The 144,179-nt window shown below is 40.0% G+C and overlaps 2 protein-coding genes across 2 annotated transcripts in view; both read right to left on the reverse strand.

Moving 5' to 3' along the window:
• The window catches only part of LOC134199905 (nematocyst expressed protein 3-like), a 15,253-nt gene extending 1,143 nt beyond the window's left edge, over positions 1–14,110 (reverse strand). The window contains exon 1 of the mRNA XM_062671610.1: positions 12,664–14,110. Within this exon, the coding sequence (XP_062527594.1) occupies positions 12,664–14,110 (1,447 nt within the window). The remainder of the gene's footprint in view (positions 1–12,663) is intronic.
• A 15,020-nt stretch (positions 14,111–29,130) lies between these two features.
• Positions 29,131–100,185, reverse strand: LOC101740448 (uncharacterized). The gene is made up of 2 exons (XM_004924656.5): positions 100,006–100,185; positions 29,131–36,683 (listed from the first exon to the last, which is right to left on the reverse strand). The coding sequence occupies exon 2, from the start codon at positions 36,639–36,641 to the stop codon at positions 34,323–34,325; it is 2,319 nt and encodes a 772-aa protein (XP_004924713.2). The 5' UTR covers positions 36,642–36,683; positions 100,006–100,185; the 3' UTR covers positions 29,131–34,322.
• Between the last annotated feature and the right edge of the window lie 43,994 nt (positions 100,186–144,179).

Consider the following 144,179-nt stretch of genomic DNA (forward strand, 5'->3'; position numbering starts at 1 on the left):
CGGCTGTAGCGTGAAATTAAAATGAACTTTAGCTCTTGATATTCAAAACATTTTTTTTTATTCTCCCCTGAAGAAGTTAGATGGGTGGATGAGCACACGCCCCACCCGGTGTTAAGTGGTTACCGGAGCCCATAGACATCTACAACGTAAATACTGCCTCTTACCTTGAGATAATAGTTGTAAGGTTTCAGTTTTTACAGTACAACGGCTGCCCCGCCCTTCCAACCGAAATGCATTATTGCTTCTCGGCAGAAATAGGAGGGTTGTGGTACTTACCTGTGCGGATTCATAAGGCGTCCTACCACTAGTAAAAATAACTGTTGTTTATTTCATTTTATTTAATTAATTTACTAATTTAATAAAATTTAATTTATTTAATTAACTTAGTTATTGTTTGTAATTTGATTGAAGGATTACTGGTGGCCCGGAGGCCATTCCAGTTTCACCAGGACAGGTGGGCGAGCAAAGGCTTAGCCAGAAGGGGTGGGATTTGCTAACAGCTACTCGAGTGCCTCCGAAGAAGACCTAACAACTTAATTGCAGCTGCTTCGCGAATGAATCTGCTACCGGATCGGAATCGCGACCCGCTGAGAAGATCCGGCGAGAAACTCAGCGAACTGATGCATGGGTTAGGTTGCGCGTCGACCTCTTTGTCGAGTTCGACGAGTACAGTTACCGGGGCCCTAAGCCTGCTCCTAGTGTTAGAGCTTAAGGCGTCTAATGTAAAGGTTATTGGATCTGATGAATCCGTAAGGACGTGCCTAGGGCGTCGACGGTGACTGACTCCTGCGTGATCAGGATAAATAAGCATTGTCTAAAGCAGTCTTTTCCAAAGTGGGCGATAACGCCCCCTCGTGGGCGCTGCAGGCCTAAAGGGGGGCGGTAAGAGACCCAAAAAAATGGTGGCGTTGTGTAGAGACTTGGGAAGCGATTTGTAACTTCATCTAAGAGGACTCTTAGACACCGACTGGGCTCTCTGGAAAAAATGGAGGCGCCAAAAAATAATTTATTCCCAAAGTGGGCAGTAGACAAAATAAGTTTGAGAGCCCCTGGTCTAAAGGATGACGTGTTCTTGTATCGAGCGTATGTGACTAGGAGTATTCGAATCCAAGAGTCAGGTACCAATTCGCCAAATGAAATACGTATTTAATACATACACACGAATCACTTCCACGATTAAGTAATAACATCGTGTAATAAACATCAAATTAGCATAAATTATAATTAGCGTAATTACTGATGGTAAGTCGCCTTGTGAGCGCGTACGGGTAAATGCCCCCACACTGCTTATTTCTGCGACGAAGCAGTGATGCGTTCAGACTGAAGATTTGAACAATATAATTATGACTTAGATCGTATATCTCAAGGTGCGTGGCGGCATTTATTTAGTGACTAGCTAGCGGCCCGCTCCGGCTCCGCTCGGGTCTTTAACAAAAATTTCAACAATATTTGACGTTGTTTTATTTTTTTCAATAAAAGAACACTTATTGTGGCATAGCTATAATAGTTTTACATATACTGTCGCGACACTTTTTGTCAATAATAATGTGTTCTGCAAAGTCGCAGTACATTATTTTATTCTATCATCAATAGTTTTCGCAGGGCACGCGATGTAAAGAATATTTTAGATATTTTGTTTACACCTTGGGTCACATTATTGGAGCATTAGTAAGGCTCCCTAATTTATTTCAAAAAAGATTATTGCCCATGTCACTCGGGAATAGTGTAGCTTCCAAACAGTGAAATAATTTTTCAAATCGGTTCAGTAGTTTTGGAGCCTATTCATTACAAACAAACAAACAAATCTTTCCTATTTGTAATATTAGTATAGATGTCAATGGACTACGGTAACCACGCCATATGGATAGTGAGTTGTCAATAGCAAGAAGTAAAATTTTTGTATCTTTCTATCTGATATAGTGCTGTTTGTTTGCATCATTATCATTTATCATTTCCATACAGTTGATTTATTATGTGTATGTAAGTATATTGGTATGTATTGTATGTAAGTAAGTATGTATATTGGTATACAAATCAGCTAGTTATATATTTCATATTATTATATATATCTTTATTCTATGTATATATTTTCTGTAACAATGTATTGTCTATAGTACACCGCAACATACCTGCTATATTTTTATAGTTTCCAGAATTTCTGTAAATTAAGCGGTTGTCTGGAAGAAATCGCCTATTGTACAAATGTAACTGCTTTTTGACTGTTTTTTGAATGTAAATTGTGTCTTTGTGTGCAATAAAGTGTATTCTCTGTATTTTCTTTGCCATACCAATGAAATATTCACTTCGATAAGATTAAAAAATAATCGTTTCACGAAGAATATTCAACGTGAAAACGTGTTGCAATAAAAATAACAATAAACAAGTTGAACGTAGAGCATTATGCGCACTTACAGTCAGCGCCAGACCGCACTGCGAGTGAGCACTCCACTTTTATTACAATTTATTGTTCGAATACATTATATTCTCGCTTAAAGGTTATAACACTTCAAATTTATGATTCGAGATGATTGACTCTGAGATATTTACATAGTAATCGTGGTTTTTTTCGCACGTTTTTCGTTTTTGGAACTCCATCCCGCTCTCTCTTTGGTATGAGTGGTGAGCAAAGATGTAAACTCAGATGTATAAAATTGTCAGACTCCGCTTAGTACTCTCCACAAGCCTCGTTTGAAGAAGGACATGTCATAGCGCTCGGGAAACACCGGGGAGGGGAGCTCATTCCATAGCCGGATGGTACGTGGCAAAAAATACCTCTGGAAATGCTCTGTGGATGACCGCAGCGGCTCCAGGTAGTATGGATGAACTCTACTCCGGTGGCGGGCGGTGCGATGGTAAAATCAAGATAACGGTATCATCTCAAACAATTCCTCAGAGCACTCCCCATGGAACATACAGAGGGAACCGACGTCCCTCCGCAGACCCAGAGGTTCCAAACGATCCGTGAGAATGGGATTATCGACAATACGAACGTATAGGTATAAAATTTCCTGAAAATCCTGAAGTAATCGTATCAACTCTTATCGAATCACCAATTTTTCAAAATATATGTTCAGAATTACTTTCAATCCACATTAATAATATGATGTAAAAAATTACCCAAAAACTTTATGAGGTTTCGTAGTGATTGATAGGAAGGCGTACAATAAGCTGCGGTATGAGGCAAATTCAAATCACGACGTGGCTCTGAGTGATGATTATGTGACAATCCTCACAGTAAGCTAAAGTATAATTTGAAAAAAAAATTCTGATATTAAAACTATTTCTTGATAAATACCTTCAACTTCGCTTAAGCCGATAAACATTGCGAATCAAAAAGAAAAACATCTCTCTTTTAGATAAACACAGTATTATTAAATAACAAAAATTTCGACTTTTTGAAATTTCTATAATAAACTTTATTCGTAATTTATTCTACTGTCGTACGAAGTATACGAAGTTATACGAAGTGTTTTATGACGTCATGTTTCGGGTAAAGACAATTGTGAAATAGGCTCTTAGTTCAATAAATAAATATTCAGGAAGATTCCACCTTTACCAAAGGGTTCGGTAGGACTCTTTTTTCAATCCGCGAGGGTTAAATAGGTTCACGCGTCTCAGCCTGACGTTGGGCGTGTATCCAAACAAACCTTTTATAAGAGCCTTTTCCATTGAGTTTTTATATGTCCGGACGTCGCGTCAGTCGGTGTGAAGAGACCTAAACAGATATGTGTTTTCGTGTGACACACGGATCTATATTGTGTTTTACATCGCGCAATTATTACATATATAAAACTACAAACGCTTTTTAGCCGATAACGACAGACTAACTAGTACATTCATTCATACAATTAGATGCAAAAAATAATAATTGCATTTTCATTCAATACTTTAAATTTTGTAATTAAATCTACTCTGAAATATCTAATTAATTTAAAAGGCTTATTCGTATTACCTACAACAGCTTTTCATGTCTACTAATAAATTATGCATAGGCTTGAATTGATTGAAATAAAATACTAACTTTGTCCTTTTAACAAAGTGGCACAAAATATTGAACATGTCAGGCACAATGTTAAATGTACTACATCGATTCCATAGATTTTCCGTAACAACATAAAAATATATATTCAAAACTAGCTGACCCGGCAGACTTCGTAGTGCCTCAATCGATAAATACACTACAAACAAAAGGAATCCGTCCGACGGGGGACACATCAAAGCGAAAACAAAATTGCTATTTTTATTTAATTCCGAACATTTTCATATTTTTATTTACCTTTTAAACCTTCTCTGGACTTCCACAAATAATTCAAGGCCAAAATTAGCCAAATCGGTTCAGCCGTTCTCGAGTTTTAGCGAGACTAACGAACAGACAGCAATTCATTTTTATATATATACCTACAGATATCTCAAAATTTAAAATACACAGAAGAAAAAATACACAAAAGTGAATCCTTTTTAAAATACATAGGAGAATCCAAGTGAATTATTTTAAAACATTGTCTGCAAGAATGGAATCCAAATGAAATAGTTTACGTCGAGTATGAATACAATGAGAGAATACACACGAAAGCCAATGAGCAATAAGCGTTAATAATTTAGGGTCGCTTTATCGCGAAATTTATAAAATATTTATTTATTTATTTATTTATTACACTTCATGTAAAATTTACATTGACGGACTTAATGCCTAAGACATTCTCTACCAGTCAACCAAAGGTAGTGCAGAGTGAATAGTATTAGGTGCAATGAAATTTATATTAATTATATACCTAGTCAGGTCATAAATTCTGTCACATGTTTAATGTAAAATAATTGAAACAAGTTTATTCATTATGTAACCATTCATATACCAAAATGAACTTAACAAAACATAGATTCTTATGACACTAAAGTTTATTCAAAATGACCTCCGTGATTTTGAATACAGGCCTTCAATCTGCGCGGCCAGTCGTCTATCGCAGCACGAACGAGGTCCATGTCAATATCGGCGGCTGCCTTAATCAAGGATGTCTTGAGTGACTCCAAATTGGGATGAGGCTTTGAGCACGCCTTTTCCTCCAAGTGTTGCCATATCTTGTAATCTAACGGATTCAAATCTGGACTGGAGGAGGGCCAGTCTTCGTGCCGGATGAAGTCGATTTCACGCGCCGCAAGCCAGTCTTGTGTGCTCTCGCTCTATGAGCTGGCGCCGAATCTTGTTGGAATACCCAGTGCCTGTTATTGAACATGGTATGAGAAACAGGTTCCACAAGGTTCGTCAGGACTGTATTTTGATACACAACTGCATTCGTTTTTACACCTTTCTCACAAAAATGTACCTCTGTTAAGCCCCAATAAGAAACTCCCAACCATACCATGAGCGAGGATGGAAAATGACCTCGTTGGACACGCGGAATACGGTTGCTCGCTTCTGCACTACTGTGTGCGTACACCTTATCATTTTGTTTGTTGTAGCTCTCTTCTACGGTAAACATTTTTTCATCCGAAAAAAGAATTTCCCGATATTTTTTTCCCGCGTACTGCTTCAACAAAGCGCGGCATCTCTTCAGTCTCAGATCCATTAGACGAGCATTCAAACGATGTCCTGTTTTTCTCCGATATGCCCGAAGCCCTAAGTCTTCATTTAACACCCTTTTCACCGTGGTTCTGCTTAACCCCATCTGAAGGGCCAACAGTTTCTGCTTACGTTTGGGATTTCTTTGAATTCACAGCTTTTATCACTGCTGGAGTCCTAACAGACGGAGGGCGACCACTTCTTGACCTGTCATCTACACTAGAGTCTTCATTGTATCGTTTGATGGTACGATAAACGAATCTTTTGGTTATATTCAAAGTTTTCAGTATGTTAAAAATTTGAATTGGCGCGTAACCGCAACGATGCAACGCAATAACTGCAACACGGTCTTCTTTAAGCGTCCACTCCATATTTAAAAATGAGTAAAATTCTAAAAGTATACATTTTTATTTTCATGAACAATTCGAAATTCGAATTCAATAAACTTTTTTGTGGCCAGCATTCTAAAAGAAAAGTTTTTACTGTGTGACAATACTTATGACCTGACTAGGTAAATATATTCTAGAACTAGCTTAAAACTAGACATAAGCGTTTTTTCATGCAAAATCCCATACCGTGTGTCCCGAAATATGCGACGAGTGAAAAACACAGTGATTTATATGGTCAGCCGTGGCTGTCTACAAATGAATTACCCCGCAACGCAGATGCACTCATTTGTTATGAGAAATGTACGCATATTCCTAGTAACACACCGCACATTTACAAAGCGTATGTTTAAATATTTATTAAAATATATTAAATTTCAACACACAAATCGGTAAATCAAAGAACTATGAGAACAGAATAGCGGGTATTCAAGGTTTTCGAAATAGGAGGAAGGGGGGAGAACGACTAATTCAGTACGAGATTGTATCCAAACAGGAAGAGACTGGATGACCACTGCTAAAGATAAGGAAAACGGAATTCTTTGGAGGAGGCTTTTACCCTTAGGGGGTCCACATTAGAAGGAGATTAAATTGCATGAGTAGTAGATTTATTATTGTTACTCAGTAATATAATTATTAAGCACTAAATTAACCAAGCTCTATCTAATTATTGTGGAATCAAATAAAGCTATTTTATTATTATTTTTATAAATTCGACTTTTATGCTTCGTATTACTTTTCAGAAGTCTTGTTACTTCAAGTTATCGATGTATACTTTACACGTGCAACTTTGGTTTTAACTTGAGAATAATTTTGTAACTTATACATTATGCTTTAAGTTTCCATTAAGTTTTAATGTTGGGTTGGTAATACTATTTTGTTTTTCATTTATCATTTAAGTACAAACTCGATAAAGCATTTTTAATTATCATAAAATTCTTGTTGGAATTTTCAAGAAGAGTTCCATTCATCGATACAAGCAATGCCAGGGGTATAAATAGTGAAAGCGCTCACAATTCTCCTCAAACCTCTGACGTTTCAAGATGGACATGGCGCTCTGTAAGCTGTCAGAAAAGTTTATCGCAAAGCCGGACGGTGACAAATAGACCTCTCTGACTCGCACTTACGTATGATCATATGTAAAGTAATTTAACCAGTCCTTGGTTATCAAATTAATTTTTATTGCTTTTGTAGGCAGACGAGCATACGGCCCACGTGATGGTGAGTGGTTACCGTCGCCCATGGATTTCAGCAATGCCAGGGGCAGAGCCAAGCCGCTCCCTGCTGTTTTATCGAAATAGATACCATAAACGTAGGATGGGGAAACTAGACCAGATACACTACACAACTGATACTGACTAACTCAGAGGTACTGTAGTTAGCGCCTTTGACTATTAGGTCGTGGTTTCTATTCCCACATCGGGCAAACAATGTGTGATGAATAGGTTTGTTTGCTCTTTGTCTGTGTGTTTATAATGTACATAATATGTAAATACTTAAACATATATAAGTATATTTATTAGTCTCTGGTAGTCATAACACAGGGAATCCTAAACTGAATGACCGTGCATGATTTATTTATTATTGTTATTATGAACTTGAAAAAATATAAATGCCTAATTATTGATAGTGTTTAATCCCATTCATTAATATACCACAGAATCTCTAATAATTTCTTAAAGTGCTACCGTCATCCGACGTGTTATTTCACCTGGTGGTATCAAAATTTTAATAATATAAACTCGTAAGTTTTTAATGAAACGAAACTCCAAATTAATTATCGCACCTCAAGCCAATACCTCCACCAAACAACAAGGTAAATCTCATTAAATAGCCTTTAGAACTTAAACCAAGAAATTCGTTTATCAATTCGTGCACCTGGCTTCCGTTAATAAATAATTAAGGTGACACTGATAAAGAATTTAATAACAAAACCTGAATATCTAAATAAAAATTTTCTAATTCTTTCGGATTTGGAATATCAGAACATAGTCCTGCATGTCACGACCAGTAGATACAGTATTATCAAGACACATTAAACCTAATAATCTATGACTAGTAAATCTACTATATTTCATGAATTGGAATTATCAAATGTATAAATACTTAGGAAGGACTTTACGTTTTTTTTTTTTTTTTTTTTTTTGGTCAGGAGGAAATCGCCGGACTTCCGCCCTCCACTGGGGATAGAGGGCGGAGCATGTCAGAGTCGAACTGACTAAAACCTCCTGTCGCTCAACAACCAACGTCCAAACCTCGCATGAGACAGAACTCATGAAGAGGCAAAGGGGGGAAAGTGAAGCGTTTAGTGCGGAGCACATCTCTCCCATCACCCTCCCCCTCGGGACGCCGAACTGGCGGTCGTCGGCGCCACGACCACCAGCCCTCTCGGTCGGCAGGCTATCCGAAGCCCGCCTAGATGGCGCCGGTTAGAGTGAGCTATCCTACGGAATACCCCGCTGGACCAGAACCAGCGTGGGTCGAGGATAGCCGGCCTTCCATCCCCCGGATGCTCTTGCGTAAAACGCGTGCAGAGCAGCTTGCACGTCGTCTTCTTAGGCCCCCCTCGCCGGTCCCCAGACCGACATGTGAGGGGGGACCCGAAACACTTAGAGGGCCAGGGCTTGGGCGAGATCCGCCTCCCTGGCCCCCGCTCGACGGCGGCGGGATTGTGCGTCTCTCACGCGCCCCGCCGCCTCCTTCTGCGAGATGGTGCACTCGCAGAAGTCGAGCATCGCCTTCCACGACTCGTCGTCGCCGAGCATCGATGCCACAACACTCGGCAACGACAAGTCGTTTCCTACTTTTGCGACGAGGACACGGCGCCACCCCTCCCATGCGGGGCAGGCGACGAGCGTATGCTCTGCCGTGTCCAAGTCGCAATCACAATGGTGGCACTCTGCCGTCGGCTCGGCTCTGATCCGGTGCAGGAACTCACCGAAGCAACCATGCCCAGTGAGCACCTGCGTGAGCCGGAAAGTGAGGCGTCCTCTGTCACGATTCACCCAATCCACAAGGACCGGGCGAATCGCCTCGACGGTCCTACGACCGGCCGAAGGATCAGCCAGCCGCCTGGACCATGACTCCAGCACGGACCGCCGAGATTGGGCCCTCCGCGCTCTGACCACACTGTGGCTGGGACGCGCCACGCCCCGGGCGCGAAGGTCAGCCCGCCACTGATAGTCAGCAGCGAGCGCCTCCGCTTCCAGAGCCCAAGGCGGCGTCCCAGCCAGTACACACGCCGCCTCAAAGGAGATGGTGCGATAACCACGGATGACCCTGACCGCGATGGTGCGTTGCGGCCGTTGCAGCAGCTTCGCCACCCCCGCGGCCAGGGACTGGCCCCACACAGGCGCCCCGTATAGGGCCATTGATCGCACCACCCCCGTATAGAGACGGCGCGTCACCTGGTCAGGCCCCCCGACGTTGGGCAGAAGCCGGCTTAACGCGCCGGCCACCCCCAACAAACGAGGGACCAGGTGCTGAAAATGAGCACGGAAGGTCCAACGACTGTCCAGAATGAGGCCGAGGTACTTCAACTGCACCCCGACCCCAATCCGGACGCCTCCAACCACGATATGGGCATCGACAGGTGGCACTCTCCGGGGCCTGTGGAACCACATGGCCTCGGATTTACTGAGTGCCACGTCGAGGCCCAATCTCCTGATTTTGCCGACGACATGCGCCACCCCAGCGGTAGCAAGACGGGCAGACTCAGCAAAACTCCCCCCCCGGGCCACGACCAACGTGTCGTCTGCGTAACAGATTACGCTTAGGCCCGGGAGGAGGGCACCCCTCAGTACCCAGTCATACCCGATATTCCACAAAAGGGGGCCGAGCACCGACCCCTGTGGAACACCGCGCACGACCGGGAACCGGTGCACGATCCCACCGTGTCCGGTACACGTGACCGATCTGTCCTCCAAGTAGGAACCCACCAGCCGGCGAAGGTAGGGGGGCACTCCGTGCCGTTCCAGCGCCCCCCCTATCACGGACCAGGGCAGGGTGTTAAACGCATTGGCGATGTCGAGAGACACCGCCAAAGCCACCCCACCCCTGGAGACGGCCTCCTCCGAGAGGGCCCGCACGCGAAGGATCGCGTCTACCGTTGAGCGGCCCTCTCGGAAGCCATACTGCTCCGCCGACAGATCGGGTCCCACCCTGACCAGATGCTGGATGATGCGGGCTGCCAGAATGCGTTCCAGCAGCTTGCCCACCTCATCCAGCAACACGATGGGACGGTACCCGGCGGCAGTATCCGCCGGGCGCCCCTCCTTTCTCAACAGCACGAGTCTGCCCGTCCTCCACGATGAAGGAAACCGTCCCGACTCGAGGCAGGAGTTGTAAAGCCTCAAGAGTCGGTCCCCTAGGGCACCAAGAGCCAAGGCCCAAACCCGGCCATGCACGCCGTCCGGGCCGGGTGCAGTGTCTTTCGCGCACATTTTGCGCACGGCCACACGGAGCTCCGCCCCCGTTATGCGGGGCACCTCAGCAGGGACTTCGCCGTCGTATTCCGGCGGCGCGTCCATAGCGGGAGCGGAAAATCCCTCCCGCTCCTGCGGGAACAGCGCCGAGACGATGTCCCGCAGCTGCTGAGGCTGGAGACGCTCCGTGATCGGGGGGGCCCATGGGCGCATTTTATTGCGCACCATATGATAGGGCCGCCCCCACGGATCCTCATCCAGCGTCTCCAAGAGACCCTCCATGTGTTGGTTCTTGGCTCTTCTGATGGCCAGCTGCAATGCCCTCTGCGCGACGCGAAATGCGCCGTGCAGCCGGGCCTCTGCCGCCGCGAACGCAACCGGATCGTTGCGCCGCGGCAGGCGGCGGCGGCGATGCCTGGCGCACTCGCGCCTCGCCCGAACGCACTCCACGCGGAGTTGCGCAATTTCGGGCGACCACCAGTACGCCTGGCGATTAGGGAGTCTAGGGCCGATCCGGGGCATCGACGCATCACAGATGCGACGCATCGTGTCCCGGAACCACCCCGCCTCTCCCTCGACCTCGACTGGGTGTGGACGCATGGGCGCCCACGCCGCCACCGTAGAGGCTTCCATCAGGAGCGCCTTATTCAGGCGCTTCAGTGCCCACTTGGGGAATGACCGGGATGCACCACGGGGGTGGTCCCCGTGGACGTCCGCGACTGCGGAGCGGGCGGAGAGATCAAACCGAATATATCGGTGATCTGACAGCGTCTCCGCCCCCTCCAAAACTCTCCAGTCGCGGATACGGCGTGCGATGGCCGGGCTTGCGAACGTAACGTCCACAATAGACTCGCCCTGCCACCGCACGCACGTCGCAACCGAACCTCTATTCAACAAACAGAGGCCGGCCGCGTGCGCCCACCTCTCCAGTAGCCTACCACGAGCGTCCGAGCGGGGGGAGCCCCATGCAACAGACTTCGCATTGAGGTCCCCCGCGAGAATCACTGGACGAGGAGCGAGGCGGCGAGCAATCGCCCCGATCCCGCCCAGGAAATGCCCGAACTCGACGGTAGGCCTATTCGGAGAGAAGTACGCCCCGATCACGACGGTCCCTTCCAGCTGCACCGCGACGAACCCTTGACCCCTGGTCACCATCGCCAGGGGGGGGATCGCCGCGTCTCTTCTTATGACTATGGCCGCCAGGCCGCCGTCGTCCCCAAACCAGCAATCATTTGCTGGGGGAACGAAGTACGGCTCGGCGACCACAGCCATATCTATGGACCACTCCGCCATGCTCTGAGACAGCATGTCCTGAGCTCTGGCGGAGTGGTTTAGATTTCCTTGGAGGAAGCGATAGGTGCGGTCCATTACTGTTGGACCACATCCATCGCCCCCTCCCCTTCACCGCTGCCCCCGCCCTCCGGCACCGGCGCCGCATCGGGGATTACAGCGTTGGCCAGTGCTCCTCTGGCCAACCTTCTCTTTTGTCGGCGCTTTGATTTTCGGCGCCGGTTGCGTTCGGTATTATCACCGGACGGGAAGCACGCCTTGCCTCCCGCCCGGTGGTTTGCCCTGCGCCCGGCCGCAGCGCACAGAGCGCAGTGCGGGGCGGCTGTGCAGGACGCCGCTTTATGGCCCGGCTGGCCGCAGCGGAAACACAGACCGCTGCGGTCAACCGAGCTAGTGCACCTAGCGAGGCCGTGCCCGGTGCTAAAACATCGGAGACATCGCCAGGCACGTGGTTCTTGGAGACGCACGTGGGCCGCTATCCAGCCCACGCGCAGTCTCCCCGGGTCCCCCGTCGATCTTCCCGGCGGAGGAGTGGCCAAGGAAGTGGCTGCCTCCACAGGGCAGCGCGCCCACACCGACCTGGCTCCAGAGTACCCTGAGCGAAGTTCGCCCACGGTCACGCTCTCCAGGGCACATCCACCTTGGGCGGCTATCGCGGCTGCCACCTCCTCCTTGGTAGCACAGTCGTCCAGGCCGGTGATTCTAATCTCGGCCATCCTCACCGGCCTGTGCACGCGCACCTCATCCTCCGGCAGTGCCACGCGGAGCGTCGCCACTAGTTTGTCCGCGATGCCAGAACTATCGGCACCGGGACACTCCAGCAGCTTCGCTCCATTGGCTGTGTGCCGGAAGCGGAGGCCCTCCTCTGCCCCGATTTCATCCAAACTTACGGCCGCGCGCGCCCGGGCCATCACCTCATTATAGGTGAGGCCCTTTTCGGCAGCGGCCGGCAGCAACGTCACTACGACGGCAGCCGACCGCGCTGCGCGCGGCCTCTTCTTTTTACCATTCTTCTTCCTGGCTGCCAGTGCTCGATTCTCACGAGGAGCAGCTACGGCCGCCAGCTCTGTGCTTCGTGCTGCAGCGGTCGGCGCTCGACCCCCTCTGGGAGCTGCCAGAGCCGCTGTCTGCTGCCTTGCTTTCTTGCCCCGCTTCACCACTTCCGTCCAGCCCTCGTCCATGCTTGACGGGGGAGCAGGAAGGGGACGGGGTTGGGATTTTGGGGCAGGATTCTGGGCACCCGTACCCTTGTTGTTTTGGTCCCGGCCTCTACGCCGTGCCAACCTCGCGGATGGAGTGGGGATAGAGGTCGGCCGGGCGGCCTGGCTCCGCGGGGTGGCTGCAGCTGTTGGCGCCGGGATGCAGTCTCCGGAACCAATCGAGGAACGGAGCATCTCCTCGAGGCCGGCAAAGTGTTTGCCGACCTCAACCGCCACCGCCCGCGAGATACAGGCCACCATTTCCTCTCTGCTTGGGAGGGAGTCCACCTCTACCATCCCAGCAGCCGTGTTGTGTGGCCCGCGAGCCTGCAACCCCGCAGCACGCGAGGGCGAAAGAGGCGGCGGTAGCGCCGGCCACTCATCCACCATCCTCGCCAGTGGCGAACGGATGTCTTCAGCCCGCGCTGGCGCAGGGCTTAGCCTTCCTCTCCGTGTAGACGCAGGGGCGGCCGATATCCGCGGAGGCGGCGCAGGCCTTAACTCGACCCTACGTGGAGGGCGAGAGAGCGCGGGGCTATGCGCTAGCGGGACAGGGGCCACACGATTGGGCTCTGGCATTTGCGCCGTCACACTCACAGCGGACCGCAAGTGCACGTCAATATCCATCGCCCCCGCGGGGGGGCCAGAGCGAGCCAGCGGCGGCCTCGGCAACAGGGGAGTCCCTCCCCGCAAGGCCGGGGTATCTCCCGAGATGCGACTCTCTCTGGAGTCACAATGAGCGACAAGATCTTTGCTCTCCACCTCTCGGCTCTCTACCAAGTCATAAAGCTTGGACATGGTGGGGATCAGCCTTGTTCTCACCATAGCGGCTGCCTCCCGGAGCCGTTTCCGGTAGCTGCTGCCTGGCTCGGCGCCCTTGGCAGCCACAGTCGACAGCAGCTTGCCCAAATTGACCAGTGCAAGGTCGAGGTCCCGGAACGTCTCGTCCCCGCTAGCCAGGGACGCGGCCGACGTCGACATCGACTCCACGGACGTCGCTGGTGACACAGCGCCCCTCCTCCTCACTGGTACCCACTGGGGAGCGGGCATCGCGTCTTCCGACGTAGCAGGCCCCGGAACCACCGGAGTCACCTCCTCGATGGCCATCGTCTTTTCCGGCACCTCAGTGCCGGAGGATGACGCGCAGCTGTCATCGGAAATTGGTAATGCCGTCTTTCTTCTCCCCCTCTTTTTCCCCGCCGATGGTTTGGTGGGACTGATTATACCCGAGTCGCTGGCGAGCGCAGAGCGCATCGAGCCGGCGATCGGGGAACACCTCGTTTCGACGGGAATTCCGCTGCCCGTCGCACAGCCCCCTTCATCCTGACAATTGTTGCCCCCCCCAGAGTACGTGGGGCAGCGTGCTTCCACTGAGGTGGAAGCACGGAGGGATTCTCCGCCCGACTCGCGGGCGGTACCCTCCTGGGGTACAAACTTTTTACAATGTGCCATCATATATTGCCTTTTTATTAACCAGGGGTTTGGTCCCCTGGGATCTATGACACCCTCGGGACTGGAAACCCTCCAGCCATACATCCCATCGCCGGGTGTCGAGCTTGGGATTAGGGCATTTTTGAAGAGGTTTGCATCCTCGCGGCTTCGACCAGTAAAGGCAGAAGCCCCCGTTCCCCATGACTGGGGTTTACGGTTTGGCCGACGGTGGCCGAAGCCTGTCCATCGCCCACAACGCGGTGCGGAGCCACGCCGGCGAACCGGTACCTCCCATATCTGGAAGGCCTTCCCCTGTAGCCGAAGCCGGGGACATGGCAACCCGCAGCCGGAAGACACCAAAGTGCCGCTGGCTCACCAGGCTCCCGAGAACCAACCCCTCATCCCCAGAATGGAACTCTTTGTCAGTGCAAAGGGCGTGGGGAGAAGGTCCCTCGCTCCCTCTCAAGGCATCCCCCGCAGAATGCGAAGGCGGCCGAGGAGAGCTGGGCGCAGTTCTCTTAGTCGCGGCGTCCCACACAGATTCCTCTGCACGCGATTTTAGGGACGCACGCTTAAGCCCCACCGCCACGACAAGGCGGAACTACATTCGGTGGGGAGGACTTTACGTTAGGAAAACTTTTGGTAATTTCAAACAAGAGATCTTCAATAATGATACATCTCTTTTAAATAAGGCGAAATTGATTTCATACTTTAACCCGCCACTTCATGATACCGGAATAGCTGACTTCCAATGGTTAAACCATAAGGCGGAGTCGCTTCTCGCCTTATAAAGATGATTTTAAACATAATCCACTTCATAATTCACAATAATTAATAAAAATCATTCAGTATTTTTTTCAGTTATAACCTATCCATTTTTTATTGTTTAGATGGGTGGACGAGCTCACGGCCCACCTGGTGTTAAGTGGCTACTGGAGCCCATAGACATCGACAACGTAAATGCCGCCACCCATCTTGAGACATGAGTTCTAAGGTCTGAGATTTTACAGTACCCATTTTTTTAAATTATTAGAACCATACAGCTATTAAATTAAGTCGGCTATCCATTTTTTTTAATTTAAATATCTGTTTAGGCAGAGTAGAGGTAATATGACGAGCCAGCTCAGCATACGCACAAGCATATAAAGTGAAAATAAAGCTTTGGCTTAAATATTGGTCTTATCATATTAGCTTTAATATACCTCACTAATACCCAATTTTCTGATTTCATCAACCCATCCCGGGATTATAATAGGACACCATACAAATCAAAAGTCTTTGAAGTACGAGCTTTAATTAAATTAAACTTTGACAAAGTGACCGTGGATCTTGCGTTGACATGAAAAGGGGCCCGTCGGGATTCTTAGCTTTACCGTGTTTCAGAATGTTTAAAAGTTTAATCTTGAAGTTTTTGACAAGTAAATAAATATTATTTGAGAGTCCGGAAGCTTTTAATGTGTTTCACTGTGGGAGCTTAGTTTGATAGCTTTAGCTTTGATTGTTTGTTTGTTTATGGAATTTTAATACTTTTGTTCTTATCTTTTGATACTGATTACTTGATTTGATTACTGGTGGTAGGACCTCTTGTGAAACCGCACGGGTAGGTACCACCGCCCCGCCTATTTCTGCCGTGAAGCAGTAATGCGTTTCGGTTTGAAGGGTGGGGCAGCCGTTGTAACTATACTTGAGACCTTAGAACTTATACCTAGTCAGGTCATAAATTCTGTCACATGTTTAATGTAAAACAATTGAAACAAGCTTATTCATTATGTAATCATTCATATACCAAAATAAACTTAACAAAACATAGATTCTTATGACACTAAAGATTATTCAAAATGACCTCCATGATTTTGAATACAGGCCTTCAATCTGCGCGGCCAGTCGTCTATCGCAGCACGAACGAGGTCCATGTCAATATCGGCGGCTGCCTTAATCAAGGATGTCTTGAGTGACTCCAAATTGGGATGAGGCTTTGAGCACGCCTTTTCCTCCAAGTGTTGCCATATCTTGTAATCTAACGGATTCAAATCTGGACTGGAGGAGGGCCAGTCTTCGTGCCGGATGAAGTCGATTTCACGCGCCGCCAGCCAGTCTTGTGTGCTCTTCGCTCTATGAGCTGGCGCCGAATCTTGTTGGAATACCCAGTGCCTGTTATTGAACATTAAAAGCAAAATTATCGCATTTGGGGCTCGGAAAACTCATGAATTGTTGTTGAACAGTTTCTTCGGCGTATTAGAGCTTAGTATTATTTTTAATCTGGCGGAAATTCCACGAAAATAATATAATCCTGCAAGCGTAGCCGTGGCAACAATTTGAAATTATTTTCTATTACGAGTATTTGTTATAATGTTTTTCTCATTTTCGCTGGAAGTTGAGAAACAGGTTCCACAAGGTTCGTCAGGACTGTATTTTGATACACAACTGCATTCGTTTTTACACCTTTCTCACAAAAATGTACCTCTGTTAAGCCCCAATAAGAAACTCCCAACCATACCATGAGCGAGGATGGAAAATGACCTCGTTGGACACGCGGAATACGGTTGCTCGCTTCTTCACTACTGTGTGCGTACACCTTATCATTTTGTTTGTTGTAGCTCTCTTCTACAGTAAAAAATTTTTCATCCGAAAAAAGAATATCCCGATATTTTTTTCCCGCGTACCGCTTCAACAAAGCGCGGCATCTCTTCAGTCTCAGGTCCATTAGACGAGCATTCAAACGATGTCCTGTTTTTCTTCGATATGCCCGAAGCCCTAAGTCTTCATTTAATACCCTTTTCACCGTGGTTCTGCTTAATCCCATCTGAAGGGCTAACAGTTTCTGCTTACGTTTGGGATTTCTTTGAATTCGCGCCTTCACAGCTTTTATCACTGCTGGAGTCCTAACAGACCGAGGGCAACCACTTCTTGACCTGTCATCTACACTAGAGTCTTCATTGTATCGTTTGATGGTACGATAAACGAATCTTTTGGTTATATTCAAATTTTTCAGTATGTTAAAAATTTGAATTGGCGCGTAACCGCAACGATGCAACGCAATAACTGCAACACGGTCATCTTTAAGCGTCCACTCCATATTTAAAAATGAGTAAAATTCTAAAAGTATACATTTTTATTTTCATGAACAATTCGAAATTCGAATTCAATAAACATTTTGTGGCCAGCATTCTAAAAGAAAAGTTTTTACTGTGTGACAATACTTATGACCTGACTAGGTATCTCAAGGTGTGTGGCGCATTTACGTTGTAGATGTCTATGGGCTCCAGTAACCACTTAACACCAGGTGGGCTCTGAGCTCGTCCAACAATCTACCAATAAAAAAAAAAAACTTGGTCAAATGAATGATCAAAGCTGCTAAGGATTATATCACTATTTAACTCGCTTTTATGAGGTTAACCTCCAATCTATGTAACGGTATTGATTACAAAACGTTCTATTAAAAAAATTGCAGACGTACCAAGTACCACTGACAATACAATAATTTTATTACTTCGGTTTAGTATCCAAACCATTACGTATAAGATTATAATTAAAATTTTTCTATGACTAGCTACTTTTGCCGCGTTTTTAATATTTATTACTTACTACGGTCACCTGTATCCTTTGACTACTAGGCAACCAGACTGACATCATTAGGATCTTCTGATGAAATAAGTCAATATCAATGAAATTTATAAAAATTGTATGTACTTGGTCACTTCAATGGTCTTTTGGGTTAATGACTGACTTCTATACCTATGAATCCGACTTTTATTCCAGGTCGAAGGTGGTATCTTTGGTAAAGATGTTTGATGGTTATATATACGATGGTTTATCGACACAATGGAAGAAAAAATAAATAGTTTTTGAATTTTGCGTTTAGTTTTTTTCTTTTTTTAGTGTCGCATTTTATCGGAGCTGCACAACTGTTTAGACTGTTTTGACTTTGAACACTACAACGTCAAACAAGAGATCCATTCTTTTTGAACCCTGATTTAAATTTTTAATCCAAGATATGACATCTACCATTACTCCTTCTACACCGAAATTTCCAATTGAATAAGAACACGAATAGAGCTCGCTTAATTAAGCTGAAATTAAAATTTAACAATGATGTAATGGAAGATGCTTTTCACATTATGATGCGCGGAACGATGATTTGAGACAACAACTCTATACAGATTTTCGAAAAGTTGGAGATGTAAATTACGTATTAGCCTTTCCGGAATCCGAAATGGCTATGTCACTTTATAAAATAGTTTTGATGGGCCTTCAGAGACGATAACAGTTTCCTTTATTTTTTTATATAATTATTTTGTTGCACAATAAAGTGGCATATTCATTAGGTGAATAATCTCCTTAAACAAAGATAAAAAAACAAAAATTAACAGTCGGTTAAAATTTAACAATCGGTTATTTAAGGCCATCTGCTACAGAATTTCGCGAGCGTCGGAACCCTGACAATCTCATATTTAATTTACACCATCCACGTAATAAGAGACCGGCAGAGCCTGCCAATTAAAACACAAAAAGCGAGCTTATAAATAAATATTATACGCTATTGATCGTAGCTATTTTCGGAAGTGAATTGTGTAATATGTTTATTTTGAAATCTAGTACCGAGTGAACCCCGTCGAATGCGTAGGTAGGTCAATATCAATCAATAACTAAATACTACAGGAGAGATGCCAATATATTGGTATATTTTTTACTTTTGAATAATTTAGCTATAAATAAAAAATAAGATGTTTGTCGTAGAAAAAGACAGTAAGATAAGCTTTACATTTTAATTTGATAGTGTTAGTCATAAAGTATCCCATTAGCTTCAAATTCGAGTAGTTTCCAAGCCATTTTTCTTTTATTTTGAAGGCAAACCGTTTCAATTTGACTTTTTACACCTCCCGGGATGATTCTCAAAACATATTGCCTGTGCCGTTGGATATCTGAGAATGCCTAAATTGAACAATATTGGACATTTAATAAAAATGGTGTCGCCGTTGAGGAGAGGTTACACTGTGGATACGTTATGTTATTTTTATGTTTAATACTTTGTTCGAATTGAATGTGTAATATGTCATTGTTATTTAATTTTTTGAAACTTCATGTTGGTATGTAGGAAGATGTGCTATATGTCAATATGAGTTAATCAACAAACGTGGAATGAGATATGCAGCAATGTTTGTAATTGACTGTAACTAGATTGACATTAAATTTATTTGCTTTCATAGGAAAATTACTTGCAATTCTAATGGGGCTGGGGCTACGGGCTTAGATGTATATAAATTAAGGTTAAAAGTATTTTTTTCTTTATAGTTGTTAGTGTTGGCGGCCTTGTTTACATATATTTTGATTGTGGAAACATATTTGGTTATTGTATTAGCTATATTTTTCAAAATACTATATTTTTGTTATTGTACTCTTTGTTTCCCAAATAAATAAATAAATACTTTTTTATTCACAGAAGATTGGATTTTGTGATGTGATTTCGACTATAACTTCTTTGCCCGTAGACTTTAGATGGAAGCGCATAAGACCTAATGGTCTACTGATATTGCGAGTTATGATTATGCCGGCTGAAGACTTGTAACATCAATTTTACATTTTAACAATTACTTCCAACGTGTTACAGTTATTGGTCGTAGGGTATATTGAGAGCGCGCAGATGTTCATGGTGAATCATTTTCCGGGGTCATGGTGAATCATTTTCCGGGGTTTATAATACCATGAGTATGCTACTTCTCACTCTACAGCAGATCCAGGTGAAAAAAAAAACATAAAAAAACATTGCGTCATATTTATGTATTGCTACGTGCCTTCACGTAATCACAATATACTCCTTTCATGGAAACGGATATTATTTCCCGTGTTCTGTGTAGAGAACGATTGACATTTTTATATTTAAAGCACAATAAATTTCTATGAAACTCTACTTATATTACCTTTCAGTTTAATAGGCGGAATTGAAAATGTTAAGAACGAAAAAATAGTCAATATTCTGAAGTGAATTATTTCCGAGATCTTCTCTCAGACCACAGAACGAAGCAAGAAGTTTACCATGTGCGTGCTAATATTGAATTCCACAAAATCTCACGTCCATATTGTTTTTTTTATGATTGATGGTTTACTTGTGGCCTAGAGGCCTTTTCAGTTTCACAAGGACAGGTTGGCGAGCAAGGGCTCAGCCAGAAGGGGCGAGGTTTGCTAACAGCTACCTGAGCGCCACCAAGGGAGACCTAAGAACTCAAGAGTAGCTGCTTCGCGAATGAATCTACTACCGGATAGGAATGGCGACCCGCTGAGAAGATCCGGCGAGAAACTCAGTGGGCTGATGCATGGCTTAGGTTGTACGTCGACCTCTTAATCGAGTTCGACGAGTACGGTTACCGGGGTCTCTACTCCTGCTGTTAGAGCGGAAGGCGTCTAATGCAAGGGTTATTGGATCTGATGGATCCGTATGGACGTGTCTAGGGCGACGATGGTGACTAGCTCCTGCGGGATCAGGATTCGGGGAGTAGTTAGCTGCGGCAATTATAAGGCGATTATCATGACACATTGACGTCCATATATTTTTTTAATTTTTATTGCTTAGGTGGGTGGACGATCTCACAGCCCACCTGGCGTTAAGTGGTTAATGGGGCCCATAGACATCTACAACGTAAATGCGCCACCTTGAGATATAAGTTCTAAGATCTCAGTATAGGCTCTAGTCAGTATATCTCAGTCTTCAAAACACACACTTCAAGGAATCAGATTTTTATTAGCAGTGTGTCGTGATATTCAGTTAAATTGAAATAGCGCATGTTTGTTATATTTTGATATTGTAAGTATTTAATTACGGTATACGATACGTTCTATCACTAATTGGTACTACGTCAGGTTAGTCGAAATATAACATGTAACATTTAATGACTAGAGGCAAGTCGATTAGTGGCAGAGCATGGTGCGGATTACAATTTCGACAGCTGCTACACAATCTAATAACTTCATTTTAAGGAGTATTTGAACTTGATGGTAACCATGCTATAATTATGGTCAGAGGATTGTGGTGTTCACGGAGAGTTAGTTGATCGTTATATCGTATTTATCGCCTCATTGGCCTAGTGATTAGTGACTCTAACCACTACACTACGTAGTCCAAATTTGATTCCCGGGCTGTACTTGTTTCGGGTGAGTTTTATTTATCTAAAATACATAAGATCAAAGCCTTAATTTTTATATTTTAACCGAGTTCAAAAAAGGAGGAGGTTCTCAGTTCGACTGTATGTTTTTTTTAATGTTTCTTACCTCATAACTTTTGACTGGATTGATCGATTTTGATGATTATTTTTTTATTAGAAAGCTGACGCTTCCCGTCCAGTCCAGTTCTGATAATGGTATCCATGAGAAAACAATATAAGTCTTAATTTGCATTAAGTACGTGCGCGACAAATAGATGAATAACTCAATAACTCAATGTCACGCCAACCGATTTCGATGATTATTGCTTTTAGTGTATATTTATTTGTTTTGGAATATCTTTTTTTTCTATTTGAAGTCTGTTTTTATTAAAGCATGTCTATTTACAATTATTGTTTAGAAACAACAGCTGTGTTGTCTTTCAATATCTCGATCTATGATTCTGGGCAGGATAGCAGGCCAAAAATTAAAATGATTGTATTCCTGTTGGCTCTTGATATGTATGAAGATATATATAGCTAGTGACATGCGGAGATATATTTTAGAAACACGAGTCCATTTTTTTTATTATTCTCCTCGTAGGTTTCCGTCGCCCATGGACTTCAGCAATGCCAGGGGCAAAGTCAAGCCGCTGCCTACCGCTATTTTTTTCCTAACGATGCTTAAAATCAATTCAACATTATTTTCAGTTCAGTTCCGTTGCGCTAACGAATTTTTAAAATAACAACTCATTAACGTAAGAAAAAAGTCGATGAAAACATTCCCCGGAGAAGAAAAACAGATTGATTCTGTACGAGATTAATTTAAGACCAAGGGAATATCTTGGGATTTGTATCTACCAATTAGTTAGAAGTATCAATATTTAAACACAAAATAATTAAGGTATTAATGTAATAATACTTGTAAGCCCGCGCGAATAGGCACCTTCATTTTGCCTATTTTTCCTGCGAAACATATTACTGGTGGTAGGACCTCTTTTGAGTCCGCACGGATAGGTACCACCACCCTGCCTATTTCTGCCGTGAAGCAGGAAGCAGTAATGCGTTTCGATTTGAAGGATGGAACAGCCGTTGTAACTATACTTGAGACCTTAGAACTTATATCTCAAGGTGAGTGGCGCATTTACGTTTTAGATGTCTATGGGCTCCAGTAACCACTTAACACCAGGTGGGCTGTGAACTCGTCCACCCATTTAAGCAATAAAAAAAATATCTTCGTGATTGAAGCGTGTAGTAGTTGTACAGTGGAAACCTAGACCTTATGTCTAAAGTTGAGTCATGACATTCACGTTGCAGTTACATTTGAGAAGCCACTTAATGCTAAATGGGCCGTGATGAGTAATAAAAAAAGCAGCTTGTCTTTATTTTTGTACACCAAAATAATTTCCATCAAACCACTTACATCGCAAACGTATAAAAGCTAAGACCAAACTTTTTATCCAAAGTCTGACCTCGTTTTCCATTAGCTCCAAACTCGAAGCCTCAATATCTTGTTCCTTCCTTAATTTGTCACAAACTTTTCCTCCTAAAGATATAAGTTCAGGTCGTTAAGGACACTTTTGTTTTTCTCATATTTTCATTACAGTCCCCGTTTCCGAGTGAAGTTTCCAGGGCTTGAAGCATCTTAGGACTTGCAAGTCCCTCAAGGTACACATTTATTGTAAGGATGTCGACTTGAATTGTTTTGTAAATAAGCTTGGGAATAAACAGTAAACTCACACTGAAGTAGATTTGCAGGGCTGTGAGATCTTAATTTGATTTCCAGTTCGATCTTATTCGTAGGTATTAGCATATAAATTGTAACCTTAGTTTTTTATTTTTTATTTATTGTTTAGATGTGTGGACGAGCTCACAGCCCACCTGGCATTAAGTGGTTACTGGAGCCCATAGACATCTACAACGTAAGTGCGCCACCCACCTTGAGATATACGTTCTTAGGTCTCAGTATAGTTAGTTACAACGGCTGCCCTTCAAACCGAAACGCATTACTTCTTCACAGCAGAAATAAGCGGGGTGATGGTACCTACCCGTGAGGACTCACAAGAGGTCCTACCACTAGTAAAACCAGTTAGTATCATAGGTAAGCCGTTAAATGTATACCAGCATCAATTATTGGTTGATGTCGTCGAAGTTGGATAAGAGTTGACGGATGGAATGCGATACGATAATACGAGTGAGTACTGGTGTTCATTGATATGCGAGGACTACAACAAGATTGTTGTCTATCGCTAACAATATAAGAACTGAATAGTTTATAGTCACGTGCAGTTAGCAGTCGTCGTGACCTAAAGGATAAAACGTCCAGTGCATTCGTATGTAGCGATGCACCGGTGTTCGAATCCTGCTGGCAGATAGCAATTTTTCAATTGATTTCCATGGTGAAAAATTATCATCGTGTAACAAAAATCAAACCCGCAAAATTATAATTTGTGTTATTACTCATGGTAAGACGTCCTGTGAGTCCGCACGGGTAGATACCATCGCCCTGCCTATTTTTGCCGTGAAGCAGTAACGCGTTTCGGTTAGAAGGATGGGGCAGTGCGTTGTAGATGTTTATGGGCTCCGGTAACCACTTAAGATCAGGGGGGCCCTAAGCTCGTCCAACCAACTAAGCAATAAAAAAAAATGCTTGAATTGTCACTGGAGCTGATGGAATGGATACAGTGAAACCACTATCTAGCACTAAACTTTTACAAGAAACTCTAGTATTTTTATTATTTTGACAACCCTGCATCCCGAAAACACAGTTCTAAGAATTGTTGACTTCCACGTACTTTTAAGTCTGAGAGTTCATGCGGGCTATTAGTTTTTTCCAAGGATTTTCTTCGTATTCTACAATGAAAAGCTGTTTTACTTTTTAAAAGCCAAGGTCATGACAATTGCGTTGAGCATTCGTAGATATTTAGTCGGTATCTACAGATACTTATCGATCTTAATATACTTTAGAGGTCATATTAAGGACATATTATGTTAGTCCCCATTTCTGTGTAATGGTCCGGGAATGTATCAATAATTACTTTTCCCAGCAAAAACAACAAAATGTGAATCCGCGAGTGCATATTTTTTAAATGATAGGTTGACTGTACCTGTCTTTTTCAAATATTAGTCATTGGAAAGGTAATTTAATGCAATACCCCCGTAGGCGCCCCCTAGGTGCGGGGACCTCGTTGGAGGTCCTAAAAAAAATCCTTGCGTTCTTTAACTGACACATAAATGAAAGGATTTTTAACCACATTGTCACTTGCGATCAGAAATTGATTATTTTTAAAAATCATGAGTGCCTATCATGTTGATTAGACCCTGGTTCAGCACCAAAACAATACGTCAAATGATGACTTATACCTAAAAAAATCATGGTTGCTGTTTAGTATCCTAGTGTGAGTGTAATTAATTACAATTATTACCAAATGGCACCAGTATTATTACAGATGTGTACTATTAGGAACTTGACACTATGGTGAAGAAACTTGCGAATCTCCGGACAGGCTTGGTTGGTAAAATATTAAACGACAATTTCGTAGGTAAAGACGTAATACTATGCTGAGCTTGTATTGGCTGCACACTCAACATTCTAATAAATTAAAGATTTTTTGTTAATCTACTGTAATTAACATGTTTTTTTTTTTTACTTCCCTACTTTTTTTTTACTTCCCTGTATTTTTTTTTACTTCACTTTTTAATTCCCTTACAGTCGATACGTCAATATTATATTTTGAGATTAACGTTTTAATGGTCACAGTACACAGTCTGAATAATAGTTGAGTTACACTTCTCTCATAATAGGTCAAGACAAACAGTTTTTTTTATTATCTTTATTAACAGATTACTTTTCATAAAACAATTTTCCCGTATGACCCCATTTCACCGACACCATTTTGAGTATAATTTAGTGTTATTTGGTACCGAAAGTGGAAACGTGGCTCTATTCTCTTCATTACTTTGTTTTTATTATCTCAACTACACTATCGGGTCCTTGGTCTATTCCGATCGCTATCTCATAATAGGATAGGCTTTTCTAGAGATAAAAGCCGTATTGTGAAGTCACATTTTTATTTTTCTTCGGCTGATTCTTATTTGTCTACCTTACTAAAAATGCTACTTTAAGCATTGGCAGGCCAGAGCATGTTCGTACTAGTGATATTTTTATCCTATTTGTTTCGAAGATAAGGAATTATTCGAGATGATCCATTCATCTCCTTTTTATCACCACACCTCCCGCTATCGGAGCAGAGTTCATCCATATTATCTGGAACCACTGCGTTCATCGACAGTGCATATCTAAAGATCTTTTTTAGCACGTACCATCTGGCTTTAGAATGAACTCTCCTCCCCTATGTTTCCCAAGCGCTATGACATGTCCTTCTTCAAACGAGGCTTGTGGAGAGTATTAAGCGGAGCCTGACAATTTTATACATCTGAGTTTACATCTTTGCTCACCACCCATACTAAAGAGAGAGCTGGATGGAGTTCCAAAAACGAAACACGTGCAAAAAAAAAAACGCGATTACTATGTAAATATCTTAGAATGCCAACGCCCAAAAATATGCGCATACCTCTTGGAATAGCAGTGCAATGAAAAACGACTCGATAAAAATGCAAACCTGTGCTTTCACTGGGTTCAACTGAATCGCATTCAATTCAATCCATCCAGGGATGCGCCCAAAGAGTTCGCCTGCTCAGACACAATTTCGAATAGGTTTCAAGTTTCAATCGCTTTCCCTGAATTACCGTATGAGCTCAATTGAACTTGTGTTCTCTCGATTGAGAGGCACCCTTACTATTGGGACACAAGTGGAACTATTTTAAGTGTATAAAATATAATGTTTTTCTTTTGAAGTTATACTTCTTTAGGCGCGTTATGAAAAATTGATGAGAGTGAAATTTTACGATGCGCGCGCACCGTGACACAAAATTAACAGAAATAAAGTTTCCCAGTAAATCGCTCATTCAGTTGAGGAAAAAAAAATGCTATCAACAAAACAGAAATGGAACCTCTGTTAGTGGAGCATGTTGGCATGCACGTCGCCTCTGTTCACTGTGTATTTATATTTATAATATTTATCCACATGCTCTGAGTTTCTACATTTAAAACACGTGTTTTTATTTTGTTTTCATTAAACAAGTGCGAATTTTTATATGTGCGTCTGAATCAGAAGTTTCTAATTAATATTAGAAAATATTTGTGCAAAAACTATGCTCATCAACCTTCCTAAGTGCTATAATAAAATTGAGGGTAACTATCCGTATGTATTATTTAGTAATATAAATGACAAAACTATTATTTAATATAATTCATACTAAATATTATTAAATAATTAACGTTAAATATTTATTATTAATTATTTAATATTTAAAAATAAAAAAATGAAATAAATTTAATCAAAATAAAGTATAACTTCTTATGCGCGTACATAAGTACACGCACCCTTTATTGTACCAACCAAATGTAATTTCAAGCACTTTGACGGAAGATTTCAATTTCGACTTGTTAAAGTTTATTGGCTTGTATTATTAGTAGACGTGATCCGCCGTTTCGTTAGCGATACATTTTTTCCGAGACATGTGTAAAGGTCAGCCTTCTATTCATATGCTCTGGCTTTGAAAAAATCATGCATATTCTTTCCTCGGTCGCTCCAAGAATTAAGGATCAAAAATATATTCTATTGGCTTTTTGTATTGCTTAGATGGGTGGACGAGCTCACAGCCCACCTGATGTTAAGTGGTTACTGGGGCCCATAGACATCTACAACGCAAATGCGCCACCCACCTTGAGATATAAGTTCTAAGGTCTCATTATAGTTACAATGGCTACCCCACCCTTCAAACTGAAACGCATTACTGCTTCACGGTACAAAAAGGCGGGGTGGTGGAGACCCACAAGAGGTCCTACCACCAGTACAAAATTGACGTTAATAGACGGACAGATTTCTCCTTTCATACTACATATCATATATCATTTGTAGGCGCCCCCTCTTACACATATCCTCTTTCACGCAATTCATCCATTTCTTCTTAGGTCTACCTCTTCCTCTTCCTGTAGACGGATGTATTAAAAAAAACACTTAATAATACATCAAATTACTTACTATTAAGATATAAAATTGAAATTCCAACACAGTTAAATAGCGGCGTTTCCACCTTATAAACCACAGAAAAAGCTAAGGGTGTGTTTTAGGTCACGCTGGCTTCCGAAGGGCCAGTAATTACGCAACCTTCCAAAATAATCAATGATGACGGACCGTCTTACTATGAATCATAGGATTCTCTCGAAAATCTCATTGGGTTAGAACCAATTCGTGCGTGTGATGAGGTTGGTCCTATTTTGTTTTTTTGCTGTACCAATTCAGCCAGCTTCGACTTTTTTTTATTGTCCCTAGAGGCAGACGAGCATACAGCCCACCTCATTGTGAGTGGTTATCGTCGCCCATGGACATCAGCAATGCCAGGGGCATGGCCACGCCGCTGCCTACCGACTCTCTGAGCTTCCTCATAATTTATCTCTATTAGTGTTATTTAATTTTACCTATTGTCGGTGGGATGTATTCCAAGCCCTACTTATAGATTTGTATTGTCATCTTGTTTTTGCCCCGAATCAGGCAATAACTGTTTCTGGTCTAAATTCGTTATTCTAAGCCCCAAGGCAAGTGTCAATGGTTACAAGATCAAAGAATTTAAGCTGAGATGCTTATAAGTTCAAGACACAGAAAGCTCTTTATTACAATACGACTGTTATCAACACTGTTTTAATTGTTAACAGAATGTTTCACTGTTTGAGCTCTTTAACGTCAAGTCATGTGCTCATAAAGCTTAAAAATTAGTTCGGTACGAGCGTAAAAACATCTAAGCCATTTTATAATTTGGCAAAACTTCGACGAGAGCTTCAGCAATGTTGCGTTGACAAAGTTGCCTCGAAAGCCTATAAATGAAGTTCCAAAATCTTCATTACACAACGGTGGAAGCTAACAAAAAAGCTTTGATAATATTGTTAGGTACCTTCTTCAGTTTTGGCGAGTTGTACACATAATCTAAATTACTTTTACGGGTTATCGCTGCGTTTTCTTTTCTTGTATAGATGGATGAACGTGCTCACGATCCAACTAGTGTTAAGCTGTTGCCAAGGCCCGTTGACATCATTACGTGCTTTCACCATCCACCTCGAGACATGAGTCTACTGGTGGTAGGACCTCTTGTGAGTCCGCGCGGGTGGGTACCACCACCCTGCCTATTTCTGCCGTGAAGCAGTAATGCGTTTCGGTTTGAAGGGTGGGGCAGCCGTTGTAACTATGCTTGAGACCTTAGAACTTATATCTCAAGGTGGGTGGCGCATTTACGTCGTAAATGTCTGTGGGCTCCAGTAACCACTTAACAGCAGGTGGGCTGTGAGCTCGTCCACTCACGTAGCAATAAAAAAAAAACATGAGGTCGAAATCTCAATTGTATTGTATAATGTTTGTCCCACCCATTAAACTGGAATTGAATTACACAAATTCAAAAATATTTCACGTTTGACTTTTCTTACATCAGAAATCTCGAAAGACTTGGGCGAACGCTTACATAAACCATTTCCTCAGAACGCATATTCACATTGCTATTTGCGAATACGATAATCTTATCCCATGCCTTAGACTACGATGACTTCGCTTATCACCACATCGGTTTTTTGGATCCAACGAATAAAACGAGCACATAAAAATACATATTTTATTTCCGATTCCATGCATTTCTACAATACGTTCGTTTCGCTAAAGATTAACGTCGTGATAATTTTGTGCTAATGTTACAAAACAGTCAGTTTGTGAAGATAAAAAATATCTTTATCGATTTATTGACAGTACAGACATAAAGTCCAACCACAGTATACTTCAAACTAAACATTTCCAAATTACCTTAATTATTAAAAAATCAGTAATGTATGTAATGAACCACGTAATCGATCTAAAAATAAGTCCAGTCTCGGTCGAGGCACTAATAAAATACACAAAAATGAGTGTTAGGAATTCGTGCAGAAAGTCGATTTTTATGTTTTGCTTCGAAGGCTAGGTAGGATTAATTCCTCAATTAATATGTGATTGATACATGGAACGCTACGTACTAATTATTTTGTTGGTTTTGCGCTTGGTCTTATTTATAGGACGTCTTATTGAATCCTGGAGTAGATACGATTATTTCTAATTAATTGTTTACTTGTTTTTGTCTAGATCCAATTACAGTGGAATAATAATATGCCGTCAAAACGGCTAATGACCGACTGAAATAGACCATTGCGTGTTGAAGTTACCGGGTTTAATTTTTTGAATATATAGACGTCCTACATTAAATTTGGAGACATTAGTGTTCAAATTATAATAAATACAAGATAAAAAAATCGGTTGTCTGTAAAGTCGGTTTACTGACGACAGGTCAACGTGACAACGTCATAAGAAACTGATGGAATGGTTTCACATTTCAAAAGAAAATTTTAATTTTATTTGTTTGATACATATTTTGTATGAATATAGAGAAGGAGGTAAATGGAAATCCCTATTACATAGTTTTTTTTACAAGTATGAATGTGCTTTGAATTGTATTATTGTATAGCAGCTGTCCACGCGGATGTATCGCTCACTCAAGTAGGAGAGAGACAGATGTCGAACGCTGCCGAACGCGGAGGCCCATCGTGCCTCTTTGTCGCTCGTTGCGCGCTCTCGCTTGCACTTCAAGCCTTAAATGGAACGCCTCAGAGCGAGGTAACGCCGTATGAGTCATATTTTTTCGTGCGTGCAGCCGGCTCCATCGTATTATAATAAGACGTTGTCACGTCAAAAATCTCTTACTAAAAATTAAAATGGTTCCATACAAAATTCGCATTTTATTGTGAAAATTATAGAATGCATTAACCAATTTTAGTTTTGTTTCAAATTAAACAATAATTTATAAAAGACTAAGTGAAGGTTTGTTGGTTACAAAATAAAATAGAAACAATATTACAGTTTGAACCTAGACATTAGTACTGAACCACTTTCACGTGGCGCTTTCAACTAAAATAATTATTGCTATGTTTACTTATGAACTTCCAAAACTGAAAGCTCTTCATACAAAAGATAGTATCTAAAGTGTTACTATTAATAATTAATACATAAGATTTTTCCTATTGGTGTCTTTTTGACGTTTTTTTCTAGACAATTAATAAAAAATAGAAATATGTTATGTAAAATAATATGTTAAGTCTCGTTTCCAATACATTTGAAATTCATTTTAATTTGAATCCAATAAATCTCAATTTCAGAAAGCAATAGAAGCCTTTCAACAAATGTTCCACGTGCTGATAAAAGCTCGAACTTCCAGTGCCTTTGTCCACTTCAAAGGGTTAGTGGACTCCATTGCTCTTTTACAAAAGGATGCCTCAGTCATAGGATTAGCAATCGTCCGTTAAATCTTTTATGCCGCACTTTCTATTAGCATCGGCACTCTCATATTACAATGTCCAGTAAAAGGGAGGGTAACAAAATCAGTCTTGACGTACAAAGCGTCAAAAATGCCAAAGTATCTCTTTTAAGACTGTTTCCAATAAAGTTACAAATGTCATTCTAGTACTGTGAGAAATTTGGTTCATTTAACGGTAGGCAGCGACTTGGCTCTGTCCCTGTCATTGCAGATGTTCATGAACGACGGTGATCACTCACCTTCAAGTGGCCCATATGCTCGTCGGCCTATAAGGACAACAAAAAAGAAAACGAAAAAATTTGAACCGCTACACGGTTAAATATCCCTCAGCTTGGCTAAAAAATAAAGCCGTAATTAGTGAAAACACAGAACTGGTGTTTTTGCGTCTGTAAATATACCTCTATAATAATATTCTCTCTAGCAAAGATTTTTTTGCTAGTGATATTATTTTACTAGCTAAGACCAACTACGCCAATAGCCCAGGATATCTCACAGTTGATCATGGCTCACTCATGGAAACTACAGCATGGAAGTCAATTTAGATATACCATTGAAGTATCAAATGTATTCCTACAGCGACTGTCGACACGAAAATGCTTGATTAGACTGTATGGGATAAGCCGTTAAGAATAATTGTAATTTCATATACATCTTATACCTGTAAACGAGCAATTATTGTATATATATATATATAATCTAAATCTCGGAAAGGGCTCCAACGATTTTCCTAAAATTTAGTAGGGATTTCGGGGGCGATAAATCGATCTAGCTACGACTTATTTTCAGAAAATGTTGTTTTGTTCTCGTGTTTTCAATAATCAACTTTATGACTCTTCCCGACATCTATTGGCGAATAATAATACTATTTTTTTTAAATGAGAGCATTTAACTGCTTTAAAGACACAACAAGATGGCGTTATCAAAAAAAAAGGTCATCGTCTAGTTATTACTAAATTGAAGAACAATAATCAATTAGAAATAAACGTCAAAACGACAATAACACATAGATCAATGATATTGTGTACTTACTTATAACGTTACAAGACTATACTAAAACCAACAATATTCTTATGTACTTATAATTTAATATAAAATGCTAAAAGTAAACGGAAAATCGTAAACAGCTTTGTAAAAGTAACAAAAAAATAAAAACGAATTCTGTGCCCAAACTTTTTATCAAACGGGGACGTCCAAGGCAAGCTTCAATTAAGTGGTATCACGACATCTTATGTGACGCCCACTCTCGCGTCTTCTACCCCGGAAACGACAATATTTTGGATATTATACTTGTTTGATGCATCTAGGAAGATATTTAAAGGTAAGCAGCGGCTTGGCTCTGCCTCTGGTATTGCTGAAGTCCATGGGCGACGGTAACCACTCACCATTTGGTGGGCCGTATGCTCGTATGCCTGAAAGGTATATAAAAAAATTCAACGAAAATCAACTTATTACTGCATGTTTTTTTTTATTGCTTATATGGGTAGACGAGCTCACAGGCTACCTGGTGTTAAGTGGTTACTGGAGCCCATAGACATCTACAACGTAAATCCACCACCCGCCTTGAGATATAAGCTCTAAGTATAGTTACAACGGCTGCCCCACCCTTCAAGCCGAAACGCATTACTGCTTCATGGCAGAAATAGGCAGGGTGGTAGTACCTACCAGCGCGGACTCACAGGAGATCCTACCACCAGTAGAAGTGTCCAACAGGTCCTACCACCAGTGTATATATTTTGTAAATTTTTTGTAACATCAAATAAGTATAATCTCCGATGTTTGGGCACAGAGTAAGAACTCGAATTTTCCATAGTCTTGCACGTAAAAGTACCATAACACATCATCGTTATACAACGGGAGAATTACCCTGATATCGAAGTATTACTTAATGAGACCTACATTACATTTGAAACAAATTCTAATATTTACAAGGTTTATTTACACACAATTTTAAAAAAAATTGTAGGCTATGTAACGTGAATGAGAGCTGTTTCCTCAGAGCGAAAGTCCATTTCAAATTAAAGCTATAATTGCAATGTGTATGACAATATTAAAATGAACTCATTTATAGTTTTCTTAGTGATTGAAAGAAAGCCTTATGCTTTGATCTCATTTTCTTATCTGAAGCTTAGAAAGCCGGCCGATGCTCGGTATTTTAGTTCTGTTTTGTTATGTGTACTAATTTAATGACATTTTATAAATATGATAATTGAAACCGAGCAAGTCTTGATTCTCTTGCAGTGTCTTCTCAATGGTGCAAATGCATTATGAATCGGTGTTAAAGATAACTATTTAAAAAGCGCCTGTAAAGCTCTACCTGAACAAAACAATTAAATTTTCTACTTGAATTAAATAATTCACAAATTTGATTTTTCAATTCACTGGTCACGGAAGACTGTAAATGCAAATATTAGATGTTTTATTTCATTCGTTTTCGTAGTTTTGAATGATTTATTTTTCGTGATAACCGAAAGGTTCAGTAATGTAGAGAAGGAATTATTTTATGTTTATTCAAATTGACTACAGACGATTGTGATCTTCCTCGTGCGGTCGTGCTCATCACGTCTAAGGGTCGTGATCACCTCCATCTATAAGTTTCATCCTGACGACATTGTGCCATCTCGTCTTGTCTTCAGCTAGGCTTCGGCTTTCAGTAGGCAGCGGCTTGGCTTTGCCCCTGGCATTGCTGAAGTCCATGGGCGACGGTAACCACCCACCGTCGGGTTAGCCGTATGCTTGTCTGCCTACAAGGGCAATAAAAAAAAGCTACTCTGAGCGCATCGTATACTGTGGAATCGAGTAGTGTGGACCTGGTCAGATCAACGCAATGGATTGCGCTCCCACGATCTTTTTCCTTCCACTTTGCCACTAATCAGCAGGTTTTCAAAATTGTCTTTGTCTTTTCTGGAAATACGTCCGAAGTACAGTAGGATTGGCTTGAGGCAGATGCTAGAACGATTATGATATTTAAGTAATAAACTATACGCAGTTTAAGTCTTCCTTGACCATGAAAACTGTCAAAAACTTCTAATATATGTTACATAAAACATTATTATACATATTATTATATCGTAATATAGAAATATCTCCAAAAAAATATTATTATATTGGTGCTATAGGCTAAAAACAAAATAAACTATTAATTAAATATCATTCACTTCTTTGTATGTATTTTAGTACACTATGAAAGAAACTATCACATACATTCTATAAAAAACATACATATAAAAATGCAAAACAGAGAGATCCATACATTAAACACGCTTCGTCAAATCGAACAGTACAAAAAACATTTTTCTACGATAAAACGTTCACTGCACTCCCGACTTATCGCCGAGCAACGCGAAATTCGTATATGCGTGATACACCGCCGCCATTATATATACAAAACTATTTTACTCAGTCGCTTTATCATTTTAGGAGCGTCTTAACACCGCCTACGTGTTTTCGTTGCGACGACGTCAGATATCGTTAGCGTCCCCCACGTAGCCCTCGTCAGGGCTCTCCGAACAAATATCCCCGGCACATTTCACATTTGATACCTGCGGTAAAGGTTTGAGGACGCTCTCGATGCCTTCCGCGGGCATGCGAGCGTCCGACGCACTGGTCTGAGTGTCCACGCATCTAGTCTCAACTTGGTAACATCGTCCGGGTCCCTCCGTCACACTCATGGGCACCATGACTGCACAAGTCCCTTTAGGGTTCCACGACGGACAGGGTTCGGTTGCGCAGTACTGCATCGGGTCGGTTTTGTAGCCTTCCGGTGGCGAAGGAACGAATTCGTCATTGTAATACACAGTGCCGTTCCCTACAAAAGCTATTTGCCTGTTTCTCGGAACGGGGTAGCCCTCTAAGGTACGGCGCACGTTCGTCGTCATATTGTACATTTCGAAATTAGGGCACGTCGGCTGTGCCGTATTGAACTCTGTGTCTTTCGCGAATTTGCAAACTAATTTCTGGTTCTTAGGCCTGTTGTGGGGTAAGGTCTGGTAAAACGGGCCAACAACCGAATAATTTGACATAATGGGAGGTCGGCACGGATGCTTTGGTAGACCATAATCGTACGGATAGCCTTCGCTGTCGAGGAAGCAGCCCGGATTGAGGTGCACGTCAGCTGAGTGCTGGTACATATTGTTTAATGTGTTTTGCGGCAAGTTCATGTTGTTTACGGGCTGTTGGTCTTGCCACGTGACCTGCCGCGGCACGGAGGCTGCCGTGAATACGGTCTCCTCTTCAAACCCGTCGCCCCCCACGCTCTGCGCTTTGTACACTGATAACGCTGTGTTCTCGTTTTGCGCATTGTTTGCTACTGTTTCCGCGTCGCTAATTAGGTCGGGATTTCTGTCGACGAAGCCTTTCATGTTATTGCTTTGATACACATCGCTTGGCTCGTAATCACGGTTCGTTTGTACCGTGTAGTGCAGTGCGTGATGAGAGTGCGCGTTCACTATTAAGCTCCCGTTATTTTTAGGTATGTTACCATTGCTGCGACTCGATGGCAGTATCTGATTGCACAAAGCGACGTCCTTGCCGCTTTCCTTTTTCTTACGACTCCTCGTATCGGTTTTGAATTTCAACATGACTACGGCGATTATGGCTATTAGCAACACTATAATTAGGAATACAACGGTCACAATGACTACTAGATGTCTGTGTGGGAAGGTCACAACGATAACGACCGGTTCCTCTTTCACTAGGATCCTGAGCGTGTAATTGGCACGTGCCCGACCGGCGGGGTTCTCAGCGGCACATGTGTACGTACCGTTATCCTCGTTACTTATGCCCATAATGTACAATTCACTCTTTTTGTCGGTGACGCCGTTCTCGACGTAATATATTCGGGGATCCGGCGACATGGTCGAATAATTATGAATGATCTGTCCCTGGTATAACCACGTTATTTTCGCTTCGGGGATTGCTTTCACTAAGCATTCGAGCGTCACATTGTTGCCGGCGTTCGTCTCTACGTACACAGACGTAGGGCTCATTTTCGGTAGGCAGGCCAGCTCGTTCTCCGAAATGCTGGTGATGGTCCGTTTCTTCAAGCGTTCTGGAAGCGAGCAAGCGGGCTCGACGGCGTGCGGCATATTGAAATTCAACAGCCAACTATGCAAATCCCTCAAGTGGCAATCGCAGTTCCAATTATTATTTTGCAGGTTGATCCCCCGCAGCGTATCGGGAAATAAATTTTCTCCCTGAATATTCGATAGTTTATTCCCGCTCAGTCGCAGCCATTCAAGGTGATTCAAACCGGCAAATGCGTCTCTCTCGATCGCTTCTATTTTACAATCGCTCAGCTCCAACGTGTTCAGATAGGAGAGATGTTGGAAACAATGTGTTTTGATACTCGCGATTGGATTGTTATTGATCGACAGTCTCATTAGCGACGGGATAAACACGAAGTTACTCGAGGGTACGAGGTTCAAATAATTGTTGGAAAGGTCCAATTCCACCAAGTTAGCGAGACCTTTGAACGCTTGGCTGTCTATTTTCTGCAGTCGACATCGCTGCAAGTAAATCTTCTGCAGATCGATCAGTTTGAGTTTGTGAAAGGTTTCCTTTTGCAGCACTTGAAGATCGTTGCCGGTGAAGTCTAGGACTTGTGTTTCAGAGTCAAGCGAGTCGGGTATCGCTTTGAGGTCTTTCTCCGAGCACTCTACGTACCGTTTTCCGTTTTTCCATTTGCATATACATTGCGAGGGGCACGCCATCGCTTGGAGCAGCATGCATGTCGTACATAAGGCAATGAGCCTCACGTGCACGCTCCTTTTGACTCTCATGTTGCCTCAAGGCAGGGCCTCTACGTAGAGCGGGTACATTATCTGAAACAAGCGGAAAATGCAAATGAACGAAAATGTCGTTTAAGTTTGTTGTTGTGAAGTGTTTCGGCTTGTTTCCTGCAAGCTTTGTGATGTCGATGGGTCTTGTTTTTTTTTTTATTTCGCATTATATTGGACAAGTTGCGAAGTACAGTGAATCATGATATATTCACAAAAAAGTAAAAAGGACTTTAATTTCTATTACACATGGTTTTAATTGAGATTGATTTCAGAATAACATTACAGTTTCATGTGACAACAAATATGTCATTTTTATCGTCTTTCCTAAACAATATATCGTCGCTGTCAAACCAAAATCTGCTATGTGCAAAAACTATACTTTTGTTACAACGAATAGAAACATTTTCGTATAAAATTTTATATGAAGGTGAATTTTTGAGAACTATATCAAATGAAAGCTATAGATAAGTATTAAAGCTATATATACACATAACACTTTTTATACGGTAGATAGGGCTGTGAACTATACGAAAAGGTCAAAAAGTAAAAATCTCAAAAAGTGCACATAGCAGATTTTTGTTTGACAAAGACGATATGCTCCAATACAAGTATTTCAAGTCTTTTAAAGACTATTACGAGCCCGAAATCGAACAAACGGAAAACAACAAAACGCTTTATATTCACAGATTCAGCGGCAAATAAGGTTAGTATAACGTATAGAAATTTTGGGTCGGACGGTCGGCTCACATAAATAATGTAACAACCGCATACATAATGTAATCGGAAATGAAAAAAGGAATTCGTGTCCAACAAATACGCGAGCTTGTTCGACGAGGTTCGCCGGGAAATTAAAATAAATACGTAGCGTCCACCCTCGTCAGTGTCGATTTAGCGAAGTACTTTTAATTTGGCAGTTCGTTAAACGCGCGACATCCCGGTACTACCAGGGCTTACTGGTCGTAGAACCTCTTGTGAGTCCGCGCGGGTAAGTACCACCGCCCTGCCTATTTCTGACGTGAAGCAGTAATGCGTTTCGATCTGAAGGGTGGGGCAGCCGTTGTAACTATACTGAGATCTTAGAACTTATATCTCAAGGCGGGTGACGCATTTAACGCACTTAACACCAGGTGGGCTGCGAGCTCGTCTACCCATCTAAGCAATAAAAAAAAACTACCAGGATCGACTCCAATGGTCTACGCGTTTTCGGACGACGACCTTCAAGGAAGGTGCCAATGAAAAATACTTAATCTGTTTGTTCTTAAAATAAATTTGGGCCGGAGAATAAATCGAGGAGCTGCGTGGAATGGAATTAGCCGTATTTTCCGGAGATACATATCGGGTTTCTTTCGTTTGATATTTTTTTCTTCTTAAACTTATTCCATGCGGAATCTTGTTAATGCCCGGTCGTGTAATTTAAAAGTTATCTCAAAATTAATTCTTTCGCCGTTTTTATTATTTTATTATTACGCAAATGGGTGAGCGACCTCACAATATACAATTTTAAGTGTGTTCCCGAACCCATAGGCACATGTCTTGAGACATGAGAACGGGATCCTAAGAGTATGACTGCCACACTACCTTCGAATCAGAACGCGTGACTGCTTCATCGCAGAAATACACCCAATGATAAAACCGAAAAAAAACACCTTTCATTAAATTATAAACCTAATTACGCATTTTTACGGATAGTGTTGAATTTCTTTTTTATTACCTCACTAGCTGACCCGGCAGAGTTCGTAGTGCCTCAATCTATAAATAAAAGCTTTTGTATAAAATAAACTTAAAACAAACAAAAGGAATCCATCCGACGGGGGGGACATCAAAGTAAAAAGAAAATTGTTATTTTTATTTCATTCCGAGCATTTTCATATTTATCTACATTTTAAACCTTCTCTGGACTTCCAAAAATAATTCAAGACCAAAATTAGCCAAACCGGGTTCCAGTCGTTCTCGAATATTGGCGAGACTAACGAACAGCAATCCATTTTTATATATAGAGATAGATAGATAGATTTTAATACTCATTGACTGTGGAAGTCATTCGTGAATACATGTCAGGAACGTATTTTCTTATAAAATATACCTAACAGATGTTGGAAAATAAGGGTAATTGACTGCAGGATTTAAACACCAGCATAATTTCATCGCTTGAGACCAGCATAAGCAGCAACAAAACATAAGCAAATAACATAACATAAGCTAAACATAACAGCTGCAGCAACAAACAGCAAACTGTTTTTAGGGCTTTAGGTCGCGATGATATCTTTGACGTCTTCTTGCAGATTTTCATATATCATGATTAGGGTAGTTATTGATTTGTTAGTTGGTTAAATTCGATTCTAAAGCAAATACATACTTCATATAGCAAAAATAACATTCGACTTAAATATAAGCTCACTAAGCAGACACTAGACATGAAATACAGCTACAAAACCCCACTAGTATTTGGCAATATTGAATCTAATCCTCAATAATTCACGGCGTATATTTCAATAGCGCAACGCCCCCTTACTCATTTGTATCGCAATATACGCATTGCCATTTGTCGGATTCAATTGTGAGATATTGGAATAGAAGCCGCCATCGTTAATGTTTCAACTCGGTGGTTTATTAACGGCCTATGTTTGAATTATAAATATATTATTGTTCAAGGAACAATTGGATTTTGCTTGTTTCCGAAACAGTGGATAATCGATATCCGAAGTTGAAAGGTTATGGTGCCCATGCATCCGCCCGCTGAGTTTCTCGCCGGATCTACTCAGCGGGTCGTGATTCCGATCCGGTAGTAGATTCATTCGCGAAGCAATTGCTCTTGAGTTGTTAGGTCTCCTTCGGAGGTACTCGGGCTGTTGTTAGCAAATCCCACTCCTCCTGGCTGAGTCTTTGTTCGCCCACCTGTCCTGATGAAACTAAAAAGGCCTTCGGGCCACTAGTAATCTTTCAATAATAAAAAAAAGAAAAAAAAGGTAATGGTTAGAGGTGGCCAGATTGATTGACTAGGTGGTGCAGTACTAACTACTAACTACTACAGTACCGGAGTGCGGCTCTGACCGTTGCGCTGAGAATCATGGGTTCGATTCTCACAACGAGTAGACATTCGTGTAATGAACAGGTTTGTTTTACTCTTTGTCTGGGTATTTATTATTGTTACGCCGGTAAGAGTAACGCCATCTGTCATCAAATAACAGAAACTCATGTCAAAACGACTCGTCTTATCGGGAATGTTCTCGATTATTGTAGAGATGTCGTGTTGACTATAAAAGCGCTGCTCAGGTGACATGAAGGCGAAGTAATCGGTGATATTCGAAGCGGAAGAAGTGGATTACGAATTTTAATGTGTTCCTTAAGTGTTTTAAGTGTTAAATAGAGTTTTAATTTGTACTTCGGTGAACGTTTTATCTATCCCGAACCCCAGTGCGTATTGTTATCTTTATATGTATATATTTAAACGTATATATGAGTATTTATGTCAGTCTCTGGTACCCTAATAACACAAGGAATCCTAATATGAGACCGGATGACCGTATGTGATTTGTTTGTTTTATTTATTTATTTTTATTGCTTAGATGGTTGGACGAGCTCACAGCCCACCTGGTGTTAAGTGGTTACTGGAGCCCATAGACATCCGCAACGTAAATGCGCCACCCACCTTGAGATATAAATTCTAAGGTCTCAAGTATAGTTACAACGACTGCCCCATCCTTCAAACCGAAACGCATTACTGCTTCACGGCAGAAATAGGCAGGGTGGTGGTACCCACCCGCGCGGACTCGCAAGAGATCATACCACCAGTAAGAAATTGAGAGAGAATCGCAAAGTTTGTTCGCGGTTATTTATTTATTCAGTTATTATTTAGAGCGGCAATTTAGATTGTCATTTTATGTACATTATTGATAGCACTATCTACTGGATCTTTTTAAGTTCGTATTCGAAATCAGTCTCTAGTAAAATTATTCACCATTCGAAGTCTGGATGTATATTCTTGAATGTGTTACATACTTGTATCGCTAATACCCAACAAAAATTTAGCTTGGGCTTAGAATATGTTGTTTATAATTTTCAATCATCTTAAAAAATCTTATCAAAACATCCATTGGTTCTCCTCTAAGCGCATACATCCGTGATGTAATCATTTACCGAGGCTAAATAATAATATTGTGAGCTATATAAACGCTTCGACGCCCCGGCACTGTTAAGGAGAGCTCTTGACGGCGCTTTGTGTAGAGGCAATAGGGATATGGCAAGCCGCCAGTGGACGAACAATCTATAGATAATACGAATATCTAGTTATTGATGGTCTGTGACCTGGATTACGTGGTTTTTGGTGCCTAAAAAGAAATGCTGACGGTTTTTATAGCACGTTGGAGAAAGAAAAACGTGTGCCATCGTGTAATAAAAATCAAAACTCGCAAAATTATAATTTGCGTAATTACTGGTGGTAGGGCATTTTGTGAGTACGCGCGGATAGTTATCACCACCCTGCCTATTTTTGCCGTAAAGCAGTAATGCGTTTCGGTTTGAAGGGTGGGGCAGCCGTTGTAACTATACTTGAGACCTTACAACTTATATCTCAAGGTGGGTGGCGCATTTACATTGTTGATGTCTATGGGCTCCAGTAACCACTTAACACCACGTGGGCTGTGAGCTCGTCCAGCCATCTAAGCAATAAAAAAAAGCTTAGATTTTTTGATTTACTTAAAACTTCCTGCTAGCTAAGTCGGGTACTTGTAGTGGCGACATTGTCGTGTTGACGTCCGGCTTTGGAACCTTGCCGACGTCCACGGTGTTTCCCGAGCGAAGGCTTGTGAAGAGTACTTAACGTTAGGCAGCGGCTTGGCTCCGCCCCTGGCATTGCTGAAGTCTATGGGCGACGGTAACCACTCACCATCAGGTGGGCTCGTCTGCCTACAAAGGCAATAAAAATATATATAAAAATATTAATTTTAAGTTCTATTCGAGGTATAAAGAAAATAAAACTGGAGATTCCGCAACAACCCACGGTCATTCGGTAACGTGCGAACTTATTGTGGTACACTTGATTCACGGTTGTTTGCATAAGAGTTAGTGTATTGCGCAAACGAACGCTCTGAGATCGTGGTCAATGAATAATAAAAAAATATGTTATTTTTATTGTACGTTATTACAAAGTTAAGCCGTACACTGTGTGTATTACTAATTTGTACGTTATTACAAAGCTAAGTCGTACACTGTGTGCATTACTAATAAAAATCTTACGTTACGGACGTTTTTTCCCAGTTAGGGTACCCCTCCGTATCGTCCCATAAGGAACTTCATTCCAAAAAATACCCAATCAATTTTCCTAAATGGTTCGGCGCTCAACCTCATTCACGAACGGTTTTTATCACAAAGAACCAACTGGAAATCACAATCATAGATCGTTTACCGAATTTAATGGTTAAATTTGCAATTTCGCATAATATGTTTCATTAGTGCATCATTAAGTTCGACGTGCAGCTTAAATCGTTTAACTTAGCTTATTCAAGCTAAACTGTAGCTGATGGTTAAACCCGAATAAAAGTCTAAGCTTTTTATTCGTTTGTCCATTTGTATAATTATTGGTGTTCATTTTGTGAGCTTACGGAATAATTGCCATCGTCTTGGCTGTCCCTGCTACGATGTAAATATTTGGGTTAGCCTTCGAACCGGAATGAAGGAATAACAATAAATACAATTGAGTATTTAGTAGGTATATAGCCTGCCAGTCAAAATAGATTAATTATTTGGGAATGAGCTCCCCTCCTAATGTTTCCCGATCGCCATGACTTGTAATTTTTCAAACAAGGCTTTTGGAGTACTTAATAGTAGGCAGCGGCTTGGCTCTGTCCCGGGAATTGCTGAAGTCCATGGGCGATGATAACCACTCACGAACAGGTTTTTTTTTTCGGTGGTAGTGCTCACAGCCCACCTGGTGTTATGTGGTTACTGGAGCCCGTAGACATCTACAACGTAAACGCGCCACCCGCCTTGAGATATAAGTTCTAAGATCTCAGTATAGTTACAACGGCTGCCCTACCCTTCAGACCGAAACGCATTACTGCTTCACGGCAGAAAAAGGTAAGACGGGGCATCTAACCGTGCGGACTCACAAGAGGTCCTAACACCAGTAATATGCTCCGTGAGCCGTATGCTCGTCTGCCTACAAGGGCAATTAAATTTTATTAAAAAGTACAAACACTGATCAGCTTAATGACATCTTAAAAACAGCATAAAATACATAACAATAATAAATGCTCCACACTCCGCAGCCCTGATCCGAGCAAGATTTTCCCTCTGTGTTATCGATTTTGTTAACACATACAAGATAAGAATTACTGGGCACAGAATTGGAACTCTATAGTAAGTACATTAGTCACATTCACTAACCATACGACCGACGAATCGGTCAGAATGCTTCGGTGTCAATTTGAAATCTGAATTTTGAAAGGTTCACTTAACACCGACCTCAAAAAAGAAGGCTATTAATTCGATTGTAGTTTTTTCACTAAGTCACTTTTATGTAAGTGAACCAATTTTGATGATTTTATTTGAAAATATTGCTTTTCAAGATACCATTTAAATTTTATCAAGTTCCAACCATTGGTTTATTTGTTATTTATGTATATTAGTATTAAGGTTTCTTAACCGTCTATTAACATATACCTGTATGTATATTTAAAGACAGACCGCGTGGGCGAGCTGTCCTCAGTTTAAATAGTTAATAGCCCTAAAAGGGGACGTCGCAATCCGGAAACCATTCCGTGACAAGAATATTTTAGATTCAACGCTTCAACTGCGAACAATGGCTCGTTTTTTTTTTTTTTAGAGCGTGCCGTTTTCGGTTTTCAAGTGGAATAAAAGCATTTATCTGAGATAATTTCGATTTATTTTAAATCATTCTAAAATAGTTTTCGATTTTAGCCCCGTGCGAACTTTAGCAATGCAGTAACAGTGGAATGTGGTATAATGAGGGCTTTGTCGAGTTGGTCTAGTTATCTCTTTTTTATCATCGCATCTCCCGCCACTGGGTAGTCCATCCTTACTATCTGGAACTGCTACATTCATCCACAATGCGTTTCCAGATATATCTTCTGCCCCGTACTATCGGGCTCTGGAATGAACGGGGTTTTCGGAGCGCTTTAGCATATCCTTCTTCAAAGGAAGTTTTCGAAGAGTATTCAGTTTTTGACAGCAACTAGGTTGTGCCCTTGGCATAACTGACGTCTGTTAGCGACAATAACCACTAACCGCCAGGCGGTCCATTAGTCTGCTCGTATGCAAGGGCAGTAAATGCTGGTCAAAAGTTTGTATTTATTACAAGGATTAAACACTGTAAAGAAGCCCTAAAGATATTCTGTGACGCAGAAACTTCAAAAGCTTTGAAAACAAGGTTACTGTGAAAGTAAACAAGGACGTCTAGGTCTGCCAACTTTTGGAATATTTTTCTCTTGGTGGGTAGCTGAATTCACGTCCAGTAAGCTCCATTATCCTATTAAAATCACCTGGATCTTGAGTTTATCTCCAAATTCGCATCAACAAAGTCTATGAATTTTAGCTTAATACACACGCACGCTATGTCAGTGAAGTCAGTACAAAAAAACCTACTAAATCCATATAATCAGCGAGTCTTAAGAAAACAAGTATTCAAACACTTTCCGCCTCCGAAATCCTATTACATCAAAGAAAATACGAATGAAAGGACCGTCGTGTATTAAGTCCTTCAGCAAGCCTCGTACTGGGTGAATCCCATTTAAATGTACATAATTCAAGGAACGGAGACACTTCGCATACGAATACCTCTTGGAATAAATTCGGGGATCCTGACTAGTTTCGAAAGGCCTATCATATGAGAGCACGTTGAAAACCTCCTCCGTACCCAAATCGAACCGAGCATTGTTGGTAATGCTCCCTTAATTTGGAAATAATGATTATAAATAATATAAAAATTTGCATTTCATAACCCTCATAAGAATTTCTCCTGCAGAAACATTTCTCCTGCAATATAAGCACCAAAAACTTACGTATATTGCTGTAAAATAATCAATGAAACTTCCTTAGAATGACCTATCGACCTATCGTTTGGGCATTCTTGAAATCGCGTTATCATAGGGCTCCGGAAACACTGGAGCGAAGTCCATTCCGATCCCTCCTCGTGTCCATTTCAGAGCCGGGTGTTGCATTTCAGTAGTGATCTGGCGAAATACACTATGATAGCCGCAGTGGATCCCGGTAATAAAGACGCGAAGTTATTAAAACGATTAATTTATCTCATGGTTGATATGGCCTTTTATAATAATAAAAATAATGTTTCTTAATTATGGGCCTAACGGAATGGCCCTATTAAAAAAAATAATCATGTTCATGTCAAAACTTTACGCCCCGCTGTAATTAATCGTATGATAAACATTATTTTTATTGCCCTTGTAGGCAGACGAGCGCACGACCCACCTGATGGTGAGCGGTTACCGTCGCCCATGGAGTTCAGCAATGCCAGGGGCAGAGCCAAGCCGCTGCCTACCGATATCTTGAATCTGCTCGCGCACCAACATCGTATATTGGTGGTGCGATGATAGAAACCTTCCCTGATATGCTAATAACGACTGTACCAATTTTCACCACATTCAGAAGACAAACAAACAAACATACTACCGAACATTGATTTTAATTTAATATAGACAGATAGATAGAAAATGAGTAACACAACGGCGAAAGACAAAAATTTCTTGTTACTCAATGTTCATACAGCCTACGGAACTCTTTAATGTGTGTGTAGGCTTTACATGTTGAAGGCAAGGGTAGGGTCACAATATAATCCACTCACCTAGTAATAAATTGATACATTTACATTTTGAGTGGATCCAGTTGTTGTTTTGCTCTCCATTGATATACCAAGTTGAGGGTAACTTATATTGTCGTATAATGAATTACGTAAAAGTATATAAGGAGTAATACAAATGTTCGTAACGACGCTTGAAAGGCAAACGTGACTTAGCGACAATGCGTGAACTTTACAGTAGACTAATTTAAAGTTGAAATACCTGAAAACAAAATTTATTTTAACGAATCCAGCTGTAGTAGAATCTAGCTAGTAGCTGTAGGATTGAAGTGATTTTAATAGACCTAGAAAAATATTTTTTTTGCGCATCGAATATGGTTATTGCCTATCATTTATGTACAAAGCAGTTATTGTCGCTTAGTCATGTTTGCCTTTCAAGCGTCGGTATGATGAAAAAGATAAAATCAATAAAAATATTTGACAAAATCCAAATACTAGCGCTAAAGAAAACCAATTAATTCCAATTATGATGAGCGAGGCCACTGAAAAAAAATCCCTGATTTAAATCAAGAAATACCATTGGCACTTCTCCTGCAGTCCTTTTATCGTGAAAATTAAAATCCAGGCCAAACAAACTGCAGAACTCAGGATATTGTTGGCACCGCTGTGCTAGAGCATGTTAACAAACCGCAGACTTGTGTGCTTTATTATTATTGACGTCCACAATGTGGTCTTTAACTCTGACCGATATGTGTCTCTTAGTTGTATGAAATGCCTATGTATGAAATGTACATATGTCAATGTATGAGAGCCCAGACATTGTACAGCTTATTGACACCAGGATCCTGCAGGAGTATGCCACACTTAACAGATCTTAGGTACTGACTTACTTTCTTGTGTGGTCTAAGCTAAATTATTTTGTAGTCACACATCCAAATATGTGATCGGAATGTACGACTTGCAATATGCTTTCCAACGTAAATACGTAAACATGGTTTGATTTTTATTGTACAATCTGATTTCTTCATCATGGAAGTCTGTTGTGCGCTGGGTACTTTTTTTACAAAAACATTTACCTGTCTCCGAAATTTGAATATTGGCACATTCATAGTGGCTGTAAGTCATGGCAACTAAATATCCCTTATAATGTGAAATACGAAGTGATCGTTATTTGGTGATGGTTCGTAATTATCTAAGACCTGGGATTCTCTAATGTTGAAGACGAAACCTCAAGTCAAACAAACAAGCAGACCTCAAGATATTGATTGGTTCAATATATGCGAAATTAAACTTATAGTCAATAAATAATTTAAAAAAAATTCTACACTGTAATTTGCCCGTTATTCAAATCACAACGAATTACACTTTACTCACCCATGAAAAGTATTCGAAAAGTCAAAAATCGTAAAATGAAAGTGTCCAAAGGATTTTAACACCATCGTGCTTATTTCTACGACCTGTCAATCACACGAGCTGAACAATAGCCATGACACAATGCACCTAAAGCTCCGACTTGATGTATCAAGATAGGTGACAGCTTATACGTTGTATGGTCTACGGGACTTTGTTACTACGCTCATACATATGTCCAACCAATGAACCTACTGAGAAAAGAGTATAAAGCTATTTAAAATAAAGCTTCAACATTAAGGCACTATTTCACATGCAGACAACTTAGGACTCAGTAATACACCGAGTCCAACTTCTCGGAATACTTCCAGCGTTTCATCTCGGAGAGCTCTCAACAAAGTTCCTTGGGCATTATCTGTACTGAATGAATAAATGATCTGACGCGTGCTAGTTTTTCTTAAATAGGTCACTGTGATTCGCGTAAGGTAACTAACTGTTTTTTTTTTATTTATTGCTTAGATGGGTGGACGATCTCACAGCCCACCTGGTGTTAAGTGGTTACTGGAGCCCATAGACATCCACAACGTAAATGTGCCACCCACCTTGAGATATAAGTTCTAAGGTCTCAAGTATAGTTACAACGGCTGCCCCACCCTTCAAACCGAAACGCATTACTGCTTCACGGCAGAAATAGGCAGGGTGGTGGTACCCACCCGCGCGGACTCACAAGAGCTGGTCCTACCACCAGTATTTTTTTTTTTTTTTTTTTTATTGCTTAGATGGGTGGACGAGCTCACAGCCCACCTGATGTTAAGTGGTTACTGGAGCCCATAGACATCCACAACGTAAATGCGCCACCCACCTTGAGATACAAATTCTAAGGTCTCAAGTATAGTAACGACGGCTGCCCTACCCTTCAAACCGAAACGCATTACTGCTTCACGGCAGAAATAGGCAGGGTGGTGGTACCCACCCGCGCGGACTCACAAGAGGTCCTACCACCAGTAATTACGCAAATTATAATTTTGCGGGTTTCATTTTTATTACACGATGTTATTCCTTCACCGTGGAAGTCAATCGTGAACATTTGTTGAGTACGTATTTCATTTGAAAAATTGGTACCCGCCTGCGGGATTCGAACACCGGTGCATCGCTCAACACGAATGCACCGGACGTCTTATCCGTTAGGCCACGACGACTTGCCTAAAGTATGTTTGCATTGTCTAGTTTGTTCGAACAGGGGGAAAGTGAAGTTTACGTAGACCAGCATATCTCGCCCCTTATCCTTCAGTGAGTTCAAATTCCTTAGTCATCACCACCTCACAGTTACAAGGGATGTTATTCAAAGTTAATCCGGAAAGAGGAATAGAAAACTTAAACGCTAGATGCTCTAAACTTGGCACTACCGTCCTGCTAAAACTTTTGTAGCCATCACGCGTTTAGAACTAAAAAGCGGGTAGTTGTATAATTAAACTAAGACTTCTACGATTTGATTACCAAGTAGGAGAAGGGTAAGTGAGCCTGTGATCCCATTTATCCTGTTAGGTGGTGGCACTCTACGAGCCCTTATTTATACCATTGGAAAAATCTTAGTTCAATTATGCAGATCTACTTTTCTTTGTAAGCGCACCCTTCTATCCTACCCTCCGGTAGAAGAGGGTACTTTTGTAATTTGCACATAATTCAAATTCTGGTGTTTTCTTACAAAGCGATCCGCTCGACGTAAATTTTCGGCGTCCTTAATTATTAATTCGTACTTTATCTCTCTTTTTTCCTTCTGTTTTAAATAAACGGTTTCTTTAATTACATAGAGATCGAAATTAACTGTCTCAAATGCGTTAGAAATGTTCTAAGGGTATTTTACTTAATGTTCTTTTTATGAATGAATGGATCGCTGACGTTTTAATTCAAACATATCTATCTATATATAAATGAATTGCTGTTCGTTAGTGTCGCTACAACTCGAGAACGGCTGGACCGATTTGGTTAATTTTAGTCTTAAATTATTTGTGGAAGTCCAGAGAAGGTTTAAAAGGTAGATAAATATGAACATTCTAGGAATTAAATAAAAATAACAATTTGGTTTTTTCTTTGATGTCTCCCGTCGGACAGATTGATTAATCATGTTTTATCATTGCATTATAAGTAGTAGATTTTTGAATAAACTCGAGTCCCAATATTTAACATTAAGTTAATTTAAAAGGTCTTTAAGTACTTCATCAAGGAGAAATATGGAAAATAAATTTCTAAGGCAGTAAAAAATATATATATGTAATTAGTATCATAATCTATATCATCATTGCCTCATCACTATAAAGCTATTTAATAAATAACGTTCAAAGTCTACAACTCTAAGCCGCTTTTAAGATTAGTTAAAGCAATTTGTCCGCTATATCTCAGAGGTGAGGTTGATAAATTACACGAGATGTGTACCTGAGAGTTCTTCTATGATTGATTACTTCTTAATTCTGATTAATAGGGTAGACAATGTTAGACGAATAGTCATATACAGGATATAAAATCTGTTACATAATATGGATTTCGTGGTAAATGCCTACTATATGATTTAACCGAGACAAGAAATAGGAATGAACACTATTTTTAATTTTTTTAACTATGCTAATAAAATTTGTCAATGAGAAAAAAAATGAGAAATAACTTCATTAGGAAATATTATAGTTATTGGAAAAATGAAGGGAATTGTTCATCCAAACGTATTATCTTAAGATCATAATCATCATCAGCCTGCGGCAGTCCACTGCTGGACATAGGCCTCCCCCAAAGCTCGCCACTGAACCCGATCTTCGGTTCTACGCATCCAGTTACTGCCAGCTGCCTTGCGCAGGTCGTCGCTCCATCTAGCAGGAGGGCGTCGACACTACGTTTGCCGGTTCGCGGTCTCCACTCCAGAACACGTCTACCCCAACGGTTATCGGTTCTGCGACATATATGACCAGCCCACTGCCATTTCAGCTTACTAACTCTGCGAGCTATGTCGATCACTTTGGTCTTTGCCCGAATGACCTCATTGCGTATTCGGTCTCGCAATGACAAACCAAGCATAGCTCGCTCCATAGCTCGCTGAGTAACTTTTAATTGGTGGACTAGTCGCACAGTCAGTGTCCACGTTTCGGCTCCGTAGGTAAGCACGGGTAGGACGCACAGATTATAGACCTTTGTCTTCAGACATTGTGGTACGGGCGACGAAAAGACATGACGAAGCTTCCCGAACGCTGCCCAGCCCAACTGAATCCTTCTGGTCACTTCCTTCTCAAAGTTGTTTCTACCTAGTTGTAGGGTCTGTCCTAGGTAGACATACTCTTGAACAACTTCGAGAGGTGTGCCATCAACATCGATTGGTCTCGGAATGACGTTTCCGTTAAACATTACCTTGGTTTTATCCAAGTTCATTCCGAGGCCGACCCGTTGGGATGCAGTATTAAGGCTGTGCACCATTTCTTGTAGGTCCTGCAGCGATCCCGCCATGATGACGATATCATCGGCAAAGCGAAGATGTATGATGTACTCGCCGTTTATGTTAATGCCACGTCCGTTCCAGTCCAGAGTCTTGAAGACGTCCTCCAGTGCGTTTGTAAACAATTTCGGGGATATAATATCCCCCTGTCTTACACCTCTGCGCAACTGGATTGGTCTCGTCTGGCCTTTCTGTACTTGGACGGTCATTGTAGCGGCATCGTACAGGCATCTTAGTGCATCGATGTATCGCCAGTCAGCTTGACACCGCTGCAAAGATTCCAGGACAGCCCAGGTTTCGATCGAGTCAAAGGCTTTCTCGTAGTCCACAAACGCCAGACATAGTTGCAGATTATACTCTTCAGTCTTCTGTATAATCTGCCGAACTATATGAATGTGGTCCACGGTACCAAATCCTCTTCGGAATCCTGCCTGCTCCGGAGGCTGGAAGTCGTCAAGTCTCTGAGTAAGACGATTCGTTATGACTCTCGAAAACAATTTGTAGACGTGGCTCAGGAGCGAGATGGGGCGATAAAATATCATAATATAAATTACGTGTCACGTTGTTTGTGCGCGATGGACACCTAAACTACTGAACCGATTTTAACTTTTTTTTTAAATATGTGTTTTGTTTCAACTTAAGCCATTAGGATGATTACTGATGATAACCCATTAGTATTAGGATGGTTTTTATTTCGATTAATGGTTGCAATATTTCTTAATTAACAATTAAATGATTTGTTATGTTGATTAATTATTGTTATTAATTGTAATTTTCGTAGGTTTTACCGACAATTGTAATACTGTCTGACATTAATATCTCATAGATGGCACTGTGTTCAAAATACCAACGTTTCACATAAGCTACAATTTAATAGCATAAACACCACGTGTTGCTGAGGCACGTATACGTGAAATTTATTTCGTAGTAAACGCAATAGAGTGAAATTCAATTGTTCTTACTTTTTTCTTCTTTTTATTTTTGGTATTAGCATAGCCGGCTACCTGTTATTTAGAAACAAAAACCTTAGCCACAGCAACGTGTAGCCTGGTCTGCTAGTAGTAGTAATAAGTTAATGTTAGAGTCATTCCTATAGCATAGTCTTGTACCATGTCTATACTGTCTATCATAAGAGTTAAAATAATTTAAATACATTACTTCATCGAGTTTCGAGATGAACATAAAAATATTAAATTAAATTTTATTCTAAATTGTTTTATAACTTCTATTTTCAAGGACTTACACACCAAAAACCCGTTCAGATATTTAAGGAGGTTGAAAACCTTTAATATATAATCAAACGTTGGATACCCCTTGACGATCCCTTAAAAACTCTCAAGAAGACTTCATGTAACATGTGAATAGCATTTTCAACTATGTAAATCTCTCAGAGAATTGGAGGGATGTGGCCTTTTTTGGATAGAAGATATAAAAGCGATCGCAGGAAGCGATTGGAAAAAGAAAGTCATGGACCAAGTGGTTTGGAAGAAGCTGGAGGAAGCCTTTACCGGAGAAGGGGTTTCAATCAATGGTACAGAAGAAAGTAACGATAGCGAGTAAATGAAAGTGAAAGAAATTCTACCGTAGTATATATTAAATTGCATGTAATAACGATATTATTATGGATTGGAAATAAACGGGCTTTATTATTAATAATATTATTATTATTATTATTAAATCTCTCAGAATGAGGCATGACGGCTCTGGCTAGACTTTAAAAGTTAATTTAAGGTATTCTTTTCATTAGTATTACTTTTTGTTCACGTTAAGGAATTGTAATAAATGCAATGATAAAGTTACAAAAGCTGCAACAATTTCCCTCATACAAATGTTTATCCATATAATGGGGTTAAACTAAGTGATAGCTCTAGGGGAACATTAGACGTGACCCGCCATCTCTTTTTACAGCAACAAAGTTCATTCCCACTGTGTGGGACCCGCACGGTCATCAGAGTATATTTTCAGAGTGTTTTTGCACGTACTATCCCGCTCTGGAAAAACCTCGTTTTCCGTGCTCACGCTTCGTCATGTATTTTTAAAGGCTGCTGTAAAAGTTTTTTGGTGGATATTACAGCAGCCATGATATTGCTAATGTGGATGATAGGCATGTAAAAAAAAAATATATACATATATATTTTAATATAATATCGTTTTCATTAAAGCTTTCGAAGGAAACGTGTGAGCAGAAACAGGAAGCATTTATTGCTGTCAATGGCAATTGGTATAAGAAAATCTATGGTGATCTGTTTGCTGCCACATACCAATAATAGTTTTGAATAATAACACTAATAGTCTACGACTTTTAAAAAAGATATAAAAAAGTATATAAAGAAGAATATAAAAAAGAGTTAACATATTGTTCAGATTCAGAAAAAACTCTACCAGTGTCTCTACGTAAAAAGAACAAAAAAAGCGATTTCGAATTATTCGTTTCCCTGAAGATGTGTGCTCGAATTCCCCAATGTAGAAAATAAACTATTGACTTTACCCAGACGTAGAGTCGTATGTTTGCAGTATGGGGGCTGTTAGCCAATTTGCCTTAATTGGCCCCTAGGGCGGCGGAGTTTCGCGTTCGAGGTAAAAATATATTGATGTTATATCGTTGTTACAATTTCACAAAATTTGCGTTTATTTTTTATTTTATTTATTTAATTTAATGCTTTCAAATATCGCGTTTGTTTTTTTATTTTATTTATTTATTTAAGTTAATGCGCTGGTAGACCGCTTCGGGAATTCGGCAGGAGTAGCATTCCAATACCACATTATTTATTAGGCTACCATTTAGTAACAAATCAATTTCTTTTTCTAACTGTTGTATTCATGTTTTTCTTGTGAGTGAGTCATGATTTAGCAACCTATTATAAGGTGAATTCACGTTGCTTCTTCTATGGATCCCAATATACCATACTAATGTGAACTACTATATTGTCTATTCACAATAAAACAGCAAAAATTAATTCGTCATCATCTTTAAAATTTATTGAGTACTAGCTGCCCGGTAGACTTCGTAGTGCTTCAATCGATAAATAAGAGACCTAAGCCTTTGTATAAAATAAACTTAAAACAAACAAAAGGAATTCGTCCGACGGGGACACACACATCAAAGGAAAAACAAAATTGTTATTTTTATTTAATTCCGAACATTTTCATATTTATTTACCTTTTAAACATTTTCTGGACTTTTACGAATAATTTAAGACCAAAATTAGACAAATCGGTCCAGCCGCTCTCGAGTTTTAGCGAGACTAACGACCAGCAATTCATTTTTATATATATACAGATTAGATAGTATTTAAAATGTTAAATGAATAAAATAAACACAGGCATTGAACAATCACGGCTGCCACTTATCAAAACCTCAGTAAATTATAAAAAATAACACTAATAAAAAAAATCTAGAAACAAAAGCTGTGTAAACATCAAATATATCGAGGGGTAAAAGGCTATTCAGTTTAAGCGACATTTCGCTCAATACGCGACATTTATCTTTGTAATTAAAGGCCCGTTTTATTTGGTATTAGCATCAACAATGCGATCTTGTTAATTGGAATCAAAATTATGTTTACCCCATAAAAAACCGAAGAAGTTTTTTTAAGTTATGATATTTTTTGCTAATTTTTTTCTTTAAATGGTTCTCCTGTAAAGTTGTAAAAATTTCGCTTAAGCCAGCTTAGCCTTGCGTCCCTCGATAAGATAAGAACTTATACTGAAAACCCAGCATTACAAACACTTTAGATTGGAGTTTAAAAGCAAAAGTGTACAAGTCGCATCTGGACACGATAAATGAAGCAAAAGTGCACCAACTAGAGGGTCCCTAGATGTGGGATGAACTGCTCGTCCGACATCGGCTCACTTCGGGTGTTGTGCTTCGATAGCCGAGGTGTGATCGCTCGACTTGAATTAAAAGATGTTCGTTACGGGACGAAGAGTGAAGAAGATATCTGGGACCAAACCGTTTGTGTTACGCTTTGTTATATTTTGATTTTATAAGCTCTGATACATAATGCATCTTATTTAGTTTTGTTATTCCAACAGAGTTTCGTTGCAATACTACCCATTATACGCTTACCATGTCGAAAGATAATGCAGATATCGGCTATTCTGCGACATACGTATTGTTACGCCGCTAAGAGTAACGCCATCTGTCGTCGAATAGTAGAAACGTATATCAAAAGAACTGGTAATATCGAAAACACTCGAGAAATGTAACGCCATCTATTATCAAATAGCAGAAAACACATATCGAAACGACTCGCCCTATAGGGAATCTTCTCGATAATTGTGGACTTGTCGTTTTGACTATATGAGCGTTACAGAGGTGACATGAAGGTAGTTAGGAATCGGATCTACTCGAAGCGAAGCAGCGAATGGATTACCTGAAGCGAAGCGGAAGAAGTGAATTGTGATTTGCAAAGTGTGACTTAAGTGCTAAATAGATTTTTTTATTTGTACTTCAGTGAGAGTTTTATTTATCCCCAGCCCCAGCGTAATATTTATACAAGTTGACACTACTAATACATTATCGCAATTTGGTCGACAGGAACGGTCGTGCTAAAAAAAACTGTATTTAAGTCTACCCTCGAACTAATTGCAAATCCAGTAGCTAATTCCCTAACATAAAAAGGGCCCACAATAATTCCCTAAAAGCCTGAGACCTAAATACACAACTAAAAAAGGCTTTTCGGGAACCCGGGGATTACAGGGAAACGTGATCGCCGCACGCCGAGTTAGTGGCCAAACGACCACAGCCTTGAAGATAAAACGAATCGCTCCTCTCATAGAATCAGTCTGTTTCTTCCGTGCGTGTCATTTGTAGGACCTTCCCTTAAATCGCGTTACACTTTATCATTAGATTTTGGAGGTACATTACCGATTTTAATAGGCAACCTTTCTGTGTATTTTTCCTTTTTTTGTGAAAGCTCTTCAAATATTTTTTCTCTAGTCATCGTTTTCATATTTACTTTTTCAAAAAAGTTGGTATAAAATGGCTCGTTATCTGTCTGATTTTTAGTACTAACTATTTCTGTTATTCATTAATTATATCTATTTAACATGAGTATATTTTTATAACGAGAGGAAACAATCTGTGACACTTATGCTCATAACAATACTCCTAGAACGCATGTACTTTCCAATTACGATGAAATCTAATTCTAAGTATTCATGACCTAATCGCCGTGTTTGCCAGTACAAGTTTTTGAAAGCCAAGACTTAATCGTGTTCACGAATGACTTAGTGAAGAAAAAACATCTAAGGAGTATTAAAATCAAACCCGCAAAAATTTTAATTTCCGTAACTATTGGTGGCAGGGTGTTGGGTCCACCCGCATTAATGGAACTGCTATTCAGCCTATTTCTATTTGGAAGTAGTGTTAACTATTAGTTCGCTCTGACTGATGGACAACTGTTTTACAATACAAATGAAGTCCAGTGTGGGTAGCGGTAGCCTGTTTAATCAGTACATATAAATAAAATTGGAGTATCTGTTTGAATATTGAAATAACCGCTTTTTACTACATGCATATGAATATATATACGGTACATATACCAAAATAATTTTTTTTACAATTTTTGTCTGTCTGTCTGTCTGTTTGTCTGTTTGTTCCGGATAATCTCTCGAACGGCTGGACCGATTTTGACGAGACCTTCACTGATAGGGAGCTGATAATATAAGGAGTAACTTAGGCTACTTTTTTTAGAATAGCATCGCCCCGCGGCGTCATCAGCGGTACGACAATAAACGCGGGTAGGTAACATGGCGGGACTCAGCTATCAATAATAAAATTTAATGTTTCCGAAGCGAAGCGAGGGCGGGTCGATAGTATATAATGAACCACGTTGTGGTACTGTGTGGTACCTTAAGCCAATACTACAAATTCCAAGACAGAGTAGTTAAATTCCATGCCTTACTTTAAAAATATTCAAAACTCTAATACAGGCGTCCTTTACAAACAACTTCGGTCGCTCATAATCTTAATACTTCAAAAACAACAGTATATTTCGGTAAGTATTCTCAGTCTCCAGCATTTTAATGTTCTCGACTGCAATTTAATTCCGGCCACGTTTCCTGAGCAATTAGTGCCCGCGGTGAAACTCGAAGGCTTTGCTGCAAACAATAAAATTAATTGTACGGTCTTTATTGTAATACATGACTATTATTCAAGAAGATGAACAGATTGTAGAAACCAGTATCCTTAAATCATGGGGAGCTTGAACTGAATACTTTACTGCTCGGGATGGAGAAGTGGAGATTACAGGTTTTGTTTTTCTTGGGAGACCATTGGAGATTGGCCTAAATTTAAATTTAGTTTATCTCTATAAATGAAAATCGAGCTTGGTCACCTTACGACTTGGATTGCATGCGGCCTTTTGTAATGATCAAAAATTGATAGTAATCTAGTATCTTTTTAAACTTCAATGTATTTGCAATAGATGTTCAGGTGACGTCACATGACCATTTGGTGTTTATTACAGCAGAGATACCAGAATGTCACCAAATTTCGAAGCGCGATAATAATATGTGTCAGTTGACGGACTGTCACACCCTTTAAACCAGTACTGGTTCGCGGTAGATTTTAGGCATATTTTTACTACATAACATCTTTTTTAATTTTATTTATATCATCATCATCATCATCATCTTAGGCCTTACAGCCCAGTGTGGGCCTTAGCCTGGTCCAGTATGTCTCTCCAGACTGCTCTGTTCAGGGCTTTCTCCTTCCAGTTCTTGACGCCGATATTTTTGAGGTCGCGCTCCACGCCATCCAACCAACGAAGTTTGGGTCTGCCACGACTTCTGCGGCCCTCTGGTTTGCCATAGAGCAATTGTCTTGGCATTCTGGTACTCTCCATTCGAACCACATGTCCTGCCCATCGTAGGCGTCCAATCTTTATAGTTGTTATGATGTTAGGATCTTTGTAAACATCATACAACTCGTGGTTATAGCGCGTCCTCCATATCTCGTTTTCCCGCACAGCACCGAATATCCGTGTTAGAATCTTACGCTTGAACACAAGTAGACGGTTCTCATCTTTTTTGCTGAGTACCCATGTCTCTGAGCCATAAATAAGAATGGGTCTCAGTAGGGTCTTGTATAAAAGAATTTTGATATTTCGTGACAGAATTTTGGAACAGAAATATTTAAGCAGGCCGAAGTAGCATTTATTCGCCGACAGTATTCTCTTAACTATTTCTGCTGTTATATTATTATTATTCGTTATCAGAGAACCAAGATATACAAATTCATTCACAGATCCAAAAGTATGCTGGCCAATATTTTTATGCGCTGTGTCCTCACGTAAGTCCCTCGACACCCTCAGGAATTTAGTTTTGTCTGCGTTTACTTGGAGACCGGCTTCGAGAGACGAGGCCTCGAGAGCAAGGTACGCACTTTCTACTGCGAGAGCTGATCTGCCAATGACGTCAATATCATCCGCATATCCCAGTACTTGAGCGGATTTGTAATATATATTGCCCGTCGTCTCTATTGCTGAGTCACGGATACACTTATCGAGTGCAACATTGAAAAGAAGGCAGGAGAGGGCATCACCCTGCCTTAGTCCATCATGGGTTCTAAAAGGATCCGATAGGTCTGTTTGGATCTTAACAATGCTTTGCGATGCAACCAGTGTCATCCTTGTTAAAGATATAAGCTTCGGTGGTACGCCAATCTCATGCATAGCCTGGTATAGGAAATCACGGCTTATGTTGTCGTAGGCAGCTTTAAAATCAATAAAAAGGTGATACGTGTCAGCATTAAATTCAAGAGTTTTTTCAAGTATTTGTCGTAGGGAGAAGATTTGGTCGATGGTTGATCTGCCAGGTCGGAAACCACACTGATATTCTCCTAATCTAGGCTCCACGAAAGGTTTTAATTTGCCAAAGAGAACGTTCGCAAATATCTTATATGCTGTATTGAGGAGTGAAATGCCTCGATAGTTCTGACAGTCGAGAACATCGCCCTTCTTGTGGAGAGGACAAATAACCGCTGTGTTCCATTCCTCAGGCATAACTTCAGAATTCCATATCTGCAGTACTAGTTTATGGAATTCCTCTTCAAACTGGGACCCAGCGTATTTCAGCAGTTCACTCTGGATGTTGTCGTTTCCTGGAGCTTTATTGTTTTTGAGTTTTTGGCTGGCAGCTCTGGTGTCTTCCAGAGACGGTTGGGACACTTCTAGCCACTGATGATTAAGTCGAGCTTCGACTTCATCGATATGAGTAGCAACTGATGGTTTGTTTAGTAGCTCTTGGAAGTGTTCTGCCCACCTTTTAATGACTTCTGTTCTGTCATTAAGCAGTTGGCCATCTTTATTTCTACAGGCTGAGGTTCTTGGTTTAAATTCCTTCTTTCCGCTATTCACTTGCTTGTAGAAAATCCTGGATTCCTGCTTTGAGTAACTATTTGCAATTTCCTTAAGTTGTTGCTCTTCAAACATTCGTTTCTTCCTTTTGTGTAGCTGTTTTTCTTTAATCCTAAGGTTTCTGTAATCCTCTCTACGGCACCGAGTGAGTTTTTGCTGCAATAATTTATGAGCCTTATTCTTCGCATCTGTGACTTTTTGGCATTCATCGTCGAACCACCCATTCCGTTTTCGCTTTTCTTCGTGTCCAAGAACTTTCGTAGCTGCTGTTGTAACTGCAGATTTCAGGCGTTGCCATATTTCATCAGAATCTACATTACTATTTCTATTATCTGTTATCTTATCCAGTTCTTGGTCCACACACTCAATGTACTCAGAGTTCACCCCTGGCCGTCGCTTTAACTTTGAGGTATCAAACTTTCTTGTCCTAACAGTCTTGGTGTACTTGTATTGCGATATTCTTGCCCTCATTTTGCAAACGACTAAATAGTGGTCCGAATCTATGTTGGCACCTCTGTGGCTCCTAACGTCCAGGAGGTTTGAGTAATGTCTACGGTCAATCAAAATATGGTCAATTTGGTTACGGGTAACCCCGTCAGCGGAAAACCAAGTAACTTTGTGTATGTTCTTGTGCGGAAAACATGTACTTCCAATAGCCATATTCAAAGATGAAGCAATGTCAATAAGTCGGGTGCCGTTATCATTGGAGGTTTCGTGGAGACTATGTAGTCCAATTGTTGGACGGTATACCTCTTCTCGGCCAATTTTCGCATTTAGATCTCCTATTATTACTTTAACGTCACCTCTGGGCGTTTTAGAGTATACACTTTCCACATCATAGTACCACTTCTCTTTCTCTTCTGGGGCGCTTTCCTCCGTTGGGGCATGTACGTTAATAATTGTGTAGTTTTGAAATTTACCCTTTATTCTAATTGAACACATACGCTCGTTAATTGGCTGGAAGTCAATGATAAGGGGTTGAAGCCGCTTGCCGACGACGAACCCTGTTCCAAACAAGTGATGCTTTGGGTGACAACTATAGTACGCTGTATAGTCTGCCCTTTTAACTACGCCTTGTCCCACCCATCTAATCTCCTGTAAGGCTGTGACATCGGCTCTGTGTTGTGTCAGTTGCTGGCATAAGACCTGGAAGGCTGCCGGTCTATTGAGAGTTCTAACATTCCATGTGCATAAGCTAAATTCGTTTGCCGTTTTAACATCGCCAGTTCGTTTTGAAAAAATCCGGTCCGGTAACATTACTTTTCCTTTCATAATCATTTAATTTTTTATATACATTCCAATAATCATCAGAAAGTTTCAGGGGATTGATACTTATCACAATATGTCATTAATTGCTGAACTCAATCCGCTAATATGCATTCGATATTTGGGATAGTAATTTTTACGGTCTTTATGCATACTGGTGGTAGGACCTCTTGTGAGTCCGCGCGGCTAGGTACCACCGCCCCGCCTATTTCTGCCGTGAAGCAGTAATGCGTTTCGGTTTGAAGGGTGGGGCAGCCGTTGTAACTATACTAAGACTGTAACTATACCTTAGACTTATATCTCAAGGTGTGTGGCGCATTTACGTAGTAGATGACTATGGGCTCCAGTAACCACTTAATACCAAGTGGGCTGTGAGCTCGTCCACCCATCTAAGCAATAAAAAAAAAACTTTTATAGTTTTACAGTTTACTTTAAACTATAGTAGTGATAGTAGTTTTAATTTTATATTATCTGGAATTACCAAATTGAAAAAGAAAAGCAGTCAACGAAACATATAAATTTGATCAAAGAAATTTAGTAAAACATCCAGGAAGCGAACCGATTGTGCTCTAAATCAGACGATTTGAGGCATCTGTTGGCATGTAAGCTGCAATTGCTATTGATCGGACTTTCAGGCGATAAGGGTCCTCCAGGAATCCGATGCGTCTCAAGATTGCCAAATATGCGACAACAATGGACCAATGCTCGGCAACGACTGTTTTGGAATGGTTACAAACGCTAAAGACGATTTGTTGTTAATGACAACGTTTACATAGAAGTGTGTGCGGAAAACTCTGTTTTTTTTCGGCTTTTTGTCCACGGGAACTAACAATCTTACCGGCTTAGACCACATGGAAGCATTTATGAATTTGTCTTTTCAACCTAGTAAACCTCAATTAAAATCTAAATAAAAATAATATATGCTACCACCAGAAACAGACGGTAGAAAAAGACAAAAGATTACAATAATAGCATAGATCAGTGCTCGTGTTGTGTGTGACAGTTTACCCATTGGCTCGGATGTCGACCGTTTAGCTATCTCCCGCTTGTGCTAAATACATATTTCAACAAGGGATTTTGTTTTTGTTACTCCGAGGGCTTAGAATACTTTACGTTGTGCCAATGGACGGAAATACCCTTGAGAATTGTAGGGCAAGCCAATTCAGTTTGCTTGAATAACAAAATTAACTCAAGTTTGTAGGCCTTAACAGTTACGCTGTTTGGTATTCGGAAAACAATACTGGTATATCTCATGACAAAATAGGTAAGACTAGTGATAAGCTCAGAAGCTGTACTAGTACTTATTTGGCCACGATAAAATTGAATCTTACCATTTCAACAATAAGATCTATTTTTTTATCTTAACAACGAGAGCATCTTAGAAATTTAAACCTTCTAAATTTATAAATCGGTGGTGAATAAAAAAAACTAGAGAGAGTTAGATTATTTATTTCCAAATATAAAATTTTCTCAGATTCTGTTCCGTGTACTTCGAATGAGGATTTTTTCACATCCCAAAAATTACTTACGCGTGAAGCTTAGCTGCGTAACGTGTTTTATTGGCGTTCACACAAAACATTTCGTCTACAAAAAACTTATTTTCTCAAGCCTACATAAAGGACCTTTCCGGGAATCTTTCACAATTACTACCCGCAGATTTCTCACGTATCGGAGCGAGTCACTCACTGCGCCGCGTACTCTGCGTTCGTCGTAAAACGGAGAATTCTTTGAGTACTGTAGAAAATCTTTTTTTTATCGCATCAAAACGAACGATCAATCATTTCGGCGACGTATAATGTATTCCTCGTTTTGTCGCTTGGATGTAGATGGATTTATACTGGTTTAGGGAGAAAATGGGCACGAAAGAAATGTTTCTTTGAATAGAGAGCGGTTTTTCGTGTTTATTTTTGATATGAGAAGTCTTTGTGTCGTTCTATCGACTTTTATGAGGGGAAATAAATATTTGTAAGTAGCGCGTACTTTTTTTTTTTTTTTTTTTGGTCAGGAGGAAATCGCCGGACTTCCGCCCTCCACTGGGGATAGAGGGCGGAGCATGTCAGAGTCGAACTGACTAAAACCTCCTGTCGCTCAACAACCAACGTCCAAACCTCGCACGAGACAGAACTCATGAAGAGGCAAAGGGGGGAAAGTGAAGCGTTTAGTGCGGAGCACATCTCTCCCATCACCCTCCCCCTCGGGACGCCGGACTGGCGGTCGTCGGCGCCACGACCACCAGCCCTCTCGGTCGGCAGGCTATCCGAAGCCCGCCTAGATGGCGCCGGTTAGAGTGAGCTATCCTACGGAATACCCCGCTGGACCAGAACCAGCGTGGGTCGAGGATAGCCGGCCTTCCATCACCCGGATGCTCTTGCGTAAAACGCGTGCAGAGCAGCTTGCACGTCGTCTTCTTAGGCCCCCCTCGCCGGTCCCCAGACCGACATGTGAGGGGGGACCCGAAACACTTAGAGGGCCAGGGCTTGGGCGAGGTCCGCCTCCCTGGCCCCCGCTCGACGGCGGCGGGATTGTGCGTCTCTCACGCGCCCCGCCGCCTCCTTCTGCGAGATGGTGCACTCGCAGAAGTCGAGCATCGCCTTCCACGACTCGTCGTCGCCGAGCATCGATGCCACAACACTCGGCAACGACAAGTCGTTTCCTACTTTTGCGACGAGGACACGGCGCCACCCCTCCCACGCGGGGCAGGCGACGAGCGTATGCTCTGCCGTGTCCAAGTCGCAATCACAATGGTGGCACTCTGCCGTCGGCTCGGCTCTGATCCGGTGCAGGAACTCACCGAAGCAACCATGCCCAGTGAGCACCTGCGTGAGCCGGAAAGTGAGGCGTCCTCTGTCACGATTCACCCAATCCACAAGGACCGGGCGAATCGCCTCGACGGTCCTACGACCGGCCGAAGGATCAGCCAGCCGCCTGGACCATGACTCCAGCACGGACCGCCGAGATTGGGCCCTCCGCGCTCTGACCACACTGTGGCTGGGACGCGCCACGCCCCGGGCGCGAAGGTCAGCCCGCCACTGATAGTCAGCGGCGAGCGCCTCCGCTTCCAGAGCCCAAGGCGGCGTCCCAGCCAGTACACACGCCGCCTCAAAGGAGATGGTGCGATAACCACGGATGACCCTGACCGCGATGGTGCGTTGCGGCCGTTGCAGCAGCTTCGCCACCCCCGCGGCCAGGGACTGGCCCCACACAGGCGCCCCGTATAGGGCCATTGATCGCACCACCCCCGTATAGAGACGGCGCGTCACCTGGTCAGGCCCCCCGACGTTGGGCAGAAGCCGGCTTAACGCGCCGGCCACCCCCAACAAACGAGGGACCAGGTGCTGAAAGTGAGCACGGAAGGTCCAACGACTGTCCAGAATGAGGCCGAGGTACTTCAACTGCACCCCGACCCCAATCCGGACGCCTCCAACCACGATATGGGCATCGACAGGTGGCACTCTCCGGGGCCTGTGGAACCACATGGCCTCGGATTTACTGAGTGCCACGTCGAGGCCCAATCTCCTGATTTTGCCGACGACATGCGCCACCCCAGCGGTAGCAAGACGGGCAGACTCAGCAAAACTCCCCCCCCGGGCCACGACCAACGTGTCGTCTGCGTAACAGATTACGCTTAGGCCCGGGAGGAGGGCACCCCTCAGTACCCAGTCATACCCGATATTCCACAAAAGGGGGCCGAGCACCGACCCCTGTGGAACACCGCGCACGACCGGGAACCGGTGCACGATCCCACCGTGTCCGGTACACGTGACCGATCTGTCCTCCAAGTAGGAACCCACCAGCCGGCGAAGGTAGGGGGGCACTCCGTGCCGTTCCAGCGCCCCCCCTATCACGGACCAGGGCAGGGTGTTAAACGCATTGGCGATGTCGAGAGACACCGCCAAAGAAGTAGCGCGTACTTAACAACTTTTACGTTATGCTATATACTATACGATTATGGTTTGGTTATAATACCAATAAATGGTTTGGACAATTGCGGTTTTCCGTCAATCGAAGAGGTAATTATTTTAATTTGTAAATAATTATTTTATAAGTTTACAATGTAATCCCGATTTTATTATGTTTATATTATTATTTATTAGAAAAATTCCGAATTCTTTACAGCTCTCATTGTCGCTGATGACTAAGATTCTTGCCATTTAAAAATCGTACGGTAGTCAACAATCTATTCTCATAATTACGACGAAAGAGCCCACATTATCTTAAGATCTGGTAGTTCTTTTGAGTTAGGATTTCGTCTTCATGTTAAGCTCGTTCACCCACCTAAGCGACAAAAAAAAAGAAGGTGGGTGGTGCATTTACGTTGTAGATCTCTATGGGCTCCAGTAACCACTTAGCACCAGGTAGGCTGTGAGCTCGTAGTATCTGTAGCTTGCAAAATCTAACCTAACACTTTATTTAATGCATAGTCCAGAATCTAGCTCTTTCCACACTGGCATATTTATATCTTTTGTTATTTCTAATGGCAAATGTGTCCCAGGCAAGATGGCACGTACCGTTAGTTATGTCATAATAATATCGCTTATTCGATATTTAAAAATTTCGTAAATACATAAGAAATGCTAGAAATGAAAAATCATGGATTCTTGTATTAAAACAATATTTAAATAACCTTCATATTAGTAGTAAGTGAATAGTCGTGAAACTTTCAAATTTGCTGTTTTAGTTCAAAAATCACCTTGCGTTGTAGGTTCGTTTAAAACAATAACAAAGACTTTGTTATTGTTTTAAACAAAGGCCAACCAGCCTACCACTTGATCCATCATAAACTTCTAGGGCAGTTCAGTTTCCATGGTCATTGGACTCTTATTTGTATTAGACGGACAGATTAAATTTAGTTAGTTCTTAGTTTAATTGATTTTGCGTGGTTAACGGGGCCCATAAACATAATAATGCGAATATCAAATTACAAACGTAGGTATCTTTAATATAGTAATACAGCTGTTCCAGCTTTTATAGCAGACATTTACTTAAAAGCTAGACAGTATGGCAGTACCGACCAGTGCAACCTACAAAATTCCCTTCTACACTTTTAGGCCAACTTAACAACCGAGAGAGAAAACAATACCTACTTCAACTATATACATTCTTAAAAAAAGTAGCTAAGCCTTAATTATTTTTTATTATTTTGATCCGATCACTAGTTTAACCACTTTCGCAGAAACTCTGAAATGTTCCACCAAAACAACCTTCACATGCTCAGGGTTACTATGCAATGTAAGTGCTTTCCATTGTATGGCAACCGAGGCTTCAAAAGGGGTGCTCCAAAAATGAATAGACACCATTTAGAGTGTCCTTGCTTGATTTTGCAGTGCTGCCGAATCATTAATCAGAGCGACGCAATAAAACACGGCGGGAGGTCCGCTAGCCGCCCAACCGTCAAAACGATTGATCTCACCGACACCTCTATCTGCAGCCTCGTGAATATTTATTGCGTTTTAGAACGACGTCCGACGGTGATTTTTCATTTGGCTCGAAAAGTCGCATCGGCGTTTATCGGCGGTATTTACGCTCGTTTTATGGCCATCGGTGTTTAAAGGCTGTCGAGTAGTCGCTTTGTTCTTTATAAGCTTTAATTCAAGTGCTTGTTACAAGAGCTTTCCAAGGCTTGATGTGGGCACAGCTTGATCATAAATTATACTTCTCTAAGAGTTAATCTGAACATTTCCTTGATTAGAGCAATTTTAAAGCAACATCCATGTTACTTAAATTCGTAAAATAATTCTTCAGTATCCAAACAGGATAAATGGAAGTAATTGGTTCAAATAAAAAAAAAAGTTTTTGGGATACTAACTATCATCATGGACGGGGTATGTGGAATTAGGCATAGTTTAAATCACAATTCTCACTTACAATCAGACATATTTCTAATTTAATCCTACCATTAAAATCGCCACTTAAGTATTGTGCTTGATAAATCACCACTAAATAAACTATGTAGAAAAAAGGTAATAAAAGAATCAAACCTATAAAATAAATACAATATTTATGAATAAACAGACCGAAAGCCAATCGAAAAGTTTCAAAATATTCCTTACTATCAAATATCGCAATTCATCAATCAACAATACCTGGTCTGATATCTATTGAAAGAATGAAATGAAGTAAAGCTTTCTTAGACGCTTTCATTTGAAAATTCGAAAAAACTGACTAAGTATTTACAATATTTCTCTTCGGTTAATGGCGTTATTTATTGAATTGTTTCATTTTGCTTATAATGGAAGACGGGAATGCGATCCACATAATTAAATACTGATTTTCATGACACGTATCTTGCAATATAACACTCTCCTTAAACGAAGTTTGAAGAGTAATACTTTGTCTGAGAAATACCACCATATAACTGAATAGTTTTTTAAGCATCTAAAATCTAAAAATATCTAAACTAGCTGTACATAAACTAAATGATAAAGTGACTTTATTTAAATTATAATTATTATTTATTAATAATTGAATTAATATTTAAAACAATAACTACAATTTCGAAATTAAAAAAAAAATCAAAATTAACGTCAAAACTACCTTAACTTAAAGGCTGGTTTCGATCCAGAGTGCTTAACATGCACACGTGTCCAGTGTTGCATTATTGGGCAGTCCAGATCCATCCGCGAGGCGAACAGCCGCAGCTGCTGCGACTGACCCGCACGCGGCGAATCAAGGAAGCAATTCGTTACGTTACGAATGATTGCTGCGAAGCTGTCTATTCGCGCATCTGCAAACATCCCCGACGCACCGCAGTGACGCGATAGACACAACAGGGCTCTGAAAGCGCTATCATACTGGACACGCAGGATTTCTTGGTATACTTAATCCATAGGCTGCACGTGTAGAAAGACTGCCAGTATGCTCTGAAAAGAGTAGCTTTCACCTCTGCAGTACACCGCGCGAATCTACGGGCCATATTACCTCTGATTGACAACGCAACGCAACCTGACTGACAAATTTAAATATTGAGTGGCTGAATCCACATTGTCATGGCTCTGGCCTCAAATAAGCAATTAGGACAGACTCCTCTAAACCAATTCAGATATTAGAATATAATTGATTTGACATTGTCAAAACGAGTCACAATCAACTTATCCCAAAATACTGGATTAACTTTCCCTATTTTAAATTACAAACAAGATTAAATTCAGTTGGACCGCTGAAAAATCGTCCGTCCGTGAAAAACGGTAGGTTAATTTGAACGTGACGCGCACAGGAGAGTTTCACGCGATGCCCTCCGGTTGATTGGTCCAATTTCGTTTCGGCCCTACATATAAATCGAGGACGGATCTGTGGTTCGTTTATTTATTTTTTTATGTATTCCATTTTCATTATTTTAACCGTATATGATTGGGTGTGTATTGGATAGGAAATTCATAAACGTTTCTCGCGTTTGGCGAAGGCAAACAGATTATAATGTAACTTTTTTATACACTCAACATATTTACGCGGTCATTTTAAAATCGAGAGGAGTGCAGTTATCTCATTTTCGAAGTCAAAATTCCCTGTAGATTACTAAGCCACACGGGTAGGCAAGATTTTGTTTTGAGCAAAGTATATTTTTATAAGTCTTTCCAACTTCTGCAAGACTTTTCCATCATCTGTCTATAGTGGTAGAACCCTATCATTAATATACAAACAAAAGTTAAAAAGCTTTAGCGTCTAACGCTAGGCAAATAAAAACTCTGACAACTAACCTTTATGAAAGTCAGATTTTTTTTGTTTTCTTATTTTAATAAGTTTTTGTATTTTAGGGCCCTAGCAATGCTATATTTATACAATCTTTGTACAAAATCTCGTCAATGACAATCACATTTTCACGGATCACTATCCATAAAAATCCATTTCCACTTGGACGTTTTATTTTGATATTTTATTTTATTGCTTAGATAAGTGGACGAGATCACGGCTCCCCAGGTGTTAAGTGGTTACCGGAGCTCATAGACATCTATAACGTAAATGCCGCCCCCCACCTTGAGATATGAGTTCTAAGGTCTCACTTTTATCAGCATAACGGCTACCCCGCCCTTCAAACCGAAACGCATTACCGCTTCACGGCAGAAATAGGCAGGGTGGTGGTACCTACCCGTGCGGACTCATGAGATCTCATACCACCAGTAATTGCGCAAATTATAATTTTTCGGGTTGGATTTTTATTGCATGATGTTATTACAACTACGTACTACGTTATTATTTGGACGTGAAACAATAAGACCTACTAGCGTTGTACCCGTTGACTGTGCCTAAGTCATTTTAACAGTCTTGGTACAAGTAGGTAAACCTGATATGAATTAGGTGTGCTATCTTTGCACAATATATTATATGGCTTTGGCAGAAGGCAGCGACTTTACTATGGATCAGGCATTTTTTTCCACCTTAGCTGATAGCCTTGAGAGGCTATGTCAGCGTAACCGGGCGAGTAGGTGAGCTCACAGGGCTCAAGCCTGACGTTGTGGCTGACACAAACCCTAGAATCTACCACCGGATCGGAAACGCAACCCACTGAGAAGATCCGGCGAGAAACTCAGTGAGCTCTCAGGCATTGATATTGTCCATCAGCCATGTTGACTACTTACCATCATCATCAAAACCATAACATGTTTCAATCATTGTCCAACAGAAAGTCAAACCACCAAAAAACACTGAAACGTGCTCCAGCAACACAAATGCAAATTGATCCCTCATTCAATTTTCATAAAGCAATGAAAAATTCCATTCCAGCGCTTTGACCCTGGACGATTCATATTTCCATAATAAATGCCATAAACATTACCGAAACGTAGGAAACATGCCAAGTTTTACCCAGGGGCAGGTCGACGGCGAAATTAATTAAAGGCAGGCTTCGACGCAGAAAATTATAAATATGTATAAGAAGTCACAATTTTATTTCTTTGTCATTCTCTGAGCTTATCTCCAAAGTAATATGTTCGTATGTATAGAGCAGTAATATGCGTGTCTTTAATTCCAGAGCTCATCTCATCACAAACCATGTATCGCTTTGTTTACAGTTTGTATAAAATGCGGTCTATTTTATGATCAACAACTTATTTCGAACTAGCGACCCGCCCTCGCTTCGCTTCAAAAACTGTAATTTATTATTGATTTCTCCACTATTTAATGGATGTTATTATACATATAAACCTTCCTCTTCAATCACTATCTATTTAAAAAAACCGCATCAAAATCCGTTGCGTAGTTTTAAAGATTTAAGCATACAGACAGATATAGGGACAGAGAAAGCGACTTTATTTTATACTACGTAGTTTGAATAATCAATTGCAGATGGTTTCATTTACTTCGTTGATGCTTCCCGCAATTTTTTCATTGATTAACGTCCCTGTAAAAAATATATTTTAAATTACAATCTTGCTAGAATCACTTTACTGTTAAAACTCGGGCTTATTAATTTCGCTTTACAATATTCGAAGTTTAGCAACCGAAGTATCTGTGACAAAAATATAATTGATGCGACTGCCACTCAATAGATGTAGTGAAAATAAATTTCAATAAAGGACAATATCGAGAAAGGTATTACTCCTTTGTATTGAATAATAAATTTTTATTAAAAAATAATCCATAGACGATCCATTTTACATTCGGAACGATCAAAGCAATGTTTCGGACTAGTCAGTTATTGAGTTTTTTTGAAAAAGCAGCCCAATTTAGGACTTATTTTAAAATTTCATGATGCTTTATCGCGATATAGAACAGAGCCGCATTTTTTAATTCTGGTGAGGTCTTACAATTAAAATGTGCATAGCTATTAAAATGTGTATACTATGATGAACTATGACGGGCCCGATTTTATGGCATGAGAAAAATATAACTTCAGTCGGAGTCATGAGCTACATTTTTTTTTTTATTATTTTCAAAGTCATCTAAAGCCAGTAAGTAAACATAAAATGCTACTGAACTTTTCAATAGACAACACAAATATATTTTTGTGGAGCCGGTGCCAGACACATTGCAAATTCCAGACATTTTCTAACCAAATTTGTTGTTTTGGTTATGTGTTCAACAATACTTATTTATATTGCAGCCCGTTTTATATTTTCTGAAAACGATTTAATCCCAAATAACAATTACGGGACTTAATACCCAAATACACAAATTAAATACGCCATTCAAATACAAAACAAGACAACGACTATGAAGCTACATATAAAACGTAAAACAAATCGATCTTCTACCATGAATCCAATTAGGCAGGCCCCAAAACGAACAGTAACATTTCATAATGAGACTTTTTATTTGGGAGTTGTTGCCTCGAGCAATTAGGGGCACAGGAAAATTAGGTCCGTAGTGGCTTCGGCTTCCTTTAGCAACGAGAAAGTTCATGCCATTGTCTGCTAATGTATATAGAAGCTACAGTGCTGCTCCGTACGTGTACGGAATCTTAATTTCAACATTTCAATACTAGTTTCAGAAACTGTTGATCGAGAGTATGAACTACATGTTCTTATCTAATGAACTGTGAATGACTTCGAAGGTTTTGTTTGGGTAGAAAATCCGAGAGAGTTCATTGTTGATCCAGTTTTATAGTAATATTAGTATAATTTGCTTCAAATTTAAGTAACTGTTTGATACTTTTGAGGTCGTCGTGGCCTATGGGATAAGATGTCCGGTGAATTCGTATCAAACGATGAAACGGTGTTCGAATCCCGCAGACAGGTAGGTACCAATTTTTTTAATGAAATACGTGTTCGAATGTTCACGATTGACTTCCACGGTGAAGAAATAGCATCTTGTAATAAAAATCAAACCCGCAAAATTATAATTTGCATAATTACTGGTGGTAGGACGTCTTGTGAGTCCACACAAGTAAGTACAACCACCCCGCCTGTTTCAGCTGTAAAGCAGTATAATGCGTTTCAGTTTCAAGGGTGGGGCAGCTGTTGTGCTGTAAAAACTGAGACTTAGAACTTACTTACTTGGTATTTTAAGTGTGGTCATTAAGGCTTATAGATACAGTCGAAATCTAGGTCCTTTAAGTCTACTAATAGGGGTCATACGGCATATGTTACCCTCTCTCGCAATATTATTGACAATGTTACGGTAGAGGTCCCAAACGATGGTCGGACCAAATAGCGGAGGAAATGGGGGTACCTGTCAGCGACGCACTCCACCAAGTTACAAAACTGGATCGATGGAGACAGCTGGTTGACGAAATCGAACGGAGTCATGATGCTCAGCAGTGAGGGACCGGTCGGAAAGAGAGCGAGAGCTCTAGCAAGAACAGTGCTTCGCAGAATTTACCACCGGATCGGAATCGCGACCCAGTGTGAAGATCCGGCTAGAAATTCAGCGGGCTTTATCTATGGTTTAGTTCTAGATGCTAACCGCTGCTATAGAATTGCTTAAATTTTAGAAGACTAATAACAGGGTAATCTGTAATAAAAGAGAAGAGAAATATCCGGTGTATTTACTCTATTCACAGTGTCAGTCAGTATGCTTAAATGCTAGCTTTAATGTCTGTACCAATAGAGTATCAATCATTAGTATTTTCCAATTAGCACAGATATTTTTATGCAAATTAAAAACATTCTACATACAATCTTACTCGTGAAGAGAATAAATCTTTTCAACACAATATAATGAGTTGAGAGCCAAACATGACTTCCTCCCCGAGGGTGGAACCGATTACCAATGTAAGGATTCAAACGAATAAATAAACCGGATTGTAATCTTCTTTCCTGGTTTTGTGTTTGATGAGGGTCTCTGTTTAAAAATTGCTGAGAATTTTTCGGTGTATGAAATATAGAGAATGGTTGATTTAAAAAATTTTACCTGTAGCTCATGCTAGAATAGAAATTAAGTATGTTTTATTGTTTATTATAGAAAATTATAAATATAAACTACTCAAATATATAAAAAATTTAAGCACAACGGTGGGTCTTAAAAATTAAATGATTTATTCGAAAGAACTGGAACATGAACAAGAATAAAGAAATAATATTTAATTACAATTGAATTGCAATATTCATAGTACCTATGTAATTTGAATTTTTTTAACCAAATAAAGATAAAATAAAGATAGTTTAAAGTAACAGAAATAAGAATTTCAGATTTGACTTTATTCAAATTTTAATTTTCAAGAATTACAATTAGATTTATTATACCGGGAATAATAATATTAGTGCCAGGAGCGCTAACTAAGCTACCGCGTTACAAACTAATTTTTATTCAATTTCACATGATTATTTTTTTAATCACACCTGAACCTTCGTAATATAAGTTATACTAAATACCGTAATATGACACAAGTCCCGCAAAATGTATAATTTGTGGGAGTAAAAGTGGTAAAGCATATAGTGGGCTGATATTGATTGGCATTTTATCGGGAAACAATAATCATGTCCTGTTAGATGGGTAAAAAATCTCGATTCCAATGCCGCTGTAACTTCGTCTTTATGTATCAAAATACATTAAAATTGGGCTCTGCATTGTAGGCTTCGGTCATGACAGGGTGCCGTGTTGTCAACTTATTAACGAAAATTTAATTATGAAAATTTCTAGCCGAAAACCAACTTCAAAGGCTTGGTCCAGGGCTCAACGGATTAATTTATGGCCATTACCGAATTCATAATGAATGGAATCTTTTTTTCGGGGATCGCCTTACGAAATGAGGAAGTTGCTGATGAATTATTATTTTTATTTTTGGGAGACAAAATACTGGTGATAAATTTAAATTAAATATCTTTCATATTAATATAATCAATGAAGAAGTTTGAAGGGCTGAAGTTGCCGTTGCGATCAACCGATGCTATTATACCGGTGTTTAAGCCCCGTAGGCAGATCTAAGCAATAAAAAAGGTTAACAAGGTACAATTTTTCTAAAAAAACGTAGAGGCTTACTCATTGTTTCCACAACATTTACCATGAATTAAGTCTTTCGTTTGGTATAGTGACGGCAGCCATAAGTATGCCCTCGTATTAACTCATATAAACTTATTAGCCACTTTGAATTTCTAATTAAGTTAACTAAGTTAGGAAGAATCAAACTATAGATAATTATGAAACATATTGATATATCCTTGTGGACTAGGATTAAGTGCCTAAGAGCTTTTGGACTCGCTAAAAGCTTGGAGCTTGATAAAAGGGTCCCCCGGCTTCGTATTCAGGAATAATCTTATATTCGCCCTTACGTTTTGATGTTATGTTTAATCCAAATATACCGTGGATCTGTTAATGTTTTGATGAATAATTTTACGAGAATATATTGATTTAAAAGTCATGTTTATTAAGATGCTTTTAGGATTAAAATTAGCTTGTAAACTCACTAGATTCGCATTAACTTCAGTCCTTGTGTGGAAGCTAAACGAATAGCTCAGGGTATTTGAAAATTTAGAGACCAGCGATGTACATACCGAAACGTCATAATGAAGTGTCCCTTCCTAAGGGCGGAGCTGGATTCCAAGAATTCCTTGTTTACTATAACAGGACTGCATCCAAATTAATTTCACTAACGAGGGCAGAGCGTCTATATACTGGTGTTAATGATTGTGCTTTTATTTATTTCACTAGATGATGACCGAGCTTTGCTCGTTTTTTTTTTAATAACGCCATCTTGTTGTGTCTTTAAAGCGGTTAGTTGCCCTCAATTAAGAAAAATAGTATTATTATTCGCCAATAGATGTCGGGAAGAGTTGATTATTGAAAACTCGAATAAAACAACATTTTCTGAAAATAAATCGTAGCTAGATCGATTTATCGCCCCCGAAATCCCATGTATACTAAACTTTATGAAAATCGTTGGAGCCGTTTCCGAGATTCAGATTATATATTATTATATATATACAAGAATTGCTCGTTTAAAGGTATAAGATTAGATAAATAGACGAGCTTTAAATCGACATGTTACCGAAATCTATAAGAAATACCATTTGTTTCTAATTTATTTTCTCAGACCTGTATTAGTCTATTACATATATTACAAGACCACAAAAAAGACAAAAAACGTGCCCAGAAAAGGCTTCAAGAGATTTAAATCCAATAAATAAATGGAAAAATTTGATCCAGCCTTTTTCCGATATGAAAAATTATCCGTTTCATAATGATATCACAAAATGTCCCATTTTGCGAAATAGCAATGATTAAGAACGGAAACATCAAAAGAGTTCTCGAAAAGCTGATTCGGTAACATAATTTTTAGGAATAAATTATTTTGGGGCTTTCCACGAATATTCTGGAAAAATCACGTCAAACGAAAAGGTTTTTTCTAATAGCTACGTTATAAACACTGTCAATAAATAGTAAATTCACATTTAGTTTAGAATAAAATAACAGCAATAGCTAATATAAAGTTAAGCTCCAAAATTTATAAGCTTTCGTAGTTACTTATTATATTGTGAAACGGCACATGTATATAGGTACCGCCGCCACGTTGTCTATTTCTGACACAAAACAGCTACAATTTCCGGTTTATAGCGAGATTCTACTGTAAAATTCAATTAAAAAATATGTGTGGTGTCGTGGGACACCGGATAGGAACGAAGCTCCTTATTATAAAAATATTAATCTTAAGTTCTATTCGAGGTATAAAGAAAATAAAACTGGAGGTTTCGCAACAACCCACGGTCATTCGGTAACGTGCGAACTTATTGTGGTACACTTCATTCACGGTTGTTTGCATAAGAGTCAATGAATGATAAAAAAATATGTCATTTTTTGTACGTACGTTATTACAAAGTTAAGTCGTACACTGTATGTATTATTACGTTACGGACGTTTTTTACCGGTTAGGGTACCCCTCCGCATCGTCCCATAAGGAACTTCGTTCCAAAAACTTAGCTCCTCAAAATAAAGGGCGGTATTCTTGTTGTAGTGGATAAATAATTGGCCTAGATTACCAAACACAGATTTTGATTCGAAGTGCCACCACTTATCACCAGATGCTCGACATCACACTTGCATTGGAATTTACGTTCGTATCCGGCCTAATTATGTCTATTTGTCAAGCGGATGAGTTTCGCGTCTTATTTTTTTTAAATCTCTGATTCAGCGGATACTCCTCTGGGCCAAACCAACATAAAATATTCTATTCAGCAACAGCAATGAAATATGAAGTAATTATTGTCTTGGATTTGACCTTTTACGACTATCGTAATGTCTTACTGAAATATTAAAATATTCTTATTGAAATATTTTGTTGAGGTTATACGCACGCGAATCGAATTCGGATTGTATTATTGCTCGTACATACATGCTTTCTTTTTAATATAATTTACGGAATCAGAATTTAACTTATGAAAAAAAAAAAACATTTTATTTATTAATAAATTTTCGTGCGTTTTATTAATGTTGCAGTAAAGCTTATATATTGTGTAAGCGAGCACCAGAGAATTGAAATGTTGCCATGGCAGTGGGCAAGGCATATTGCTCGAAAAACAGATTGTCACCGAAAAGTTCTCGAGTCGGTCATAGTGGCGAACATGGGGGAAGCCTATGTTTAGCAGTAGACGTCGGATGGCCCATGATGATAAATATCGGAGCTACTAAATACTATAACAATCGTCATAGTACTTAGTAGCGTTTGGATCCTGAAAGAGCTCAACATCAAGGAGAGACTATGGTCAATAGTCCAAATACGAATCTTCAAGTTCTTCGGGCACATCACTCGTTATGAGGACTCCATTGAGCAGTTGGTGGTGAGAGAAAGTCGAGGGCAAAAGATCTAGCGGACGATCTCCAACACGAAGGACTGAACTCATAAAATTTGTGACTCACTCCAACATAAATGATTGCTCTCACTCTGCGAAACATCGTGCCACATTGCGTCGCATTGCGAGACCATCGGCATTGCAGGATCCGACTGATGCATGACCACGACCACTCTATCTAGAGTGTACGAATAGGTAGAAGAAATACTAACTATAACACGAATTATTCTATCTATTTACATTGAAACAAGAAGTCCAAATCACATTTAGTGACATAATAAACCATCTTTCCCGCTGCAATTCCGAAAGACCTTTACGCTTCGGTCACGTTCGACCCAGATGGGTTGAGATTTGGATCTCGGGTTGCGATTAGTTCATTCTACTGTGAGTCATGTCCTCTAGATGGGACTCAATATGAACCGTCTTCACGGTGTGAGTTTGGTACCTACACTTTACAATGAAAGTGAAGTTGTCGTGGCTTAAGACATAAGACGTCCTGTGCATTCGTATCAAGCGATGCAACGGTGTTCAAATCCCGCAGGCATTCCCGTACCCATTATTCTAATGAAATACGTACTTAACAATTACGATTAACTTCCATGAAGGAATGAAAAAGACATCATGTAATAAAAAACAAACCCGCAAAACTATAATCTGCGTTATTACTGGCGGTAGAACGTCTTGTGAGTCCGCACGGGTAGGTACCACCAACCTGCCTATTTCTGCCATGAAGCAGTATTGCGTTTTGGTTTGAGGGGTGATGCAGCCGTTGTAACTATACTGAGACTTTAGAACTCATATCTCAAGGAGGGTGGGGCATTTACGTTGTAGATGTCTATGGGCTCCAGTAACCACTTAACACCAGGCGGACGGTGAACTCTTCCACCCATTTATTATCAGATAGCGGAAGCACGCATCGAAAGTGCTCGACTTGTGAGGAATGTTTTCGGCAGTTCTAGGGATGTCGTAACGACTATAAAAGCGTTGCAAAGACGGCACGAAGTCAGTTAGTAATCGGAGCTAATCGAAGCGCAATAGCGAAGAGATCAGCAGAAGCGAAGCGGAAGAAGTGAATTGAGAATTTTAAAGTTTTTGTGAAGTGTTTTGAGTGTTCTAAGTGTCGAATACAGTCTTAATTTGTACTTTGGTAGACCAACTCCAGCGCGTAATAATATCATTAGCAGTGTACTTTAACCTCAAATATTATTTTTTATTTATTACAAAATGTAGGTCATGCAAACTTTTTAAATTGGTGAAACGAGAATTGGCCATCAAATTTTTTTTTTATAGCTTTGATGGGTGGACGAGCTCACAGCCCACCTGGTGTTAAGTGGTTACTGGAGCCCATAGACATCTACAACGTAAATGCGCCACCCACCTTGAGATATAAGTTCGAAGGTCTCAAGTATAGTCACAACGGCTGCCCCACCCTTCAAACCGAAACGCATAACTGCTTCACGGCAGAAATAAGCAGGGTGGTGATACCTACCCGTGCGAACTCACAAGAGGTCCTACCACCAGTAAATGCTACGTCTTATATTATAAAAATATAACGTTTACTAAAAATCCCCCACTCCATCACGTAACGACAAAAGCAGTAAAGTAACTAATGAAATAAAGCAACTACTTACATTTGATTCATTGTGTCGGTTACATCGTAAACCATCTGCTAAATTAGCTTAACGCTTTATAACGCTTAGCGTTAACGTTGCGTAACATCTGCTGTATTGTTATTTACGACTAGCACTTGGCCCGGGTTGGCCCTTAAATCAGATTCTCATATGTGGATAGATTTTAATCACATTTTGATATTAATTTCGACTTGATTACCATTGTGATTGTGAATTTCTTGGATTTTGGTTAGCTCGTGGGTTTAGTTATTAGTGGCACTGACTACTCTTTTATATAATCGGAGTTCGATATCCGTTTTCGCCTGTTTCTGATATTTACGACAAAGGATTAAAACCTTAGCTAGTAATGCGTTTTGGCTTGAAGGATGGGGCAGCCGTTGTAACTATACTGAGACCTTAGAACTTACATCTCAAGGTTGGTGGCGCATTTACGTTGTAAACGTCTATGGGCTCCAGTAACCACTTAACACCGAGGGGCTGTCCACCCACCTAAGCAATAAAAAAAAATGTCACTATAGATTTTTTTTAAATAAATTTGTAGATTTTCTTACCATTTATCAAATATAAAACTTATAATTTGTTTTCAGGAAAATCTCTCGTGTTTCATACCACCGGCCATGACTCAGCCTGATGGAAGGATTAATGCAATAGCGGCTTACAATTAATCAAGTCGAGGAATCGAAGCCGTAACAGTCCTGTCCTGGTGATTTTTCAACCCCCCGCCCTGAGGGAGGCTTAACAATACCCTTAATTAGTATCCATTAATTTGTCCACCACTCATTCAAGTGGCTAGGGAATAAATGTCATATTTATAAAATGCGAAATCGACATTTACGATGGATCATATTATGCTTACCGTTTGTAGTTTAGGAAAAACTATAAAAAAATACTTTTGTTATACTTGAGAAATACTATATAGAAATTTGTTCATTAAAGTTTCCAATAAGGAAATAATAACATCTGCTTGATTTGTTTGTGAAGCTACACAGGTGTCTTATCTTGTATTTGAGGGACACCTGATCTTTTCACACACTCATTCAAACATCGGCTAATTTAATTAGCTATATCTTTTTTTATTTTTTTATTGCTTAGATGGGTGGACGAGCTCACAGCCCACCTGGTGTTAAGTGGTTACTGGAGCCCATGGACATCTACACCGTAAATGCGCCACCCACCTTGAGATATAAGTTCTAAGATCTCAGTATAGTTACAACGGCTGCCAGACCCCTCAAAGCGAAACGCATTACTGCTTCACGGCAGAAACAGGCAGGGTGGTGGTACCTATCCGCGCGGACTCACAAGAGGTCCTACCACCAGTAATTACGCAATTAGTCGCTTCGGTAACTGTAGTTTATTATTGATTTCTCTACTATTTAATGGATGTTATCATATACATAAACCTTCTTCTTCAATCACTCTATCTATTAAAAAAAACCGCATCAAAATCCGTTGCGTAGTTTTAAAGATTTAAGCATACATAGGGACAGACAGATATAGGGACAGAGAAAGCGACTTTGTTTTATACTATGTAGTGATAAAAAAATTCAGAAAGTACCCTACAAAATATTATACTCTTATCTACAATATTCTGTAAGTAATGTCCAATGGTTTTAATTTAAATTCTGAAATACTATTACCACATTATAATACATACGTAATATGTATCCTTCGTGGTTAACCCCTATTTGGTTCAATCTCAAAGGTAGTCCATTAATCAATTATGGTTCGCGGTATTGATCAAGCTTATCATGAACGTAGCCAACACGTAATACGATTTCAGAAAATTACACATATTACATACATTTCAAACATAATTTAGGAAAATTTAGAGAAAAACGAACAAAAAAATCGGTTATCAACGTCATAAAAAATACTGAAGGAATGGTTTTATTTTTCAAAAGAAAATTTTAATTTTATTTGTTTGATAGATATTTTGTTTGGATATAGAGAAGGAGGTAAATGGAAATCACTACTGAATTGATCAAGTTACATTTATTTGTACACATAAATACAATTATGTATTTTTTTTTTTATATCGTATATTCTAAATTTTAATTTGACGAAAACATGTAAATGTATTATTGTATAGCAGCTGTCCACGCGGATGCATCGCTCACTCAAGGAGGAGAGAGACAGATGTCGAGCGCTGCCGAACGCGGAGGCCGATTGTGCCTCTTTGTCGCTCGTTGCGCGCTCTCGCTTGCACTTCAAACCTTAAATGGAACGCCTCAAAGCGAGGTAACGCCGCATGAGTCATGCTTTTTCCTTCGTGCAATCGGCTCCATCGAATTATAACACGTTGTCACATCAAAATGACAACTTTAGTTTTTTTCTCAAATACGGTAAAGACAGTTTGTAAGAAACGACAAACGGGAAAAATCCACCGCGTGATATCACTACATAGACGAACAGTTTGTTCGGAACTTGTCACTTTGAGTGAATAACAAAGTAACAGTCCACCCACAGGTCGACATCGACGCGGCGAGAGTTGCTAAACCTCAGGGGTTTCCGATCGGATTTTAGGCCTCTGTAAATTAACTCAACCACAATCCAACCTGTCCCACACTCGCATGAACCTGAACGTAGTGGTATGCCGCTTAAATTGATGCACTGACATATTCTACTAGTTGAGTTGTGGCGACCTCACATGGGTAGGTACCACAATCCCACCACAAAGCTGTCAGGTGTTCCAGATTAAACTTATCTTTCCTAATATTTATTTTTACTGGATAGACGGAACGTGCTCTGAGGAATTGCTTGAGATGATCCCATAATCTCGTTTTTACCATCGCACCGACCGCCACCTGAGTAGAGTTCATCCATACTACCTGAAGCCACTGCGGTCATCCACAGTGCGTTTCCAGAGATCTTTCTTGTCACGTGCCATCCGGCTTTGGAATAGAAGTTATATCTCAAGGTGGGTGGCGCATTTACGTCATAGATGTCTATGGGCTCCAGTAACCGCTTAACACCAGATGGGCTGTGAGCTCGTCCACCCATCTAATCAATAAAAAAAAAGAATGAGCTCCGAGCGGTATTTCCTGAGTACTATGACAAGTCCTTCTTCAAACGAGCCTGTGAAGAGTATTAAACGGCAGGCAGTAGCTTGTCTCTGCCCCTGGCATTTCTGACGTCCATGGGCGACGGTAACCACCCACCATCAGATGGGCCATTTGCTTGTTAGCATATACGGCAATTAAAAAAAAGATCAAGTTGATTGTCCAGCTGGTATGAAATGGTTACCAGAGCCCATAAAATACATCAGCTAAGCAATAAAAAATAAAAAAAACTATGATATGATTTCATCATGGAAGTCGTGTTGAGAGATTTACACTCCGATATGGTAGCCTAGCGCTTGTGACCGGTACCAAATGCACCAAGCATATTTTCCTTAAGATCCAAATAACTTCTACCTCCATCTCATATCATAAGCTGTGCAGTACCATTCACATCACGCACCAATACTCACTTCACATCAGGTGAACCGTTAGAGCCTTTGACCGACCGAGCTTAAAAAAAGAAGTTCATCGACTTACAACAAGCTCCACGATTGAAGGCAGAAAATTGGAAGCCTTTAAGAAGCGGCGTTAACTTAATTATAAACTTTTGAATATTCAGTTATCCGAACGAAAGATAATTTGAAACTACAAAGTTCATTAAGAAAATTCTATATTCGAGATCAATTTTTTTTTTCTCAATGGCGTGCTCCTTCTAAGACGATCAATAAATACACTTTTATTTATTTATTTAGTTTACCAAACTAGATGGACATAGTTACGTCGGGCACCTCTGCTGACGTGTGTATGCCAAGGCAGATCTTCGGCGGATTCAACTGTTTAGTTGTAGATTTTTCAGACGACGCCATCCGCTGGACCGGTAGTCCGATGCTCTTTTCCGTTAGATTAAGATTAGTAATAAGTTAGTCTTAAGTCAGATTTAAAGATTACTAAAATGTAATTTCATTTTTTTTAAAACGTCCTCCGCGTGGCCCGCATCTTGACTACATACATTAAAATACAACTTATTTTTAAATAAATACAAACTAAATTTCATATGTAAAGCAAATTTGAAGGCTGCTATATCTCGCCTTGACCAAAAGACTTATTACAATGTTAATAATCTAAAAATAGAAGGAAACGACTAAAGACATAATGATATGGATAACAATAAACAACTTAGATGAAAATGAACGAGCCTTGCAATTCAGTGTTGATCAGTGCGGGTTTTTTTTTATTTTTATTGCTTAGATGTGTGGACGAGCTCACAGTGCACCTGGTGTTAAGTGGTTACTGGAGCCCATAGACATCTAAAACGTAAATGCGCCACACACCTTGAGATATAAGTTCTAAAGTCTCAAGTATAGTTACAACGGCTGCCCCACCCTTCAAACCGAAACGCATTACTGCTTCACGGCAGAAATAGGCAGGGCGGTGGTACCTACCCGCGCGGACTCACAAGAGGTCCTACCATCAGTGAAGGTCCTACCACCAGGTTAAATTTATTTTAAGCGAAGCTTGTGAAGCGTGGTAAATTAATACATCAGTTTCATCACGTAGGTACACTGTCGGTCAGGGGAGTCCTGCGATAGACAGGATAGTACTCAGTAATATTATTACTAAAACTTCAGGTTAGGTTGAAAGTTTTATTTCATTTATTCATTTTATTTCACGTAAAAATGATTCAGTAGAAGACTTAATGCTTAAGCCTCTATCGAGAGAGAGTAGAGATTGAGTTTTAATTTACCTTCATTTAAATACTTCATTAATATAATTCTTAAAATAGACTTTTGGATACATTCAGTCGCTTCTGCTATAGTAAGTAATGATTTAGTTTTGACTAAATCGCCCCAAGTGTCCTTATGAAAATGATCAAAGAACGATGTCTCCTTCGAGTACAGCATAGATGTTGTACAGGGTCTTAAAGGATCGGATGTGCCTTGCAAAATAGAATTTAACCTTGAAGGCGCAATTACGTGGAACACATGACAACATATCCCACAGACATTGTAAATTGGAACTTTATTTGATACAAAACAAGATAACGATAAAAGTTTGTGGCCTAATGGCCTCAGGCTTTGAACAGAAGCTTTTCAAATTAAATCACAAATAACTAGGTTCTAAGATATACTCATAGTATTCAATAGTTGGAAACTAAGACAACTAATTTAATTGATCACGGATACAATGGATATCGACTGCTCCAATTGGTAATGATGAGATATGGGAACGGAGTTTTCCGTCTGGTAACAAAATAGTTTTAAAAATGAATGGACAAACTCGTACAACTCAACGATCTGCGAAATGAAAACATATCCGTAACAAGAATTATATTTTTATTTATTTAATGTGCCATCACACAACGTCACTACGAATATTTCTAAAGTAAGTGTATTTTTAACATTAATATCATTATTGGCTTTCACAACTCAAAATATTACTAGGCGGTAACCAATGTGGCGATAATAGAACGGAGCTCGATATAAGTAATTATTAACAAACAACAATATTATAAACTAGCGACCCGCCCTCGCTTCGCTTCGGAAACATTAAAACAAACATGAAACAAAAAAAAAATTTAAAAAAAAGTAGCCTATGTTCATCAGGGACAATGTCGGCTTCTAATGGAAAAATATTTTTTCAAATCGGTCCAGTAGTTTCGGAGCCTATTCGAAACAAACAAACAAACAAATCTTTCCTCTTTATAATATTAGTATAGATTCTAAGGTGAATTGATTCTTATTATAGTTTGTCCTTGATTGCTGACACGTCTTTTTTTATAAAGAATTTGAGTCCAACGCCTTTGCCAATGTCAAACTATTTACAAAAATGACTGTTGAGAGAGAAATTACTAAATCTACATACAAATAAATTCGGTCCTTTTTTCCATACGCGAATCTGTGATTTTAAGAGCAGCACAAACAAATATACATCATACAACGAATGTAAACAATACTAATTGCTTATTTTAAAAAAGTTTTGAATTATTCTGAACAGTTTAGCTCGTCTAGACTTTAGACTAGACCTATTTTATTGACAAATTTGCATACAATTAGTTGTGTTATTCTTGACGAACCCAAAATATGAACTTTTTGTTTTTAATTCTCAACCCCATTTGAGATTTGTAATTACGTAAAGCTTTCACAGGGAGAGATAGTTTTTGCTTTTTTCTAAATGAAAAATATTCACTATTGAAATATTATTTCGTGTGATAAGATTAAATCAGTCAAATTTTTCATAAATACTATAATAATTGACTGGTGGTAGGACCTCTTGTGAGTCCGCACGGGTAGGTACCACCGCCTTGCCTATTTCAGCCGTGAAGCACTAATGCGTTACGGTTTGAAGGGCGGGGCAGGCGTTGTAACTATCCTGAGACCTTAGAACTTATATCACAAGGTAGAGGGCGGCATTTACATTGTAGATGTATATGGGCTCCAGTAACCACTTAAAACCAGGTGGGCTATGAGCTCGTCCACACATCTAAGCAATAAATAAAAAAGCGACTATAGAATTCACCGAAAAACGGGCCTCAGGTTTTTTGGGTATTATACCAATTGCGATAACATGAGCAAACACGGGTGGGTACCAATATTCTATTGCGAAGCAATCACTGTTTGTAACTTGAAGGATGGTACAGCAGCTGTTCTACTATACAGTGAAGTGTGTGACGTTATACTTCAAGTCAGGCGGCATGTTGGCATTCACGCTGTGATCTCCATGAGCTCGGGTAGCCGGTTAACATCAGATGGGCCGTCATTTTGTTTCTATGTCTAAGCAAAAAAAAAAAAGATGTGTGGTGTCGTGGGACACCGGATAGGAACGAAGTTCCATATTATAAAAATTATAATTTTAAGTTCTATTCGAGGTATAAAGAAAATAAAACTGGAGGTTTCGCAATAACCCCCGGTCATTTGGTAGCGTGCAAACTTATTGTGGTACACCTTATTCACGGTTGTTTGCATAAGAGTGTATTGCGCAAACGAACGCTCTAAGATCGTGGTCAATGAATGATAAAAAAATATGCTATTTTTTGTACTTTATTACAAAGTTAAGTCGTACACTGTGTGCATTACTAATTTGTACGTTATTACAAAGTTAAGTCGTACATTGTGTGAATTACTAATAAAAATCTTACGTTACGGACGTTTTTTCCCGGTTGGGGTACCCCTCCGCTTCGTCCCATTAAGAACTTCGTTCCAAAAAACTTCTGCGATGAAGTAATAAAATTGTGGCAAAGCGGTCTTACATAATCGAACTAACATAAGATACAATAATTATCGAAATAGCTACCGTGAAACATGTTAGGGTTGATCCTAAACTAACAGTTACAGCTGCTTAGCCTATGTAATGTTTGTGGGACGGGAAGGGTGAGGCGGGATAAGATGGGATGAAACTGTATGATTTAGTTTCGAGGACGTATGTGAACTTAGAATCACAATCTACTATATATATTGTTTCAAGAACACTGAAATGAAGCTTAATATGTTATGCATATTTTATGTAGGCTAAAGGAGGTTTGGAGAAACCGCAGAATAATCAAACACACAAAAGTTCGGTTAATCAGATGCCTGATCTTTCCAATCTTTCTGTATAGGGTTGAAACGTGGACGCTGAGAATGCGAGACTGTCGTAAAATTGACGCACTGGAAATGTGGTATTGGAGACGTCTCCTCAGGATTTCGTGGACCGCGCACCGTATCAACGTTTCGATCCTGAAAGAGCTCAACACAAGAAGAGACTATCGTCAACAGTCCAAATACGAATCCTCAAGTTCTTCGGCCACATCGCTCGTAATGAGGACTCCATTGAGCGGTTCGTGGTGCAAGGAAAAGTCGCGGGCAAAAGATCTCGCAGACGATCTCCAACATTCGTGTGGATTGAACTCATAAAATCTGTGACTCACTCCAATATTAATAAATGATTACTCTCACTCTGCGAAACATCGTGTTACATGGCGTCGCATCGCGAGAGCATCGGTATCACAGAATTCGACTAATGCATGACCACGACCACTCTGTCAAGAGTGTACGAATAGGAAGAAGAATGTTATACATATGTTAAGAAAAACCTTTATTATTTAGAACTCTATAGTTTTTATAAAAGGACTAGCTGACCCGGCAGACTTCGTAGTGCCTCAATCGACAAGTAACAGACCTAAGCTTTTGTATAAAATAAACTTAAAACAAACAAAGGAATCCGTCCGACGGAGGACACATCAAAGGAAAAAGAAAATTGTTATTTTTATTTAATTCCGAGCATTTTCATATTTATCTACCTTTTAAACCTTTTCTGGACTTCCACAAATAATTCAAGACCAAAATTAGCCAAATCAGTCCAGCCGTTCTCGAGTTTTAGCGAGACTAACGAACAGCAATTCATTTTTATATATAGAGATTTTTCAATGTCGTTTAGTGTCGTGGAGTGTGAAGTCTGTCATTCATTAAAAAAATAGTTCAGTTTTGTATAGTTTATAAATACTGTTTCATTTTTAATATTAATTTTAAAAGTGTTCAAAGACTTTAAATGTTATTTTCTTATTATATCACAGAAAATACAATTAAGTCTTTTATTGTTTATTTATTCTGAAGTGCTCCATATAATTTATATATTAAATGGAACAATTTCAAAGGCCCGAACCAAATGATATCTGCGAGGGTTGAGAAAATGTACCATGAATTTTAGCAAAACAGCTGAACTAGCTAATAGCTCACCTTGTTTTCGTTGGCTTATCATATAAATCATAGTGATATTATGATAATCATATTACGATAATGATATTATGATCATAATTATATAATGCTGACCCGGTAGACTTCGTAGTGCCTCAATCGATAAATAAAAGACACATCAAGGGGACACATCAAAGAAAAACAAAATTGTTTGTTTTTATATAATTCCGAGCTTTTTTATATTTTTTCACCTTTTAAACCTTTTCTGGACTTCCACGAATAATTCTAGACCAAAATTAACCAAATCGGTCCAGCCGTTCTCGAGTTTTGGCGAGACTAACGAACAGCAATTCATTTTTATATATATATAGGTAGATTATGATTTATAGGATGATATTAAAACTACTTTTATATTATTTCCGACATGTCGAATACTTTAGTTTTAGACTAGGGCTTTATCATTTCACACAGAATGAACTACTAGTATCTTGAGATCCGTCTGTTTGTTGGACTTGGGTTTTCATATTTACGATAAAAAGTGGAGGCGTTAGATAAGCGAGACCATCTTCTTTATTAAACTTAAAGTATTTATTTTAATGGTCCCACGCGCCAAAGATATCAGTGTGAATGCCGCCACCCAGCTTGAGGTATGAGGTTTAAGCCTCAATAATCTAAAATACTGTCCGATTTTTCAAACTGGAGAGCATAACTACCTCGCGGCAGAATTAAGCAGATTGTTGGTAAATACGCCCTGCAGCCAGTTAAACTTATTTCTTTAAGTACATTTTGCACATTTCATTTTGTACACTGCACGCTTTAGATTTTACAATTTTAATTTAGATTCTATTCTTGTGTTAACTTAAGCATATTTTAGTCTGCCTTGAACTTAAATAAATATTTTTTTATGCCTATACGGATGAACGAGCTCACGACCCACCCGATACTAAGCGGTTACCGGAGCCCATAGCTGACAACAACGTAAATGCCTTCCAGATTCTGTGTCTTTACGAATTTCATTACATAAATTACATACGCGAATAATATTCACTATTGAAATATAATTTCGTGTGATAAGATGAAACCAGCCAAATTTTTCATAAATACCAATTCTTTACTCATGAGAGTGCGTGATGTGTGGTGAACATCGGCCGTCTCAGTACGGCGGCCCATCAAGCCACCCAGGTGGTGCCGCTTGTGTCCAGGGATACCCAGCTAGGTCAGAACCAGGATGAAAATATTACCTCGTAAATACAAAAATATGCACGATTAGCGTTAACGCTAGACATCAAAGCTCACAAACGTAACAAATCTATCGACATTCCGACTATTCCTAAAGCGGAATGATTTTATCCGAACTTAAATCTCGATCGTTTTATCCGCTTTTAAAGCTCGGATTTTCCGCAATGGCACGTACAGGGTTCCGCACACGAATATTTGCGCTGCGACACCGCATTAGTGATTCAGCTGACACTTGGAAAAGCTTTCTGTGTGAACAAGCTGAAATGAACACGCTAAGGTGGGCCATAGAAACAGAGGGTCTAATAATAATAATAACAATTTTTATAATGCTAACGGGAAGGCTTATATGGCTCAATGCTCTAAAGAGCTACTGCGTAAAACAGCAAGCGGATATAACTAAAATTTATAATTAAAAGAAAAGAAAAAATTGTAATAATATCAAAGGATAAAACTACGGTTTATATAACTATAAATATTTCAGACTTACTACCTTTATACGAATGACTTCGACTAAAATAGTAGAATGATGACGTTGACATCAAAAAAAAAAAGTCGTGTTAAAATTATTTAAAAATCAAACCATATAAATAAATACTTTTCTCTACATGAATTGATCGATAAAGATAGTCAATTTACTGTACACAATATAAGTATTACTGTAATGTATTTCATGTTTCCAAGGGTCAACCTTATCTAGGATCCCTGAAATTCTATCCGACTAGTGTTGTACATAATCCATCAACTTCAGGAGGGCCTGTTTACAAACTGTCGGTTCTGTCAGCGATATTTTATGGTCCGTCTCCAAAGATATTACGTTTTGTAATTCTAAACTACGGCTATCTACGTTGAAGGAATATTTTCTTGCTTACTTTACGGTAAAATCGATGTGTAGCTCTCTCCGCGCGCTATTCAAGATGTCACCCCAGCCATGCAATTATTCCCCTATGCTTAGTGTAATCTACCTTGAGTATCCAGGTGTTCCGTATATGATTACAAATCATACAAATACTTTTTCGTGGTCACATAAGACTGGAAATTAGGAAGAGAATAATCTTATCAAGGAAACTAGTGTTACTATGGTCGAATTCCGATTGTTGGACGGGATAGTCAAAATTTGCTTATATTGATTGATGCCTAGGTTTAGATTCAATAATGTTTTTTTTCCTACCTATCCTGATAGCCTTGGGAGCCTTGAGAGGCTATCAGGATAGGCTAGCTATAGGTTAACTATCAGCGTTACTCTAGCGTACAGGTGAGGTTTCGAGCCTTAAGAGGTGTTGCTATCACTGGCCCAAGCAAGAGCAGTGCTTCGCAGAATCTACCACCGGATCAGATGGTCAAATTTTGATAATTTGGCGGAATAATCAAAATTTGTGTATCTTGACTGATGCCTAGATTTAGATTCAGTCATGTTTTTTTTTCTACCTATACTGATAGCCTTGAGAGGCTATATCAGCGTTACCCTAGCGTACAGGTGAGTTCTCGGGGCTCAGGAGGTGATACTAACACTGGCCCAAGCAAGAGCAGTGCTTCGCAGAATCTACCACCGGATCGGAAACGCGACCCACTTAGAAGATCCGGCGAGAAACTCAGTGGGCTGTGTCTATGGGTTAGTTTACTCGCCCGGTCTTTATGTATTACGTTCCCTCTTGTATTTTATTATTGTCAACAAAATCTCCATATACCCTCAAATTCACGACGCTCTTAATATCTGACATCACGAGAAGATGAAGCCACCGTCGGTGTGGTACCCAATAGACACTGTAGACAATAAAACTGCCCAAATACAAAAACAAACAACGTACAAACATCAAGAAACTGCTATTTGTACAGGAAATACCCAATAGAGCTGTTCATTTTTCTAACATTATATCTACAAAGAAAAAATATCAGCAGTAATACACAGAAAAAATAACGAAACGTAAATTCTGTACGTACTGTTTGTTTTACGTTTTCAATCAACACCCCGACCGAACACATGCGGAATAAAATTCATGTGATAATAGAAAAAAAAGGTTTCTTAGAAAGAAAAAAAAATCAGTAAATAAAGATGTTTGGGGGAAAATTGTTCGGAACTCAGCCTTTGTTTACAGCTCGTGTGGAGTTGGTCGTTATTCTTTAAGGGAGATTGTATGAATAAAGTTTAAGGCTACATTATGTTTTGGGCTTTTAATATTTAGCTTTTGAGGTTCTTTAACCTCGATTAACGCAACAGTCAGGGCCGCTAACAACTGGACCGCCGAGTCAGTCAGTCAATCAAAAATTTTTTTTGTTGTTTGGATGAGAGGACGACGAGCTCTCAGGCCACCTGGTGTTGAGTGGTTACTGGAGCACATAGTCATCTACAACGTAAATACGCCATCCACCTTGAGATATAAGTTCTAAGGTCTCAAGTATAGTTACAACGGCTGCCCCGCCCTTCAAACCGAAACGCATTACTGCTTCACGGCAGAAATAGGCAGGGCGGTGGTACCTATCCGCGCGGACTCACAACAGGTCCTACCACCAAATGTGAAAACATTTCCCAAAATACCCGCGACTTATTTGTGTAATGCAAAATGCCTATAAATATTCAACATGCCGTGATAATTGGGCTATAATGCGCTTGCCGGAGTGTCGAGCGGGCCCGATATTCTCGCGAAATTGTTTATACCTAATACACTTTACATAAATTGTGAACACCTAAAATGCTTAGGCAAATACTTGGCGATAGAGCGGAACCCGTTCGCGGAATAAGCTGTTGGATAGAAGACGTCTATTGTTACCGTTGAAATATTGGTCAGAAAGATTCGTTGAATTCTTCTATCGTGCTTTTGTAAATAAGGATAGTGACAAATCGATTCAAGTTCAGACCAATTTTTTTAAGCATTAAAAACAAACAAGGTTTATCACAGATAACTTTTATTTAAAAGCTGTACCCATTATTTTATCTAATATATTGTGTCTGCTAGAAAATACTATATTTGTCATTATTTATTAGTGGTAGGCAGCGACTTGACCGTGCTCCTGACATTACTGACTTTTATAAGCGACGGTAACCACTTACCATCAGTTGGGCTGTATGTTCGTCTGCCTACAAAGACAAAAGATAAAAATTACACAAACTATGCGGACCCATGTTGTAATATCATTTGTAAAATCTTTTAGTCGATATTCCTGTATTAATAATTAACTTCTCGGTAGGTCTATTGTTTTGTAATTCTATCAATAAGCAAATTAGCTCATGACTGGCATGATTGGCTTCGTGGAAATTCCTGTAGTCCGTAGCCAATACAACTGGCATGCCTCTACTCACTTTGAAACATTATATCGGAGGTTTCATGGTATTGGATAACGGGTGTCTTACTTATCAAATCTAACGCAAGACCACTTCGCAACAGAAATAGGCAGAATAGTGACCAGGACAATATGATTGAGACATCTTATGTCTGAAGATGGACGCCAGGACTGTGATGCCAATCGGCCACAATTACCGTTTACCATCTGGGTAGGCCATGAGCTCATTTATCAATCACAGTAAATAGGTACTTATATGTTCGTTCGGTTTTTAACCTATCGCCCAGATAAACTATAAGTAAAAAGGTTATCCGGGTACACTTTTGTCGTGTCACGCGGATGCCTCCCCTGCTTATTTCAACCCCACAACCTATAAATGCACTACCTGTGATTTCACTTGGTAATCTCAAACGAAAACCTTTGTTTCAGCATCGAAGAAAGAGTAAATGTTTGATGCTCTCTGTTATGCCTTGTACTATAGTGTTGTTCCGATAGTGAACGAATAAAAAAGACACAGAACTTAACCAGATCATTATTTATTTATTTATTGTTAACATAGAAGTAGAAACACAATCATAATTTGCATCTGTGCTTGAATTAGGTGATAAAACCTGTATCTCAAGCAGTACAATTAGCGGCAAGCAAGTATAATTATGTATAACTTAACTAATATGATTCTGATCACGTTTTAACTAGTTTGCGTACAATTAATTTTAAATGCACATCACGTTCTATAGCGGCTAGTTGGTTAGACGGCTCCATTATTGCCCTCATTAGAGTATCAATTAGAAATTAAGCTATTTATTAATAAATCAGCGCTGTCGACTTACATCGAAAAGTTTGTAACGGCTCCACAGAAATCACACAGATATCTAGACGCAGTCACAGCTCAGCTGAAAACCAAATGTTTTAGTCAATTAAAATCGTCGTAAAATTGAAGTCGTCGTGGCCTAAAGGATAAGACTTCCGGTGCATTCGTATCTAGTGACCTTTTTTTTTTGCTTTGATGGGTGGACGAGCTCACAGCCCACCTGGTGTTAAGTGGTTACTGGAGCCCATAGACATCCATAACGTAAATGCACCACCCACCTTGAGATATAAGTTCTAAGGTCTCAAGTATAGCTACAACGGCTGCCCCACCCTTCAAACCGAAACGCATTACTGCTTCACGGCAGAAATAAGCAGGGTGATGATACCTACCCGTGCGGACTCACAAAAGGTCCTACCACCAGTATGGGCCGTCATCGGTGTTCGAATCCCGCTGGCAAGAACCAATCAATTCTCTAATGAAATACGTACTTAACAAATGTTCACGATTGACTTCTACAGTGTTGGAATAACAAAGTGTAGTAAAAATCAAACTCGCAAAATTATAATTTGCGTAATTACTGATGGTAGGACGTCTTGTGGGTCCGCACGGGTAGATACCACTATCTATGCTCTCTTGCCCAACAGCACATACTAAGTCTAAGAATTGGTGATTAACTTTGAAAATACTCTTGCATTTATTGCTCACTATTCTAGGAAGTTTTGTATTGTAAATAAATAATTGATCAGCATTGGAGGTGTGTTTGTGAGTTCACACGGGTAGGTACCGCCACCCTGCCTATTTCTGCCGTGAAGCAGTAATGCGTTTCAGTTTGAAGGGCGGGGCAGCCGTTGTAACTATACTGTTCAAACGTCTCAGTTTTTACAATCAGGGTTTGCTCTTTTCTTAATCTGTATACGCAAAATATTTACACATATTTTAGGTAGACACAAATCTGTATAGAAGATTTGAACAGGAAAATGAGTCTGCGTTACCGAGCACTTGACTACACGACGTTTGGTGTTAAGCTGTCGCCTTAGCGTAGACGCGAAAATGTAAATTACTCCGCTTGCTCTTAGACGTTGGCTCTAATACTCGCATAGCACTGGATATACTGCGCAATATTTTTCTGAGTGTGAATAGTCAGAATGAGTTCCTGAGTAAGAATAATAGAAGAATAGTCTTCTAGAATTAGTCTCTGCGGTAATCCCGTATTGCCGTTTTATTACAATGTCCGAATATAATATACTTATTTATTTACTAGCTGACCCGGCAGATTTCGTAGTGCCTCAATCGATAATGTATAAAATAAACCTAAAACAAACAAAAGGAATCCGTCCGACGGGGGACACATCAAAGGAAAAACAAAATTGTTATTTTTATTTAATTCCGAACATTTTCATATCTATTTTTATGTATTTATGTACACGCAAAAAAAGATAGACAGAGTAATAGGAAAATTAGGTACAAAGGCACTGCTTATTTCTTTAAGAAATCTCTTCCAGCAGACCTGCGAGAGGATCTTTATCTAACCTTTTAAATCTTTTCTGGACCTGCACAAATAATTCAAGACCAAAATTAGCCAAATCGGTCGAGCCGTTATCGAGTTTTAGCGAGACTAACGAACAGCAATTCATTTTGTTATATACCTATATAGATAGATTTATTTATTACAAGGAGAACCAACAGCCAACTCAACATAATATAATAAATAATAGAAACAAAAGGCCAATTAAAGGTCCTCACCAATATAACCAAATGAAAACACTACAGAAATAAAGGAATAAAAAACAATAAATTTAAGATGACATACAGGAGATTCAATAACAAAAAGTTAAACTCGATTGTTGCCAGCCATAGATATAATTAAAAATACCGTTATGGTTTATTTTCGGTGGTGGTAGGACCTCTTGCGAGTCCGCGCGGGTAGGTACCACCACCCTGCCTATTTCTGCCGTGAAGCAGTAATGCGTTTCGGTTTGAAAGGTGGGGCAGCCGTTTTTAACTATACTTGAGACCTTAGAACTTATATCTCAAGGTGGGTGGCGCATTTACGTTGTAGACGTCTATGGGCTCCAGTAACCACTTAACACCAGGTGGGCTGTGAGCTCGTCCACCCATCTAAGCAATAAATAAAAAAATCGCGTTTATTTTTAATTTACTCTTTCTCACGTCTTGAATATGTTCAGTTTTATTCGGATGACTGTGATGTTTCGTTGTATGGTTATGTAGAGAACGAAAGCCATGTCACAATGTGTTGTCATAAATAACAGAAAACAATTTTCCAATGAATAAACTATCGATATATATTACTGATTTCAGCTTAGAAGCTTTATTAGCACGCTGCTCACAATAAGATATGTCCACGACAATACAATTACGAGAATTTCACGAAACAACTATCCACAGTAGAGCTTTATCGATATAATATATTCGAATGACGAACATTACGATAAAATAAATACCTGATTTTGTGTCACAAGTTTATTTGCATAGGGCTCATTTTTATGATCTCTTTATTCACTTTACGATCAGACAAACTCACGACTAGAATCGATAAATCTCACAACGCGAACCCGCCTTGATGCTTGAAGTCGAACTCCCAAGTGTTGTATAGCGGCTGTCCCACCCTTTAAATTAGAACGCATGACTGCTTCGCAACTGAAACAGGCGGAGCTGTGGTACCTACGCATGCGGGTTCATATTAAGCCATAAGTAAATTGTCGATTGAATATAAAAGCAAACAATTGAGTTATTCTCCTCTTGCAACTGGAATCTGGTTCGGTTCTGTTGTGAATTTTATTCTATGTATATTTTGTATATCAGAGGAAGTGTGAAAGTAGCCCTGGTAATCTACAAATTAAGGAGCGGACGGTTAGCGTGGTATGGACATGTGATGCGTAGAGAGAAGATGCATGTGACTAGGAGATGTATGGAAATGGTAGTGCAAGGTAGAGGGGGACGAGGTCGACCGAAGGAGACATGGAGGGGGTGTGTGAATGACGATATGAGAGATAGAGAGGAGTGAGTGTTGAGATGACGGCTGATAGAAGAGAATGGAAGAGAAAAATTAGCTGTGCCAACTCCACCTAGATAAGGTGGAAAAAAAGAAGAAGATTCTATGAATATTTTGAATAGCAATTTTTTGTAATGTTTCAAAGTTATGTAGTAGGGCATACAGTAGTAGCGTACCCGATATCACTAAGTAATTTTATTACTGGTGGTGGGGCCTCTTGGGAGTCCGCGCGGGTGGATACCACCACCCTGCCTACTTCAGCCATGAAGCAGTAATGCGTTTCGGTTTGAAGGGCGGGGCAGCCGTTGTAACTATACTTGAGACCTTAAAACTTATATCTCAAGATGGGTGGCGCATTTACGTTGTTGGGCTCCAGTAACCACTTAACACCAGGTGGGCTGTGAGCTCGTTCACCCATCTAAGCAATAAAAAATAATTGCGTTCTTGTTTGAAGAGCTACAAAGTGATTTTAACTCTGGCCTTAAGGCAGTCACGTATTCAAGTTACGATTATAGATGCTCAGGCAATAACTTAACAAGAGGTGGGCTGGGAGCTCGTTCGCTCGTCTACAGTAAAAAAAAGAGTGTTAAGTAGCTAATGAAACGTCAATGAAACTGTTAAAATTAGTTGAGGAATAACTTTCATGAGTGAGTTTTGAACCGTAGGTAATGTTTTCAAAAACTAAGCTAAATGATCCTTTTTGTGTCTTGATAAGAAAATTTTTAGAATTTTTACAAGGGTTGTCATAGTATTGCACCATTTTAGAATTGTGATGAGCGGCGCTAACTTTTGTAATAACGTGCCATAGTACATTTTATACATTTTTTTTACACAGTAGTATGTGAAAGTGGATTAAAAGTTAAAATATTCTAAAATTTGCAATTTAACTGCAATTAATGGCTACGTTACTTAGGTAGGTAATACAGAAAAATGTGGGGATATGTTCACATTTGTAACCACAGTATCTAATAATAGGGTATCAAGTTACAATATTTTTCAAAAAAATTAATGTAAGTTTGAAAAAAAAGTGCTGTTTTTTTTGTATTATTTTTCCATTTTTTTTTTTTTTTTGTCAGGAGGAAATCGCCGGACTTCCGCCCTTCACTGGGGATGAAGGGCGGGGCATGTCGGAGTCGAACCGACTAAAACCTCCTGTCTCTCAACAACCAACGTCCAAACCTCGCATGAGACAAAACTCATGAAAAGGCAAAGGGGGGAAAGTGAAGCGTTTAGTGCGGAGCACATCTCTCCCATCACCCTCCCCCTCGGGACGCCGGACTGGCGGTCGTCGGCGCCACGACCACCAGCCCTCTCGGTCGGCAGGCTATCCGAAGCCCGCCTAGATGGCGCCGGTTAGAATGGTCTATCCTACGGAATACCCCGCTGGGTCAGAACCAGCGTGGGTTGAGGATAGCCGGCCTTCCATCACCCGGATGCTCATGCATAAAACGCGTGCAGAGCAGCTTGCACGTCGTCTTCTTAGGCCCCCTTCGCCGGTCCCCAGGCCGACATGTGAGGGGACCCGAAACACTTAGAGGGCCAGGGCTTGGGCGATATCCGCCTCCCTGGCCCCCGCTCGACGGCGGCGGGCCTGTGCGTCTCTCACGCGCCCCGCCGCCTCCTTCTGCGAGATGGTGCACTCGCAGAAGTCGAGCATCGCCTTATTATTTTTCCATGGGTGCTTATTGACCCGACCATACACACCTTACGGCTTATCGTTGAATTTTGGGACACGTAGTATATGTATTGGGCCGTGAGCTGAATCACTATAAAAAAATTAACTGTCTATGCCAGTAACAACAGAATTAAAGAATAAATGTCGTCTCTACATAATTATGGACATTGGAAAACCAATTTGTAATTTGTAGGTTAGTAGCAGGCACCGACTTATGAACATTTACGGACGATTTGCCTTCGGGCCACCAGTAATCCTTCTTTCATGTAAAAAAATAAAAAAGGGACGATTTAAATGGCTTTATCATCCAACGAGAGCTTGAAACATGTACCCGCTAATCAAAATGGCCTTTTAAAAACTAACGAATAAAAGTTACTTGACATATCTTTTGCACTCATTGATTGATATTCTCTCGCCATTGACAATGTCAGCTGCTAATAAACATTGGATCTCCGGTCATCGTTCTCGTCGAACCCGTAGCTTGCGACGAAGGGCTCGACGAGTAAATTAACCCACAGACACAGCCTACTGAGTTTCTCGCCGGATCTTCTCGTTGTTTCCGGTTTGGTGATAGATTCTGCGAAGCACGGCTCTTGCTAGGGTTCGTGTTAGCAACGTCGTCAGGTTTGAGCCTCGTGAGCTCAATTACTAGTTAAGGTTACGCTGAAATAGCCTCTCAAGGCTCTCCAATTGGTAAAAAAAAAAGTTGAATCAGAACTACAAATAAGTGAAAAACACATGAGTATTTTCGGAAAATACATAAAGTGATTCCGGCGCGACCACGGCGAAACCGCGGCTCTGTATTTCTACAAAGAGATTACATTAATTCCAAACACTAATATCGGATCGCTTCTAATTGTTCGTTCCAGCGATATTAATTTCGTAACCTGGCACATAATATATGTATGTACAATGTACATAAGTATATATTGTGAAAATAATTATCTGCCGTGAAGGTTTGAAGGGTGGGACAGCCGTTGTAACTATACTGAGAACTTAGAACTTATAACTCAAGGTGGGTGGCGCACTTACGTTGTAGATGTCTATGGGCTCCAGTAACCACTTAACACCAGGTGGGCTGTGAGCTCGTACACCCGTCTAAGGAATAAATAAAATAAATAAAAATTTCAATCAGGTGTATAGTTTTTTTTCTTCGCGGAACTCACTTGAACTTTTCATTTTGGTTGGAAATTAGGTTCAATTACACCTACGAACAACTTTCTAATCGGCAGGGTAGTATTCACGCTTTTCTGTGTTTATATAACATAATAAATAAATTAAAATATAATATATGTAATTTATATAACATCAGCCGTGAAGCGTATGTTTCTCTGAAGTCAGCCTAAATGAGTTAGAATTCAAATAACACTTGCATTCTGTACTTTATTTGACACTATTACAATTGACGAAAAACGAAGAAGTAGTCATAATAATTCATAATGGATTTTTTTGTCTTATTGACTTATTTACTTGGGCTGGTGGTATGACTGATATGGTATGGCGTATTGTGGGTCTCCAGGGTATCTCTACCGCTAAACAGCATCGGATAACCTTTGTACAATGCAATTTAGACTTAATCTTCATGAATCAAGGTCGCCTTCGCATTCGCGTCTAGATGTATCAAGGCATTTAGTCTTATTGATTATTTTTTTACACGAAACAAAACAGTCGTAATAAAATATTATTTCCGTGCCAGCAACGTTTCATTCAGGTACATAGCGTGCGCTGATATCGTTGAGCAAATAAATCGTGCTAATCAATTACGTCCGTTCATTTTTAAAGGCTCATGCAAACACTATTCTTTCTTGTTTATATTTATATATTCATTATGTTTTTAAAATGTTAAGAACGATACAGGAATGTGTTTTAAATAAACCTTTCTTGTTTATCGTTAAACGTGATACACGCGATGTATTTATAGTTTATGACTAGGGACGTTTCTCAAATTTTTGAAGTCAATGAGATATATGGAAGGAAGAGGTAGACCTAAGAAAAAAATGATGGATGGTATATGATAGAGGAGTATGGAAGGAGAAAATATGTTACGCCGACCCCAGAAGACTGGGAGAAGGGCAGGAGAATGATGATGAGATATATAGGAGGTTTACTTTTATGTCTTAATCATGAAATCACTTTATGGCTTTCACGTTCTGACTATACATGGACTCTGTTAACCGCTGAACAAGAAGTGGACGGTGCTGTCTTCAACCATCGACAGTAATAAAAAAAACACCACAAGTACAGTTGAGTACAAAAATAAAGGACCCGTTAATGAGTATCCCATTACTGTAGTCCACTGTACAGCGTAGAAAATTAACAGCGAGTGCACCGTTGAACGCAAAGGAATTTCGTTCTCCAAGTTCCAGCTCGACTGCTTAATTGCATGATAATTGAAATGCAAAGGAAACGTATCTTTAATTGTTTCACTAGTTATATCGGAAAAAGCAATAGGGAAGCGAATACTGGCAATCTATACTAATATATAAATATACAGTGGTTTTTACGGATGTTCCGTTATAACTACTGAACCGTGCATCCGATTGACTTGAAACTTGGTATCCATGTAGAAAATACATGTATTTAATGAATAAGCTAATATTTATATGAGTGTTGGCCACCCTACACCAGTTGCGGGGGCGTTAATGATGAGAATCTTTGTGGGGGTGAGAAATAATAATGTTAATTTGAAATGCCCAGCGAAGCGGACGGGTACGGCTAGTATTCTATATTATTGTTTTTCAATTGCGCAGAAGCAATCGTTGTCATGGGTCAATTTCGTTAACATAATATATCTTGAGTGCTAAATCTGGAACAACTGTCGATCTTCTTATGTAACATTGGGCTCTTAAATATCGTAATAACGAGAATCCTGGTCATCAGGGTAAAATGCATAATTCCTTCACTGCAAAAAGAGACAACATTGTGGCTCTGAAGTGTGTACAACAAAAGGTTTAGTGTTTCTTATTGCTCAAGACAATGACTTCAAGGTCCAGCTACTGGTGGTAGCTTTACTGGTGGTAGGACCTCTTGTGAGTCCGTACGCCCCGCCTATTTCTGCCGTGAAGCAGTATTGCGTTTCAGCTTGAAGGGTGGGGCAGCCGTTGTAACTATACTGAGACCTTAGAACTTACATCTCAAGGTGAGTGGCGCATTTCAGTTCTAGATGTCTATGGGCTCCAGTAACCACTTAACACCAGGTAGGCTGTGAGCTTGTCCATCCATCTATTCAATAAAAAGGCTAGTACGTAGTAAGCGGTTCCTGTAGACCACAGGGATAAGATACACTGCCTTTAACTTTAAGATATAAATTTGAGGTCTGAACTTTATTGTATAACGGCCTTCGTTCTTTCAAACCAAAGCACATTATTGCTTCGTTGCAGCTATATACAGCATTGTAGTACCTACCCGTGTTAGTTTATATAGAACCTATCACCAGAAAATATGCTGGTCGTTTCTGAGTAATTATTGGGCAAGAGAATCAATACCTTTTGAGACTTTAAAAGTTTCCTTGCTTTTTGGGTAAAGCAACATCATTAAGTTTTTAGTAGGAGGATAGTATTTGCGGTTTCTTGAAGAAAAGTCCTTGAGTCCTTAAGTCCTTAAGCTTAAAAAATAGAGGTACATGTAAGAAAACTTTAATAGAAAAATTGTCAAAGAAAATTAACACAAAATGTAGAGCGGTAGAGCTTCGTGTGATTATGACACAACTTTTCTCGGATGTGATCAGCAGAAGTTTAATAAAACAAAACCAAATGTTCATCAATATAAATTTTCTTGTGATGCAGAGGAATGTCCTGAAACTTTTATAAATCAGTGTTATCTCATGATAACCTAAGCTCGTTAGACCACATGATAACTATTGCGTACTCAGCTCACAAACCGCCGTAAAAAAACTGTAAAAGTTTTGACAGTAAAAATGTTTTCAGGAATTCCCAGTACTGAAGTAGCTATTTAGCGGTATGGAAGATTTAGTACTCTTAATTTAATAACTATGCTAATGTATACAAGATAAATAAATAGGTTTTTTTACTAGTGATCAAACAAATTGATTCACGAGCAAAAATAACATAGTAAAGAATACACAGTTTCTTAAAATCTTACTTATTATTACTATGATCATTATTTGATGCATAATATAACTGTACCTAGAATATTAAGCATTACTCACGTGGAAATCATAACAAAGACGAATCCTTTTTGCTTAGAAAAAACAATTACTTTCACAGAACATCTAACACTTTATCGTACAGCAAAGCACAAGACACTTCCGCACTTTCACATTTATATATACATACGTTTTGCTTCTGTGCGTATGAAAAACGTTTGAAAACGTGTTCACGTCTCGAGGGTAGGATCTGACTGGTGCAGGGGTGCGCGAGGGGTGAGGGGCAGGCGCCGCGCAGGCGACCCCCATTCAACCCCCGCCCCTGGTACACTTTTATTTTTCTCATTTCTGATCACACTCGTCTTCAGGTTACGAACTGAAAAGCGCTATCGGGATATCGCATTTCGTTTTAAGTTAAGCACATGCAGGAATGCCATTCGAAGCTTAATCAATTTTGCTTATAAATATGATTCATTGCAAGAGAATATAATGTTTATCCATTGTTAACGTCACACGTGAGATCTTTATTATTTACTTAATTAGTTCACATGGATATCAAGTTTACGGCTTTTCTGAGCTTAAACTGTAATCATAGTCTATAGGCATCACACTTTGCTAGATTTCCCAACGTTCCCTATTTTAAATACATCGGTCCTTAAAATTAGGACGCATTAGACTTTGTGACAGATAGGCACATTGTTTGTTCCTTGCTATGCGAGCTTTCATGCTTTACCTGTACACATGCAATACGAAGTAGGTATGAGTATTGCTGTTAATCCTGGACTATAGAGATTAAGTGTATTTATAAGCTGCTGAAGAACATCGCAGCACCAGAATATCTGCAGGTTTTGAATTTCCAGCGTCTCCCAAGACGACGTTTTTCGGCATCTTGCCGGTGAATAAATCCGGTTCTATCGTCACGACGGGTACCGGCGAAGGCAGACTTTCGGCACGCACTTTGCAGTAACGTAGGTTTCCTTTAGCCGGTGTGGTGGAGTTAAATGGGGCTTAGTCGGTAGACGTTTCTGCAGGGCGTATCTGACGCACCTTTCTCAGAGTGTAGTAGTAGAAGAAAATGGAAGAAGAGAAGGACCTCAGTCTTCCTCTTCTACCTGTTGTTCTCTAGAAGCACCGGAGTCTGACACAGTCCAGTATGTTACCCCTTCAGCGGGGTATTAGTAAAGGATGCCCCAGCCTTAAAGAAAGATATAAAGGTTAGAGTATTTTTAATAGCTTTTATTAGCTTCATTTGTATGTTAGTATGTAACGGAATCTTTGAACATGATTTTGACCCCCTTTAAAACGTCGGATTAACTCGAAATTTGGCGCACTTATTAGGGAACGATGATAATTCAATATTTTAAACAATTTGATCCGTTATCCTTACCAGGATAATCAGGATTAGAGATTTTTTTGTTTTCTTGAGACCCGGAGTGTCTGCGTCAAGACCAAGAAGGGCAACTACCAGGCGCGCCGATCACCAATTTCTCGGATAAGTAAGTTACCGACTGATTCAGAGGAATTTTTTGAAAAATTGAAAAAAATAATTTAAAAAATTTAAATTCACCTAAAAAGTGGAAAATAAATAATAGTTTACAAAAACTTAAAAAATAAGATTTATAGAAAATCCAACTAAAAAATAGAAAATAAATTTGAATTAAAAATAGTGAAAGAGAAAATGATTTTATTGTAAAAAAAGCGTGGGGTGCAAGGTATCAATAGTAACATACTTATTTTATAAACAGAAATGAGTAGAAGGGTTATTTTGATAATATCCTGAAAAGCACCGCACGCTTTTTTACAATAAAATAATTTTTTCATACACTATTTTTAATTCAAATTTATTATATTTTTTTTTCTATTTTTTGGTTGGATTTTCTTTAAAAGCGTTTTTTTTTTGTTTTTTTATTCTGTTATTTATTTTTCGTTATTACAAACGTAGAACCGATTTATTTATTTATTATAATAATTAACTTCATAATAAAGCGAATTTGTGAACAAATATCATCGAGTGGAAACCACAGCGCTTTGATAATTCAATTTCGAAGACACGAAAATGATAAGAAAAATTCAAACTAAAATTTTAACACAATACATTTCTTATTTTAAAACAGAATAATGTAATTTGAATATCCAAACGTAATTTATTCGATTACGTAGCGCGGGGCGTAGCGTGCCTGCTGGCCTGCACGCCGAGTTCGGATCGGGTTTACGGCGAAAGACGATCGTCCTAAATTATGTTTTATCATCGGTAATATCCGTATGGCGACGTGTAAGCTTTGTCTTTTTAACTGAATCTATGTCTATTGCACAAAAATGTTGCTGTATTATTTGTGTTTGTAAAACTCACTATCAAAACTGAACTGAACTGGTGGTAGAACCGCACGGGTAGGTTATCACCGCTCTGCCTATTTCTGCCGTGAAGCAGTAATGTCTTTCGATTTGAAGGGTGGGACAGCCGTTGTAACTATAATATATTAAATTTAGATTACCTTAGAAGTCATATCTGAAGGTGAGTGGAGGCGTTTACGTTGTAGATGTCAATGGGCTCCAATAACTATTTAACACCAGGCGGACTGTGAGCTCGTCCACCCATCTAAGCAATAACAAAAAGAACTTGTTTTACAAATGACGCGACCTTTTGTATCCACATCCTGTATACTTTTACACTGCAATACTCTGCGGATAAACACAACGGTTTTAGGTAGTACGGATAAGCTCTGCTCCTCTGCTCTGGCCAAATTGACAAAAATACTATTCTAAATTAAAATAGATGTAATAAAAAACGTTCGTCAAAAACTAAGTTGATCGTTATAAAAATACTCAGATAAAATAAAAAAATAAAAACATTTTGTCAATTTGAATTTGGCCCTCCTCGATTGAGACTCTTAGCCCTCTGGAATCTCGTTGAAGTACAAAAATCAATTCACAAAATTTCGACCAAACATAAACCTCACGACGCGTCGTTCAATCATTCCCTCCCTTACATCTGTCATGGGGTCGTTCCGTGACTATGCGCACCCTATTCTTAAGCCCCCTGCGATAAGCCATGGAGACCCTCTGCATCCACCCTTATACCAGGCAACTGATAAAACCGTATCGCCCTCCTTGACTTCGTTATAATTACGGGAAGGAACTAGTTTTTGTCTCCTGATTTTCTTGGTTTCACAGAGTATTGGTTTTTTTAAATAAAATATCTAAATTTATTGATTGAGTTCAAAATTTAATTGATTATAAATATTGGACGTGACAAATACATCTATAATTCAAAAAGCAGTGCTACTTCGTGACATACGCGCTAAATTATTGTTAACGATCAGTGGGAGACAGAAAACAGTATGGCGGAGCTAAAGGACCTTGAGGTAGGAATTACTGAAAGTCGAGTAAGAAAATAATATAAGATAGAGCGGATGTTTTCCTATCTTATCTTTAGATTAATAGTAGAATAGACAAAAATCATGTAATATCCTCTTGAATCACATGCTTATAATCACTCTAATGTAATTAGATTAGACGTAACCACGAGTTTCATTTAAGCATATTAGTATTAAATTAAATTTTGGTTAGCGTAAATGTGGTGCAAGAAGTCGCTCTTAGTGGAATCAAATTTTCCCTTAGTATTTACTGGTCGGGCTTACGGCCTAAATGACAATAAGTGGTTACCATAACCCATAAACATTAGAACATGTATGCCATAGTCAATTTGCGATATTAAGTCGAAGTTGTATTGTATTGCGGCTGTCCCATTCTTCATAACCAGCCACCTGAATGATTCCTGATAGGAATAAACAGGACCGTGGCGCTGGTGGCAATTACTCACGTGTACTTACAACACACCCCGATATCAGTTAACATAAATTCTATTTTAATTTATATTACAAGATGTCGTTCCTTCGTCGTATTAGAAGTCGTTTGTGAACATGCCTTATCATTTACGCCAGGACGCTTTCTTAGCCAGCGAAGACTTCATCTTTGTTTCAATGTGAGCTATTTGCTGCCTATTTCTGCCGCGAAGCAGTAATGCGTTTCGGTTTGAAGGGTGGGGCAGTCGTTGTAACTATACATGAGACCTTAGAACTTGTATCTCAAGGTTAGTGGCGCATTTACGTTGTGGATGTCTATGGGCTCCAGTAACCACTTAACAGCAGGTGGGCTGTGAGCTCGTTCACTCATCTAAGCAATAAAAAAAAAAGAGCTCGCAAAATTGTAGCCAATTAGTCACAAATTTGGTAATTGTCAACCGTGAGTACTCGTGAACATATCTCTCTTTAGACTATCACACTCAGCCCAACCTGACGAGGGAATTCTTTAATTATGTTTCATATTACTCTATATTTGAGATACTGAATTTTTATAAGGACATGGTGCTTTACGTAATACGCGTACAGACGGCCAAAGCGATTTGTGTTATTACTCTTTGGAGGTCAGCGGTCATTTGTTACCATCTCATTGCTTTGTATGAAACAGTCTCGTCATCCTCCGAGGATTATATCATGTGGCTTCATCGTAATAGGATTTTGATGCTAATAAAATGTTTGTTTACTATAATTATTTTATGTTAATCACAGGTCCTGTATTTTTTATTGCTCTACATTGGTAGGTGAAGTTCGTGGTTTACCTCGTGTCGAGAGAATGCTGCTATCCATTCTCAAAGTGAATTCAAAGTCTTAGCTTAGCACCTGCACGTGAGATTTGAACATCGGTACGCGAAAAATTTATACGATTTTTAGCACCTAAGCCAATGCTAGCCATTCAACAGCCTTAAGCTAGAATTTTCTTCTGTTTTGAGTATCGAAAGCTCACATTTTTATAGCTTAGATGGGTGGACGATCTCACAGCCCACCTAGTGTTAAGTGGTTACTGGAGCTCATAGACATCTACAGTGAAAATGCGCCACCCACCTTGAGATATGAGTTCTAAGATTTCAGTATAGTTACAACGGCTGCTCCACTCTTCAAACCGAAACGCATTACTGCTTCACGGCAGAAATAAGAAACAAGAGGTCCTACCACCAGTAATTACGCAAATTATAATTTTGCGGGTTTGATTTTTATTACACGATGTTATTCCTTCACCGTGGAAGTCAATTGTGAACATTTGTTAAGTACATATTTGATTAGAAAAATTGGTACCCGCCTGCGGGATTCGAACACCGGTGCATCGCTACACACGAATGCACCGGACGTCTTATCCTTTAGGCCACGACGACTTCAAATAGTATCTACTTAGCTTAAAAAAAACAAATGTTTACTTCATTTGTACCGCATGTATTCCCGCGTCACAATGGTGGAGAGGTAAAATAAATTGGCTATCTTTCATCTTATGTTATGTGAATCATGCTCGAATGATCCGTTAATTGCTTGTAGTTGTGTATACCGCGTGTGCCGAATTCTTTTCTATCGCTTATAGTGAATTCCGAATTATTTTACCTACATGGAAAAATACAATATATTGCATACTTTTTTGTGATTGCCAAGACCGAATATGAATTAATGGTGTTCAAAAAGTAAAAGTGACGCGCGGTTTTTAGAACCGGTGGCAGACTTGACATTGAAGTTGAATTTTTTTTATTTCCTTTGTAGGCAAACAAATATACGGCCCACCTGATGGTAAGTGGTTACCGTCACTCATGGACATCAGCAATGCCAGGGGCAGAGCCAAGCCGTAAGTTTATTGTAATTTAAATTTTATGAGAGATCGCTAGCTACTACGAGTATTATTATTATTACTCGATCGATCTGATCTAAAAAAAAGCAAATGCAAAACTTTGAATGATAGTTTTTTTTTTCTCCTCATCAGGAGTGCTTAGAAATTTTGTCTAGATTTTTATAAGCACACTTGGTGGGTGGACGCTCTCGCGAACCAGTTATAAAAGACTTTTGTCTTGAAAACTTATCGGTTAGCTTTTGAATAAATGGCTTTTAATAAAACAGGAAAGTCCATTGTTAAAATTTTAATGTAAATTTACAATCTGCGTATTGACACCTCTGAATGTGGTCGGTGAACAATGGATCGTTTGTCCGATTCCGGGAAAAGTACCAGTTAATTTTGCGAATATCATGAAAAGATGAATTCCAATAATAATTAAAACTAGAGGTCCCGCAGTAGTCGAAATTCGACTATAATTAATTAGAATTGTAAGTTTGTACACTATTATTATTGTATTTTTTCTTCTATAATCACAAATTTCGCCAAGACCACACTATAATAAAATTTTAACAAAGACAAACAATATTTAATCTATTCTCAATTTGACAACAGACGTCAAGAACAAAAGTTTGACAATAAATAGTATGCATGCGTGTGTGCGTCAAATACATGGTATGTAGTGTGTGTAATGTTTTCTTTATTGATTTAATATATCTTTTATGCATTAATTTAAAAAAATATTAGCATTGTGCACTTATTCTCTATATTCTCTATAAGTGTGGAAAATTTTATTCTCCTCCGTCCGCGCAATTTTCGTAAAAAAGGATACAAAGTTTTTGCTTCACGTATTAATATATAGATTGTTATTAAATTCAGTTTGGATGTTACAGTACCAAAAAATCAAACCAGATTTTTTGTTGTATTATTGCAGCTGTGATGATGGACATTAACAATTAACGCTAAAATGTATGTGAAAAGTAGCAGCAGTCGAAGTATGCGTGTTTTACTTATACTTTGAAGTTGCAGTGGCCTAAAGGATAAGACGTCCGTTGCTTCCGATGCACCGGTGTTCTTATCCCGCAGATAGGTACCAATTTTTCTAATTAAATATCGACGCTTGAAAGGCAAACGTGACTAAGCGACAATGCGTGAACTTTACAGTAGACTAATTTAAAGTTGAAATACCTGAAAAAAATTCTATTTTAACGAACCTAACTGTAGGATTGAAATTATTTTAATAGACCTAGAAATGTATATTTTTTGCGCATCGAATATGGTTATTGCCTATCATTTATGTACAAAGCAGTTATTGTCGCTTAGTCACGTTTGCCTTTCAAGCGTCGATATGTACTGAAAAAATGTTCACGATAGACTTTTTTATAATATCGCTTTGGTGGGTGGACGAGCTCACGGCCCGCCTGGTGTTAAGTGGTTATCGGAGACTATAGGCTATTTACAAAGTAAATTCCGCCGCACAGCTTGAGATATGAGTTTCAATGTCTTAGAATTCCACGGTGAAGGAATAGCATCGTGTAATAAAAATAAAACCCGCAAAATTATATAATTTGCGTAATTACTGGTGGTAGGACGTCTTGTGAGTCCGCACGGGTAGGTACCTGTTTATATCTGCCGGGAATATCTCAAGGTATTGCCACGTACCATCCGGCTTTGGAATGAACTCCCCTCCACGGTGTTTTCCGAGCGCTATCACATGTCCTTCTTCAAACGAGGCTTGCGGAGAGTACTTTATGGTAGGCAGCGGCTTGGTTCTGCCCCTGGCATTGCTGACGTCCATGAGCGACGGTGACCACTTACCATCAGGTGGGCCGTATGCTCGTCTGCCTACAAAGGCAATAAAAAAAATGTTGGTGGCGGCGTTTACGTTGTAAATGTCTATGTGCTCTGGTAACCACTTAACATCAGGTGGGCCGTGAGCTCATCCACCCATCTAAGCAATAAAAAAAAGCATTATTGGGACAAAACGATAATTGATATTATTTTCCTATAAAATAATATTAATAGAAAATAATATTAGGATTGATCACTACAATTATTATGAAGAAGGAATTAGCAATTAGTGACTGAAGCAGACAAAAAATAGTTAAAAAATCCGTCGAAATATTTGTCGGTAAAACTGTTGAAACCAGAAAGTTATCGGTTTATAAATTTATTTAACACTAGTGAGTCTGGTTGAGTTTATAAAAAAAACACGTCACACTACACATCTAACTGGTAGCTTGAAATTTGCAAATTCAATACCGCTGAGGTTACCAAACGAAACTGTATTTTATTGTCATTAACCTAAGATTCGGTTTGATTTGCATTGAGGTTGTGTAAGAAAAGGAATCGATGAAAGGTTGATGAACGTGAGGTGTTCGTTACGTGAGGTCTAGGGATGCCGGCAACGGAAGCTTAACGCAGACTTAATAAAGCTCTCCCGGTGCCTGGGAACTTGATTTATATCAAGCTTTTGTATCTAGTGCTCACTGAACACGGTAGGCTTGTACAAATTAAGAAAGATACTTTTAATGCAGAAAAATTAACACAGAATTTTAAAGTATTTTTACTGGTGGTAGGACCTCTTGCAAGTCTGCGTGGGTGGGTACCACCATCCTGCCTATTTCTGTCGTGAAGCAGTAATGCGTTTCGGTTTGAAGGGTGGGGTAGCCGTTGTAACTATACTGAGATCTTAGAACTAATATCTCAAGGTGGGTGGCGCATTTACGTTGTAGATCTCCATGGGCTCCAGTAACCACTTAGCACCAGGCGGGCTGTGAGCTCGTCCACCCATCTAAGCAATAAAAGAAAAAAAATTTATACATCGTGGCCGAAATAGGCAGGATGATAGTAGCAAACGGTGAGGGCTGACAGTACACACCACTACCAGCTAATCAAGTTTGCCAATTGCCGGTATTATGGTCAGAAAACGTTGCTGTTCTATTTTTGGAATTGATGTCGGTTTAAATGTTAAATGCGTGAAAGACGATATGTGTAAGAGGGGAGTAAGCGAAGAAATGGTATAAGATAGAAGAGTATGGAAGGAGAAAACATGATGCGCCGACCCCAGATGACTGGGAGAAGGGCAGGAGAATGTTGATGATGTCGGTTTAAATGTTAGATATCTTCAAATGTTAAAATCGAATTAATAACTTGTTCCATGAGAGTTGAACTTAATGAAAATAAATATTTAAAAAACAAACTTATACTCCCAAGAGTTTATCATCAAAAATATAAATTTTAGACGTCTATACCGAAAAGAGAATATAAAACAGGCCCGAAGTAATAATTAATCCTCTTAATGACTTCATATTTATTTTTAATAAAGGCTCTTCAGAATTTTCTGCTGGCGTTTTTATTAATTACTTTTTGATACATTACCGAGTTAATGGATGAGAGGCTATCGGCCGTGGGGGCGAGTAATTTATTTTGTGAACTTTACTTAAAAAGATAGCACTGTTGTGGCTTGATAAAGCATTTCATTATATATGCAGATACCAGCTGAGAGCCCTGGAGATATACAGATAACTTTCCATGCTTAAAAACATCCTACTCTTGGTAATACTTTTTTATTTTGAAGTGAAACTTCTTTACAATCGTTGTGATTTCAAACTCGGTGAAACGAAATGAAACGAAATAAAATGAAACGAAAAAATAAGTGCGCCGCGATTGGCTTACCGAAGCGGCTCCGAACGGCGCCGACAAATCACGAAGCGCTCCACACGGTCTCGCGTCCCCGACTTTCACTTCTATGTTCCAAGTTTCACTTCTACCGTGTGTGACTTGCACACACACATACGTTTTTTTATTTTATTTTTTTCTTGTATAGATAGGTGGATGAGCTCACAGCACACCTAGTGTTAAGTGGGTACGGGAGCCCATAGACATCTATAACGTAAATGCCGCAACCCACCTTGAGAATTGAGTTGTAAGGTCTCAGTATAGTTACAACGGCTGCCCCACCCTTCAAACCGAAACGCATCACTGCTTCTCGGCTGAAATAGGCAAAGTGGTGGTACTTACCCGTGTGGACTCACAAACACACATCCAATGCTGATCAATTATTTCTTTACATTACAAAACTTCCGGCAATAATAATACTGAGCAATAAATGCAAGAGTATTTTCAAAGTTAATCACAAATTTTTAGACTTAGTGTTGCGGCTGGGCAAATCAGAGAGCATATCTGGTATAAGCCGCTACCATAGCCCATGGACATCAAGATGCTTGCTTGAGACACATTGCTTGAGACATGAAGTAAAAAACCTCAATTATTATATGTTATGTAGCGTCTGTCCCAGGCTCCAAATCAGAATGCATTACGGGCTTACAGCAGAAAATATGCAGAATGGTGGTAGCTACAGGTGGAAGCATCATAATACGACATGCCACCTACTGGTATTAAGTGCAAGTTTTGTTAAGCGGGCAAAAGTAAATAATACTAGTATTGTCAAAAGGTGATCGACTGGACTAGCTTGCCTGTATATTCGTAAGCTCAAATAGAAAACCTCATAAATTGAATATCCGATACAAACAATTTTGGCCGCAAACATTTCGTCCCTTGTTAAAAGCTTTTAAACTCAAAGCTGGATTTGAAACAATAGGTATTTGCATTTTCATTGCATTTCCTTTAATGGCTCGTAGTCAGACAAAGAATGGTGTAATCAAATAAAACTCTATTCTTTCGGTCTGAATGATGCAGGGAAATTCCATCATTTATCTAAGTTCAAAATAGCTAGCATATCCAATGCTTGCGTAACGCTTTACTGGTGGTAGGACCTCTTGTGAGTCCGCACGGGTAGGTACCACCGCCCCACCTATTTCTGCGGTGAAGCAGTAATGCGTTTCGGTTTGAAGGGTGGGGCAGCCGTTGTAACTATACTGAGACCTTAGAACTTATATCTCAAGGTGTGCGGCGCATTTACGTTGTAAATGTCTAAGGGTTCCAGTAACCACTTAACTTCAGGTGAGCTGTGAGCTCGTCCACACATCTAGGCAATAAAAAAAACCTAAAGTTGTTAGAATATTAAATTACTACTTTTAAACCTATGTATCTGAAGACTATAATAATAATAATAATGTTTTTATTTCAAGTATCCATGACTCATATAAATTGTTAATAAGACTTAGACCTATGTTAGTAGTTATATTTACATCACAATGAATTACTGTGGTAACATCCCATGGGAGATGGCACCACAGCGACCCATGTATATACAGTCCAGCCTGCTTGCGATCATGCTCAGGATACTGTTGGAGCTGGCCCTCACTCTGTTTACCAGAGATGCACACCTCTTACGCATGGTAGCGTAAAAACAATCTATGTGCGCGTCTGCAAACATCCCTGATGCGCTACAAAAGCGGGGCAGCACCACCAGCACCCTAAACGCGTTATTGTATTGAACACGGAGAGCATTGTACGATCTTTGAGTATATCCAGCCCACAAATTATTATTATTGATTACCTTCCTTAAAGTTTGTTATTCAAACTTTTTATTTAAAAAGGTCAATGCATTGAAACGTCATGCTGCTGCTACTTCTTACGATGAATTAATTTCAAATTGTTCGAGGAATCTCGAGGAAAAATCTCTCTGAGGAATTATTCGAGATGATACCGGCATCTCGTTTTTACCATCGCACCGCCCGCCACCGGAGTAGAGTTCATCCATACTACCTGGAGCCACTGCGTTCATCCACGGTGCGTTTCCAGAGGTCTTTTTTGCCACGTACCATCCGGCTATGGAATGAGCTCCCCTCCGCGGTGTTCCCCGAGCGCTATGACATGTCCTTCTTCAAACGAGGCTTGTGGAGAGTATTAAGCGGTAGGCAGCGACTTGGCTTTGCCCCTGGCATTACTGAAGTCCATAGGCGACGGTAACCACTCACCATCAGGTGGGCCGTATGCTCGTCTGCCCACAAGGGCAATAAAAAAAAAAGAATATATTGTGCGTGAAAAAATATGCACTATTTCGTTAAATGCCATTCGCCAAAAACAACGGCATATTTTATGATAATATATGTATGTATGTATGTATGTATGTACTATGTATGTGTACATACACATACATACATAAATAATAGGTACACCGTGTGTAATTCGTTTCCAAATGTTTCTTGTCCGCCTGACCGTTGTCTGGAAGAAATCGCTCTTGGCGATAAGACTGCCAATTGTACTATTTTTTGTATTTACAGTTTCGCATTGCTTATTTTATTATAACTGGAAACAAATCACGCACGGTTATCCGGCCCCAATTTAGGATTCCCTGTGTTATGGGTACCAGTCACTGATAAACATGCTTTTATACGTTTAAATACATATATAAATAATAAAAACCCACACAAAGAGCAAACAAATTTGCTCAACACAAAATGTTTGCCCGATGTCGAATCCACGAACCTCGGCGCAACAGTCAGAGCCGCTAGCTAACCACAGCACTACCGAGTCAGTCAAAAAGTATGTACATAAATAAAAAAATTGACCGCGCCAACCCTGGTCCGACTAAACTCACGGAATAGTTTGATTAAATTGATTAAATGTTTAAAAATACAATTGGGCTTAGCATTAAACCAGGGACGCTTCAAATTATGACTTTTCATTTTATTTAATTCAACCAGAGCCTCGTAAAGACATAATCCCTTTTATACTACCTAAAATGAAGGGTTTTAATATAATGGCAGCTATTATGCGGATGCTTGAGTGGGATTAGATATTCTGTTAACTATTCCTTTGTTCAAAAACAGATTTTGTAGCTCATGTAATAAGTTTTACTCACTTTTTGCTCACTTTTGTGTCCATTACAGTACGAGCTTCGCGTACTTTAAGCTCTGACAGATATTTCTTTCTCTCTTGCTCTCCGGTTCGAAGAGTGGGACGGCTGCTTTATTGTTATAATAAGTCTTTACCTACGAAGTTGCCGTTTTACAACACTGGTCCTTTGAAAAGTTGTTTACTCGTATGTATGGCTGGATAAAAATCCTAAATACAAATAAATTTCATTATTATAAATAAATTCACTAAAAAAAATTTATATGACTAAGTGGCTGGTTCCGTGGGTTTTTAAAATGATGACGTCAGCGTCGTTGACTCCATTCTCTTCATCATTATCATTGCTTTTCAAACTGACCGTAATTAAAACTTAGTTTTTCAAATAATTCCTTTGATTGAATTTCAAGTTTTATTTTATTTTTTTATTGCCCTTGTAGGCAGACGAGCTTACGGCTCACCTGATGGTGAGAGATTACCGTCGCCCATGGACTTCAGCAATGCCAGGGGCAGAGCCAAGCCTTTGCCTACAAATGCCTACAAAAAAAAGGGTGCGTGTACGCGCGTAAGAAGTTATACTTTATTTTCATTAAATTTATTTCATTTTTTTTATTTAAATTTTAATCAATTTGAAAAAAAATCGATTAAACAACATCCTCAAACACGCATATTGGACATCCCTTTTCTTGGCATCGTATAAATTCGGTAATTCTCGGTACGGTTCGGAAAGTTCACCTGCGACTATATTCAGATTCGCCAAGTTACGTCGGTCGTATTGTAATGAGCGATTTAGTGGGCAACTTCATTCTGTTAATTTTGTGTCACGGTGCGCGCGCATCGTAAAATTTCACTCTCGTAAATTTTTCATAACGCGCCTAAAGAAGTATAACTTCAAAAAGTGTACAACAATAACCATAGACAGCTCAGAATGTGTTGTGCGACAAAAGTAACTCGTGTTTTTAGTAAAACAGTAGTTTGACTCATTAATTTTCCTGAATACCACTTTAAGCAATTGTTGACTTGCATCGGACTTATAATCTTGAAAAAAAATTTTAACATTGAGGAAACAGTTAACTCTAATCTTAGTTACAGGGTTGCGCCGATATACAAGTTTTTCTTCATTTTTTTTTGTTATTTCTTTAATTTTCTTCGATTGGAAATTCGATTTTTTCTTTACTATAACTTTTATTTTTTTTAAATTAAATCAGTAAGAAATATATAATACACGGAAACTTCATAGGTAAAGACCTAATGGGCGTTATCTAATATATAAAATTCTCGTGTCACAGTTTTCGTTGCCATACTCCTCCGAAACGGCTTGACCGATTTTGATGAAATTTTTTGTGCTTATTCGGTATCTATGAGAATCGGCCAACATCTATTTTTCATCCCCCTAAATGTTAGGGGTAGTCCACCCCTAAATTTTTTTTTTTAATTTTTAGACAAAATTTTTAATTTCTATTTTTTTATGATACAACATACAAAAATACATACAACCCTAAATTTTCACCCCTCTACGATTAACCCTTATTTTTTATTTGTTAATTAAAAACTTTAATTTTTTTTGCGAGAATTTTGTTTTTATTTTGTCATGACGTAGAATAAAAAAATTCATATTACTCTGAAATTTTCACCCCTCTACGATCAACCCCTATTTTTTATTTGTTAATTATAAACTTTTGATTTTTTTGGCAAGATTTTCATTTTTATTTTTATTTTGTCATGAATTAAAATAAAAAATCTGATTTTACTCTCAATTTTTCATCCCTCTATGACCAACCCCTATTTTTTATTTGTTAATTATAAACTTTAATTTTTTTGGCAAGTTTTTTATTTTGTTTTGTCATGACTTAAAATCGATCAACCCCTATTTTTCCATCCCGATTAATATTTTTTTTATTCTATGCACAGATCCGCAATAAGGTTGCAAGATGGCAATCAAATATTATAATTGTAGTACGATAAATTCTTATTCAGAGTTTATAATTTCAAGTTCCTTTAATATTCTATTAATTAGATTTTTTTTAAATTGAATTTGATCTTCCGCGCTCGCCGGTCGACTACTGATCAACTATCGATCGATCAGCTATCCCCGCCAGGTGTCACCACTCATCCAGCAAACATCACGTAGTAGGGATGAGGACGAAGCCGGTCTCCTGTCTTACTTACTCACTATACATCATAGATTATACACTTAATATATTTGAGAGCTATACAATACTCCTATACATTTTTCAGCCATGTTTTTTTGGTTTTATTTGTGTATCAATAGTATGTTCAGTAGGTCTGAGAATCGGCTACTATCTATTTTTCATACCCCTAAGTGAAGAGGGTTGTCCACCCCAAACATTTATTTTTTATTTTAATTTTTTTAATATTTTTTTTGTTTATAATGAGGTATTATGTGGTTAAATGAGGTTTTTTTTTCTACAGTAAAATTTCCCTAGAAATCTTATTTAAGGCAATACAACGTTTGCCGGGTCAGCTAGTATACATATGTATTTATAATTACAATTGAAGTTTAGACTTCATATCTTAAAGTGGGTGGCGGTTCAGGTCGTAATGTGTATTGATCTCGACTACCACTTGTCTTCAGATAGACCTTGAGCTCGTTGAACCATCTATGCTAATAAATAAAAAACTAAGGCTTTGATGTATTAAAGAACAGCGCTCATGCTGAAATCCATATAAAATTAAGAAGAAAAACAACACTATTCATTTAAAAAACATTTGAATTCAAAATTTCAAAACAATCTTTTTGAAAAGAAACTTGGTTCGGAAACGAGAGCTTTTGGCAGCACCGAGACTGTTTCGCGATTCGCTAAGTTAGAGAACTTTTAAGGCTCCTAAACAGTAACTATTCGGAACAATTCAAAGAGTTTCAAACGGCCCGCGTCACGGAACCCTTCAATTGGCAAATTTTAGATCTAAAGCTACGTTCATTAGCGTATGAATGGAAAATGAAGGTACGTGGAGCCATTCAAAGTTGTTCAAAAGGTATCCGTTGGATGCAACAATGATTCCCTTCTTTGTTTTATGTCTGCTAAGCCTGAAAAGCTGAAATTCGTATTCATTTTATTTGCTCAAAACGTTAGGGTCAGTTGAAAACACGGCTGCAGGTAGCCCAGCTGTTTCGAGTTTCCCATTCACATAGCAATGAATAAGGCAGGATAACCGTAGGATAGGATTTCAGAATATTAAAGAAGTATTTTATAAGTAAATTTGGGACAGCGCTCTCTCAATAACAAGATTTTCCTGGGTTTGTCGAAAAAATATCGTACACTACGTCTTACAACCAAAGCACGGTTTCTCTGGTGGATGAGCTCACGGCCCACTGATGGTGAGTGGTTACCGGAGCCCATAGACATCTACAACGTAAATGCCGCCACCCACCTTGAGATATGGGTTCTAAGGTCTCAGTATAGTTACAACGGCTGCCCCACCCTTCAAACCGAAACACATTACTGCTTCACGACAGAAATAGGCAGGGTGGTCCTACAAGAGGTTCTACCTCTACAAGAGTTCCTACCACCAGTGATCACGCAAATTATAAGTTTGCGGGTTTTGATTTTTATTACACGAGGTTATCCCTTCACCGTGTAAGGTCAATCATGAACAATTGTTAAGTACATATTTCATTAGAATAATTGGTTCCCGCCAGCGGGATTTGAATGCCGTTGCATCGCAAGATACAGATGCACCGAACGTCTTATCCTTTAGGCCACGACGACTTCTATTACTAATACACGATAACTCTTACTTGTATTAGTGGTATCGACGTAATATGAACGCGAAACTCTTTATAATTAGGGGCTGTATGTGCACTAAGCATTCTTACGGATCGTTTGGAATCTCTAGGTCTGCGGAGGGACTTCAGTTCCCTCTGTATTCTGTATCGTAGTATCCATGGGGAGTGCTCTGAGGAATTGTTCGAGATGATACCAACGTCTCGTTTTTACCATCGCACCGCCCGCCACCGGAGTAGAGTTCATCCATACTACCTGGAGCCACTGCGGCGATTCACAGTGCGTTTCCAGAGATCTTTTTTGCCACGTACCATCCGGCTATGGAATGAGCTCCCCTCGACGGTGTTTCCCGAGCGCTATGACATGTCCTTCTTCAAACGAGGCTTGTAGAGAGTATTAAGCGGTAAGCAGCGGCTTGGCTCTGCCCCTGGCATTACTGACGTCTATGAGCGACGGTAACCACTCACCATCGGGTGGGCCGTATGCTCGTCTGCTTAAACGGCAATAAAAAAAAACTGTGCTGCACAATTTACTTGTCTGTTTATATCATACTACATATTTAACTGTTACGTCACCTTAATATATTAAATATCACGCCTGTCTCTAAATCTTCACAGTCTTAACATGTAATACCATCATTAACTTATTTTCTTTTGGACAGTCTACCATCGTGTAAGATTCTTTGGCATAATTATGTCATAAGAAATTGCGTTGGAACAGCTTTGCAAGATGTCGGATTATTCACATTACAAAAAAAAAAAAAAAAAACATTAAATTCAGAAACAGATTCTGGTCTAAATTTAGTTCTGATCTAAAGTGCATAGAATTCCGTACTAAATACACTACACACAAACCTTTCTTCAGGTTAGCAGTTAATATAGATATAAAATACCACTGCATGATAACAAAACCATTCCTAGTATAGTGTATATTGTATAGTATACGGAGCTAAGACACAGTTCTCACATTTCCTTTGAAAATTTAACTGCATCAGTCTACGTATTTTATTTTAGAATACAAATAAAGAACGTCACGGGGAAAATGGAGAGGACGTATGAAAATTGCTTTGCTAAATAAAATTGTAGAAAATTCATTTTATATTGCAGCAACATTATCAAAGTTGCTTAATTCGGGCCGCCGAGGATGGCTCACTTTTGTAATTGCCGTCTGTTTAATAGTTTCGAAGTCGAGGTAAACAGCTACTTAAGATATTATTATAATCTTCCACAAAACAGTATTTAAAAGATGCTTAATAGATGAAAATACACCTATTTGTTGAAAGGACCCGGACATTATCCGTATAGAAGAAATAAAGTACTAGGGAAATTGTTAAAGCTTTTTTTGAAACAGTGACAGAAAACTATAAGGTTACATTGTAACTATCCAAGCAAACACCCATTACCATTTTGCGCCTATTTTGACCGATAAATGGCACCACATAACCATCATGAACTATTCTCAGTAATCTCTTGATACTTACTAGATGAGCCAGGGGTTTGTCTACCTGTGGCACCGCGTGTCTGGTTGTAGTGTTGACCGCGGGAACCCCCTTACTCTGACCGGGTTCTGACCCCGGACGGAGATCGGACGTCGGGTGTAAGAGTGCAGGGGAGTCGTTTAGTGGATGGGCCCTAAAATCCTTGGGCCCGCGATCTGCTCTCAACACCGGCAAATCGTTGAGTCTCACATACCCCGCGCGCCCCCTATGCGCGGGGACCTCGTAGGAGGTTCGGCCACCGGCCCGAAAAAAAAAAAAGGGGGTTGTCTACCCATCTAGCTAACCTGAGCTGGTTGAATACCAGCTGGAATCAAGGGTAGTAGCTCCGCTTTGTCCTGGCATACCACAAAATAAACAAAAGATATACTCCTTTGTGCAAAAGCTCTGAGTGAAACTTATTTTGTAATACGTTTGGCAAGTTTTCGTCCAAGTTATGTGGTTATGAATTTAAATAACGTACTGCATCTTGCCTCGCCTACCGCTATAATATTTATCCGTTTGCAGGAACGAATTCAGAAATATATAGGCACAAATAAGTTGATTGTTTGAATTGTCTGAAGTCGTCGTGGCCTAAAGGATAAGACGTCCGGTGCATTCGTGTTGAAGCGATGCACCGGTGTTTGAATCCCGCAGGCGGGTACCAATTTTTCTAATGAAATACGTTCTCAACAAATGTTCACGATTGACTTCCGCGGTGAAGGAATAACATCGTGTAATAAAAATCAAACCCGCAAAATTATAATTTGCGTAATTACTGGTGGTAGGACCTCTTGTGAGTCCGCGCGGATAGGTATCACCATCCTGCCTATTTCTGCCGTGAAGCAGTAATGCGTTTCGGTTTGAAGGGTGGGGCAGCCGTTGTAACTATACTTGAGACCTTAGAACTTATATCCCAAGGTGGGTGGCGCAATTACGTTGTGGATTCTATAGGTTCTTAACATCAGTAACCACTTTACATCAGGTGAGCTGTGAGCTCGTCCACGCATCTAGGTAATAAAATAAAAAAATTCATTGCTGAATTTAATTATTACTAGCTGATCCGACAGACTTCGTAGTGCCTCAATCGATAAATAAAAGACCTAAACTTTTGTATAAAATAAACTTAAAACAAACAAAAGGAATCCGTCCGACAAAGTCGTCGTGGCCTAACGGATAAGACGTCCGGTGCATTCGTGTTGAGCGATGCACCGGTGTTTGAATCCCGCAGGCGGGTACCAATTTTTCTAATGAAATACGTACTCAACAGATGTTCACGATTGATTTCCACGGTGAAGGAATAACATCGTGTAATAAAAATGAAACCCGCAAAATTATAATTTGCGTAATTACTGGTGGTAGGACCTCTTGTGAGTCCGCACGGGTAGGTACCACCACCCTGCCTATTTCTGCCGTGAAGCAGTAATGCGTTTCGGTTTGAAGGGCGGGGCAGCCGTTGTAACTATAATTGAGACCTTAGAACTTATATCTCAAGATGGGTGGCGCATTTACGTTGTAGATGTCTATGGGCTCCAGTAACCACTTAACACCAGGTGGACTGTGAGCTCGTCCACTCATCTAAGCAATAAAAAAAAAAAAAAAAAAAAACATCAAAGGAAAAACAAAATTGTTATTTTTATTTGATTCCGAGCATTTTCATATTTATCTACCTATTAAACCTTCTCTGGACTTCTACAAATAATTCAAGACCAAAATCAGCGAAATCGGGTTCCAGCCGTTCTCGAGTTTTAGCGAAAATAACGAACAGCAATTCATTTTTATATACCTTATATAGATTATACTGCTTCATTGAGTTCACTCCTGGTAACAATTACTCGTCTTATAAGAGTGACCGGGTCGCAAGTCACCGGGCATCTAAATTTCATGAGTAAGCAAGCGTCGGTAATGTGCTCTGTCCAAACTCATATACATATTGATGTGTGGTTGATACTTTACTACTCCAAAACTAAGTTGTGAAGATCTTAATATTAGACGTTACTAAATAGTTAGATTCGTTCAGTTATGCATTATATGGAAATTTTACCATATGCTGATGAAAGTGATGCAGAGAAACACAGTATCTGATTAACTCTATAGTTCGACATTAACATTATTAAACTTAAAAATAAGTACGTTATTAAAAACAAAAAATCGGTTATCTGTAACAACGTCATAAGAGAATACGCCTCAGAGCGAGGTAACGCCGCATGAGTCACGTTTTTTCGTGCGTGCAGCCGGCTCCATCAAATTATAAGACGTTGTCACGTCAAAAAATGCACAAACATTTACTTCATTCGTAAATTTATGAATTTACGTACTTACTCCCAATTGCAACAACCTATTTGACGTGACTAGTAAATTTTACACATTCATTGTGAATTCATTTTACTAAACAAAATTACCGAACCGATATGTATCGATTTAGTAAATCTCTATATGATATAAACTATAACCTATGTTCTACTATATGCTAACTATATGCTATAACCTATATTCTATATGCTATAAGCTATATGACAATAGATTCTAGCGACACTTGGTTTTCGTTCTAATATTCCGAATCAGTCATTTCATGTATTATCTTAAATAGCTTCCACGCTAAAGTAAGCGTGTAGTTGAATGAAAATAATTGAAAAACGCGTGATAACTAGTGATAGTTATATAGTTGATGCCACCTAAATCTCCTCCTCGCGTCGTTTCCTCACTGCTGAGGGTCGTGACCATTATAATTCGACATGATTTTACTCCTTGTAATGTCCCGCCAGCGCCTCCGATCATTGGCCGCATGAAGGACGTCGTGGAATAGGATCTCTAGTGTGGTGCGGATTTGGTCGAACCACCTTGTCGGACTGCGCCCGCGCGGTCTCTTTCCCTCCCACCAAACCAATGTATGTGTATTATCTATGATGCCACCTGCTAGAACGCTTTGACTTCAAATCCACAATAAGTTTTAATTAAGGGATAGCCGTCATACAATGTAATTGAGTCGACGGAATATATCAATGTTAAGACAAGTGTCATTGTAAGTAAATGTAATTATGTGAATTATGTTTTGAAGTCGTCGTGGCCTAAAGGATAAGTCGTCCAGTGCATTCGTATCTAGCGATGCACCGGTGTTCGAATCCCGCAAGCGGGTACTAATTTTTCTAATGAAATACGTACTTAACAAATGTTCAGGATTGACTTCCACGGTGAAGGATTAATATCGTGTAATAAAAAATAAAAACCCGCAAAATTATAATTTGCGTTATCACTGGTGGTAGGACCTCTTGGGAGCCCGCACGGGTGGATACCACCACCCCACCTATTTCCGCCGTGAAGCAGTAATGCGTTTCGGTTCGAAGGGTGTGATAGCCGTTGTAACTATACTGAGACCTTAGAACTCATATCTCAAGGTGGGTTGTGGCATTTACGTTGTAGATGTCTATGGGCTCCAGCAACCACTTAACACCAGGTGGGACGTGAGCTCATCCACCCATCTAAGCAATAAAAAAAGTGACACCCCTAGTCTGCGGTATTTAGTTTATAACATAGTGCACCGTCAACTTGATCTGCCACTCTAAAACACTGAAAATTCACAATTGTAAGACTAGGTCTAGACTATAGTGCTCTGATATATTAACCGATCCTTTATTTTCGTTTCAAATATTTCTAGTTTTTGTGTCGTAATACCTGTTATTGTTTGGTAAGTTATTTTTTTATGGTTACAGACATAAAAGTACAATTGGTCGTCTTTTTTATCTCCGAAATAGGGGAGATAACGTGTTTACTTTGAAAAGCAAACGCTGGATGCTGGATCTATGAATGTTATTTAGATGTAGCTCATTTCCAGTCTTACTCGCTGGTATTGTTCACATCGGAAGTTAGAGCAAGACAAAAAATATTTGTGGCATTCGCGGATAGCGGCGTCTATCGCAGGATGTCTCCTGTAGGCGGATTTTTTTTCCGTTTGGTTTATGTTTCTTGATAAACTTTGTGTCTGGGATCGCGGATCGAGATTTTAATTTAAAAGGACCCTTCGCCCTTTAATTAACGTTATGAATGGAACCTTTTACTTTTAATGAAATTATTATCGTGATGAATGATTGTCGCTTGATAATTTTTTATTATTAATACATTCGTTTTTTGCTTGTAGTATTTCTAAAATCTGTTTTGAATAAACAATTGCTACCAACACAATACTTGAAATATTTTATGTCTATAGATAAAGAGACTTTTTATTTTTTTTTTGCTTAGATGGATGGCAGAGCTCACAGCCCACCTGGTGTTAAGCGGTTACTGGAGCCCATAGACATCTACAACGTAGACGCGCCACCCACCTTGAGATACAAGTTCTAAAGTCTCAGTATAGTTACAACGGCTACCCCACCCTTCAAACCGAAACGCATTACTGCTTCACGGCAGAAATAGGCAGGGCTGTGGTACCTACCCGCGCGGACTCACAAGTGGTCCTACCACCAGTAAAAATTCTGTAAAAACTCTTCTCCAGTAACAACTCTTCTCATAATTGTCTATACAATTATTTAAAACAATGTTTAGAAACTCAAATGTCAAAATCACAGAAGGCGATCTAATTCCATTCTAAACTGAAATTGTATCTCAATTTTATACTCTAACAAATGCAGACTCCCTTGAGGCATTGCCTGTCTGCCACAGACTATTTAAAAGTAAGTTGTTTCACTTACTAGTTTACATTACTGAATTTCACTTTTTGTTTATCTAAAATTAAAAAGATTTTGGCTGGGAGAATGCAATAAGCTTTTAACCATTCAATGTTTTTCATCTTCTCACGAAAAAACATAAGATTTGATGTTTTTCCGTTTCATATTTATAAGCTGCAGAACAGTTTCAAGTCCTCGTCTCGACGGAACCTAAGAGCGTAGTTACTAACATAGATGTTCCACTACGTTCTTAACGCTTGCGTATCTAGAAGATTTTTAGACTGTACACACGATTATGTAACATTCGCTTCTTTATCCAAGTTGTTGTCATCACTCCGCCTCTGTTTCTCTGTTTGCAGGCTTTCATATAGCTCAGTAGTTGAATGGGAGGTTCTCGGGTTAGATCGATATTTGAATTGAAGACGTCAAACATTTGTAGACATAGATTTACATTTAATATATTTTATTGAATTATGCGAGTATATTTTCATTGTTAGGGTTTATTTGTCATACGTCCCACCTTTTTTTTAACGCTGGGTAAGCCATTTACGGATACCCGGTCGAGGGGGTAACGAACTGGGTTATTTCGGACTCCGGTGCCTCCAGAGAGGAAAGGGGGGAGATGAGAAAGACACATGCTCTTCATCTCGCCCAATTTCTCAAAAGAGAACAGGCCTTGAACAAGGCGCACGAGGCACTTGCCCCGCAAAACCGACCACCGACTAAACCCCATCGAGCCCCGCCACACGGGCTACACGAAGCCTACGGTACCGCAGTGCGCGCCGAATGTCCACTTACGCCGGTATCCGTGCTGATGATAAGACGGAATCTCTTCCCCGGGAAAATACTGAAGGCATCGTCTCGGTATACACACCGTGGGCGGCGCACAGGAGCCGTCTTGCACTGCTTCACCACTGGACCGACAGTCGAGTACCGAGCGCCTCTCGCCTGACCCTCGACAAACCCTACGGGGTTTGAGCGGCGCCTTCTCGCCCGCGCTCTTCTGGGGTGAGGAGCCACGAGCTATACACTTAATGTTAGGTGTTGCCACAAAAGCAACGTGAATGCACGTGGACCCACGCGTAGAGTTAAAATTAAACCCTCAACTGTATTGTGGTAGCGGCTGCTCTACTTCTCTACCCCAAATTCTACAACTGAAAAGTCTGACTTATCTTATTTAATAAAATATAATATTCTCATGAATAGTAGTTCTTAATGTTAGTAGAATATTAGGTAAAAAAGATGTGTGGTGTCGTGGGACACCGGATAGGAACGAAGTTCCTTATTATAAAAATATTAATTTTAAGTTATATTCGAGGTATAAAGAAAATAAATATTCAGGTATACATTTTTGGAGTTTACTCCTTTAGAATCGATTTACATATATAGGCCCGGGGTATGAAAATTATGGGGACCAAAATCGTACTAGCATGTCACACGAAATGCGTTATGCGCCTGATTGGCTCCTGATTGCGTGATGCGTGCGCGCGCCAATCAGGAGCCAACGCGCGGCCGCGTTATCGCAGGTGACGCCGGGCTGCTGCGCCGGCAGTCCGCCACAAAGCCTCGTACTGATCGCGCGTTTCTCTCATTATTGTATTTTCATATATTTGTTAGTCGTTTGTTTTGTGTCTCGTTAATTTGTTAATAATCTGTAGTGTATCGTGTTGTCGTAATATAGAACTATTTCTCGTATTGTTTCGTTTAATTTTTTATATCCAGTAAACTCCAGTCGTGCGTCGGAGCGGACACACACACTTTTTTGTTATGATTTTTTTATTGATAAAAATAAAAATAATCGCAAGGGTCAACCACTCCGCAGTGCAATGGAGCAGCCTCGCCCTGGGTGAACCGCCTGCATGATGACGGTATCCCCTATACCAGATAAGAATGATTTAGCAAGAGAAATACGAGAGCCTCTATCAACTGTGTAACATCTCGTCACCACGATTCAAGAATTGTTAAATTTATATGGAGCGACATCTGTTGATAACAAACTAAATAGAAAAAATCTTACGTTACGGACGTTTTTTCCCGGTTAGGGTACCCCTAGGCATCGTCCTATAAGAAACTTCGTTCCAAAAAAAGAATCAATCATAGTTAGTTTAACTTTACATCAGTAAGCTTACAGCTAGTTCATCTTTATTGCCCTTTAAATCTTTAGTATCGGAGTACGCTTTCAGAAGAAAGCCCATGAAAATTTCTTAAAACGTGTTTGGAAAGACAGAACACGTTTCTGCCTAGTTGAATATTCCATCCGCATCAAATGCCCTAGGCTTTGATGCACTCTTCAGCATTCATGTGTGTAGTAGGTCCTTTCATCTCGCCGCTGAACAAAAGCCTCCCGTAATCCTGTGCTGTCAGCGTTTTAGTTTAAAAGAGAAGCCTTGAATGGATTGTGTGTGGAAGGATATTAAAGTTTACGTACTGAATCCGGTTTTTTCTTCCTCTTTTATTGTCAAAGACGGAGATGTGGATGGTTAATTTGAAAGAAAAAAAAGCATTGAAATTCTGAATTTGTTTTGTTGTTAGTTGAACTTATCAAACGTTAGGTAGCCTACTTAAAGAGAGAAAAAAACTTAGCGTTGAATGGCCACGGCTTTACCATAATGAGTTTTTTTATGGCCGCATCAATAATGTACCGTCATGCTCTCTATGAAAAGGGCTATGTGTAGAATAATATTAAATAAAAAAAGCCATGTCAAATTAATTGAATGCGACTTTAAATTTTGAATATATGACGAGTACTTTTAAATACCTAATGGTGAGTGGCTACCGTCATTAATATGTCGGTGAAGCCAGAATTATTAACGCCATCGTCAGACATCTTAGAAGCAAATAGGGTGATCGAGCTAAGAGAATTATTGAGTAGGTACACCAATCACGTTTGTTGTCTTAGAACAATTTAGAAATCTTCTCTTGACGTTAGTAAACGAAAACGAATGACAGTTCTTAGGACGGCGGCGCCGCTCTTCAAGACGGCTGGTCGGTAAGTGTGATGGCGTCTACGCGCCTCCATCGGCTAGGCTCTATCGTAGCACGAAGTTAGCCGAGTTCCGACGATACTGCAATCGTGCTGCCATCTCTCGAGAATCGTGCTACGTTTCGTTTAGCTACCAAACGAATGACCGTCTCCGACATATAAATATTTGCAGTTCGAAAGGCCAAGATATATCGAGGGGCTCTCACACCTCACACGCGACATTTATTTTTGTAATTAAAGGTACGTTTGAATTTATATTAGCATCTATAAATCGATGTTTTTATTTAAATTTCAATCAAACGGCCGTCTGGTGTAGTGGTAAGTGACATGGTCACTACACAAGGGGGTCGCGGGTTCGAATCCCGCCAAAGGAAGATATTTGTATGATAAATATAAAATGACTTTTCCAGGGTTATGGATGTATATTAAAAATATATTGTATGTGTATAATAAAAATCTTACATATATTTCCGTTATCTGTAACACAAGTTTTTTACGAACTTACCACGGGACCAGTTAACGTGGCGTGATTGTTAAAAAAAAAAAACTACTCTACTACTCTATTGAAGTAGCTGATTTTTTTTTTTCATATTATATTTTTTCGAAATTTAAGCTTCAAATGGCTCTCCTGTAAAGTTGGAAAAATCTCACTTGGGCCAAATAGCTTTTTACATCTCGATATGACCCTGGAATTGCAGATACGCGTCCCCTACCACTAAGGGCTCGTCAGAATCCTCTATTTGAGTAGCGACCAGAGAGCTATGTGGAGGGAAGTTCTTTCTGGAGACACTGAAAGATTTTGGAACGCAATGTGGATAGTTTCAGTGGTTATAGGAACTACGATTGAACTCTGCTCCAGCGATGAGTGGTAAGTATTTGTATTAGTGGCATTAAAATGATAATACTGTGCAATCTTTAGTAATTTCCAGTTTGTAATGGAAATGTAAATGAAATGTAAAACAATAGGATTAAACATTAGTGCATAATATGATTGCCATTAAGTTAAGCTTAAAGTTTTATCCTCGTTAACGCCAGACGATCGCTTCGAGCTTTTCTTCGAGCAAATTTAAAATTGGTTCAAGGAGTTTAATTTTCAGCCAAAATGATTGAATACTCGATCATTAATAGTTAAGTGCCGGAGAAAAATCATCAGATTTTTTGTCTGACATTGCTTTTCTGGTCACAAAAGTAGGCGTTATCTAGAACAGGACGTTGGCTAGTCTCGGAACAAAAGCCGTGAACGCAATCCCGCGAGCGCATCTCGTCTTTCCGGCTCATTTGATGCCCATTCTACTATAAATGTGACCCTGACTTGGTATTATTCAATATGTGCTGAGTTACTAACTTGCACGTTGGTTCAATACTTATGATCATGCTCTATACATATTCTTTTATATTGTTATAGTATATATTATGTACATATAAGAATATTTTAACGGTAGGCATCTCCATGAGAGAGGGTGGCCACTCACCATCAGGCCGTGTGCTCGTCGGCCTACAAAGGAAAAAAAACATAATCAGAAGAGTTCAAAGCTCATCTAGTTTCAAGTGATCACCAGCACTCATAGGCATCACAACGTGAGTGCTGCCACTGGCTTTTAAAAGTGAAGTCGAAGTTTCAAATGTATTATAATGTGTGGTACATAATAATTTTCAAACTGAAGAAACTTCAAATAGCTGGGTCATAAACACGCTTATCCTCGTCATACGTCCAGTTTTTTTTTTCTATCGCTTGGGTCGGTAGACGAGCTCACAGCCCACCTGGTGTTTAGTGGTTACCGGAGCTCATAGACATCTACAACGTAAATACGCCACCCACCTTGAGATATGAGTTCTAAGTCTCCGTTTTATAGTACAACGGCTGCCCCACCCTTCAAACCGAAACGCATTAATGCTGCAGGGCAGAAATAGGCAGAGTGGTGGTACCGAGCTGTGCGGAGTCACAAGAGGTCCTACCACCAGTAATTACGCAAATTATAATTTTGTGGGTTTGATCTGTATTACACCATGTTATTCCTTCACCGTGGAAGTCAATCGTGAACATTTATGAAGTACGTATTTCATTAGAAAAATTGGTATTCGCCTGTGGGATTCGAACACCTGTCCATCGCAAGATACGAATACAACGGTTATATCTTATCTCATCATCATCAGCCTGCGGCAGTCCACTGCTGGACATAGGCCTCCCCCAAAGCTCGCCACTGAACCCGATCTTCGGTTCTACGCATCCAGTTACTGCCAGCTGCCTTGCGCAGGTCGTCGCTCCATCTAGCAGGAGGGCGTCCTACACTACGTTTGCCGGTTCGCGGTCTCCACTCCAGAACACGTCTACCCCAACGGTTATCGGTTCTGCGACTTATGTGACCAGCCCACTGCCACTTCAGCTTACTAACTCTGCGAGCTATATCGATTACTTTGGTTTTTGCCCGAATGACCTCATTGCGTATTCGGTCTCGCAATGACAAACCGAGCATAGCTCGCTCCATAGCTCGCTGAGTAACTTTTAGTTGGTGGACTAGTCGCACAGTCAGTGTCCACGTTTCGGCTCCGTAGGTAAGCACGGGTAGGACGCACTGATTATAGACCTTTGTCTTCAGACATTGTGGTATGGGCGACGAAAAGACCTGACGAAGCTTCCCGAACGCTGCCCAGCCCAACTGAATCCTTCTGATCACCTCCTTCTCAAAGTTGTTTCTACCTAGTTGTAGGGTCTGTCCTAGGTAGACATACTCTTGAACAACTTCGAGAGGTATACCATCCACATCGATTGGTCTCGGAATGACGTTTTCGTTAAACATTACCTTGGTTTTATCCAAGTTCATTCCGAGGCCAACCCTTTGGGATGCAGTATTAAGGCTGTGCACCATTTCTTGTAGGTCCTTCAGCGATTCCGCCATGATGACGATATCATCGGCAAAGCGAAGATGTGAGATGTACTCGCCGTTTATGTTAATGCCGCGTCCATTCCAGTCCAGAGTCTTGAAGACGTCCTCCAGTGCGTTTGTAAACAGTTTCGGGGATATAATATCCCCCTGTCTTACACCTCTGCGCAACTGGATTTGTCTCGTCTGGTCTTTCTGTACTTGGACGGTCATTGTAGCGGCATCGTACAGGCATCTTAGTGCATCGATGTATCGCCAGTCAGCTTGACACCGCTGCAAGGATTCCAGAACAGCCCAGGTCTCGATCGAGTCAAAGGCTTTCTCGTAGTCCACAAACGCCAGACATAGTGGCAGATTATACTCTTCAGTCTTCTGTATAATCTGCCGAACTGTGTGAATGTGGTCCACGGTACCAAATCCTCTCCGGAATCCTGCCTGCTCCGGAGGCTGGAAGTCGTCAAGTCTCTGAGCGAGACGATTCGTTATGACTCCCGAAAACAATTTGTAGACGTGGCTCAGGAGCAAGATGGGGCGATAATTCTTTAAAAGTGTTTTATCTCCTTTTTTAAAGAAAAGGACAACTATGCTCCTGCGCCACGCCTTTGGAGTTCTACCGGTAAAGAGGACAGTGTTAAAGAGCTTCTGGAGCTCCCTAATAACAGGAAGACCTCCTGCTTTCAAGAGCTCAGAAGTAACACCATCCTCGCCCGGGGCTTTTCCGTTTTTAAGATTTTCAAGAGCCATCCCGATCTCGTCCACACTAATCTGTGGCAGCTCGTCGGTGTAGTGGCGGGATAGTGTGGCTCGGACATCTGCTGGGTCAGAGACAGACTTGGTGGTTTTGGAAGTATAGAGACGTCCGTAGAAGTCCTCAATTTCCTTGAGAATCTCCGGTTTGGAGGCGAGAATTTGGCCATCCCTTGTGGTCAGTTTTGTAAGGTGGCTTCTACCAAGACGCTGCACGAACACCTTGGCTCCTCGGTTTTGCTCAATTGCGTCATTGATCCGCTGAGTATTGTACCGTCGGAGATCGCGTCGTATCAGCGTCCTGATTTTCTTACTATGAGCCACCTTCTCTGATTGTGTGGCCTGTGTGTTTTCTCGCCTTTCTTCCATTAACCGGAGAGTCTCGGATGATAATTTTGATTTTCTGCCTGTACGACCCTTTGGACTCAGTGTCCTCACCACGCCATCTAAGGCCTCGTCTACGTCTGTGGTGGTTTCCAAGGCAGCGAATCGGTTGTGGAGATCTAGCTGGAATTGCTCCGGATCTACAGCCATGTGATGTAGGCTGGGTCGAAGCGTAGACTTTATTAGACGGCTGCGTTCTAACTTGAAGTCCATATTCAGTGTGCCTCTGACAAGTCGGTGATCACTACCGGTATTGAACCTGCTGATCACAGAGACATCCCTGAATATATGTTTCTTGTCCGTCATAATAAAGTCTATCTCGTTTTTCGTCACAGTGTCGGGGCTTAGCCAAGTCCACTTCCTTTGTGGCTTCTTTTTAAAGAACGAGTTCATTAGAAAGAGCCTCTCGCGCTGAAGGAAGTTGACTAGCATTTGCCCCCTGTGGTTCCTACATCCATAACCGAAGGATCCTAGCACCGATTCATCGCAAGTCTGTACTCCCACTTTAGCGTTAAAATCTCCCATGACAACATTGAAGTGGGCTTTTGTGGTATTGTGCAGAGCCCTGGTGATATCGTCGTACACAAACTCCACATCGTCATTCGAGTATGACGAAGTCGGTGCGTATACTTGCACCACCTTAAGGGAGTACCTTTCGTTGAGCTTAATTATGAGGTACGCTACCCGTGTCGACACACTGGATACCTCTACAATGTTGCCCGTGAGGATTTTATTGACGAGAAAGCCAACTCCACCTTGTCCAGGTTGGTCTCCTTCCCGGAAGTAGAATAGGTGGCCTGAGTCTAGAGTTATGACGTCCTCCCCCTGTCTTCGGACTTCGCACAACCCTAGGACGTGCCATCGTATCCTTCCTAATTCCACTTCCAGTTCCTCAATATGTTCGTCAAGCCGCAGAGTCCGGGTATTGAGAGTCGCCAGGGTCATTTGGTGGTAGCTGTCCGTAGCCCGGGAATTCTTCGCACCCCCTGCCTTACCGTTACCATGGCTGCTACCGTAGCCAGGGATAGTAAAGCTGCCGGGAACTGGGGGCCGTTTTTTTTTTGTAGCTACCATAAGGGGGGGTTATGCCGTAATCGCCACGCTTGGCAGGCGGGTTGGCGATCGCAGTGCTCGGTGCCTTGCACCGGTAATGCTGCTGCCCGTTACCGGCCTGGAGATTTTCGCACCGAGCGGTTTTTGTTGATGGTTATTCCGCCATCTATCGGTCGCCAGAGCCCTGTTCGTCAATCAGCAGGATGCACCACGTGCAGGTAGGGTTGGCATTTGAGGCAGTGTGGTGTTAATTGCTCCATTACATCCCATATCTTATCTCTTAGGCCACAACACTACAAAAATTGCAAGTTTCAGTGAAATCATTGAAAGCATTGGAGGTTGGTGGATATAAAGATAAAAAAAACAGAGTATCGACCAATAGAATTGAGTCTGAGTCACGAGAAATTTGCTGCACTCACTAGTATGACCTATAGTGCTACGATCGTTGTCAGCTGTTGCACTTTCTTATCGATAAGCAAGCTTTATGATTATTAAGCGACATCTTTTTAATCCATAATTTGCATGCAGCAATAATCCAGATATCTGATGAATGTTCCGAGATTCTTAATAACGGTGGGGCATATTATGTTCATACGGGTAGGTACTACAGGCGTGCAGCGAAACAGTGATGCCTCTTATTCAATTATAGAACAGCCGCTATGAAATACGAATACAAGTCATGTATCTACTTATATTGTCTCTCAATAAAATCAACTTCTACGAAAAACTCTCACCAGAAAATGCTAATGTAGCGCTAATAATTGCTACGGTTGTAGCACGTGCTACATTAATTTCGGAGCTGCTACGTCGTAGCAGTCACATTACGAACTGTAATAATTCATTTTACTAGACGTTCTTTCGGAATTATAATCTCAATCGAAATACTTATGATTACGGTTGGAACACGCTTAAGACTAAACTTACATACATATACTATTTTTATAACTCATTAATTCTTCTACACCCTAGTCAATATTCCTTTGTAGTTAATTTTTGCGCATGTTTTTACTTGACCCATTAGACGACCATTTAAAAATGCTTGTTACGAGTCTACATGTACTCATGAATAGCCCTAAAAACTAAATTTAGTGCTACATTTTCAGTCCTCGCCTGGCCCTCAGTGTATGACCATGCAATGGAACATAATTAATGAGCACAATAACAGTGTTGACCCTCATTTAAGTGGCCTTTACGGGCTTTTAAAGAATGCTTTATGATCCATTCGGAGCTTACGGGAAAACCCTAACTTTTTACTTCGTTTCAAGTTGAACGCACACCGAAAGCTATTAAACATTACGTCTAATTTACGATGGTCATTCGAAAGTTCTTTAATGAGTTCGCAAATTAGTGATTTGCGGTAAACAAACATGATACATTTATCTAGTGTGGTTTTGGGTTCCGTAGCAAAACAAAACCAAAGGGAATCCTTGGAAATTCCTCCCGTCTATTGTGCTTAATAACAAGTTAATCAACATTATTTGGAAAAAAATCCGAAAGCAGCAAAGCTTTAGAATTTTAAGTAACAAGTTTATCGCAAGTTCGGAACTTTTTGCTGTGCGTTTTCCAGTGCGCACTTTTCCGATTTTTATAACATTAGCCCTTCACTAGGAGAACAAGCCTAGATAGAGCTCTTGTCAAAAAGAAAAAAAATATGAAAAATCTTTTTCAAACAATAGCTTGTTCATAAATCAGGCTGCACTGTGAATACGGGTCTTTTCTAATAACTTCCATTTGTTTCCGCTGCAATTCTCCTTCAAACATTTTCCTTGTCCGTTCACTTTTCTCTGAATCGTTCTGTACTTAAAAATCGTTCATATTTCGACCAGAAATAAATACTATGGATCACAGATCGTGGTAGAGTTTTGTAATCATGAAAAATACTTTGTACCTAATAAATTTGATTGCGCTGTATGTTTATTTGAAGAGAATATTAGTTTGTTTTTTAACATATTTAGACGAATCTCCTATTAGGCACTCTCATGGCATTCTTAATGTAACTTTTATACTGAGGAATAATATTGAGGACTTTAATATTGAGGATTATCATAAAAAATATCAATGTTTGCGTGTTTTAAGTGCTGTTTTGATAGACGAGCTCACGAGTGCCTTTATGTCGCTACCAGAGCCAATAGGCATCACAACATAAGAGCTCTCACTCACTGGTGGTAGGACCTCTTGGGAGTCCACACAGGTAGGTACCACCACCCAGTAATGCGTTTCGGTTTGAAGGGCGGGGCAGCCGTTGTAACTATACTGAGACCTTAGAACTTATATCTCAAGGTGGGTCGCGCATTTACGTTGTAGATGTCTATGGACTCCAGTAACCACTTAACACCAGGTGGATTGTGAGCTCGTCCAACTATTTAGCAATAAAATAAAATAAAAACCTTAAGAAACGTCAAAGTCGCTAATAATTTTTAAAACGGCAGTACCGTCCTATAACTCGGAAGACCTGTGCAAACTCCCGTTTTTTCTTGTTACTAGTAATTACGCAACTTTTACAACAAAGATTTTAGTTTGCTCTAATTTAAGCGCATGAAGTATTACCATAGCTCCCTTATTTCACTGAAACATCAGCCTATAGGTCAAACAACCAATATATTTTCGGTCGGAGCATGGCTCATTGTTTCTTGTAGCCCTTTTTCCTAGTACATATCCAGGCGCAGGTGGCGTGTTCTTTACGTAGATCTCGACGTAACATACTTTAGAGCGTATACACTTTGCTGTTAGGCTTATATTGGATTGCCACATTTGAAAAGCCATTGTGTGCTCGCTTATAAATTATTTGCTTAGTGGATTTGATTTTAGTTTCAACTTTTATTTTATGCTTTGAGGAGCCTTGTGTTTTATACGTAATTATTTATATACGTAATGTTCTGTTAATGATGGATCCTTTGTCGCTGGCATCTGAACGTTTCACAACGTAATTATCGGGATTACTTTGTTATGAACGCACAATGAAGGTTCGACAGTATTTTCAATATTGTTCATTTGTGACGATAGTCAACTCAGGAATAACTTTTGTTAAATGATCGCCTGATTGCTTTAGAATCAAATACTATCACTCACTTACCCTAAGACATAAGTTTGATGTTCCGATTGCATTATAGTTTGTTGTAGTTATCACACGACTTCTATAAGGCAGAAATAAGCAATTATGGAATATCAATCCATAATACTCAACCTATAATAAGTAGCAAGCTAGTCATAGAAAAAAGTGGATCACCGCAGACCACGTACTTAAAATCAGGTGGGCTGTCCGGTCGTCGATATTCGCCATTAATAACAAAAATAAATTGTTAGTTTTTCAATTTTTTTAATGCTTAGATGGGTGGACGAGCTCACGGCCCATCTGGTGTTGAGTGACACAGACGCCTACAACGTAAATACCGCCACCTACCTTGAGATATGAGTTCTAAGGTCTATGTCAATATATTAATGACATCATCATTATGACATTAATAATGTGCCTTGTGTTGACGAGGGCTCATAAAGCATAAGCAATGCTAATCCGTAGTAGGTGACTACGTAGCATTCCTGTTCAGTAAGCGTAACCAAATAAAAGTAATCTATTTAAGGAAGTGGTATAAAACATTCGTTCGCATCTGACAGACGTCGGAACCTGAATCTTATTATAGGCTTCGCTTGTGCCTAGATAGGCACTTCTGAGTATTGTAAAAAGATTTCTTTAGAAAATTCCCCTGTAACAAATGCTTTCAGTTGTATTAAATGTATTTGTTGGTAAAAGTCTGTCGATTCGAATCTTCCTTTGAAATGTTGACTAATTTTCAATTTAGTAAAAACCGGGATTCTCTGTTTATACCATAAATTAATTCGAATTAATTCACAGCCCACACGATGTGCTTACAGGGTCTTATTGACAGTATATATCTGAAATCATGGATACAAGTCTCAATGGTATTGTGGTAGTAGATTTCCTATTCATTAAAAAAATGACTACTAATACATAGCGGTGCTGTTTCAAAAGCCGCTCAGACATAAGATGTGATGATGGTAGGCCGCGTTCCCCACACCGCTCCGTGGGAAGGTGTAGCGCGACGCCATCAAGGAGGGCTCCTGGCCCGTCGACCGAGGGAATTGGTGGTCGCGTCGCCGGCAGCCGCCGATCCGATGTCTGGGGTACGGCGAGATGGACGTAATATGCTCTGCATCAACCCTGTGCCGCCGTCGCAATGGCCTCAACTGGGCTCCGGCCCGGTCCGGGGTTGGGGGTCAGCTGTGAGCGGCAGGAGTCTTTAGTGAGGTTCAAGTTCCACATACTGGTAGTAGGACCTCTTGAGAGTCCGTTCGTGTACCTACTTTCGTGTACCTGCTTCACGGCAGAAATAAGCAGGGTGGTGGTACCTACCACAGTAATGCGTTTCGGTTTGAAGGGCGGGGCAGCCGTTGTAACTATACTGAGACCTTAGAACTTATGTCTCAAGGTGGGTGGCGCATTTACGTTGTAGATGTCTATGGGCTACAGTAACCACTTAACAGCAGGTGGCCGAATGAGACTCATTACTGTTCATAATTGGCAACATAAGTACGATTCAAATTCAATTATAATGACATGTTGTGTACAATGGCACGTAAAAGATCCCTACGGACGATAAGACAGTCCTTTGTACGATCAGTAATTGTACTGATTTAACGTTTTCAATCTAAATTATATTATTCAATACAGACATGATCTATTTAAATACAGTTATGTACGAGTATCCTATTGTTTTGCTTTAATTATAAATTTAGCTTCCCAGTACCGCGTGTATAATGATAGAACTTTGTGATTGAGAGGTAAAACTTTAAGTAGAAATGCGGGCGTATTTAAAATTATTTCAAAACACCTACCATTATCCGTTTTACAAGTAAGTCATTCTGCGGATTTGCCAAAATGTTTTTTTTTTATTGCTTAGATGGCTGGAAGAACTCACGACCCACCTGATCCTAAGAGGTTACGGGAGTCCGTAGACAACAAAAACATCAATGTTGCCATCCGTCTTGAGTTCTAAGTCTCTGTTTTACAGTACAGCTGCCCTTCAAACCGAAACGCTTATAGCTTTGCGACAGAAATGGGCAGGGCGGTGGTACCTATCCATTCGGACTCAAAAGATATCGTACCATCAGTGAAAGTATTAATACTAAAAGTGCATAACCTCCGTTGACAGCTTTAAAAGAATGTGGAATAAATTATTCCGTTAAAAATGGAAGAAACATAGCACGAATTTCCACGTAAAAAATCAGAAGTAAAGTAAGCTCATCGCACACATTCAGCTGTTTATACATTGTTTACTCCCCCTATAGACGAATGCTAATCACAAAACAATTTACTGCAAAATAAACAGATTAATTTTCAGAATATTCATAATAAGGTTAAACAATAACAAGCTTCAACAAATCCGAATCAACAAAACAACCTTCTAAATTCAAAAACAGTTTATATACAAACTAAAAACAATTGAAAATAAACTTTTTTATCGTTTGATAACTAATATCAAAATATTGACTAATTAAATTGAACATATTATTTCATTTTCATCTAGCTAGACTTGGGCCTCTCCCAATTCATATTTTTAATTTTATTCGGTTTTGAATAACAGTTTTACTCATTAAGGCGCATCGTGGACCCGTATATTTGCGAAATCGTCCTTACTAAACGCAAATAACACTTTGACTTCAGTTCCCAAGATGCGTGACGTCATTTAATTGGTGCCTAGTGACAGCTAACCACCTCTAAATGAGCTATCATATGATGCCATCCGCGCAACCGAGATTTGGCAGGGCTGGCGCTGGATATTCCAGGAGAATGTTATTAAAGGAGGCCACGACCCTCAGCATTGAGGATTATTGATGCATGAAGAAGGAGGAGCTATACCTTTGTTAGCTCATCTTCGGTAGCAAAAGATCTATATATCGGAGACGGTAGTTTGGTAGCTACACGAAACGCAGCACGATTGCGGTATCGGAACTCGGCTAACTTCGTGCTACGACAGAGCCTAGCCGATGAAGTTCCATAGACTCAATCACTTACCAACCAGCCTTCTTGAAGAGCGGTGCCCCCGTCAGTAAGAACTGTCATTCGTTTTCATTTGCTAGCGTCAAGAGAAGATTTCTAAATTGTTCTAAGACAAGGAACGTCATTGGTGTACTCAATATCTCTCTTAGCTCGATCACCCTATTCGCCCCTATGATGTCTGACGAGGGTGTCAATCATTGTGGCTTCTCCTACATATTAATTTTAAAGTAAATCGATGTAATAGATCAGCACAATTAGAAGATGTTTGCGATGACGTAACATAAAATACAAATATTGTGAGTGAAAAATTCAAGTACATTTTAATATACATTTTAATTTGAAGTCGTCATGGCCTAAAAGATAAGACGTCCGGAGCATTCGTGTTGAAGCCATGCACCGGTGTTCGAATCCCGCAGGCGGGTACCAATTTTTCTAATGAAATACGTACTCAACAAATGTTCACGATTGACTTTCACGCTGAAGGAATAACATCGTGTAATAAAAGTGAAACCCGCAAAATTATAATTTGCGTAATTACTGGTGGTAGGACCTGTTGTGAGTCCGCGCGGGTAGGTACCACCGCCCTGCCTATTTCTGCCGTGAAGCAGTAATGCGTTTCGGTTTGAAGGGTGGGGCAGCCGTTGTAACTAACTCTACTGAGACCTTACAACTTATATCTCAAGGTGTAGATGTTTATGGGCTCCAGTAACCACTTAACACCAGGTGGGCTGTGAGCTCGTCCAACCATCAAAGCAATAAAAATAAAAAAAACGCATCAATTTGTCCTATTAACCCCGTTACTTACTAAAGATTATAGGTGGATAAAATTTGCGTTAAAATAGTTCATTCTGACGTTCCAATGAAAATCTCTTAAAAAAATATAGGTATAGATTGTTATTCCAAACTTTGCTATTCCAAATTAAATTTTAGTTATTCCAAAGTTAGCTTTGTTTTAGTGTGTGTTTATAATGTATTCTATTATTCAGCCACCAGTAGCTAACATCTCTTATACATAATATAATATTTAATATAATATTAACGTATAATATTATGACAAATAAAAAAAAAAAAAAAATGTGCAAAAATAATTTAATGACAATATCAAAAAAACAATAGGAGCAAAAAAGGCACTAAACATGAAACGAATTTAAATTTAAAGGTGCCAGTGAGTACGGTGGATTTTCAAACACCGCGCGAACAAATGCGCTCATAAATATGTCATACCGATATGATAGAGAAAACTAATAAATTTGAATACAAAAAAAACAACAAATACACAGCAAATGATTATAACTTCGGTCACCGTGTTGATTTTATTGGTGCATCGAAAAACAGCTGCAAGAGAAAATCGACTTTATATTCTCAGCAAAAATGTTATGTTTCAACTGAAGCCACCCTATCTGTACACATGGGACCGCTTCATCAAGTACACTATGTTCCTAGAGTTATTACTTTTATTCATACAGCCACAAAAGTACTGTGCCCGCGAATAATATTTAAGAAATAACTTTTTAGGGTACTTCACTCTAACATTATCTAACAATCACACGACTTTATTATTCTTCAAACATAAATATGATTCATTTTCATTGAAATTTCCGTGAATACTCATACATACTACATATCATAAACACACTAAATACAAATATATGTACATAGATTTAAATTAGGGTGGTAAATTAAATGAGTATGAGTAAATAAGAATAAATATGTGACACTACAAATCAATCACTTAAAATAGTTTTAATAAGACCAAAGTGTTCAAAAGAAAAATTACAACCCCGAAATGTATAAATTTGTAATTATAAAATGGCATGAGTGAACATTATTCTTGAAAGAAACACCTTGTTTTTATTATCTTTCAAAATTTATAATTAAGCGATTTCAAAATGAAATTTTACGATACATCTTTATTCAATTAATTATGTTTTCTTTCTAATTAGTCTAATAGAATTATCTAGTAATAAAAGCACGAGGTCGAATTTATTTTTACTTAAATAGCTACTTGTCTATTATGTCTATGGCTATTAGTAGTGGTTTTTTGTCTTTCAAATGGTCTAATCTCTAACATTTAAAACTAAAATAAATCTTATCTAACAATGCTTGCTTATAAACCTCTTATTATATTATATACAACGTAGTTATGCATTTTCACATCAACGACACGTATTTAAAGAACGGCTTTGGAAAATAAAAATAAACTTTTCTGGCCACACTATTGGGCTGCAAAGCCGTCTATTTATAAATTACGTCTGGCGTCAGTCACGACTAGATTATTAGAAAATTTAGCTCTTTTATGTTGTTCAGATTCACTTACAGGTAAGGCAGTATCGACATTAATATAGGTAGTAAACATTACATCCAAAATTTGATCGGTTTGTTGTGGAACTCCGTTTGCTGAATTATTTATTTCACCATTCAGATGATAATAATGTCAAAGTTTTACAATCTATACAGTTAGGAAGCGAATGTGTTTGCGTAGAGATTTGGCGGAATGGCGTGCGGCGCTGATCGAGGCCCCCGATCGCTTGGAGTTTGCGCTCTCAAACTCTGAGGGTAGTCCTGACCGTGTACATTGTGACGACTTGAAGACATTTAATTGACGTGTATTTTTTGCGTTCACTTCCTTTTTTTCTTTTTAATTTTGTTAATTTTAAAAGAATAATAAAAAAATGTATGTAACCTTGGAATAGAAATTGAGTTTGAGGTTTATAAAATTGAATTTGAAATTAAAAACATAAAGTACTATGAAAGAAAGGTGAATCAATAGTCGGCGGTAGATGATATAATATTTCATGTAAATAATTGTGGGTAGGTAGAATATTTGTGGTAGAGCGTATTATACGGCCGTATCGGTACCTGACAATTTTTTCTACAAAACAGTCATACAATCCAATTTGGGACAACCATAAATCCCAAGATGGGTGACATCATTTATATAATCATGTCAATGAACCCCGTTAACCATTTAATAACAGATAGGTCGGGAACACGTTCATCGCAAAGATATCTGTATATTTCAATGTATATAATTCTAAAGATATCTATATATTATTTCAATTTATTATTGACGTGACAATTACTTATAATTCGATGGAGCCGGCTGCACGCACGAAAAAACATGACTCATTGAGGCGTTCCATTTAAGGCTTGACGTGCAAGCGAGAGCTCGCAACGAGCGACAAAGGGGCACAATCGGCCTCCGCGTTCGGCAGCGTTCGTCTGTCTCTCTCCTACTTGAGTGAGCGATGCATCCGCGTGGACAGCTGCTATACAATAATACATTTACATGTTTTCGTCAAGTATGAAGTTCAGTGAAAAGTGAATGTGGTGTCAATTGTCCATACAAAATATTTATGAAACAAATAAAATTAAAATTTTCTTTTGAAAAATAAAACCATTCCATCGGTATTTTCTTATGACGTTGTCACGTTCAACTATCGTCAGTAAACCGACTTTACAGACAACCGATTTTTTATATAATGTTAAGTACTATCTCAGTTAGATGAGATTATAGTTAAAGCTTAATTAAACTTCAAAATCGTACCCAGTATCATCTATCACCTCCGCCTCTGCAGCTTACATTTCTTCATCACCTCAAAAGGTATTTTAGCCCAAGTATATACTTTGTAACTCATAAAATTCAAATGATAAACAGACTAGTTTAACGGCGGTTATCTCGCGAGCGACGTCAAGTCTGTACCTCACTTAAGTTAATCTGGGAATTAAACGCGTCAAACAATAATCAAATTGTGGTAAGAAATTCATGTTGGAGTTTCGGGGTCAGTGCCCCCGCTTCGGCATACAAGATGACTTATTATTGTTGGAAGCTGTTAGGGGTAGGTATATTTTATCATATTACTAGCTGACCCGGCAGACTTCGTAGTGCCTCAATCGATAAATAAAAGACCTAAACTTTTGTATAAAATAAATTTAATACAAACAAAAGGAATCCGTCCGACGGGGAACACATCAAAGGGAAAACAAATTTGTTATTTTTATTTGATTCCGTGCATTTTCATATTTATCTACCCTTTAAACCTTCTCTGGACTTCCACAAATAATTCAAGACAAAAATTAGCCAAATCGGTCCAGCCGTTCTCGAGTTTTAGCGAGACTAACGAACAGCAATTCATTTTTATATACTTTATAGAGATTATAGAAATACTTCAGTGTTATATATTTTAGTGGCTGCTCTTCTTTATGATTCATTTATTATTGTGAAGCTTTCTATATTACATTTAAAAAAAAAAACACAGTTCATTCGTTACTTGTAAGTATTTGTTTGAAACACAGCTAGGTCTATACACACACAACTATGAGCCACGTCTTGAGACTACCTAGAAACTGATATCCTTCCTATTCATGACTATCTTGGGAATATAGCGCAGTGGTTTTTATGAAACTATGGAGAATAGCTGTCAAGGCTTTAATAAACAAGGATTCCACATGACCACAACTGCTCTGCCAAGAGTAACCGACTATGATGATGATGAGAAAATGATATCACAAGATTTTTTAAATCATCATGATTAACTCATTGTTTAATTTCAAAATAGAATTGAAAGTTATTTGGGGATAAACGACGGAAGGGAAGATCCTTCACCGAGTGGGTGATATTTGCTCGGTAGACCGACGGTCCGAATGTTGTTGTTCGGAACTTGCATATATGCGAGCTTATCTTGAAAATGTCGTAAGCGAGATTCAGGCATCTATGAAATATCTTATGTTCTGTGATGGCTACCGCCACACCACTCCGTGGTGTCAGAAGTGGAATTCAGGCATCTATGAAATATCTTGTGTTCTGTGATGGCTACCGCCACCGTTTTATTTTTTTTTTTTTTTTTTTTTTTTTTATGATTGAAGGATTACTGGTGGCCCGGAGGCCTTTCCAGTTTCACCAGGACAGGTGGGCGAGCAAAGGCTCAGCCAGGAGGGGTGGGATTTGCTAACAGCTACCCGAGCGCCTCCGAAGGAGACCTAACAATTCAAGAGCAGCTGCTTCGCGAATGAATCTACTACCGGATCGGAATCGCGACCCGCTGAGAAGATCCGGCGAGAAACTCAGCGAGCTGATTCATGGGTTAGGTTGCACGGCGAACTCTTTGTCGAGTTCGACGAGTACGGTTACCGAGGTCCCTAAGCCTGCTCCTAGAGCTGAAGGCGTCTAGTGCGAAGGTTATTGGATCTGATGGATCCGTAAGGACGTGTCTAGGGCGTCGACGGTGACTGGCTCCTGCATGATCAGGATTCGGGGAGTAGTCAGCGGCGGCTACGATAAGGCGATTATCATGACGCATAGCCTTATCGAAGTACCGTTCCGACGCTGACTTCATGTATTTCTGTATAGATTCGAGGCCCAGGTCGTCGTGTAGGTCAACGTTCCTCACGAACCACGGAGCTCCGACGGCTAACCTGCAAAAGCGGGATTGTAGAGATTGAAGGGTGTCTATGTGCGTGCGGGCCGCGTGAGCGAACACCACACTCGCGTAAGTCATGACGGGCCTTATGCAAGTTTTGTAAAGTGTCACCTTGTTCCGAAGGGACATTTTACTCCGCTTACAAATCATGGGGTAGAGTCTACCGAGAATAAACGCGGCACGGTCACGGACTGATTTTATATGCGGGCGGAATGTCATCGATGCATCCAGGGTAACGCCCAGGTACTTGACCTTCCTGGCCCAGGGTATGGATTGACTAAAGAGAGTAATCGGGGGTGTGAGATTCCTCCTCCTAATACGGGAGGAAATCCGTGCGGAGCTTCCCCTCTGAAAGAGCACCGCAGTACTTTTCGCTGGGTTGATGTCTATGCGCCATTTTCGGAACCACTGTCCTAGGGCTAGGGCTGCGCTCTGAAGCTTCTTCGCGATTAGGGACTTGTTTCTACTGGAATAGTAAACAGTCGTGTCGTCGGCGAATAAAGCTAAATGGGTCGGCGGCGACCGGGGAATATCGTTAACGAATAAGCTAAATAGGAGGGGTGAGAGGACAGAGCCTTGCGGGACTCCAGCTGTGAGAGGTCGTGGGGAGGAGCGGGTTCCCTCGACTCGATATCGAAAAGAGCGGTTCGACAAGAAGTCCCGTATGATGAGCACGAGACTATCCGGCACACCCATGTTGAATAGTTTGAAAATCAAACCGTTGTGCCAGACTTTGTCGAACGCTTTTGCGACGTCGAAGAAGAGAGCTCCCGTGTATAACGGTTTTGGTCGATTAAGCCCCACAAGAATGTGCTCCGTGAGGCGGTGCACCTGTTGAACGCATGAGTGATTTGTACGGAATCCGAATTGTTCATCGATGAGAATGCCCTTGGATGAGACGAAGTCTCTGAGGCGTTTGTAGAGCAGACGCTCATACAGTTTGCCTAGAGACATGAGGAGGCTAATCGGGCGGTAGCTCGTCGGATGATTTTTTGGTTTACCGGGTTTATGTATGCCGATAACGTCCGCTTCTTTCCACACCGCGGGAAAGATACAGTTCGCCATAGCGGCATTGAAAATAGATGCCAACATCACGATGAGTTGGACGGCTAGAAGTTTAATAACGCGGTTGGATATACCGTCGGAACCGGGAGCCTTGCGAGGACGTAGGTCTTTGATCAAGTCTTTAACTTCCATCGGGGTGACGGGTGGTAACACATCAGAGGGTGGCAAGGAGGCTCTGCGTTCTACCTCACTGTCTACTAATTCTACATGCACAGGGTTCACGGATTGAGTGCTGGGCGTGCACTGGGTTTGCAATGTATCGGCCAGCAGCTCTGCTTTTTCGTCATCATCGAACGCCGTGAGTCGGCCTGAGGGGCCTACGAGGGGGGGCATAGTTACTACCGTATCCGATTTGAGAGTACGAGCTAAGCGGTAGTAAGACCTTTGGGAGGGCGCGAGTCCTTCTAAGAAATCAGACCATCTGGCATCTCGGACTTCGGCGATGCGAGACTTTACGTCGCGTTGTAGGGCACGCATTCGAATACGATTTTCCGCGGTAGGATACCTGTCGTAGGCGCGTATCGAGGCGTTCTTAGCTCTAAGGAGTTCCCTAATATCGTCGGACAATTTGAAGCGGTGAAGGAAGTCCTCCGCTACAACTTGTTTCGATGACCTATCTAATGTCGAGGTGATGTGTGACGTTAAGATGTCTATGGCTTCAGCGGTATCCTGAGGAGACGGGGTAGAGTCCGGGCTAAACGGTAGCGATGGTGGATCAGATTCAGCCAGGCTGATGCCCAGCGTGTGCCAATCCACCACAGTCCTCGTGACGGGAACGGAATCGGAAGCGCGACCGAGCTTCATAACGACGGGACGGTGGTCTGAATCTAACTCTGAAACTACTTCGATCGAGTGTAAGCGCAGAGTTACGTTTTTTAATAACGCTATGTCGAGTATATCCGGGCGATGCGCGATATTTAGCGGGTAGTGAGTCGGGGTTAGCGGAGCGACGATATCGAAGGCGAGATTATCGACTAACGCGTCAAGCCGCCTGCCATTCGGGGTTGTGGTGTGTGAGTTCCACCTAATGTGTTTACAATTTAGGTCGCCCGCCAGAATGACAGAGCTCCCCATGCCGAGCAGCGCCTCGATATCACTGCTTAGAACGATCTTATCCGGTGGAAGATAAACGGACGCGATAACGATCGGCGCGTGTCCCGTCAGTGAGATTCGGCACACTGATGCTTCGATATTAGCGAGCGCGGGAGGATCGAGTGGGACGCAATGCAGGGCTCTTCTATAGTAAATGACGGTGCCACCACCACGAGCAGAGAGCCTGTCGTTCCTGACCATGTTATAGTTCGCGATTTTAGGGTCACGGCGCGCGGGCTTAAGTAGGGTCTCCTGCACTAAAAAGATATCAATTTGATGGTCACGCAAAAAGTCAGAAACCTGATC

This window comes from Bombyx mori, chromosome 12, assembly GCF_030269925.1.
Source record: "Bombyx mori chromosome 12, ASM3026992v2".
Classification (NCBI taxonomy): Eukaryota; Metazoa; Arthropoda; class Insecta; order Lepidoptera; family Bombycidae; genus Bombyx; species Bombyx mori.

Bases quoted from the DNA above. Each gene is read 5' to 3' on its own strand.
- LOC101740448 (XM_004924656.5), bottom strand. From the start codon at position 36,641: ATGAGAGTCAAAAGGAGCGTGCACGTGAGGCTCATTGCCTTATGTACG.